General features: G+C 46.2%; 6 protein-coding genes across 11 annotated transcripts; 5 read left to right on the plus strand and 1 right to left on the minus strand.

The window, feature by feature from the left end:
* The first annotated feature begins 2,992 nt into the window (after nucleotides 1-2,992).
* Nucleotides 2,993-5,652, plus strand: LOC144326842 (vomeronasal type-2 receptor 26-like). The gene is made up of 2 exons (XM_077923695.1): nucleotides 2,993-3,061; nucleotides 4,544-5,652. The coding sequence occupies exons 1-2, from the start codon at nucleotides 2,993-2,995 to the stop codon at nucleotides 5,462-5,464; spliced, it is 990 nt and encodes a 329-aa protein (XP_077779821.1). The 3' UTR covers nucleotides 5,465-5,652.
* Nucleotides 5,653-15,074: 9,422 nt separating this feature from the next.
* LOC144326645 (uncharacterized) lies at nucleotides 15,075-20,127 on the plus strand. 2 transcript variants are annotated; one of them, XM_077923275.1, is made up of 3 exons: nucleotides 15,075-15,199; nucleotides 17,030-17,107; nucleotides 17,983-20,127. In XM_077923275.1, the coding sequence occupies exon 3, from the start codon at nucleotides 18,140-18,142 to the stop codon at nucleotides 19,832-19,834; it is 1,695 nt and encodes a 564-aa protein (XP_077779401.1). In that variant the 5' UTR covers nucleotides 15,075-15,199; nucleotides 17,030-17,107; nucleotides 17,983-18,139; the 3' UTR covers nucleotides 19,835-20,127. The 2 variants fall into 2 exon arrangements, with proteins under 2 accessions (XP_077779401.1, XP_077779400.1); XM_077923274.1 differs by lacking the exon at nucleotides 15,075-15,199 and having other exon boundaries at nucleotides 16,846-17,107.
* Nucleotides 20,128-24,737: 4,610 nt separating this feature from the next.
* LOC114592640 (uncharacterized) lies at nucleotides 24,738-63,012 on the plus strand. Its single transcript, XM_077923447.1, has 5 exons — nucleotides 24,738-25,229; nucleotides 27,019-27,096; nucleotides 27,970-28,865; nucleotides 46,468-46,731; nucleotides 60,981-63,012. Exons 3-5 carry the CDS (start codon nucleotides 28,127-28,129, stop codon nucleotides 62,423-62,425), a joined length of 2,448 nt encoding a protein of 815 aa, XP_077779573.1. The 5' UTR covers nucleotides 24,738-25,229; nucleotides 27,019-27,096; nucleotides 27,970-28,126; the 3' UTR covers nucleotides 62,426-63,012.
* On the plus strand, nucleotides 43,413-120,115 carry LOC114592568 (uncharacterized). 4 transcript variants are annotated; one of them, XM_028720812.2, is made up of 6 exons: nucleotides 109,525-109,618; nucleotides 112,153-112,382; nucleotides 112,787-112,966; nucleotides 113,096-113,222; nucleotides 114,838-114,918; nucleotides 115,467-120,115. In XM_028720812.2, exons 3-6 carry the CDS (start codon nucleotides 112,892-112,894, stop codon nucleotides 116,831-116,833), a joined length of 1,650 nt encoding a protein of 549 aa, XP_028576645.2. In that variant the 5' UTR covers nucleotides 109,525-109,618; nucleotides 112,153-112,382; nucleotides 112,787-112,891; the 3' UTR covers nucleotides 116,834-120,115. The 4 variants fall into 4 exon arrangements, with proteins under 4 accessions (XP_077779423.1, XP_028576645.2, XP_028576646.2 ...); XM_028720806.2 differs by having other exon boundaries at nucleotides 109,526-109,618; nucleotides 114,835-114,918; XM_028720813.2 differs by lacking the exon at nucleotides 114,838-114,918.
* Nucleotides 68,971-72,246, minus strand: LOC114592634 (HLA class II histocompatibility antigen, DR alpha chain-like). Its single transcript, XM_077923336.1, has 5 exons — nucleotides 72,044-72,246; nucleotides 70,513-70,770; nucleotides 69,896-70,180; nucleotides 69,435-69,576; nucleotides 68,971-69,282 (listed from the first exon to the last, which is right to left on the minus strand). The coding sequence occupies exons 1-5, from the start codon at nucleotides 72,144-72,146 to the stop codon at nucleotides 69,279-69,281; spliced, it is 792 nt and encodes a 263-aa protein (XP_077779462.1). The 5' UTR covers nucleotides 72,147-72,246; the 3' UTR covers nucleotides 68,971-69,278.
* LOC114592630 (H-2 class II histocompatibility antigen, E-S beta chain-like) lies at nucleotides 73,096-81,808 on the plus strand. Of its 2 annotated transcripts, XM_077923389.1 has the most exons (6): nucleotides 73,098-73,246; nucleotides 75,112-75,381; nucleotides 77,701-77,982; nucleotides 78,124-78,234; nucleotides 79,001-79,024; nucleotides 79,901-81,808. In XM_077923389.1, exons 1-6 carry the CDS (start codon nucleotides 73,147-73,149, stop codon nucleotides 79,912-79,914), a joined length of 801 nt encoding a protein of 266 aa, XP_077779515.1. In that variant the 5' UTR covers nucleotides 73,098-73,146; the 3' UTR covers nucleotides 79,915-81,808. The 2 variants fall into 2 exon arrangements, with proteins under 2 accessions (XP_077779516.1, XP_077779515.1); XM_077923390.1 differs by lacking the exon at nucleotides 79,001-79,024 and having other exon boundaries at nucleotides 73,096-73,246.
* Nucleotides 120,116-134,954: the final 14,839 nt, after the last annotated feature.

Below are 134,954 nucleotides of genomic sequence, written 5' to 3' on the forward strand. Positions count from 1 at the left end.
TTTCTCCATAATCCAGCGCATGTTTGCAATTTGGTCTCTGGTTCTTCTGCCCCTTCGAAATCCAGCTTGCACTTCTGGGAGTTCTCGGTCCACATACTGCTTAAGCCTGCCTTGTAAAATTTTAAACATAACTTTGCTAGTGTGTGAAATGAGTGCAATTGTGCGGTAGCTGGAGCATTCTTTGGCACTGCCCTTCTTTGGGACTGGGATGTAGACTGATCTTCTCCAATCCTCTGGCCACTGCTGAGTTTTCCAAATTTGCTGGCATATTGAGTGTAGCACCTTAACAGCATCATCGTTTAAAATTTTAAATAGTTCAGCTGGAATATAATCACTTCCACTGGTCTCGTTATTAGCAGTGCTTTCTAAGGCCCATTTGACTTCACTCTCCAGGATGTCTGGCTCAAGGTCAGCAGCCACACTACCTGGGGTATAAGAGACGTCCATATCTTTCCGGTATAATTCCTCTGTGTATTCTTGCCACCTCTTCTTGATGTCTTCTGCTTCTGTTAGGTCCTTTCCACTTTTGCCTTTTATTATCATAATCTTTGTACAAAATGTTCCTTTCATATCTCCAATTTTCTTGAAGAGATCTCTGGTTTTTCCCATTCTATTGTTTTCCTCTATTTCTTTGCATTGCTCGTTTAAGAAGGCCTTCTTGTCTCTCCTTGCTATTTTTTGGAAATCTCATCCAGTCCCTGATCCATACCAAACAAGCAGATTCATAATACAATTTAAGGTCTGGGAGGGCAAACCCACCTCTATCTTTTACATCTGTAAGTTTTATGGACTTCAATCTCAATGTTTTGTTCTAATTCGGTTCTTTCTTCTTCCTTCATGTTTTTAACTAATAATTTAGTTTTATTCCTATTTAACTTAAATCCTGCAACTTCCTCAAATTTCTGAATCTTTTCTATTACTTTAGGGAGTGACATTTTGGGTTCTTCCACTGTTATCACTAAATCATCTGCATATGCTTTTAACTTGAACTCACTTTTCCCAGTTTTTGCACCTATAATCTCTTTGTCTGCTCTTATATTTCTGGCAAGTACTTCCAGTACCAGGATGAATAGTAATGGTGATAATGGGCATCCTTGTCTTGTTCCTTTTTGAATCTTACAATCGTCCGTTATCACCTGATTTATAATTAATTCTGCTTTTTGTTCTGAATAAATTGCTGCTATTCCTTTTAAAAATTTAGAACCACATCTAATTTGTTCTAAAAACTTTGTCAGGAATTTCCAAGAAATATTATGAAGGCTTTTTCAGCATTTATAAACATCATTGCTGCTTTCCTTTCACTTTTAGCCTCCAGGTATTCTATTATATTCAAAATATTTCTTATATTCTCCTTCATTTGCCTACCTGGTAAAAACCCTGCCTGATCTTGATGTATATATTCATTTAGTATTTTTTTTTTTTTTAGTCTATTGGCTAATATATTTGCAAACAATTCCATTTCAGTGTTAAAGGCGGGGGGATCAGAAGAACCTAAAAGGTTTCTCTGCCATGCAGCTCTGCAAAAAATCAAAGAAAAAAGTAACTGTCCAAAATATGGTCTGGGGTCACCTGAGGTTATTGGAAGCAAATATCTCCTCTCCGGGATCCTTCCAAAATTCTATTATCTGTGTCCAAAGGCATAAATGCACCTTTCACTTTCTCCTTAATGCTCAATTTTCTCTTCATGCCTAGATGGTGCCTCGTTCAAGATGCACAGAAAGCTGTTTCCCTGGATATTCCAGAAAAGTTCAGGAAGGGAAGCCGCCCTGCTGCTATGATTGTTCTCCCTGCTCAGAAGGGACCATCTCCACTCAGGAAGGTAGGAGAGGAACTCAGAGAAAATGGCCTTTGTTGGGAGGATGGGGCAAATATTTGAGCCACTGCAATGGCTAGTTCCATCATCTGTCAGGTGGGGACCATTGGCATTCTCAGAGAACAATGGAGGCATTCATGATGAGTTCAAACACTGTCAGGTGTGGACAGTCCTCGCCTCCCTTTGGTAACTGCACAGATAATAATTAATGAACCATTTATAATTTATACTCTTTTTATTCCGTCATCTGGCTGCAAGCAAAGATCCACATCCCTCCACAAGGAGAGCAGTTGGCTACTCTAAATCCTCCCCCTTCTACCCCGCTCAACATCCTGGCGCCAACAAGAAGTTCCTCCTGCTCGCTGCATCCTTTGTTCTCTAATACGTATGGACTTCTTAGTTTGTGGGGAGGGAGGGTCCCCCAGACTCTCCTATGACATCCTTGCTCGCTGTTGCCTCCCTTCTGTTCTCTTTCCATTATCTCGTAGCTAGGTAATGCTGGTCTAATCTGCTCGGTGTCTGTGTCTCTCCCTCTTCAGAGAGGAGCTGATCTGCCTGAGAATGCATTTCCCAATCCTCTGATTCAGACCATTCACTGACAGGCACCTCTTTTTCTAGAAAATAGCACTGGAAATAATAAAGTAAAGTAAAGTAAAGTAAAGTAAAGTAAAAAGTAGCACCTTAGAGACCAACTAAGTTTGTTCTAGGTCTGAGCTTTCATGTGCATGCACACTTCTTCAGATACTCTGAAACAGAAGTCACCAGACCCTTATATATAGTGGTAGGGTGGGGTGGGGTATTTCTCATAAGGGTACTAGGGCATGGCTGATTAGCTCAATGGGTAAACCTGCTGAAGACTGATAACAACTGCAATTAGTCATACAGGAAAAAAGCAGGGGACAATATGCAGGTGACTAAAAATAGCTTTTGCATGTGTAATGAGATATGAATCCATTGTCTCTGTTCAGACCAGGTTTCTCCATAGTTTTCCCTTCTGAGAAATATCCCAACCCACCCTCCCACTATATATAAGGGTCTGGTGACTTCTCTTTTTCAGAGTATCTGAAGAAGTGTACATGCACACGAAAGCTCAGACTTAGAACAAACTTAGTCGTTCTCTAATGTGCTACTAGACTATTTTTGTATTTTACTTTTTTATTTCGATGGCATCCAACCAACATGGCTACCTACCTGAATCTAGAGCGCTGGAAATGCACTCTTCAAGGAGGGTTCACCTCTTGCCACCCTGTAATGTCCCCATAGCTCCAGGAAATCTTACTGTCCATGTAAAAAATTTCAGGATTTTATTATGGTAGCTCCTCTACAGAATTTTGTGTTATGGTTTTTATATTGCTGTTTTCCCATTCATCATTTCGGTTTCTAGTACAGCTTTACTGATGGATAGGTAGAACATCTTCCAAATCCATCCATCCATCAATAAAAAGTAACTCCTAAGAAAACTTAAGGACATAAGAAAGGCCTTGTTGCAGAGAAAGAACAGCCCTCCCACCCCCCACCCCATGTGATCTCCAGCAAATAGTATTCAAAGGCATTCAAAGGACACCTCCAATGTTGCAGGGAGTACATGTCAGGTAATCTCGTCCTGGGGACTCTCTTGATGAGTGAGGGGAAAGTGGGCAAGAGAGCCAGGGTGTGTTGGGTTCACCAAATTTCAGGTGTGTGACTGATGTTAGTACAGTGGTGCCCCGCAAGACGAACGCCTCGCAAGACGGAAAACCCGCTAGACGAAAGGGTTTTCCGTTTTGGAGGCGCTTCGCAAAACGAATTTCCCTATGGGCTTGCTTCGCAAGACGAAAGCCCATAGGGAAATCTCCGGGACAGCGGGGAAGCGCAGCGCGTCTTCCCCGCTGTCCTCGGACCTCCTCCGAAGGCTGGCGGCGGGGCGGGGACAGCTCCTCCCGCCGCCGCCGGGCTTCGGAACGATGCCTCGATGCCAGGGGCAGGCGGGAACGCCTCCCCCCGCCGCCCGCCATCGGGACCATGCCCCGATGCCGGCCGGCGGGGACGGGGCGGGGCATGGTCACCGCCGCCGGCGTTTAAAAGCACTCTGGGGAAAGCAGCGAAGCGCGCTGCTTTCCCCGAGCATCGGGAAGTCCGGCGGGGGTCCTTGGGATTCCCTCCCAGCCCCCGCCTTTAAAAGCACTCCGGGGAAAGCAGCAAAGCGCAGCGCGCTTTGTTGCTTTCCCCGGAGTGCTTTTAAACGCGGGCGGCTGGGAGGGAATCCCTTGGACCCTCGCCGGACTTCAAAAGAGCTGCGGGAAGTCCGGAGGGGTCCAAGGGATTCCCTCACCGCCGCCCACCTTTAGAAGCGCTCGGGGAAAGCAGCGCGCTTCGCTGCTTTCCCCAGAGTCCTTTTAAACGCAGGCGGCAGTGAGGGAATCCCTTGGACCCCCTCCGGACTTCCCGCAGCTCTTTTGAAGTCCGGTGGGGGGAGAAGGGCTTTTCTTCCTACCGCCAGCCTTCAGAACAGCCTTCTGAAGGCTGGCGGTGGGAAGAAAAGCCCTTGTGTCCCCCCCCCCCCAGCCTTCAGAAGAGGTCAGGGAACAGACTGTCCCCGGACCTGGTCTGAAGGCGGTTTCCCTAGGAACGCATTAATTGATTTTCAATGCATTCCTATGGGAAACCGTGCTTCGCAAGACGAAAAACTCGCAAGAAGAAAAAACTCGTGGAACGAATTAATTTCGTCTTGCGAGGCACCACTGTATACAGAAGTGTGTTTTCCTCTCTGCAGATGCTGATGACTGCACCAAATGTCCAGAAGATCAGCATCCAAATGAGGATAGACATCAATGTGTCCCCAAAATATCTACCTTCCTTTCCTATGAAGAAAGTTTGGGGAGCCTCCTGGCTTCCCTTGCCCTCCTCTTATCCTTAACCACAGGCTTTGTGTTAGGAATCTTCACTAAATACAAAGAAACTCCCATAGTCAAAGCCAACAACAGGGACCTCTCCTACATCCTCCTCATCTCTCTGCTGCTCTCCTTTTTGTCCTCCTTCCTCTTCATTGGAAAGCCAAGGAATGTGACCTGTCTTCTCCGTCAAACAGCCTTCTGCATCATCTTCTCAGCTGCTGTTTCTTCTGTCTTGGCAAAAACCATCACTGTGGTTCTGGCCTTCCTGGCTACTAAGCCAGGGAACAAGGTGAGGAGATGGCTGGGGAAGAGTTTGGCCCACTCCATTGTCATTTCCTGCTCCAGTGTCCAACTTCTCATCTGCACCATCTGGCTGGGGATCTCTCCTCCATTCCCAGACTTTGACCTCAGCTCCCAGCTTGGAGAGATCATTGTCCAATGCAACGAAGGGTCTGTTGCCATGTTTTATGGTTCTCTTGGCTACATGGGCTTCCTGGCTGCCATCTGCTTCACAGTGGCTTTCTTAGCAAGGAATCTGCCTGGGGCATTCAATGAGGCCAAGCTGATCACCTTCAGCATGCTGGTCTTCTGCAGTGTTTGGGTGTCCTTTGTGCCCACCTACCTGAGCACCAAGGGGAAATTCATGGTGGCCGTTCAGATCTTCTCTATCTTGGCCTCCAGTGCTGGGCTCCTGGGCTGCATCTTCATTCCCAAATGTTACATTATTATATTGAGGCCTGATCTGAACATGAGGGAGCACCTGACAAGAAAAAACTAAACATGGCATTTGATCCTTAGCTCTACGGATATCATAAAATTGTACAGTTGGAAGTCCCAGCCACAATCTCAACTGGAGTTAAACTGTTCATGACCCATAGCAGGATTTCATAAGCTGTTTAAGAAGTTGCAAACTGAATTACTAAAGTACAAAATGTACTTAGCTAAATTAGAAGAAAATGATATTAAACTGGGTACATAGGGATATCTTTAAAAGTCGTATGGGATTCTGATAATACAACTAATACCACTACTACGTCTATTTATTTATTTATTTATTTATTTATTTATTTATTTATTTCTCCAGCCACTCTGGGCGGCTTACAGTACATATTCAATCAATCAATCTTTATTACGGTTCAGAGACCCAACAAATCATTACAAATCATTACACAATTCATACAGCCTAAAAAGGTAAAGGTAAAGGTACCCCTGCCCGTACGGGCCAGTCTTGCCAGACTCTAGGGTTGTGCGCCCATCTCACTCAAGAGGCCGGGGGCCAGCGCTGTCCGGAGACACTTCCGGGTCACATGGCCAGCGTGACATCGCTTCTCTGGCGAGCCAGAGCCGCACACGGAAACGCCGTTTACCTTCCCGCTAGAAAGCGGTCCCTATTTATCTACTTGCACCCGGGGGTGTTTTCGAACTGCTAGGTTGGCAGGCGCTGGGACCGAGCAGTGGGAGCGCACCCCACCGCGGGGATTCGAACCGCCGACCTTTCGATCGGCAAGCCCTAGGCGCTGAGGCTTTTACCCACAGCGCCACCCGCGTCCCAAGTCATACAGCCTACCTCCAGGTTAATCAAGCATTGTTTAGAATATAGGGCTCATTTGAATATAGCAGCCTCATTTTAAAAGCAGCCCATGGATCAAAATCATACAGGGAGGGGAAACATAAGGGTCAGACTGAGTCCAAACCAAAGGCCAGGTGGAACAGCTCTGTCTTGCAGGCCCTGTGGAAAGATGTCAAGTCCTGCAGGGCCCTAGTCTCTTGTAGTCTCGGGTCTCTCTATGGCATTTAAATGTCCCCCAGTTTCTCCATTTGCAGCCACATCAGACAGGTCCGACAGGGTCTTTTGATCTCTTTAATTCCTCTGTCGCCCTTCCATAATCAAGGGATAATATATCCCACAAAGCAAGACCCAGACATGTGGGGGCTAGTCCAGGTATATGCTCAGTGCCCAGAAGCAAAGGCTTGGAGGAGCGTGGCTTTGGGGTAATCTGGCTGCCAGTTGGCAAGGGTAAGGTCTGGGTAAGTCCTAGACTGAGTGAAGTCAGCGACAGTCACTTGCCCTGTGCTCAGTCTGTTTCCCCGAAAATAAGACAGTGTCTTATATTTATTTTAGCTCCCAAAGATGCAATAGGTCTTATTTTCAGGGGGTGTCTTATTTTCCCATGAAGAAGAATACGGTACACATTTATTGTTGAACAAAAAAAAAGGAAATTTATTACCTGTATACGGTACAATGTGCACGACTCCTGCCCCGCACGACTCACTCACTGTCTAAATGTGAGTCAGCCAGACTCCGTCAGGGCAGAGCGAGCAGCAGGCGCTGTAGCACCCTGCTTGTGGTTAACGCTTAGCTGGAATGAAATATTCAACGCAGCAACAGAGAAATTAAAATAATAATTTATTTGTCAGACAAATAAATGTGAGGCACAGTGGTATATGATTACCAAGCTCTGGCCTGCCTCCTGCCATTATGGCCAGCACTTATATTTCCTTAATCCAGCCCCCTTTGCTCCTCTTGTGGCTGCATCTGCCCAACCAGCCTGGTTGGATTTCCTATTGGCTGATTGCTATGACCAATCACAAAAATACACTCATTTCCTATTGCCTTTTATGGGAGACAAAGAGCTATATTTCCTTCCATTTATAATTGACAAACAAGTATTAATATATCTTTACATGTGTCTCAACAAGGAATCTTAATTACCAGCTCACCTCCTGCCCTCCTTGCCCTACTGCCTTCTAAAACAAACGGTTAATCTTAAATTTTTATCTTGAACAGATGTCAGAGACCTTGGGTTCATATTCTCATGCATCATCAATGAAATATCTCCTTTTGGAGGTCTTTAAACAAAGGCCCGACAGCCATCTGTCATAAGTGCCCGCTGGCGTCTTTCTGTCTTGCAGGGGAGCTGACTTAAATACAACTCTTACAACTATATGAAATAAGAATCTAGCATTTCTTAAATCCTTTGCATAATTACATTTAAGCCAGCATATTTCATACATAACATATATAGCTTTTTAGAAGGATAAATCTCCTCAAAGTAAAAGGAAGGAACAGTTTACAGCCTCAAAATAAAAGTGAAGGAAAAAGTCTATTCCCCTGTTTACACTCCCCTCCTTCTCCAGCCAGTTGTTTAGTTTTCCGTGTGCTCTTGGCCTTTTGTCCTGTGGCTCAAGTTTAAGAGAGGCCCAGGGTATCATTTTACTGTTTACCCACTCTTAATTATGTAGGGTCTGTGTAACCTTGGTCTTCAGCCTGTAATTCCAGCTTTTACGACTTTGAGAATTGTTTTCTGCTATAAATCAAGGGGGCCCCTTGTCTAGGAGGAAAACATTGCCAGTGTTTTCTTAAGCAGCTGGTCTGCCTGGCATGAAACTTTTATGAATTCAAGCCCTTTTTAGACTTTTTGAACCTGATCAAAATATAAGTCAATATAGACCTTGATTAAAAATGCAGTCTATATTCAGATGCCACATTCCCCCCTTTCAAGCTCAAGGACCTTGCTTCACACCAAGGTCCTTGATAGCTTGATCTTATGCCACATTCCTGAGGTAAGGCTCTGTATAGGGCCATGATATGAGGTAAAGTTTCATTTGAAACCATCTTGCTAATTGTACTTCTAAAACATGAAATGATACATGGCATCATACATAAAACCATTACCACTACTGTCAAGAAAAACAAGCAAGACAATAGTATCCCTTTGAGTCCTGTGACATTAGGTAACCAATTGGTGAGCCATCCCATATCCCATCCTTCCTTGTGGCCAACACACGGATTGCCTCACCATTATCAGAAATGTTAAAGCAACAGGCATTCCCTGTCAAGTTCAAGACTCCACATAGACCTCCCTGCTTGGCAAGTACATAATCCATTCCCATTTTCAGCTGCAAAATGGGGCTCTACTTTCATCCAACTGTTGTGCAATAAGTCTCAAACTCTGGGCCGTTGCATTGGTTACAAGTTCCTCTACTGCTTGTAATTGAATTATTCTGTTTAGATTATAAATAGGATCCCGTGCCCCTTGTATGAGCTCACCAGGATTCCAGGAGGCAGGATCATAATAGGCTATAATGCGCTCTGGCGGCCAATCATCAGTACCGCTCCAACTTTGGGTACTTCCTCCTGCTATACGAGAAATATCAGCATTCCTTCGTGTTCGCTTAGCTGAACTAGTGGGCAAATCCACATTGGTGGTAATACCCATCCCAGGAAACAAGTCCCACTCCATTTGGAAGGGAGTTTCTTGTATGCCCATTCTCCACATATCCACCACAACCATCGGGTCTGAGGTTTTTGGTACGTGGAGTACAGAAGGCGAAAATATCAAAAGAGGCAGAGAGTTCACAGCGCAGTATGTTAGATTGCCTTTTTCTGTCACAGTTGTGTTCCATACCACTTTCCATGCATGAATAAAAGGAGGTGCACAGGGCAAGGTATTCCAAGTTCGATAGGTAGTACCGTGTGCCCAGGTATGACTATTCTTAATATAATCCCAAGTATAGTGACAATGAGAAGAGCCTATCATAGTAGAATCAGCTGCATCTGATGATTTATGTACACAGAATTCCCCTTGTACAGGTATAACTCGTAATGGTTTAGTTGAGTTCCATCCGGGGAAATTCTGTATTTCTGTTTGGTGTGGCATTTCGCTTACCATACCAATGGCATCTAATGGTATCGGTAATAAGGGCATACCTCCCTCTGAATCATCTGGCCCAAGAGAGCAAACAAGGCAATTGGTCCTATTTGCAACATTGGCTACCATTTCAGCTAAACCTACCCACATATTGTGGTCATGGCTGAATCCATATTTAGCAAATTTGGTCAGATTCAAGGACCCTTCCCCTTCCCAAGGGATCAGGATTAATAATAAAATCATGTTGATGTCTAGCATATGCATTCCTTCCACAAAAGATTACCTTATTGTGATAGCATAAAACTATTAGTCCCAATATAATTCCCCCAGTGACAGAAATGGGGAACCACCAAGACCAAAACATATATCCCAAGGATCCCCAATGTGTAATATCTCTGATAATTGTTCCACAAGGGGGCAGTCAATCAATTGTATAAGAGAATCTTCCCTTTCACAATCGCTGGTTCAGATGCTCCTCAAGCTTCAGGCGTGCGCAGGTCAGCCAGCTTCCAGATTGTGGCTGCAGCAGGCCGGTCGTCTAATGTTGCCCGTGACCTAGCCCGTTCCCCGTAGGGCTAGATACAGGGGTTTTTGGAGAGAGTCAGTTTTAAAGGATTAGAGGGGTCACCTTTGCACGTCCAACTGCCTTCGGACTTCTTCAAACGGGAGTGATGAATCCAGGGGGTCACCTCAGCTACCTTCACCGCTGTTGGAGTAGAGAGCAAGACGGTGTAAGGTCCACGCCACTTAGGTGCAAGTGGATCACGTCTCCACTCTTTCACCCATATGCTATGCCAGCCTGGAGCTGATGAATCTGCTCAGCAATGCTGCACGGCGTGTGCTTGAGGGCCCACCTGTTAAGATAAAAAAACAAACAAACACGGGAGAGAGACAAAAACACGGGAGAGAGATTGCACTTGTCCCTGTGTCACATGGTCTCCTATTTGTTTGAGGTCAGTTGGAATATCCTGAACAAAGGAGGGCGGCCTCCCATACAGGAGCTCAAAAGGTGACAACTTAAGTCTTTTGTGGGTGCACACCGAACACGAAACAGTGTTATGGGTAACACATCTACCCTCCTGAGACTTTAGACATATTAGTGGGCTTCTGGCATGCCCTGCAGATACCTTGCACAAGCGTCTGGCGGTAGGTGGTAAGCCTGGCCAGGTGAATTGCATTGTTTGGATCCCAATTAGGATCTTCCAAGGGAAAGTTGTCTTGGAGATGACGGTCAATATTATAAATATTTCCCACTCTGGCCTGCTCACGCAAATATATCTGTGCCTTTTCAATTATGTCTCTCCTTTCCTCAGTGGTGAAGAGAGTATTCAGGAGCTGGCGACAATCTGTCCAAGTAGGACTATGAGTATTTACTATTGAGGTCACGAAGTCCATCATAGTCTGAGGTTTTTCTGCGAAAGATGGGGCGTTTTCCAATTCATCAGACTGTAGTTGTGAATGGAATACATTGCAGGGTCGAAGTTCGAGGTGGCCGTGGTCCAGGTTGCCCATTAACCAGCACAGGCTCCTCAAGTGCATCAAATACTCTTCTGAGAGGGGCTACTACGTGACCTTTTTCTTCACTTTGCTCTAGGGGCCTCAAATCATAGGGGATGGTATTTGTCCCAAGGCGTTCTTTTAACAGCTTAATACGCCTGGCTGTATTGCTTGCTGACCGATTAAGGTCTCCCTGTAACTTCTGTAATAATTCTCTAGGACTTGGATGTACAGGGGTTTGGGGTAGGCAATCAGTTGTTCCACTAAAAGAGACTGTAGATGGAGTTCTACTGGGACTCACAGATGGAATAACCACTTCTGCTTGGGCTTCATTATAGGACTCCAATGCCTCCTGAAGATATTTATCATAATCTATCAAGGAGTCAAGTTCTGTGTCTCTACCCCCATTATTCGTTCCACTTTCTTGCCTTGGGGTTACAACTGGTGGAGGGTTTGAATTAGGCTCCCTTCGATGTGGAGCATAGAGTGGAGGTGGAAACACCTCTTCCTCTGGTCCCTCAAAAATGGGTTTGAGTTTATTTGGCAAGATTCCTTTCCTAGCTTCGGCTTTTACAGCCAATAATTTGCATCGTTGGACTTTGCATTCCCTTATCCATGGAGGATTTTTATTTAATGTGCTCAGCCAGGAATCTATATATGAAAATTGTTCTGGGCACCCTCCAGTTTCTTTGGTGATGTTAGACCAAAGTTTGCTTACTAAATTTATATCAAAGGTTCCCTGAGATGGCCATTCAGTATTTTGTTTTGGCCATTCTAGTTCACATAACGTTCTCAAGCGCCCTGGCGTCATTTTGACTCCATATGCCCCTGAGAAGGCTTTCTTAAAATTATTTAACATACATTCAAGAGGTGTATTTCCCCCCTTTGAACCCCCAACTCCCATTGTATGGCCCTGTGAAGTATCCACTCAGTCACTCACACACACACCTTACTGGGAAACGAAGTAGTACTCACTCCACACTTAGGTCAGTTACACATTGTACTTTCTCACACATGCAATGCGCTAGATACTTCAACCACACTCTACCTCCCAATCTTCCCTTTTGCCCTACACCAGATCACCATCTGATGTACCCAGCCACCTAGCGTACTCAGTTCCCCTTTACTGAGACGCAGAAGTTTGATCAGGACTTCTCTTCCTCCCAATTAATTGGAGGGCCAAAACCCTTTAGTGCACTTACCCTTAGCTGGTTCCGTTTCCCCCCGGTCCGTCGCCGTCGGTGGGCAGGGTATCAGACAGACGAGACTGCTGCGTTCCCCTGGAAAAAATTTTTCCATTGCGCGCTGGGTAGGCAGTGTGGTCCTCTGTCTTGTACCCCGTCCAGTAAGGCGAAGGGGCTGCGTTCCAGCAGACCACTGATCCGAGTCGCAGGCACCATAAAATGTAGCACCCTGCTTGTGGTTAACGCTTAGCTGGAATGAAATATTCAACGCAGCAACAGAGAAATTAAAATAATAATTTATTTGTCAGACAAATAAATGTGAGGCACAGTGGTATATGATTACCAAGCTCTGGCCTGCCTCCTGCCATTATGGCCAGCACTTATATTTCCTTAATCCAGCCCCCTTTGCTCCTCTTGTGGCTGCATCTGCCCAACCAGCCTGGTTGGATTTCCTATTGGCTGATTGCTATGACCAATCACAAAAATACACTCATTTCCTATTGCCTTTTATGGGAGACAAAGAGCTATATTTCCTTCCATTTATAATTGACAAACAAGTATTAATATATCTTTACATGTGTCTCAACAAGGAATCTTAATTACCAGCTCACCTCCTGCCCTCCTTGCCCTACTGCCTTCTAAAACAAACGGTTAATCTTAAATTTTTATCTTGAACAGATGTCAGAGACCTTGGGTTCATATTCTCATGCATCATCAATGAAATATCTCCTTTTGGAGGTCTTTAAACAAAGGCCCGACAGCCATCTGTCATAAGTGCCCGCTGGCGTCTTTCTGTCTTGCAGGGGAGCTGACTTAAATACAACTCTTACAACTATATGAAATAAGAATCTAGCATTTCTTAAATCCTTTGCATAATTACATTTAAGCCAGCATATTTCATACATAACATATATAGCTTTTTAGAAGGATAAATCTCCTCAAAGTAAAAGGAAGGAACAGTTTACAGCCTCAAAATAAAAGTGAAGGAAAAAGTCTATTCCCCTGTTTACACTCCCCTCCTTCTCCAGCCAGTTGTTTAGTTTTCCGTGTGCTCTTGGCCTTTTGTCCTGTGGCTCAAGTTTAAGAGAGGCCCAGGGTATCATTTTACTGTTTACCCACTCTTAATTATGTAGGGTCTGTGTAACCTTGGTCTTCAGCCTGTAATTCCAGCTTTTACGACTTTGAGAATTGTTTTCTGCTATAAATCAAGGGGGCCCCTTGTCTAGGAGGAAAACATTGCCAGTGTTTTCTTAAGCAGCTGGTCTGCCTGGCATGAAACTTTTATGAATTCAAGCCCTTTTTAGACTTTTTGAACCTGATCAAAATATAAGTCAATATAGACCTTGATTAAAAATGCAGTCTATATTCAGATGCCACAGCGCCAGCTTGTCCTGGTGTCGGCGTGGGCTCTCTGATTTAAAGAGACTTCACACTGTCTGAACAGCTCCGGCTCTGCTGCGGCTAATCAGTGAGTTGCGCAGCGGCGCCCGCCACTACAGTCCAGAGGAGACACCTTATGGTAGCTTCGGGGGCCTTATATTCTGGGGTGGCCTTATTATCAGGGAGGCCTTATATTTGGGGAGGGCCTTATATTACAGCGGGAGGCAAAACTGGAAGTAGGTCTTATTTTCAGGGGATGTCTTACTTTCGGGGAAACAGGTTAGGTCAAGGTTGACGTCACAGGTGCTTTTCCCAACAGGGGTTCCCTCCCCTGTGAAGAGGTGGCAAAGGGGTCCTTTAGTGGGTCCCTTCAAATACAGGTATTGATGGGTGAGGTTCAGGGCTGTCAGGTTCCAGGAAGTGATGTCTCCCCTGTAGTATTGGCCCCAGGTCACAGCCACTGCTACCAGAGGCAGGCCTTGCTTTGGGTGACTTGGTGCATGTGCACAGATCCAGCAGTTGGGGTAGGGAGCTTCCCTGGCCACCTTGTTCAACGGTCGGATATGAGTTTTGGTCCCAGGAGGAAAGAAGATCTTGCTCTGTCTACAAAGGGGTTGGGCCAACGTGCCTCGGACAGGAGTGCCCAAACGTCTTTCAAAGAGGGCCAGATTTGATGAAGTGAACATGTGGAATGGCCGACCAAAGTTGTTGACCTTTTTTAGGACTGAAGTTGTTGATTAGACCCCCAAAATGGACTTTGGTGATGCGTGGCCTAGGGGATGCAGAGGGTCATTGGTTTTCAGAAGTCTCACGTCCTTGGTGACACACACACACACCCCCCCGGCACCTCTGAGGCCTGGTGTGATCCCAACTTGGGGTTTTGTGCAGCCCTGCAGTGTGAAACCAGTGTGAAACTGGCCCTTCCCAGTCGTTGGTTACTCCAATGTCCCAGAGGCAACAAAATCACCATAGGCAAAGTCCTTGCAGTTCGGTTTTCTGGGGCTGAGAGTCCATTCGAAGGCATTGGCTCCCAAAGATCAAGTTCTCTGTGGGGAACACAGACTAGAATCTGTGTAGATATAAACAGCTCCCCCATTGTCCACCTCTATCTAGTTCGGGTGCTTGGGAACTTCCCCTTGGCTGTAAAGGAGGGAGCTACTGTTTGCACATCACAGGCAATTTTGTTGATGTCAAGGAGATAAAAAATTACACAACTTTTTGAAGGTAAGCCCTGTTCGGGGAAGTTTCTAGTTTTGATGTTGTAATGTGTTTTTACTATTTTTTGTTGGGAGGCGCTCAGAGTGGCTGGGGAAACCAAGTGAGGTGGGCGGCCTACAAACAATAAAATTATTACTATTGTTGCTGTTGTTGTTGTTGTTGTTGTTGTTGTTGTTGTTGTTGTTGTTATTATTATTATTATTACTACTACTACCATCCCTCCAATCTCGCCAGCCAAGCGATGCTTAGCTGCCCTGCACCCCTTGGGCACCTTTGTGGGAATGGAAATGAGAAGTCCACCAAGGGCGTCCCTATGAGAGCCCCCATCCCCAAACAGGACTCTCGGGACGCGTCCCCGTTTCCCCCGGCAGGAATCCCTCGGGGCGCTGGTGGCTGCGCGCGTGTGGCGAGGCGCGCCTCTTTCGGCTGGAGAGAAAGAGAGTCCATGGAAGGGGTTACGGAAGCGAGAGAGCCGCGATGCCTAGAGAGGCCTGGGAAGAGACCCCTCCCTCACCCACTGCCGTCTCTTACCTCCTCCTCCCCCCTCCCTGCTCGTCTTGGGAGGCTCCTCCGGATGGAGAGGTCGGTGCGCTCGAGAGGGATTCTGCGCGCAGGCGAGGGGTGAGCCGTGCCAAGGGGGTCTCTGGGCGCAGGACAGACTAGGGAGGGAGGGGGCAGAGGAACATGGGGAGGAAGGAGGGAAGCATCCCTGGGGGAGGAAAGCCCCGTCCAGCATTGGCAAAGGGGTGCAGAGGGAGAAAGAGACGCTGCCCTTTGGAAGGGAGGTCTCCCACTTGGGCGCTGGCGGGGGAATCTCCGGAGACGCTGCCTTGGCTTTTCCTTCCTGCCCAGAAACCTGTCTTGGGGAGAGGGGTCTCTGAAATTGGGAGGGGGTCCAATTCCCCACCCTCCCCTCCTTCCCGGAAGCTGGACTCTCCTTCCCCCACCCCCAGGCCAGCCAGCTGCTGCTGGGGGCTCCAGAAGCGGGACTCTGCTGCTGCTGCTGCTGCTGCTGCTGCTGCTGGGTTACACCAAGCCAGGCCTTTGGTCCAGCTGGAGAGGAGAGGAAAGGGCAGGAAGCTCTTGAGAGGAAGGAGAGAGGGCTGTCCAGAGGGGGTCTTTGCATCTGGAATCCTCTTCCACGAAAGGACAGAAACTCGTTTGCCTCTCCCTGGATTTCAGTTTTAAGTGTCAATTCCACTGCATGGTTAATTGACAGTGATAATGTAGTGCACTATTAAAAAAAAAATGACTGGAGGTACTATGGAAATTCTTTCAGGATTTGTATATACCTTGGGTTACAGACGCTTCAGGTTACAGACTCTGCTAACCCAGAAATAGCACCTCGGGTTAAGAACTTTGCTTCAGGATGAGAACAGAAATCGTGCGGTGGCAGTGGGAGGCCCCATTAGCTAAAGTGGTACTGAAGGAAGGTGAGGACAGGTGACCCCACCTAGGACCGAAGTCACACACCCCTCAGTAATCACCCCAGGCCTCAAAACTGTCCAAAATTCCTTTTGTCTTCTAAAAATCCACAGCTACAGCTTTTCTGTGGATTCTCACAAGATGCTGGTACATAGGCAAAATGTTATTCTTTTATCAGCACGAGAAGGCTTCAAAAGGCTAATGAATAGGCTCTGTCAGAGCAGGCCTGAGAACTGACTTTTATCTCATTCAGTTGCAACATCTTTGGACATGCTGAACCGTTCTCATTCCCCTTTTCCTGGGAAGGGTGCCAAGAGTCCACAGGTTAAGAACAGTTTCAGGTTAAGAACAGACCTCCAGAAAGAATTAAGTTCCTAACATGAGGTACCACTGTAATTTACAAATGGACAGCCTTTCTATAACTTTTTTCTTGTTTAGGCAATGTCAGAGCTGAGACACAATCCATCGGCACCCAAAGACAGTAAATGCATGCACCTTCCCAGTTTGGGGTGCTTCAAGGGCAAAAGGCGCATTATCATGATAGACAATGCCTGTGACCGGAGGCTTTCCACACAGACATGTGCAGATGCAAACCAGTTATTGCCATTATTACTGGCGAGGTGTTTGAGATTCCCATATCTACAAACACTGTGTGTGAGAGAAAGGGAGTGGGTGGGATCATTTTTTTATAGCAATGCTGTAATTTTGTCCGTAACATTTGATGAACTGATATTGTGTTGGGAATTCCAAAACAACTAAGCAAAACCCACCAAGAAATTCACAGGTTAATGGTGGCGTGAGCTTTCCTGGCCCGCAATTCGCAGCATTCTCCTGTTGTCCACAAAGTTTTAGGCCATTATAGGCTTATTAGCCTCCAATGGGCCACCAGGAACTTTGTTGTTTTTGATTCAAAAGCTAAATGTTCCTGAAGACTTTGACAGTCACGTATGACATAAACGGCACGTCTCTTTTATTTGTTCCACACAGGAGAGACTCTGATTCACAAGTCTAAACACATCTTGCTAGAAAAAGAAAAACACAGAAATGTGAAGGGGAAATTGAGAGGTAAGCCCTTTGAGTATGCAGTGAGACATTTCACTACGTTTGTTGTTGTTGTTTAGTCGTTTAGTCGTGTACGACTCTTTGTGACCCCCCTGGACCAGAGCACGCCAGGCACTCCTGTCTTCCACTGCCTCCTGCACTTTGGTCAGACTCACTACGTTAAAACATATCAAAAGCCCTGCTGGATCGAGAAGATGACCCACTTTTGGCTTGTCTTCTGCAATTTCACCCATTTACCCATGTTTCTGTGGAGAGACATTGCCTCCAGTCCGCCCTTCCCTGCCCATTGCTAGGCAGGTTGTAGGCAGAGATACCTTTTTCTTTTCTTTTTTACCTTTACGCAGAGATAACTACATCCCACTCCTCCTCTCCATTCCTCCAGAGTCCCAGTATTAACCACTATATTTATTCTCATGTCTTTGGGATTTAAGGGAACAGGAAGATTGCTACTGAAATTCAGGGGTTCCTGTAGTCCATTATTACAATTGATTGAATTTGTTAGTCCCTTTAGTTTACCAGGTCAACCCAAAGAAACTTGCAACCAAACATTTTAGTGATTAGGACAAAATTGTCATTGGGAATTCTGAACCGGAGAAATAAATAGCAGGATTAGGGAGAGAGAGAAGCTCCCTTTCCGGTGAGGAACCTCTGTATTTAAATTGGCAATTCAAGAGAACCAGTGTATCTAGGATCATGCTGCATTATTAACGATACTTGATCATGATTAAAAGTTGATGATGCATTACTATTCTCTGACATTATTTCATTTCCTAAAAAATAGGAACATAGAAAAAGGAAGAGTGTAGGAGATGTTAAATTAAGAGAAGGTACCAAAGGCACTTGATGTGTGTTATATTCCTTTGTTCTCTTCTTTACAGGATTTCCTTTCCCCCTACTCGGAAGCAAGCGATAGAAAGGACAGTCAGAGCAATCTGTACTTTCATTAGGAATCACAAATAAACCATTTCAATATATGGAATAAACAACGTGATTCAGTCAATGAACACACTTAGTTCACATCAATGAACTGAAACAATGGAGATACCGCTTAAAGGTATGGATTGTGGCAAGGACATCTGTGGGAGTGGAACTCCTACAAAACATCAAGGAACTCACACAGGGGAAAAACCATTTAAATGCATGGAGTGTGGAACATGCTTCCGTCATGGACAATCGCTAAGAAGGCATCAATATACTCATACAGGGGAGAAACCATATAAATGTTTTGAGTGTGGAAAATGCTTCACACAGAGTGGAAACCTCTATATACATATGCGAACTCACACGGGAGAGAAACCATTTAAATGTATGGAGTGTGGGAAGAGCTTCCTTTTGAGTAATCAACTTAATGCACATCATCAAACTCACACGGGAGAGAAACGATTCAGATGTATGGAGTGCGGAAAGAGCTTCTCTCAGAGTGGACAGCTTAAAAGACATCAGCGAAGTCACACAGGGGGAAAACCATTTAAATGCATAGAGTGTGGGAAGTGCTTCATCGATAGTGGAACACTTAGAAAACATCAACGAACTCACACAGGGGGGAAACCATTTAAATGCATAGAGTGTGGGAAGTGCTTCAGTCAGAGTGGAATCCTTAAATACCATCAACGAACTCACACAGGGGAAAAGCCATTTAAATGCACAGAGTGTGGAAAGAGCTTCTCTCGGAGTGGACACCTTAAAAACCATCAACGAACTCACACAGGGCAGAAACCATTTGAATGCATGGAGTGTGGAACAAGCTTCCGTCATAGAGAATCACTAATAATGCATCAATGTACTCATACAGGGGGAAAACCATATAAATGTTTTGAGCGTGGAAAGAGCTTCCTTTTGAGTAATCACCTTAATGCCCATCATCAAACTCACACTGGAGAGAAACCATTCAGATGTATGGAGTGCGGAAAGAGCTTCTCTCGGAGAGGACAGCTTAAAAAACATCAGCGAACTCACACAGGGGGAAAACCATTTAAATGCATAGAGTGTGGAAAGAGCTTCAGTCGGAGTGGAAACCTTAGAAAACATCAATGGACTCACACAGGGGAGGAACCATTTAAATGCATAGAGTGTGGAAAGAGCTTCACAGAGAGTGGAATCCTTAAAAAGCATCAACAAACTCACACAGGGGAAAAGCCATTTAAATGCATGGAGTGTGGAAAGAGCTTCAGTCAGCGTGGAAACCTTAAATACCATCAACGAACTCACACAGGGGAAAAACCATTTAAATGCATAGAGTGTGGAAAGAGCTTCAGTCAGAGTGGATACCTTAAATACCATCAACGAACTCACACAGGGGAAAAACCATTTAAATGCATAGAGTGTGGAAAGAGCTTCTCTTTGAGTGGACACCTGAAAAACCATCAACAAACTCACACAGGGCAGAAACCATTTAAATGCATGGATTGTGGGAGAAGCTTCACTAGAAGTGGAACGCTTAGAAGACATCAACGAATTCACACAGGGCAGAAACCGTTTGAATGCATGGAGTGTGGAAAATACTTCCGTCATACACATTCGCTAAGAATGCATCAATTTTCTCATACAGGAGAGAAACCATATAAATGCATGGAGTGTGGAAAATGCTTCGGTCAGAGTTCGAGCCTTAATGCACATCTACAAATTCACACAAGGGAGAAACCTTTTAAATGCATGGATTGTGGGGGAAGCTTCACTAGAAGTGGAACGCTTAGAAGACATCAGCAAACTCACAGGGGAAAAACAATTTAAATGTATGTTTGGTTGCAGAATAAATCCAGGCATATCTGGAGGATATGGACCATTTGGACTGCATTTCTTCCAGTTGAGTGTCAGGCCCTGCCATCAGACTGAGACCGCCTTGTTGGCACTGGTTGATTATCTCTGGCAGGTGAGGGACAAAGGTAAAAGCTGTTTCCTGGTTCTGCTGGATCTCTCAGTTTCTTTTAATGCCATTGACCACGGTATCCGGTTACCGATTTGTGTTAAAAATATATACCTTACCCAATTCGTTGAGAGTAAAGCTTTACTGGTCAGGTTGGCAATCGTTGAACCACGAGTATTATTTACAAACTCCTCCAGTCATCGTGTGCACAAAGTCCCCACACCTCTCACCTCTCGGCTTGACCTCTCAGAAGTCAAGATAGAGTGATCTGAATTAACCCAGAAAGCGCCACCTCATTTTCCCAATGCCACCTCTGCTTTGTGAAATACATTCCCAATAAAATGACACTGTAAATATTAACATATCCTCATGGACGGTCTAGGAGGGTTGGGAGTTAGGGGCAGGGTAATGCAGTGGTTCCACTCCTTTCTCCTAGGCCGTGCGCAGAAAGTGGTGTTGGGGGTTGAGCATTTCAGAGCTTTGTAAAAAAAACTTCCGGGTTGGCACTTCCGGCAATGGTGGAGCTCCTCCGATCGGGAGGAACTTGCTCCGTGAAAAGCAGGGTCTGACCGCCATGGCGAAGGCGGAGACCCTTTGAAATCACAAGCGGGAGAAGCTTGTGAAGCTGGGATTCAGCTGGCACCTTTTGCACCTCCCCTACTCGCAGGGAAACCCTGTTTTGGGGATCCGGAGCGACGTGGGGTGAGTGGCGCGGTGCTTCGAATTGACTGCTTCTTTCACGGAGTGAAGCCGCATTGCTGTTGCCGGAGAGCGCTGACTTTTTCCTGTGGACAATTGGACTTTAAACAACTACCCGTGAGTAGAACGGAAAATTGGATCCTTAAATACCTTAATTTGGCACCGAAACAGGAAGGTCTTAAACAGGAAGTCCGCCTTCCTCTTTTGTAAATAGATTGAAGCAAAGACGTTACAAGCTAAAGTCTTGGAAAGCCTTTGGCAAAGGATTAAATTTCCATCGGTTAAAATTACAAAACCCCCCTTGGAAGCAGGAGAAGAGGGGGGAAATTTTGGACCTAGCGAGCCTGCAGGAGAGAGTGAAAAATCAAATTACCACTGCTCTGAACCTGGAACCTGGAAATGGGCTGCCAGAAAGAGTAATGTTTTGGGAGAGTGCATTGACTGCGAACAGAACATATTTGACAGCTAGTTAAATAAGAGAAAGATACTGTTTCCATTGTCCTCTTCTGCGTTTAAAAAGGAGGAAAAGTAACTGAAAATTGAAACTATCTTTATGGCTTGAGTTGTGTTTGAAAGGATTGATACAAGTGGAGATTGTTTCCCTCTAGACGGAGCTTTTGAAACTGTTACAGGAGTGTAACTGGGGAATCTCCAGCTGCAAGATAAGAAATTGTGAGAACCAGAGATTGACCTTGGACCATTTAAAAATGTTGACAGGAGAAGCCATAGTGACTGTATTATGCAAGATAAGCTATTCGCTGGAACAGCTTCATAAGAAGACGGATGACATGGCTTTTAAAATTGACAACTTGGGACAAAAAGCTACTAATTTGAGACAAAAAGTGAGCACCAATACAGAAAGTGTTCAGGAATTGGTTCAGGAATCTACTTTGGCAGGACAAATTGTGGAGGAGAAGGAGAAAGCTGTTGTTGTTGAGCCTAAAGTAATACAAGTGGGATCTTCAGTCTTACAGAAGAAAATTGAGGACTACAAGTTGAGGCCTTCTATGATCGAATCTAGAAAAAGTCAGATTCTGAGGATCGGATCCCGGCCTGGACTGAATAAGGAAAGTTGGAAAGATCCCTCTATGCAGGGATTAACTGACTTCTGGGACATGGACTTGGGTCTGGAGGAGATTGAAGTTCTGGGGGCCTTTGGATTTGGCGTAATCTTGAAACATGTCCTGAAACACTTTATGGATCTTAGCTTCAACTATGGAAATTTGGCCGATCTGTCCAGAAGGAATAAAAGTATTGTCAGGTTGGAGTCTTCCAGAGATCTGCTCTTTAGGATTAAAGAATATGAAGAAGACCTGCAGAAGGGACCTGGAAAAGAGTTAAGAGCCTCGGACATAAGATCTCCAGGTTGATGGACTATATGGAATTGACGGAAAGGACTGGCAGAATCCGAAACCAGGGAGAGGAGATGGTGGAAGAAGATTGGAAAATTTAAAGTTTATATATAGAAATAGTGTAAAATTAATGAGTGATAGAAAAATGGTGGAATGAAATTTTATGGCCTTAGCAGAAATGTTATAAGGAGTTAAGCATATATAAGTATTTTAGTTTTAATGGAAAATAAGGTTAAAAATATGTTGAGATATTTATAATATGAAAGAAAATAGAGAAAGATGGAAAGGATTTGCTGAAACAATTAATAGAAGTGGAATACAAAAAGGGAGGTGAGAGGAGGTCGAGGAAACAAGGGAATGAAAGATAGAGTATGGAAAAGGTGTGATGTATGTTTTAAAATTGTTTTTGTTTTATTTTATTTAGGGTTAGGGTTAGGATTTTGTTTAGTTTAATGTGTTTAGTTTAATGTGTTTAGGTTGTGTTTTGTATTGTTTATATATTGTATTGTATTGCTTTTTTTCTCTTTTGTTTCTTTTTTCTCTTGTCTTCTTTTCTTTTCCTTTTCTGTAATTTTTAAAAGTAATAAATATTTTTTTTTAAAAAAAAAGCATTTCTGAGCTTTGCATGCTCTGTTCACAGCCCACCTCTTTCTCTCCAGCACGTCTTCCAGGCTCTGAATTCTTCCTTGGCCACTTTGAGAATTTCATCCATGTCCCATGAGCCAGCCAGCTGGGGTTGGGGGGCTCTCCTGGCTGTAGGCAGCTGGGTGGGACTCTATTTATTCGCTTTTGCAAATAAAAGCCAGGATTATTTGCAAATAAATGCTTTTGCAAATAAAGGCCAGGAATGTGTTCACTGACTGGCAGCAGCAACCTGGGATTTCATAACAAGGGTTTCTCCCAGATGCCGGGGGAGGGGTCAACCTGGGACCTTTTTCTTGGATGCAAGGCAGATAGAATAACAGAATTATATTTAGTTAGTTTATGTATTTCATAAATTCAATCACTGCTTGATTGCAAAACCCTAAAAGTGGTTAAAAGTAAAATGAAACTAAAAGATCGAGGAAAAGTCACCAGCATGCAGTCCAATCCTTTTCTGAGAACAGCAGACGTGTCAATACCTATGATTTCAGAATCACAGCTGAACAATCCCCAAGAAATTAAAATGGAAGTTGACAACAGGACAAGAAAAATGGATTCTTTGCACCCTAATGGTTGCCAAGAGGCTGATAACTGATGAACTAACTGGAAGAATAAAAACATGACAACACGATAGAAGATGCAGCACATGAATGGATTGCCTATAGACGCAGACTCCGTTTGGACATATATATTGATATTTGAAATGAATTCATACTAAATGTAGTGGGATATTCGTAGCCATGTATGCATTAGGATAGTAACATCACTTATATCTATATAGTAATGAATAGAAATGATATTTAAGTAAAGTCAATAAAAAAAGAAGAATGTGTGTGGGGCAGAAAATAGGCAAAGGTGCAGCGTGATACATTCAGTAATTTTGCTGTACTTTCCCCCTAAAACGTTATATTTGGTGTGCATTTTGCACCAGGTATGAAGTGTTGGTTAGCTTAGTATTTTAAGAACAGCAATACATATAACAGCCCTAATAAAGGAACAAAGAAGAGACAGAAAGACTGAAACCACCTTCTTATGTGCACAAAGTAATCTTGAAACCCTTATATAGTGTTATTATAAGTAAATAACAACACCACGTCATTCTTGGCTACGTGGAAGGAGAAGTGGTCAGATAAGACATTATCTCTGGTGGTAGCAGGAATAAAGGGGGTGTTTGAGGGACGTGGGTGGCACTGTGGGTTAAACCACAGAGCCTTGGACTTGCTGACCAGAAGGTCAGCGGTTCGAATCCCCGTGGCGGGGTGAGCTCCCGTTGCTCAGTCCCTGCTCCTGTCAACCTAGCAGTTCGAAAGCACGTCAAAGTGCAAGTAGATAAATAGGTACCGCTCCGGCGGGAAGGTAAACAACATTTCCGTGCGCTGCTCTGGTTCGCCAGAAGCGGCTTAGTCATGCTGGTCACATGACCCGGAAGCTGTACGCCGGCTCCCTCAGCCAATAAAGCGAAATGAGAGTCACAACCTCAGAGTCGGTCACTACTGGACCTAATGGTCAGGAGTCCCTTTACCTTAGTGGGAGAACCAGGAAAGACCAGGTGTGTGACAGGAGTGTGCGAAATGCTTCACAGGTTCTGCAGAACTTGGCCAATTGGGAAAACCTATCCTAGGGAACTCAGTGGGAATTACTTCTGAGTAAAGTCTTTAGGATTACACAAGAAAACATCGTGTAAATGGGGGGGGGCACAGCCCGAGACTCGGGGGCCACAGAGGCGAAGTGAGAGGTGAAGAAAAGAAAGCAGAGAAGTGCCCGTGCCTTGCAGTGGATTTATAAATAAAAACTATAAATAAAAAAGGTCTATTTAAAAGCAAAACATAGCTTTTGTAAATAGCTATCTTTCTATGGGGGGGGGGGGCACAGGAAGGAAAGAAGCTCGGAAGGCGGCCATTGTCGGGGAAAGGCTGAGGGACATTGGGCTCCATGACCTTCGGGGCGGGGGGGCGGTCTTTTCCCACTACGTTCCTAGGACTCCGCTTACAGGGAGCAATCTCCTGCATCTCCCCCCTCCCCTGGGTCAATGAACTGGCTTCCCAGAGAGGCCGGAAGTGACGAAGGAGGGCGGAGGTGGTCAGTTGGACAGCCTGCCCCCTCTTTAAATTGCCGTAAAGTGAATCGGAAACGTGAACAAGGGAGGCCAAATTAAGATGCTGCATGTGGGAAGGTGGCGGTGAGAGCGAGGAGGGGGAAGAAAAGGACAAAGGGACTTCACCCCCCAGAAAGGGCCTTTCCTGGGACCCTTCGGCTGGCGAATACCAAGGCCCCCCAACAAGCGCCCCTCGGGACGCGTCCCCGTTTCCCCCTGGCAGGAATCCCTTGGGGAGATGCTGGCTGCGCGCGTGTGGCGAGGCGCGCCTCTTTTGGCTGGACAGAAGGAGAGTTCATGGAAGGGGTTACGGAAGCGAGAGAGCCGCGATGCCTAGAGAGGCCTGGGAAGAGACCCCTCCCTCCCCCACTTCCGTCTCTTACCTCCTCCTTCCTTCTCCCTGCTCGTCTTGGGAGGCTCCTCCGGATGGAGAGGTCGGTGCGCTCGAGAGGGATTCTGCGCGCAGGGCGAGAGGTGAGCCGTGCCAAGGGGGTCTCTGGGCGCAGGAGAGACTGGGGACGGAGGGGGCAGAGGAACATGGGGAGGAGGGAGGGAAGCATCCCTGGGGGAGGAAAGCCCCGTCCAGCATTGGCAAAGGGGTGCAGAGGGAGAAAGAGACGCTGCCCATCGGAAGGGAGGTCTCCCACTTGGGCGCTGGCGGGGGAATCTCCGGAGACGCTGCCTTGGCTTTTCCTTCCTGCCCAGAAATCTGCCTTGGGGAGAGGGGTCCCTGAAATTGAGAGGGGTTCAATTCCCCACCCTCCCCTCCTTCCCGGAAGCTGGACTCTCCTTCCCCCACCCCCAGGCCAGCTGCTGCTGGGGGCTCCAGAAGCGGGACTCTGCTGCTGCTGCTGCTGGGTTACACCAAGCCAGGCCTTTGGTCCAGCTGGAGAGGAGAGGAGAGGGCAGGAAGCTCTTGAGAGGAAGGAGAGAGGGCTGTCCAGAGGGGGTCTTTGCATCTGGAATCCTCTTCCACGAAAGGACAGAAACTCGTTTGCCTCTCCCTGGATTTCAGTTTTAAGTGTCAATTCCACTGCATGGTTAATTGACAGTGATAATGTAGTGCACTATTTTAAAAAATGACTGGAGGTGCTATGGAAATTCTTTCAGGATTTGTATATACAGTGGTACCTTGGGTTACAGACGCTTCAGGTTACAGACTCCCCTAACCCAGAAATAGTACCTCGGGTTAAGAACTTTGCTTCAGGATGAGAACAGAAATGGTGCGGTGGCAGTGGGAGGCCCCATTAGCTAAAGTGGTACTGAAAGAAGGTGAGGACAGGTGACCCCACCTAGGCCCGAAGTCACACACCCCTCAGTAATCACCCCAGGCCTCAAAACTGTCCAAAATTCCTTTTGTCTTCTAAAAATCCACAGCTACAGCTTTTCTGTGGATTCTCACAAGATGCTGGTACATAGGCAAAATGTTATTCTTTTATCAGCACGAGAAGGCTTCAAAAGGCTAATGAATAGGCTCTGTCAGAGCAGGCCTGAGAACTGACTTTTATCTCATTCAGTTGCAACATCTTTGGACATGCTGAACCACTCTCATTCGCCTTTTCCTGGGAAGGGTGCCAAGAGTCCACAGGTTAAGAACAGTTTCAGGTTAAGAACAGACCTCCAGAAAGAATTAAGATCCTAACACGAGGTACCACTGTAATTTACAAATGGACAGACTTTCTATAACTTTTTTACTTGTTTAGGCAATGTAAGAGGGAGTTACAAGCTGAGACACAATCCATCGGCACCCAAAGACAGTAAATGAATGAACCTTCCCAGTCTGGGGTGCTTCAAGGGCAAAAGGCACATTATCATGATAGACAATGCCTGTGACTGGAGGCTTTCCACACAGACATGTGCGGATGCAGACCAATTATTGGCATTATTACTGGCAAGGTGTTTGAGAGTGCAGAATTCCACAAACACTGTGTGAGAGAGAAAGGGAGTGGATGGGATCATTTTTTATAGCAATGCTGTAATTTTGTCTGTAACATCTGATGAACTGATATTGTGGTGCGAATTCCAAAACAACTATGCAAAACCCACAAAGAAACACACAGGTTAATGGTGGCGTGAGCTTTCCTGGCCCGCAATTCGCAGCATTCTCCTGCTGTCCACAAAGTTTTAGGTCATTATAGGTTTATTAGCCTCCAATTGGCCACCAGGAATTTTGTTGTTTTTGATTCAAAAGATAAATGTTCCTGAAGACTTTGACAGTCACGTATGACATAAACGGCACGTCTCTTTTATTTGTTCCAAACAGGAGAGACTCTGATTCACAAGTCTAAACACATCTTGCCAAAAAAAGAAAAACACAGAAATGTGAAGGGGAAATTGAGAGGTAAGCCCTTTGAGTATGCAGTGAGACATTTCACTACGTTTGTTGTTGTTGTTTAGTCGTTTAGTCGTGTACGACTCTTTGTGACCCCCTGGACCAGAGCACGCCAGGCACTCCTGTCTTCCACTGCCTCCTGCACTTTGGTCAGACTCACTACGTTAAAACATATCAAAAGCCCTGCTGGATCGAGAAGATGACCCACTTTTGGCTTGTCTTCTGCAATTTCACCCATTTAGCCATGTTTCTGTGGAGAGACATTGCCTCCAGTCCACCCTTCCCTGCCCATTGCTATGAAGGTTGTAGGCAGAGATAATCTTTTCTTTTCTTTTTTTACCTTTACGCAGAGATAACTACGTCCCACTCCTCCTCTCCATTCCTCCAGTCCCAGTATTAACCACTATATTTATTCTCATGTCTTTGGGATTTAAGGGAACAGGAAGATTGCTACTGAAATTCAGGGGTTCCTGTAGTCCATTATTACAATTGATTGAATTTGTTAGTCCCTTTAGTTTACCAGGTCAACCCAAAGAAACTCGCAACCAAACATTTTAGTGATTAGGACAAAATTGTCATTGGGAATTCTGAACCGGAGAAATAAATAGCAGGATTAGGGAGAGAGAGAAGCTCCCTTTCCGGTGAGGAACCTCTGTATTTAAATTGGCAATTCAAGAGAACCAGTGTATCTAGGATCATGCTGCATTATTAACGATACTTGATCATGATTAAAAGTTGATGATGCATTACTATTCTCTGACATTATTTCATTTCCTAAAAAATAGGAACATAGAAAAAGGAAGACTGTAGGAGATGTTAAATTAAGAGAAGGTACCAAAGGCACTTGATGTGTGTTATATTCCTTTGTCCTCTTCTTTACAGGATTTCCTTTCCCCCTACTCGGAAGCAAGCGATAGAAAGGACAGTCAGAGCAATCTGTACTTTCATTAGGAATCACAAATAAACCATTTCAATATATGGAATAAACAACGTGATTCAGTCAATGAACACACTTAGTTCACATCAATGAACTGAAACAATGGAGATACCGCTTAAAGGTATGGATTGTGGCAAGGACATCTGTGGGAGTGGAACTCCTACAAAACATCAAGGAACTCACACAGGGGAAAAACCATTTAAATGCATGGAGTGTGGAACATGCTTCCGTCATAGACAATCGCTAAGAAGGCATCAATATACTCATACAGGGGAGAAACCATATAAATGTTTTGAGTGTGGAAAATGCTTCACACAGAGTGGAAACCTCTATATACATATGCAAACTCACACGGGGGAGAAACCATTTAAATGTATGGAGTGTGGAAAGAGCTTCCTTTTGAGTAATCAACTTAATGCACATCATCAAACTCACATGGGTGAGAAACCATTCAGATGTATGGAGTGCGGAAAGAGCTTCTCTCAGAGTGGACAGCTTAAAAGACATCAGCGAAGTCACACAGGGGAAAAACCATTTAAATGCATAGAGTGTGGGAAGTGCTTCATCGATAGTGGAACACTTAGAAAACATCAATGGACTCACACAGGGGGAAAACCATTTAAATGCATAGAGTGTGGAAAGAGCTTCAGTCAGAGTGGAATCCTTAAATACCATCAACGAACTCACACAGGGGAAAAGCCATTTAAATGCACAGAGTGTGGAAAGAGCTTCTCTCGGAGTGGACACCTTAAAAACCATCAACGAACTCACACAGGGCAGAAACCATTTAAATGCATGGAGTGTGGAAAGAGCTTCACAAAGAGTGGGACACTTAGAAGACATAAGCAAACTCACACAGGGCAGAAATCATTTGAATGCATGGAGTGTGGAACAAGCTTCCGTCATAGAGAATCACTAATAATGCATCAATGTACTCATACAGGGGGAAAACCATATAAATGTTTTGAGCGCGGAAAGAGCTTCCTTTTGAGTAATCACCTTAATGCACATCATCAAACTAACACTGGAGAGAAACCATTCAGATGCATGGAGTGCGGAAAGAGCTTCTCTTTGAGTGGACACCTGAAAAACCATCAACAAACTCACACAGGGCAGAAACCATTTAAATGCATGGATTGTGGGAGAAGCTTCACTAGAAGTGGAACGCTTAGAAGACATCAACGAATTCACACAGGGCAGAAACCATTTGAATGCATGGAGTGTGGAAAATGCTTCCGTCATACACATTCGCTAAGAATGCATCAATTTTCTCATACAGGAGAGAAACCATATAAATGCATGGAGTGTGGAAAATGCTTCGGTCAGAGTTCGAGCCTTAATGCACATCTGCAAATTCACACAAGGGAGAAACCTTTTAAATGCATGGATTGTGGGGAAAGCTTCACTAGAAGTGGAACGCTTAGAAGACATCAGCAAACTCACAGGGGAAAAACAATTTAAATGTATGTTTCCTGGTTCTGCTGGATCTCTCAGTTACTTTTAATGCCATTGACCACGGTATCCGGTTACCGATTTGTGATAAAAACCTTACCCAATTACCCAAGAGTAAAGCTTTACTTGGGACGCGGGTGGCGCTGTGGGTTAAAGCCTCAGCGCCTAGGACTTGCCGATTGAAAGGTCGGCGGTTCGAATCCCCGCGGCGGGGTGCGCTCCCGTTGCTCGGTCCCAGCGCCTGCCAACCTAGCAGTTCGAAAGCACCCCCAGGTGCAAGTAGATAAATAGGGACCGCTTACTAGCGGGAAGGTAAACGGCGTTCCGTGTGCTGCGCTGGCTCGCCAGATGCAGCTTGTCACGCTGGCCACGTGACCCGGAAGTGTCTGCGGACAGCGCTGGCCCTCGGCCTATAGAGTGAGATGGGCGCACAACCCTAGAGTCTGGCAAGACTGGCCCGTACGGGCAGGGGTACCTTTACCTTTTTAAAGCTTTACTGGTCAGGTTGGCAACCGTTGAACCACGAGTATTATTTACAAACTCCTCCAGTCATCGTGTGCACAAAGTCCCCACACCTCTCACCTCTCGGCTTGACCTCTCAGAAGTCAAGATAGAGTGATCTGAATTAACCCAGAAAGTGCCACCTCATTTCCCCAATGCCACCTCTGCTTTGTGAAATACATTCCCAATAAAATGACATTGTAACTATTAACATATCCTCATGAACGGTCTAGAGGGTTGGGAGTTAGGGGCAGGGTTATGCAGTGGTTCCACTCCTTCCTCCTGGGCCATGCGCAGAAAGTGGTGTTGGGGGTTGAGCATTTCAGAGCTTTGCATGCTCTGTTCACAGCCCACCTCTTTCTCTCCAGCACGTCTTCCAGGCTCTGAATTCTTCCTTGGCCGCTTTGGGAATTTCATCCATGTCCCATGAGCTGGGGTTGGGGGGCTCTCCTGGCTGTGGGCAGCTGGGTGGTACTTTATTTATTCGCTTTTGCAAATAAAAGCCAGGATTATTTGCAATAATAATAATAATAATAATAATAATAATAATAATAATAATTTATTATTTGTACCCCGCCCATCTGGCTGGGTTTCCCCAGCCACTCTGGGCGGCTTCCATAGAAACCAAAAAAACACTAAAATATCATACATTAAAAACTTCCCTGAACAGGGCTGCCTTAAGATGTCTTCTGAATGTCAGGTAGTTGTTTATCGTTTTGACATCTGATGGGAGGGCGTTCCACAGGGCGGGCGCCACTACCGAAAAGGCCCTCTGCCTGGTTCCCTGTAGCTTTGCTTCTCGCAATGAGGGAACCGCCAGAAGGCCCTCGGCACTGGACCTCAGCGTCCGGGCAGAATGATGGGGGTGGAGACGCTCCTTCAGGTATACTGGGCCGAGGCCATTTAGGGCTTTAAAGGTCAACACCAGCACTTTGAATTGTGCTCAGAAACGTACTGGGAGCCAATGTAGGTCTTTCAAGACCGGTGTTATGTGGTCTCGGCGGCTGCCCCCAGTCACCAGTCTAGCTGCCGCATTCTGGATTAGCTGTAGTTTCCGAGTCACCTTCAAAGGTAGCCCCACATAGAGCGCATTGCAGTAGTCCAAGCGAGAGATAACTAGAGCATGCACCACTCTGGCGAGACAGTCCGCGGGCAGGTAGGGTCTCAGCCTGTGTACCAGGTGGAGTTGGTAGACAGCTGCCCTGGATACAGAATTGACCTGCACCTCCATGGACAGCTGTGAGTCCAAACTGACCCCCAGGCTACGCACCTGGTCCTTCAGGGGCACAGTTACCCTATTCAGGACCAGGGAGTCCTCCACACCAGCCCGCCCCCTGTCCCCCAAAAACAGTACTTCTGTCTTGTCAGGATTCAACTTCAATCTGTTAGCCGCCATCCATCCTCCAACCGCCTCCAGGCACTCACACAGGACCTTCACCGCCTTCACTGGTTCTGATTTGAAAGAGAGGTAGAGCTGGGTATCATCTGCATATTGATGGACACCCCGTCCAAACCCCCTGATGATCTCTCCCAGCGGCTTCATATAGATGTTAAAAAGCATGGGGGAGAGGACGGAACCCTGCAGCACCCCACAAGTGAGGGCTCAAGGGTCTGAACACTCATCCCCCACCACCACTTTCTGAACACGGCCCAGGAGGAAGGAGCGAAACCACTGTATAACAGTGCCCCCAGCTCCCAACTCCTCTGAGAGATCCAGCAGAACTAGGAAACAACTCTCACCTTTGTCCCTAGCTCGCCGGAGATCATCAACCAGTGCGACCAAGGCAGTTTCAGTCCCATGATGAGGCCTGAACCCTGATTGGAAGGGATCCAAATGGTCCGCATCCTCCAGGCATGCCTGGAGTTGTTCAGCAACCACTCGCTCAATCACCTTGCCCAAGAATGGAAGATTTGAGACTGGGCGATAGTTGGCCATACTGGCCGGGTCTAAAGATGGTCTTTTAAGAAGAGGTTTAATGACCGCCTCTTTCAGCGGATCTGGGAATGTTCCCTCACAGAGGGAAGCATTCACCACCCCGCAGAGCCCATCGCCCAGCCCTTCCCGGCTTGCTTTTATTAGCCAGGATGGGCAAGGATCAAGGAGACAGGTGGTTGGTTTCACGCGTCCAAGCAGCCTGTCCAAATAAATGCTTTTGCAAATAAAGGCCAGGAATGTCTTCACTGACTGGCAGCAGCAACCTGGGATTTCATAACAAGGGTTTCCCCCAGATGCCGGGGGGGGGGTCAACCTGGGACCTTTTTCTTGGATGCAAGGCAGATAGAATAACAGAATTATATTTAGTTAGTTTATGTATTTCATAAATTCAATCACTGCTTGATTGCAAAACCCTAAAAGTGGTTAAAAGTAAAATGAAACTAAAAGATCGAGGAAAAGTCACCAGCATGCAGTCCAATCCTTTTCTGAGAACATCAGTGTCAATGCCTATGATTTCAGAATCGCAGCTGAACAATCCCCAAGAAATGAAAATGGAAGTTGACAACAGGACAAGAAGAATGGATTCTTTGCACCCTAATGGTTGCCAAGAGGCTGATAACTGATGAACTAACTGGAAGAATAAAAACATGACAACACGATAGAAGATGCAGCACATGAATGGATTGCCTATAGACGCAGACTCTGTTTGGACATATATATTGATATTTGAAATGAATTCATACTAAATGTAGTGGGATATTCGTAGCCATGTATGCATTAGGATAGTAACATCACTTATATCTATATAGTAATGAATAGAAATGAAATTTAAGTAAAGTAAATAACAACAGGCAAGTTTGGCCTTGGAGATCAAAACGAAGCAGGGCAAAGGCTAATAGAGTTCTGTCAAGAGAACAAGCTGGTCATCACAAACACGCTTTTCCAACAACACAAGAGACGACTCTACACATGGACATCACCAGATGGGCAGCATCGAAATCAGATTGATTATATTCTCTGCAGCCAAAGATGGAGAAGCTCTATACAGTCAGCAAAAACAAGACCTGGAGCTGACTGTGGCTCAGATCATCAGCTTCTTATAGCAAAATTCAAGCTTAAACTGAAGAAAGTAGGAAAAACCACTGGGCCGGTAAGATACAATCTAAGTCAAATCCCTTATGAATACACAGTGGAAGTGACGAACAGGTTTAAGGATTTAGATTTGGTGGACAGAGTGCCTGAAGAACTATGGATGGAGGCTCGTAACATTGTACAGGAGGCAGCAACGAAAACCATCCCAATGAAAAGGAAATGCAAGAAAGCAAAGTGGCTGTCCAACGAGGCCTTACAAATAGCGGAGGAGAGAAGGCAAGCAAAATGCGAGGGAGATAGTGAAAGATACAGGAAATTGAATGCAGATTTCCAAAGAACAGCAAGGAGAGACAAGAAGGCCTTCTTAAACGAGCAATGCAAACAAATAGAGGAAAACAACAGAATGGGAAGAACCAGAGATCTGTTCAAGAAAATTGGAGATATGAAAGGAACATTTCGTACAAAGATTACCATAATAAAAGACAAAAGTGGAAAGGACCTAACAGAAGCAGAAGACATCAAGAAGAGGTGGCAAGAATACACAGAGGAACTATACCAGAAAGAAATGGATGCCTCGTACACCCCAGGCAGTGTGGTTGCTGACCTTGAGCCAGACATCCTGGAAAGTGAAGTCAAATGGGCCTTAGAAAGCACTGCAAATAACAAGGCCAGTGGAAGTGATGGTATTCCAGCTGAACTATTTAAAATTTTAAAAGATGATGCTGTTAAGGTGCTACACTCAATATGCCAGCAAATATGGAAAACTCAGCAGTGGCCAGAAGATTGGAGAAGATCAGTCTACATCCCAATCCCAAAGAAGGGCAGTGCCAAAGAATGCTCCAACTACCGCACAATTGCACTCATTTCACACGCTAGCAAGGTTATGCTTAAAATTCTACAAGGAAGGCTCAAGCAGTATGTGGATCGAGAACTCCCAGAAGTGCAAGCTGGATTTAGAAGAGGCAGAGGAACCAGAGACCAAATTGCAAACATGCGCTGGATTATGGAGAAAGCTAGAGAGTTCCAGAAAGACATCTACTTCTGCTTCATTGACTATGCAAAAGCCTTTGACTGTGTCGACCACAGCAAACTATGGCAAGTTCTTAAAGAAATGGGAGTGCCTGATCACCTCATCTGTCTCCTGAGAAATCTCTATGTGGGACAAGAAGCTACAGTTAGAACTGGATATGGAACAACTGATTGGTTGTTCCATTAGAGTTTTAGGGCAGCGGCGCGCGCCTAGCGGCGCGCGCAGTTTCATCCATATTTTAGATTTAGGGGAGCTAGTCTCAAACATTTGTTGGGGGAGACCTAGGTTTTTTGGGAGGGATTTATTTGTCCTGTCTCCACACTTTTTATGATAGAGGACCACTGTAGTCACCCCCAACGACACGTTCCCAAGATGGAGGGTGAGGGAACAGCTGCAGTCGCCTGTGGTTCCTGCGCAATGTTTGCCATCTTGCCAAAGGTTGCAGGCAGCTTTACCTGCAGCAATTGCATGTTGATTGCCCTCTTAAAAGACAAAGTCCAGCAACTGGAGGAACGTGTAGCTACGCTCCAAAGAATTAGAGAGCTGGAACTCTTCTTGGAAGCAACAGAGCACACCGTCTCCACCAAGGAAGAGACAGGGGACTCCCCTGAGAAGGTGGCTAGTTCACCAACACAGGAGCCAGATATATGGAGAAACGTGACTCAAAGAAGTAGGAGGCCCAGGGTTCGCTCTGATTGTTTAGAAATACGCAATCGCTTTGAGGTCCTTTCCCCTAGCATGGAAGACGAAGAGCAGACTCCATTTGAGGATCTCTCCCTCATTACAGTCGATCAGGTATATGAAGACGAGGAGCAAAGGCAGTCCTCTGGGAATGTCCAGGCGACCTTGGAACCGACAGCTCACAGAAGAACCCCGACCAGACCTAAGAGGAGGCGTGTAGTGGTGATAGGGGATTCCCTACTGAGGGGAACAGAAGCAGTGATCTGTGGGCCTGACAAGATGTCTCGGGAAGTGTGCTGTCTCCCCGGGGCTAAGATCCAAGATGTAACTGAACGACTGCAAGGAATCATAAAACCCACTGACAAATACCCCTTCCTCTTGGTTCATGTGGGAACCAATGACACTGCAAGCAATAGCCTCCAGAAGATCAAAAGAGATTACGAGGCTCTGGGCAGGAAATTGAAGCAATTAAATGCACAAATTGTCATCTCATCTGTCCTCCCAGTTGAACGACGTGGCCCAGGGAGAGAGGGAAAAATAGTGGAAGTGAACAACTGGCTTCGCAAATGGTGCAAACAGGAACGGTTTGGATTCTTAGATCACGGAATGCAGTTTCTTGAAGATGGACTTCTGGCAAGCGATGGGCTGCACCTCACAACGGTTGGGAGGAATGTTTTTGCAAAAAATCTCAGAAACCTCATCAGGAGGGCTTTAAACTGACTAATGTGGGGGAGGGAGACAGTGCTCCTGAAGGTAGGAGTCTATCAATTGATGAAGATGATCATCCAAATGTCATAGACCGAATGGAGCAAAGAGCATGCAGACCTAGTGGTGGGAGGAGAAAATCCTTAAATAAGAGACACGGGGGAATGATTAATGGACTTCAATGTCTGTACACTAATGCGCAAAGCATGGGAAATAAACAAGATGAGCTTGAGCTCCTGGTACAGCAAACTAAATATGACATAATAGGAATCACTGAAACCTGGTGGGATAAATCCCACGATTGGAATGTAATAATGGAGGGATACAATCTATTTCAAAGAAACAGACCAGACAAGAAAGGAGGAGGAGTGGCGTTATATGTCAGGGATGTGTATACCTGTGAAGAGATCCAAGATTTAGAACCTCAAAGCCAAAGTGAGAGCATTTGGGTCAAAATTAAGGGAGAGAAGAATAACAGTGACCTCATTGTGGGAGTTTACTATAGATCCCCAAGCCAAACGGAGGACATAGATGATGCCTTCCTGGAACAGATGGCCAAGCATGCAAAAGGAAGGGAGATAGTAGTAATGGGGGACTTCAATTACCCTGATATTTGTTGGATGTCAAACTCAGCCAAGAGCATAAGGTCAAACAGATTCCTCACTGGCCTTGCAGACAACTTCATTGTCCAGAAAGTGGGAGAAGCAACAAGAGGAACAGCCATTTTAGATCTGGTCCTAACCAATGTTGATGACCTGGTTAGTGGGGTAGAAGTGGAAGGATCATTAGGCGCGAGTGATCATGCTCTTCTGAAGTTTACTATACAGCGGAAAGGAGCAGCCAAGCATACTAGGACTCAATTTCTTGACTTTAAGAAAGCCGACTTCATAAAGCTTAGGGAAGTGCTGGGTGAGATCCCATGGACAGTAATACTAAAAGGAAAGGGAGTTCAAGATGGCTGGGAGTTTGTTAAGAGGGAGATAGTAAAAGCACAACTTCAGGCAATACCAATGAGACGGAAACATGGAAGGTGCCTAAAGAAGCCAGGGTGGCTATCTAAAGAACTTTTAACTGAGTTAAGATTAAAAAAGGATGTGTACAAAAAATGGAAAAGGGGGGAAACCACCAAAGAGGAATTCAAACAAATAGCCAGCACGTGTAGACACAAAGTCAGAAAAGCTAAAGCACAAAATGAACTCAGGCTTGCTAGAGAGGTTAAAAACAACAAAAAAGGCTTTTATGGGTATGTTCGTAGCAAAAGGAAGAACAAAGAAACCGTGGGGTCACTCAGAGGAGAAGATGGTGAAATGCAAACAGGGGACACAGAAAGGGCTGAACTCCTCAATGCCTTCTTTGCCTCAGTCTTCTCCGATAAAGAAAACAATGCCCGACCTGAAGAATTTGGAGCAAATGATTCAGCAGAGGAAACACAGCCTAGAATAACTAAGGAGATAGTACAAGAATACTTGGCTAGTCTAGATGTATTCAAGTCTCCAGGGCCAGATGAACTGCATCCAAGAGTATTAAAAGAACTGGCAGATGTGATTTCAGAACCACTGGCAGTCATCTTTGAGAATTCCTGGAGAACAGGCGAAGTCCCGGCAGACTGGAGGAGAGCAAATGTTGTCCCTATTTTCAAAAAGGGGAAAAGAGAGGACCCAAATAATTACCGCCCAGTCAGTCTGACATCAATACCAGGGAAGATTCTGGAGCAGATCATTAAGCAAACAGTCTGTGAGCACCTAGAAAGGAATGCTGTGATCACCAATAGTCAGCATGGATTTCTGAAAAATAAGTCATGTCAGACTAACCTGATCTCGTTTTTTGACAGAATTACAAGCCTGGTAGATGAAGGGAACGCAGTGGATGTAGTCTACCTTGATTTCAGCAAGGCATTTGACAAGGTGCCCCATGATATTCTTGTAAAGAAGCTGGTAAAATGTGGTCTTGACTATGCTACCACTCAGTGGATTTGTAACTGGCTGACTGACCGAACCCAAAGGGTGCTCATCAATGGTTCCTCTTCATCCTGGAGAAGAGTGACTAGTGGGGTGCCACAGGGTTCTGTCTTGGGCCCGGTCTTATTCAACATCTTTATCAACGACTTGGATGATGGACTCAAGGGCATCCTGATCAAATTTGCAGATGACACCAAACTGGGAGGGGTGGCTAACACCCCAGAGGACAGGATCACACTTCAAAACGACCTTGACAGATTAGAGAACTGGGCCAAAACAAACAAGATGAATTTTAACAGGGAGAAATGTAAAGTATTGCACTTGGGCAAAAAAAATGAGAGGCACAAATACAAGATGGGTGACACCTGGCTTGAGAGCAGTACATGTGAAAAGGATCTAGGAGTCTTGGTTGACCACAAACTTGACATGAGCCAACAGTGTGACGCGGCAGCTAAAAAAGCCAATGCAATTCTGGGCCTCATCAATAGGAGTATAGCATCTAGATCAAGGGAAGTAATAGTGCCACTGTATTCTGCTCTGGTCAGACCTCACCTGGAGTACTGTGTCCAGTTCTGGGCACCACAGTTCAAGAAGGACACTGACAAACTGGAACGTGTCCAGAGGAGGGCAACCAAAATGGTCAAAGGCCTGGAAACGATGCCTTATGAGGAACGGCTAAGGGAGCTGGGCATGTTTAGCCTGGAGAAGAGGAGGTTAAGGGGTGATATGATAGCCATGTTCAAATATATAAAAGGATGTCACATGGAGGAGGGAGAAAGGCTGTTTTCTGCTGCTCCAGAGAAGCGGACACGGAGCAATGGATCCAAACTACAAGAAAGAAGATTCCACCTAAACATTAGGAAGAACTTCCTGACAGTAAGAGCTGTTCGACAGTGGAATTTGCTGCCAAGGAGTGTGGTGGAGTCTCCTTCTTTGGAGGTCTTTAAGCAGAGGCTTGACTTCCATATGTCAGGAGTGCTCTGATGGTGTTTCCTGCTTGGCAGGGGGTTGGACTCGATGGCCCTTGTGGTCTCTTCCAACTCTATGATTCTATGATTCTATGATTCTATGATTCTATGGTTCAAAATTGGGAAAGGAGTACGACAAGGCTGTATTTTGTCTCCCTGCTTATTTAATTTATATGCAGAATACATCATGCGAAAGGCTGGGCTGGATGAATCCCAAGCTGGAATTAAGATTGCCGGAAGAAATATCAACAACCTCAGATATGCAGATGACACAACCTTGATGGCAGAAAGTGAGGAGGAATTAAAGAACCTTCTAATGAGGGTGAAAGAGGAGAGCGCAAAATATGGTCTGAAGCTCAATATCAAAAAAACGAAGATCATGGCCACTGGTCCCATCACCTCCTGGCAAATAGAAGGGGAAGAAATGGAGGCAGTGAGAGATTTTACTTTCTTGGGCTCCATGATCACTGCAGATGGTGACAGCAGCCACGAAATTAAAAGACGCCTGCTTCTTGGGAGAAGGGCAATGACAGGCCTAGACAGCATCTTGAGAAGTAGAGATGTCACCTTGCCAACAAAGGTCCGTATAGTTAAAGCCATGGTCTTCCCAGTAGTGATGTATGGAAGTGAGAGCTGGACCATAAAGAAGGCTGATCGCCGAAGAATTGATGCTTTTGAATTATGGTGCTGGAGAAGACTCTTGAGAGTCCCATGGACGGCAAGAAGATCAAATGCATCCATTCTTAAGGAAATCAGACCTGAGTGCTCACTGGAAGGACAGATCGTGAAGCTGAGGCTCCAGTACTTTGGCCACCTCATGAGAAGAGAAGACTCCCTGGAGAAGACACTGATGCTGGGAAAGATGGAGGGCACAAGGAGAAGGGGGCGACAGAGGACGAGATGGTTGGACAGTGTTTTCGAGGTTACCAGCATGAGGTTGACCAAACTGCGGGAGGTAGTGGAGGACAGAGGTGCCTGGCGTGCTCTGGTCCATGGGGTCACGAAGAGTCGGACACGACTAAACGACTAAACAACAACAAAATAACAACACCTTGTCATTCTTGGCTACATGGAGGGTGAAGTGTTCAGCTAAGACATTATCTCTGGTGGCAGCAGGAATAAAGGGGGTGTTTAGTGGGATGTGGGTGGTGCTGTTGGTTAAACCGATCATAAGGGCTTGCCGATCATAAGGTCGGCAGTTCGAATCCCCACGACGGGGTGAGCTCTCATTGCTTGGTCCCTGCTCCTGCTGACTTGGCAGTTTGAAAGCACGTCAAAGTGCAAGTAGATAAATAGGTACTGCTCTGGCGGGAAGGTAAACAGCGTTTCCATGCGCTGCTCTGGTTCGCCAGAAGCGGCTTAGTCCTGTTGGCCACATGACCCGGAAGCTGTATGCTGGCTCCCTCGGCCAATAAAGCGAGATGAGCGCCGCAACCCCAGAGTTGGCCACGACTGGACCTAACGGTCAGGGGTCCCTTTACCTTTACCTTTATCTTAGTGGGAGAACCAGGAAAGACCCAACTCCTCTCTGCATGTTTTGCACAACCTGGGGTGGTGGCACAGGGGAGTGTGGGAGCATCTTGAATCAAGCAGGCATGTGACAAGAGTGTGCAAAATGCTTCAATGTAAGATCATTGCTAATTTCCCCCAAAATGATACCCATGGGGAGAAACTATATGGGGGTGTACAATGTGGGGAAAGGTTTGGTCCAGCTCCTGAAATCAGAGCGCTAAAGCAGCTTTTCCCAATAGGTAGTCTGCCTACTCCAGGGAACCTCCCCCCCCAGGGGGTCCGCAGCACCATTCACACAACAGAAACTATGGAAGAGACGGGAAATTTCATATGTGTGGCTCCATGGCAACCTTTGGATTGAACAGGATTTTTACTCAGAAGTCAGGCCCACCCAATTCAATGGAGTAGATCAGCGTTTCTAAAGGGGGGGCATATGGATATTCCAAGGGGGTTACAGGGGAACATGATATTCCAATGGGGGGCCAGGGCATGAGACTCGGGGGCCACATAGGGAAGTGAGAAGCGAAGAAAAGAAAGCAAAGAAGTGCTCGTGCTTTGCAGTGGATTTCTAAATAAAAGCTACAAATAAAACATGGTCTGTTCACAAGGAAAATATTTAAATAGCTAGCTTTCTCGGTCAATGAACTCCTAGAGAGGCAGGAAGTGACGGAGCAGGGTGGGGTGGGGGTAGAGGCAATGTTGGAGGGGGTGGGGTCTCCATGCACATCCTCGGAAGAGAAGGAGGCCTGCAAAGGAGGAGGGGAAAGGTGCAACTTTTCAGATGGGGGTGATTTGGGATGCATGGAGGGAGAAGAATTTGCTTTTCCTGCCCCTGAATCTACAAAGGGGGGAGGAGGAAAGGTGAGGGGGGTGAAAGCAAGGAAGGGCTCCCCCCTTTCCCTCTGGAAGGAGAGGGACCGCCGGAGATCCGACACGTGTTTCCCGAGGACAGATGGGTGTGGGGGGGAGCGTTGGTTGGGAAATGAGAACTGGCAGGGCTTACCAGAGACGACGCGTTCGCTCAAGCGAAAATCAGAGAACTCCGGGATGGAAGGGAAGACAATGGAGGGTTTGAGGAAAAAGAAGGGCTACTGTACTATAAGGGGGCACGGTATGTACCGGGGGAGACCTTGAGGGGGAAGGTACTTAAACACCTCCATGACAATCCAACCGCTGGACACTTTGGACAGCACAAGACCATACTGCTTGTCACCAGGCAGTTCTGGTGGCCAAAGGTGAGGGAGGATGTACGGGAATATGTACGGGTGTGCGACAGATGCCAGAGGGCAAAAGGGGAGAGGGCTGCCCCCGCAGGGTTACTGGAACCTTTACCCACACTGGGAAGACCCTGGGGGTGGTGTCCATTGATTTCATGACCGATTTGCCCAAGTCGAGGGGGAAGACAGCAGTCATGGTAGTAGTCGATCTACTGACCAAGATGTGCCATTTCATAGCTTGCTCACATGCAGTGACGGCAGAGGAGACGGCTAGGTTGTTTGTAGATCACATCTTCAGGGTGCATGGGGCTCCCTCGAGGGTCATCTCGGATCGCGGGAAACAATTTACTTCCCGGTTCTGGAGGAAGCTCATGAGCTTGCTACAGGTCGAGGTGGGCTTCTCGACGGCGAGGCACCCGGAAACCAACAGACAAGCAGAAAGAGCGAACAGTATACTCCAGCAATACCTGCGCTGTTACGTCAGCGAGAGACAGAATGATTGGGTAGAGAAACTAGCGTTGGCTGAATTTGCATACAATAACGCTGAACATGTGTCCACGGGAATGAGCCCGTTCATGGCCAATTATGGGTGTCACCCCAGAGCCTTCCTGGGGAGGGGGGAGGAAGCATGGAGTGTGCCCGCGGCAGAGCAGTTTGTAGAAGAAATGGAAGCCTTGCATCAGCAACTCAAAATGAACTTGGAGCGGGCCAAGGAGGTTTACAAAAGGCAGGCGGACAAGCACCATCGGGAGGGGGAGGCCATACGGGTGGGAGACCGGGTGTGGTTGTCAACCCAAGGGTTACCCCCAAAGGGAGGGTGCAAAAAGTTGCAGTCAAGATGGCTGGGGCCTTTTGAAGTAACACAACAGGTGAACCCAGTGGCATTCAAGCTCAAGTTGCCTGACAGCATGAAGATACATCCGGTGTTCCACAGGTCCTTTCTCTCACCGTACCGGGAGGGGCTGGAATTTCCGGGGTGGGAGGGAGGAGTCACCACCCACCCACAGGTAGAGGAGAGGAAACACCACAACCAAGCCACGGAAATACTCAATTCAAGGTGGCGGGGCCACCAGGTGGAGTACTTGGTAGCTTGGGATGGAGAACCCAGGTCAGAAAACACGTGGGTCCCCGCTGAGTCGATCAACGACGGCTATCTGGTGGGAGAATTCCACAGCCTGTTCCCCGATAAACCAAAACCACTAGCGCGTTCCTGGGAGGAAGAATTTGGAACCACAGACAACGAAGAGGACTTTGTGGGTTTCCCTGCCTCCGAAGGGGAGGGAGGGGAGGTGTCAGAAGGAGAAGAATCCGACTGGGAGGTCCACCCTGCGGGAAGGGACCAGAGCGGGTGGGAAATGGGTTTTGAATCTTCAGAGGATGGGGACAGCTGCTTCAGGGGATTCCCCGCATCGCTGGCAGAGGAAAGGAACGAGGTTGAATTGGAAAATCGCGCCGGGGTGGAGGGGGTCCTGGGGGGGAGGTGGATGTCAGGGAACTGCCATCGGAGCAAGAGGAGGAGAGAGGGCTCCAGAGGGATGGCGGAGAGGATCCCAGCAGGAAGAGGGACAGCCCATCTGCTGGGGAAGGAAATCAGCGCAACACCAGTGGAGAAGGGGGGCAGAAGGGGGAATCGGTGAGGGGGCTCCAGGACTCCTTGCCGGAGACCAGCAGGGAGAGCACGGGTCCTCCGCTGCCCACACCCTCTCTGCGCAAAAGACTTCCGCGCAGGGAGAGTAGGCGGAGACTTGGCGTCAAAGAACTTCTTTGCTGGAAGAAGTTCAAGAAACGCCCACTGACGGATTCTGCCAGCGATCGAGACAGCCACGGATGGGTGGCTGTCCGGACAGAAAGGGTTCACCCAGATAACTCAGCCAGGTGTGGCGACGACTTATGCACAAGCAACCCCCTAGAACCATTACATGAGTATTCGTTTTTGAGTATTGATATTTGTACAGTGCTACCTTGGGTTACAGACGCTTCAGGTTACAGACTCCACTAACGCAGAAATAGTACCTCTGGTTAAGAACTTTGCTTCAGGATGAGAACAAAAATCGTGCAACAGCGGTGCAGTGGCAGCAGGAGGCCCCATTAACTAACATGGTGCTTCAGGTTAAGAACAGCTTCAGGTTAAGAACGGACCTCCGGAACGAATTAAGGTCTTAACCCGAGGTACCACTGTAATTTGTAACAGGTATGCTATCTGTGTAAATGTCTCCCACCCTAATTATATCCATCTTTCTGTGAACTGTCCTGAGACCTCCAGGTATAGGGCGGTATATAAATTCAATTAATAACAATTATTATTATTATTTCGTCTTCATTGTTCTCCTAAAAGGGTTGCTCCCTGCATTGAAGTGCATTGTGGCAACAGCTGAGAGAGTCCCAGAAGTGGCCCTGTTTCCGCCTCCTCCTCCTCCTCCTCCTCCGTCCTTTCCACTGGCAACGCAATGGCCTCCGAGACCCCCTCTGAACGGCCTCTTCTCAGAGGTGGAGTGGAAAGAGGAGCCGTGCAGCTTCCTCAGGTAGGGAAAGAGCAACGGGAGCAGGGAGGAGGGAAGAGACACAGATGGGACCACCCAGCCTCCCTCTGTGTTGAGTGGGGATGATGGGGACCAAAGAGCAGCTCTGTTTTCTTCCTCTTCTTTCAGGCCCTCTTGACCTTTGAGGAGGTGGCTGTGTTTTTCACGGAGGAGGAGTAGGCTCTGCTGGATCGTGGCCAAAGAGCTCTGCACAAGGAAGTCATGGAGGAGAATTATGAGATGGTGGCCTCTCTAGGTAAGGGCAGATTTTTATTCCTCCTGGCTGCTAGACATTGAATGGGTGAATCTCCTGTATGAGCCATTTATTCATGCTGTGTCTTCTTCTTTGGCGAATCCTTGTAGCCGAATAAGATTGTCTTCCATGAACATAGTCTTAATGGTATGTCCGTAAGTCACTGTGGAGTCCGATTCTGGATCCACACATCCTTCCACAGTGGGGACATAGGTTTCCAGGCAGGAGTTAATTACAGTGAGGGTTTGCCAAACGTACTTTCCTCTTAGCTTGTTTCTCCCTTTCATCCAGTGTGGTGTAGTGGTTAAAAGCAGTGGACTCGTAATCTGGTGAACCGGGTTCGTGTCTCCACTCCTCCACATGCAGCTGCTGGGTGACCTTGGGCCAGTCACACTTCTTTGAAGTCTCTCAGCCTCACTCACCTCACAGAGTGTTTGTTGTGGGGGAGGAAGGGAAAGGAGAATGTTAGCCGCTTTGAGACTCCTTTGGGTAGTGATAAAGTGGGATATCAAATCCAAACTCTTCTTCTTCTTCCTGAGTTTGTACTTCTTCAAAGTCCATGGCGCCTTGGTAATGACTATTCTGCAATTGGATGATGATGATTTATTCATTTCCCGCCCATCTGCCCGGGTTTCCCCAGCCACTCTGGGCAGCTCCCAACAAAATATTAAAAATAGAATCAAACATTAAAAACTTCCCTAAACAGGGCTGCCTTCAGATGACTTCTAAAAGTCAGATAGTTGTTTATTTCCTTGACATCTGATGGGAGGGTGTTCGACCGGGCGGGCGTTGCTACTGAGAAGGCCCTCTGCCTGGTTCCCTGTAACCTCACATCTTGCAGTGAGGGAGCGCTCACAGGCCAGTGTTTCCCAATTTTCTGTGCTTATACTGCATTTTTAAGATTTGCCTTGGGAGCATCTTTAAACCTCTTTTGTTGTCCACCACTATATCAATTTCCATTCTTAAATTGGGAATAGAGTAGTTGCTTTTGAAGACGATAATCAGGTATCCAAACAACATGACCAGCCCAATGAAGTTGGTGTTGAAGATTGTACTTTATAGCAACACTGTACTTTTGTCAGTAGGTAACTCTTCATAAGCTGATATTGTGGAATGAATTCACAAAAAAACCCTATGTATAATATACAGTGGTGCCTCGCAAGACGAAAATAATCCGTTCCGCGAGTCTCTTCGTCTAGCGGTTTTTTCGTCTTGCGAAGCAACCCTATTAGCGGCTTAGCGGATTAGCGCTATTAGCGGTTTAGCGGTTTAGAGGCTATTAAAGGCTTAGCGGCTTAGCGGCTAAAAGGCTATTAGTGGCTTAGTGGCTTAGAAAAAGGGGGGAAGCGGGGAAAAATCGCAAGACTTGCAAGACGTTTTCGTCTTGCGAAGCAAGCCCATAGGGAAGTTTGTCTTGCAAAGCAACTCAAAAACGGAAAACCCTTTCGTCTAGCGGGTTTTTCGTCTTGCGAGGCATTCGTCTTGCGGGGCACCACTGTACAAAGAAGGGCCCATCTTCTCCAGCATCCTGGTGCAGGTTTAGGTGATGTGTGTTAGAATGCCTACTGCAAGATTGCAGTCATGGGATTGTTGTCTATCACATGACGGTATATGTTTTGACTCCACAGAGTGGGAAGTGACAGAGACAGAATGTTTGTGTTACTGTGTTCTGTGAAGTGGGACTATTGTCCTTTGTTCTTTTTCTCTTTGCTGTCTGATGCTAGAGAGAGAGGAAGCCATGTTGCAGTGCTCCGTGTGTGTTTATATGTAAGTAAAGTAGATTAGCCAACATGCTGAGTTGCTGGGGTTCTGTCACAAGCGGCGTAAACTCTGCGGATCTCTAAGTGTGCCGGTGTCAGTTGGCATCGGTCGCTGTGATATTCGGGCTGAAGAAAGCTTACGAAGCTCCCAAACGATCGACCAGGAGGGAGAGAACATGCCAGTCAGGCATGTGTCTCTGCCAGGGTCCTACTCGAGTGTAGGCTGAACTCCTGACAATGTGTACAGCTGGTTGGAATGTATCAGCAAGATGTTACAGATCAGGGAGGAAGGAGAAAACTGAATACAGAGGCGTAGCATTTTCACAGGAGGGGGAAGATGTGTCCCTTCAGATGTTGCTGCACTACAACTCCCGCCATCCCTGGTCATTGGCCATCTTTTCTTGGGTTGATGCTACTGAGAGTCCAACCACATCTTGAGGGCCATAGATGCCGCATCTCAGCATAGAAGGTTTCTCTTGGTGCTCAGTGTTACATGGGATTTGAAGGTAGAACTGGATACTAGGAGTTATTGATATTATTTTCAGATTTCCTTTCCTAAAAATGTGGTGCATGGGAGAGGGGGGAACACTGGACTTGTTAAAATAAGAGAAAGTGCTGATTGGTCTTGCTGTGTGTTAATATCTCTTGTTTTCTTCCTTGAATACCTAACAATATTTTCTTTTCCCCAACTTTCAACCAGGTGATGGAGAAGACAATCAGAATTTTGAGGGGCCATCTGTGAAGTACTAAATTGTGAGTGAACACCTTAGCACACATCTACAAACTAACACAGGGGATAAAACTTTTAAATGTATGGAGTGTGGAAAGAGCTTCAAGCAGAGTGGAAACCTTACCAAACATCTACGAATTCACACAGGGGAGAAACCATTTAGGTGTATGGAGTGTGGGAAGGGCTTCAGTCACAGGGGAAGCCTTAAATACCATCAACGAACTCATACAGGGGAGAAACCTTTTAAATGTATGGAGTGTGGGGAGGGTTTCAGTGAAGGTGGAAAACTTACAAGACATCACCAAACTCACACTGGGGAGAAACCCTTTAGTTGTATGGAGTGTGGAAAGAGCTTCAGTCACAATGGAACACTTATTGTACATCTACGAACTCAGGGGAGAAACCCTTTAGATGTATGGAGTGTGGAAAGAGCTTCAGTCAGAGTGGAAACCTTACCCAACATCAACAAACTCACACAGGGGAGAAACCATATGAATGTATGGATTGTGGAAAGTGCTTCAGTAGCAGTGTAACTCTTAGAAAACATCAACAGTCTCACAGGGAAGCAACGGTTTAAATGTTAGGAGTGTGGAAAGTGTTTCAATTATAATAGAGTTCTTAATTAACAGCTACGGACTCTCACAGGGAAAAACCCATTCAGTTTTATAGAGTGTGCCAGGTTTTCCCCAGAGTTCACTTTGTCTCTCATATCAACAAACTCTTATGTGGAAAATCCATTGTAAATGCATGGAGTGTATTTGATGTTCTGGTGTTTGTATGGAATGTTGTACATATACGTATTAAAGCAATGAGGGTAATGTCATATAATAGTAAGTTTAATGAAAGATGTAATGTGCAGTTAGGGATGTGCAGAATGTGGCTCTGGTGTGCCCATTGTGAGTGAACATGTCTGAGAATCCGTTGATATTTGGTCTTTGTAAAGAGAATTGGGAATGTGGAGTTGTGAAAAGTGGAGCACGACAGTGGTGTTTAGGAAGCAGGATTGGCTCTGGAATCCTAGAACTGTAGAGTTGAAAGGGGCTCCAAGGGTCTTCTAGTCCAATTCCCTGTTAAAAGAACAGCAACATAAATCCCATTCTTATAATTGCAATAAAGGAACAATGAAAACTCAGAAAGACTGGAAAGTAATCTTTAAACCGTCCTACGTTGTTTATCTTTTAAAAATTCGTTGTTTTACAATACCTTCTCATTCATGGCTACGTGTCTTCAGGATTTCCCCCCTCCCTTTTGGTAGCTCACCGATGAGAATTAATGAGCAGTTGGTAGATTTCTAGTCTTTTTATTACTGTACCATGTTGCTAGCACAAACAGGCAACTCCTCGCAAGGATAGCAGTTCTTACCCACGACCAACGGGATGTCCCTCCTTCCCGGCTTCTCCTTTGTTCTGATTGATTTATCACCCAGCTGCTTCCCTCCTTCCTGTTTCCTAGCTACTATCTCAAAGCTGGGTAGCTCCTGTCTCAACTGTGCAGCCTCTGAATCTGCCTGTCTCTCTGCATTGTGAAACTCTGGAAGGGGGGGGTGTCCCTCTCCTCTTCTGTTACAAGCTGATCTTCCAGAAATTGAATTCCCCAGTCCTCCGATTCAGACCAGCCCCTGACACTCAACTGCAAAGTGGACAAAGTTCCATGGTGGCAGCCAGAATAAAAGAGGTGCTGAGGGGAAGAACCAATATGGGGAGGGAAGGTGGCGCAGGGAAATGTGGGCATTGCCAGTGGTTTCAGGAGAGTCATTTCCCTGCGGGGAGAGGAATCTCTGTGCCCCCGTAATTGGCCCATATTTCAGAAATCTGTAGCAAGAGCTGGCAGTATAGGAGGCTGAAAGTGGAGTTCACCTGGAGCTGCTCCTCCCTCTGCTGGCATTGAGCATTTGCCCATGACATGAAGCAGCCACAGCAGGTGCTGCAAGCTGCCCAGAGTTGGACTTCGCCCCCAAAGGCCCCCTCCTCCACCGCCTCCTGAGACAGACGGATGCCAACAGGGTCTCTCTGCCTGACAAGGATTTCACCTGGGACCTCCTGCATGCAAAGCATTGAATTCGAGACCTTTATTAATACAACAACATTCATTTATTCAAAGTAAATACAGCTTTGTCCACTGCCATAATACCACATAATGATCACTCCAATCCTCAGTCCCACATCACAGTCATGTTGGCTCCCCCAATGCCCTCAATAGGAACCCAACTACCCATCTGCTTGGCTAGACATTTCCAATCATTATAATCTTCTCCACAAATACCTCTGTGATGATGGTGGTGGTGGCATTAAAATATCCTTTTTGTTCTTCAATCAAGGGAGAAAAAGGGAGACCAGACTGTGTCAAAGGTGTCTTTTTTGGAGATACCTTTGATAAGACACTAATGGCATGTGAGGCGTTGTGACAGAGTAATGGTCCAGATGTTATTAATCCAAGCTTCTATTGCCCTTTTAGAGGTTTCCTTCCATCATGGGCAATAACTGTAGTCTAGCTGCTGTGAACAGAAAGGAAATTAATTCTTTAGTTTGAAGCGTAGAATATGGGGTCAAATATATAAATATGGAAGACAAGAGAAGGCAGTGGAAGACAGGAGTGCCTGGCGTGCTCTGGTCCATGGGGTCCCGAAGAGTCGGACACGACTAAACAACAACAATGGTGATAATAAGGTAAGTGCTGATTAACGACGGAAAGATTGTTTAGAGATTTTGGAGGTCAGATAAAAAGCTCTTCCCCAGAAGACATGGACCATGGTGCACCCCCACCAAACGCGAAAGTGGGAATCCGAGACCTTCTGCATGCAAAGCAACTGCTCTACCACTGAGCTGCACCCTCCCTCCCTGAAAACATAACAAAGCCCAACTTTCTCCGTCACCTCCAGCTTTGTACAAAAGGCAAGCAATGAAACGACACTGGACCACCATTTAGGGTTGTCTTTAAGTTACTGCTCTAAACCCCTTCCCAGGAGGGGGCTTTTTAGGAATGCGGCGGGGGGGGGGTCGCCTTTCACTGACTCTGCGAGGAACAGAACCCATGAATTTCTCACTTAGTAAACGGGAATCTAGAGGTTGCCGGCGTTTCTGTTTGCAGGGAGGGGGGAGGCGGATCTCCTGCCCCTCCCCCTCCCTCTGGGTCAATGAGCTCCGCTTCCTAGAGAAGCAGGAAGTTATTTTTTTGGGGGGGAGGCTATTTGGAGGGGAGGGGTCTCCATCCTCATTCCCGGAAGAGAAGCGGACTTGGAGAAGAGGAGAAAGAGGTGCCGCATATTGGGGGGTTATTTGGGGAGGGGGGGTGGGAGAAGGATTTGCTTTCCCTCCCCCCTGAATCTACAAATGGCAGCAGGGAAAGGAGGCGGGAGGATGGGGGGGGGTAGAAAGGAAACAAGGGGGGACAATGAAAGGAAAGCAGGGAGAGGCTTCGCCCTTTCTCTGTGGGAATGGGGGGGCGGGCGGGATGCAGACCACCTGGCTACAAAGAGGGGTCTTCCCCCTCCCAACAGGGTTTGCATTGCAAGACCCTTTTCGAAGCGCCGCGAAGACACTTGAGACGATCCAGAAAAGGATGCCCCCCCCCCAGTGGAACTTAATTACAAAGGGATTCGCAGCCCCGCCCTGTGCATATTGACTCAGCAGCCAGTCCTTCTCCGTTCAAAGGGGGGGGGGGCAGCCCCATTCCACCTAGTGATGCTCCTCTCTGTTTAACACCCTCCATCTCCATTCTCACTGCTGCCCCACTCCTGCCCCCCCCCATCGCTCCCCCCTGGCTCTGCCTCCTGCGTCAGGGAGCCAGTCTGGGCGGCGGGAGGGGGGACTGAGCTCCTCCAGGACCCTGATCTCCCCCCTCCAAAATCTGCTGCTGAAGCCACTGCCTCAGTGGGGCGGAGATCGGGAGGGCAAGCAGGGGAGAGGAAGTCTGCTTTGGTGCAGTGGAAGCAGCTGGAGATTTCGAGTTGGGGGGTGTGAGAAGTGGACAGTGTCAAGGGAAATCGGCCTCTGGAGCTTCCTGAGTAAGAAAGAGGCTGATGTGAGAAGGAAGCAAAAAGAAACCAGAATTTACTTCTTGGGAAGTGGGCTGACCCCCAACTAGTCTTGGGGAATGAAACTGATCACCCCTCGCAGATTTTGATGCTCTTTCTTTCCAAAAAGAGGCTTCTCCAGATATCCTCTTGGGACTTTGTCGGGAAGGAGAATCAAAGCCCCCAGGGATGGGAGATCTGGCCTGTCTTGCAGGATTGGCCCAGCGCAGAGGTGCTGAGGGACTTTCTCTGCCGGTGCTGCCAGCCTCACTCCTGCCTGGCCTTGTCTCCATCCAGGTTGCCAGGAGGGTCTTCTAACACTATAGGTGTTCTAAAGCCCACCACCTGGGCAGTGCTCACACCAGAACCCTGCAAGGTGGGCCAGGATGACAGCCTGTTCCGTGTTTGGAACAGGGGTGGAGGCCATTATCCAGCCTGAGGACCATATTCGCTCCTGAGCAGCCTTTCATGGGCCACTTTCCATTGATGGGCGGGACAGAGGACAGAGTTGGTGGGGCTATGGGGCTGACTCTGAGCTTTGTCCAGGAGCTGCCTGCCTTCCAGGGATTTTTCCCAGCCCCACAAAAAAACCTCAGGAGGCAGTTGGGAAGCGTTGGAAAGAGGATGTGGTGCTGGGGAAATTCCTGAGGGCCAGAGAGAGAGAGAGAAAGGATTTGAGGGCCAATTCAGCCCCTGGGTCTGAGGTTCCCAACCCTGCAGTTTGGGTGCTGGGCTTCCACCAGGGAGACCCTGTCTCCCATCCCCATGCTCAGGACGGATGCCCTGTGCCCAGTTTGGACCCCCTGATTATTTCTCCTCCTGTCCTTCCTCACAGTGTAGGGAAGATAAAAGGGGGGGGGCACACACACACAGAGAGAGAGAGAGAGAGGTTCCTAAGAGGAAGAACTAGGGGGTTATAAGCCACTGAACTTCATATCTCTGTCCCCTAAACTACAATCCATGTAATAATAATAATAATAATAATAATAATAATAATAATAATAATAATTTATTATTTGTACCCCGTGTTGGTATTAAAGGGTTAAAAGGCTCTAATCAAGACGCTCTAATCACTGAGCAGCTGAAAGTCGTTAAGCTTCCAGGAATGTGAGTTTGTATAAGTAGTCAGCTCACTCCTGTGTTTGTCCCTTCCCTCCTTTCTTTTGGGCGTGTTTGCTGATATGTGTGGTTTGTCACCAGGGTTTTTTGTTTTGTGTAAATAAACCTTTTCTTTGAGTTCCAAACCACTTGCTCCAAGATTCCTTTATTGAAGGGATACTGACACTCCGGCCCTTCCTAAAACTGCTGCGCGAAATGCTCTGCTGTAATGGGACATTGTGGTATCGGAAGCGCACTGGACATTTGCTTAGCATTAAACTAATTAAAGTTTAATGGGACAGGTTATGGTTGTTTGTACGTCAAGAAGGAGATAAGGAGTGCAGTTCAGAGTGATTTATGAAAGGACTGGAGCGAAGACAGAAGCGGTTGCCGACAACGAAAGCCTTCAAAGCAGCTTGAGTCCTGCAACGTGCCTAGAAAAAGTTTTAAAGAGGCACTGCGCAGTTTGTACTCGCTGGAAGACGTCTTATTCCTCAAGGAGCCACCTCAGCAGCTGGGAGACGGTCTACAGGTGTGTGAGTATCGTTCCTAAGCCCCAGGGAGGATGGCAGAGTCCCAGGAAAGTTTTACTGTCCCATTTACGCGACTCAATGGGAAAAATTGGCAAGATTGGAAGGCTAGAGTAAGGGTTTGGTTGCAAGCAAAAGAGTTGTGGAGTTGTACTGAAGCACCGCCTTTACAGGCAGCTGCAGACGCGTCTGCAGAAGACAAAGCAGCAGCGGCAGCTTCACAGAAACGCGACAGGAAAGCCCAAGGTCTACTTGTTTTGGCAGTGGGACCAGAGCAAATGCCTTATGTTTCTGAGTTAAAGAACACGCATGAGGTCTGGACGGTTCTGCAGCGGCTAAATTCCAGAAACACTGCGGGGGCCAAGATCCATGCTACAAGATGTTTGTTTGATTTACGTCTCCAACCGGGAGCATGTGTGAAAGAACATATTGCCAAAATGGTGTCTACCTTTAATCAACTAAGACAGCTGGGCATTCCTTTCTCTATGGAGCAGCAGTCATACATATTGTTGTCTTCTCTTGATAAAAGCTATGAGACTCTAGCTTTAACTTTGGAAGCTATGCCTTCAACTGAATTAACCCTTGAATACATTTCTTCTCGACTTGCAGATGAACAGGATAAAAGGCAAAGAGAGAGAGGTTTGTCTTCAAAGGGGAGTTATGCTGTGCCTAAGAGTGGGGATGCTGAGTTTGAGAACACAGTAAATGCTTTTGCAGCTAGACACTGTTTTCGCTGTGGTTCCTCTTCCCATTTAATCAGGAATTGTACACGTGAACCTGGTCAAGACAGCACCAAGGCCGTTACCCCTAGTTACCAGACAAGGAGTTCCAGGGGACGTCGAAGAAGAGGAGGAGGTCGTGGCTACTCCCACAGCACACAGCACATGGCTTCAGCAATGGCGTTGATGCAAGGGCGTGGCCAAGGCAGCAATCGACGCTGGTTGATCGACAGTGGTGCATCTCACCACCTGGTGGCGCCATCTAGTGTCCGTTTGCAGAATTGCAGACATTTGCAAACCCCTAAAGTTGTGACAATGGCAGATTCAACTAAACGTTCCTTAGAGACCGTAGGCACAGTGTTCCTGAATTGTTTGCAAACAGAAATTGATGCCTATGTGCTAAAGGGAATGAAGGGGTGTATTTTGTCTGTGTCAGAACTTGATAGAAATGGGTTTAAAACTGTGTTTGAAAATGGGGTTTGCACTATTTCAAAGAATAACGTATCTCTTTTGCAGGTGGAATGCAGAAATGGGTTATATTATTTTGAGACAAGTCCAGATGAAGTTGAACAGGTTCATGCTGGTTGTGTGAACTCGCCTACCCATAATTCTTGTGTTCATTTATGGCACCGCCGTTTGGGACATATTAATTTTCAGTATGTTAAAAGGCAACCTGAATTATCAGAAGGGTGCAAATTGAACAAATGTACTAAGTATTTGGATTGTACTGCATGCAAAAGTGCGAAGGTTCATAGATGCAGCTATCCCAGTTCAAATAGGAAATCTGACAAAGTATTCCAACTTGTGCATATGGACCTATGTGGCCCAATGCCTGTTGCTAGCATGGGAGGTTCGAGGTATGCACTGTGTCTCTCGGATGACAAAACAAAGGTTACATGGTTTTTTCCTCTCAAAACAAAAGCAGATACTGCAGAAACAGTTAAAAATTGGGTTCATGCAGTAGAACTTGAATTCGGTACTAGAGTACTTGCTTTTCAGACAGACAGAGGGTCAGAATTTACCGGGTCTGTGTTGCAGAATTTCTTTAAGAAAAAGGGAATTAAGCATCGTCTGTCTACACCTTATTCCCCCCAAGAAGGAGGTGTGGCCGAACGTAAAAACAGGGTTTTGCAAGAGTTGGCAAACTCTATGTTGTTTGATGCTAAACTCCCTCAAAGTTACTGGGCGGAAGCCTGGCAGGCGGCTACTCATATTCTGAACCGAGTATATAATTCGGTAATTGGTACTACGCCATATTTTGCTTTATATGGGAAAAAGCCCAAAGTTAATTACTTTCGAGTGTTTGGATCTCAAGCCTATGTACTTATCCCAAAAGCGTTAAGGAAAAAGGGAAGTCCAAGGGCTAGGAAACTCATCTTTTGCGGGTACGAACCACATGCCAAATCTTGGAGGTTTGTGGACCCAGATGGGGATACTACAAGAGTGGTCCTCAGTAGGAGCGCTGAATTTTGTGAGCAATCCGGATGGACTCACTTACATGCTAACCCTGACATTTTGAGAGACGATTTAGGCATTTATGCTGAGAATGAAAGTCCAGAGGGTGGTGAGCCAAAAGGGGACGGTGCACATGGTTCAGATGCAGATTCTGACCAGGCACAAGGTTCTTCTCCTAAGGTAGAAAAGCCAGAATCTGGGAGTGTTCCAACATCACCAGTCAGTAGGCCTAGCAGACAGCAAAAGCGAAGCAGGTCGCCTGCAACACCAAGCCCAAGGGAGGTATCTAAACGGAGGTCTTTATCCCTAGAGGCACGTCCAGACATAAAATCTGAGACAGATTCTGACAGCCAACGGTCAGAGGGGGCACAAGAGGAGCAATTGCGCAGGTCAAAACGTGCCACAAAGGGCAAGCCGCCAGAGCGGTTTAAGGTGACAAGTGTATATGTAAATATGGCACAGTGTGAGCCAGATAGCTATATGGAAGTACAACAGCTTCCAAGCTCAGAAGCCGTAAAGTGGCAGGAAGCAATGGAAAAGGAGATGGCTTCAATGAAGTCTCTCGGTGTGTTTACAAGTACAGAGCTTCCAAAAGGGCAACAAGCTGTAGGTTGTCGATGGGTATATCGTTTAAAGCCCACAACTACTGAGGAGTTGCAATATAAAGCCCGACTAGTTGCAAAAGGGTTTTCGCAGCGCAAAGGAGTTCACTATTCTCAAATCTATGCCCCTACCTCAAGACCGGAGTCATTAAGAATGCTTTTAGCCTCTTCAGCTAAGAAGGGAAATAAGCTGTTTCATTTTGATGTCAATGTGGCTTATTTAAATGCAGACTTACAGGAGGAAGTCTATATGACACCACCACCAGGTTTTGAAGGAGACAAGCCAAACCAGGTCTGGCGCCTACACAAATCCATTTATGGGTTGAAACAGTCCGCCCGTAATTGGAATTCCTGCTTAAACGATGCTCTAGAGAGCATGGGGTTCAGAAAGAGCGCAGCAGATGCGTGTCTTTATCTAAAAGGCTCAGGATGTGAACAAGAAGCAGTCTTGATATTTGTTGACGATTTATTATACAGTGGAAAGGACGATAAACTTGCACAACAATTTGCCACAAAGCTTGGAGAAAGGTTTCAGATAAAATCACTAGGCAATGTATCTGTTTATCTAGGAGTTAAAATTCAGCAAGATGAAAATGGTAACTATTGGCTCAGCCAAGAAGCTAAGATCCAGCAGTTGCTGGAAAGGTTTAAAATGGACAAGTGTGACGGTGTTAAAACCCCAATGGAGTTAAGTTACATAAAGGATGCTCAAACTGAGCAACAGGCAGAGTTCTGTAATCCCGGGGTTTATCAGTCAGCGATAGGCAGTCTACTCCACATTGCACAGTGGACTCGGCCCGATATAACATATGCTGTCAACATGCTGTGTAGACAAGCTGAAAAACCATCAATGCATGCTTGGCAAGGAGTAAAAAGAGTTTTAAGGTATCTCCAAACTACCAAAAGGTTTCGCTTAAAACTATCAGCAGAGGGCAGCACACAACTTGAATGTTGGGCCGACAGCAGTTGGGCAGATGCTGGGCCAGATAGAAAATCAGTGTCAGGAATGGCGATAAAATTTGGAAATGCACTAATTGGTTGGAGATCAAGAAAGCAATCACTTATAGCTTTAAGTTCAACTGAATCTGAGTTCAATGCATTATCAGATGTATGTAGAGAACTGGAATTTTATAAGCAACTGGTACAAGAATTGTTTGGAGAATGTTCCCTACCTATCAGAGTGTGGGAAGACAATCAACCTTGTATTAAACTAGCTAAATCAGGTCAATTCAAGACACACACAAAACACTTGGATATCCGTTATCAAAATGTATGCCAAAGTGTAAAACAAGGTTTAATTGAACTAAAGTATTGTCCAAGCAAAGAAAATCTCGCAGACGGTTTTACAAAAGCTTTGAGTCCGCAATCTCATAAATGTTTCTGTTCAGGTTTAAATTTGAATTAAGGTTGGTACAGCTCAGTGTTACGAGCGAGAGGGGGTGTTGGTATTAAAGGGTTAAAAGGCTCTAATCAAGACGCTCTAATCACTGAGCAGCTGAAAGTCGTTAAGCTTCCAGGAATGTGAGTTTGTATAAGTAGTCAGCTCACTCCTGTGTTTGTCCCTTCCCTCCTTTCTTTTGGGCGTGTTTGCTGATATGTGTGGTTTGTCACCAGGGTTTTTTGTTTTGTGTAAATAAACCTTTTCTTTGAGTTCCAAACCACTTGCTCCAAGATTCCTTTATTGAAGGGATACTGACACTCCGGCCCTTCCTAAAACTGCTGCGCGAAATGCTCTGCTGTAATGGGACATTGTGGTATCGGAAGCGCACTGGACATTTGCTTAGCATTAAACTAATTAAAGTTTAATGGGACACCCCGCCCATCTGGCTGGGTTTCCCCAGCCACTCTGGGCGGCTTCCATAAAATCCAAAGATACAGTAAAATATCACAGATTAAAAACTTCCCTGAACAGGGCTGCCTTAAGATGCCTTCTGAATGTCAGGTAGTTATTTATCGCTTTGACATCTGATGGGAGGGCGTTCCACAGGGCGGGCGCCACTACCGAGAAGGCCCTCTGCCTGGTTCCCTGTAACTTGGCTTCTCGCAATGAGGGAACAGCCAGAAGGCCCTCGGCGCTGGACCTCAGCGTCCGGGCAGAACGATGGGGGTGGAGACGCTCCTTCAGGTATACTGGGCCGAGGCCGTTTAGGGCTTTAAAGGTCAACACCAGCACTTTGAATTGTGCTCAGAAACGTACTGGGAGCCAATGTAGGTCTTTCAAGACCGGTGTTATGTGGTCTCGGCGGCCGCCCCCAGTCACCAGTCTAGCTGCCGCATTCTGGATTAGTTGTAGTTTCCGAGTCACCTTCAAAGGTAGCCCCACGTAGAGCGCATTGCAGTAGTCCAAGCGGGAGATAACTAGAGCATGCACCACTCTGGCGAGACAGTCCGCGGGCAGGTAGGGTCTCAGCCTGCGTACCAGGTGGAGTTGGTAGACAGCTGCCCTGGATACAGAATTGACCTGCGCCTCCATGGACAGCTGTGAGTCCAAAATGACTCCCAGGCTGCGCACCTGGTCCTTCAGGGGCACAGTTACCCCATTCAGGACCAGGGAGTCCTCCACACGAGCCCGCCCCCTGTATCCCAAAAACAGTACTTCTGTCTTGTCAGGATCAGGATTCAACCCCAATCCATTAGCCACCATCCATCCTCCAACTGCCTCCAGGCACTCACACAGGACCTTCACTGCCTTCACTGGTTCTGATTTAGAAGAGAGGTAGAGCTGGGTATCATCTGCATATTGATGAACACCCAGTCCAAACCCCCTGATGATCTCTCCCAGCGGCTTCATATAGATGTTAAAAAGCATGGGGGAGAGGACAGAACCCTGAGGCACCCCACAAGTGAGGGCCCAGGGGTCTGAACACTCATCCCCCACCACCACTTTCTGAACACGGCCCAGGAGAAAGGAGCGGAACCACTGTATGACAGTGCCCCCAGCTCCCAGCCCCTCTAGGTGGTCCAGAAGGATGTTATGGTCGATTGTATCAAAGGCCGCTGAGAGATCCAGCAGAACTAGGAAACAACTCTCACCTTTGTCCCTAGCTCGCCGGAGATCATCAACCAGTGCGACCAAGGCAGTTTCAGTCCCATGGTGAGGCCTGAATCCCGATTGGAAGGGATCCAAATGGTCCGCATCCTCCAGGCGTGCCTGGAGTTGTTCAGCAACCACGCGCTCAATCACCTTGCCCAAGAATGGAAGATTTGAGACTGGGCGATAGTTGGCCATAATGGCCGGGTCTAAAGATGGTTTTTTAAGAAGCGGTTTAACGACCGCCTCTTTCAGCGGATCTGGGAATGTTAGCGGATAGAGTGCTCTAAATATTTCCATCCACTCTTCCTGGGTGGCTGTTTGGGGGAAAGGAAAAGTGAGGTCTGCAGAGGTACTGGCCGTAATGCTTTCTGTGAAGCTTCATTAAGAGTTTGGGATTTGATCCCAGAACTTTCCAAACCGAAGCTGAATGTCCCCTAAAGACTGAGGCAGCTTATATTATTATACAGTGCCTGTAGAAAGGATTACATCCTTCCAGTTCTCTGGCTTTGTAATTAGAATTTATGAGCATTAGTTTATTGATGTTGGTACAGTGGTACCTTGGTTTAAGAACTTAATTCGTTCTGGAGGTCGGTTCTTACCCTGAAACTTCTTAACCTGAGGTACGAATTTAGCTAATGAGGCCTCCCGCTGCTGCCGCGCCATCACCGTGCAATATCTGTTCTCATCCTGAAGCAAAGTTCTTAACCCAAATTACTATTTCTGGGTTAGCGGAGTCTGTAACCTGAAGCATCTGTAACCCGAGGTACCACAGTACTTCTTCAGTGTATCTGAAGAAGTGTGCATGCACACGAAAGCTCATACCAAGAACTAACTTAGTTGGTCTTTAAGGTGCTACTGGAAGGAATTTTTTTTGTTTTGACCGAGGTACCACAGTATTTGTAATTTTGAAAAGGTATGCTATCTGTGTAAATGTCTCCCACCCTAATTAAATCTGCCTTTCTTTGAACAGCCCTGAGACCTCCGGGTATAGGGCGGCATATAAATTCAATCAATTCTTCTTTTTATTATTTCTGCATTGTTCTCCTTAAAGAGCTGCTCCCTGCATTGAAGTGCATCGTGGCACCAGCTGAGAGAGTCCTGGAAGTGGCCCAGTTTCCGCCTCCTCCTCCTCCATCCTTTCCACTGCCAACGCAATGGCCTCCGAGATCCCCTCTGAACGGTCTCTTCTCAGAGGTGGAGTGGAAAGAGGAGCCAGTCAGCTTCCTCAGGTAAGGAAAGAGCTTTGGGGAATCGGATAGGAGGGAAGAGGCACAGATGGGACCACCCAGCCTCCCTCTGTGTTGAGTGGGGATGATGGGGATCTAAGAGAAGCTCTGTCTTCTTCCTCTTCTTCTTCCAGGCCCTCTTGAGCTTTGAGGAGGTGGCTGTGTTTTTCACGGAGGAGGAGTGGGCTCTGCTGGATCCAGGCCAACGAGCTCTGCACAAGGAAGTCATGGAGGAGAATTATGAGATGGTGGCCTCTCTAGGTAAGGGCACATTTTTATTCCTCCTGGCTGTTCGATATTGGAGGTGTGAATCTCCTATTTGAGCCATTTATTCATGCCGTGTCTTCCTCTTTGGTGACCCCTCGTAGACGAATAAGATTGTCTTCCATGAACACGGTCTTAACGGTGTGTCCATAAGTGACTGTGGAGTTCAATTCTGGATCCACACATCCTTCGGCAGTGGGGACATAGGTTTCCCGGAGGGAGTTAATCACAGTGAGGGTTTGCCAAACGTGCTTTCCTCTTAGCTTGTTTCTCCTTTTCGTCTTGAGCTTGTGCTTCTTCAAAGTCCATTACGCCTTGGTAAAGGCTTTTCTCCAATTGGAGCACTCGCACGCCAGTGTTTTCCAATTTTCTGTGCTTCCACTTCATGTATTTAGATTTGCCTTCAGAGCATTTTGAAACCTCTTTTGTTGTCCATCGATATTTCCCTTTCCATTCTTAAGTTGGGAATAGAGTAGTTGCTTTGGAAGATGATAATCAGGCATCCGAACAACATGACCAGTCCAACGAAGTCGATGTTGAAGATTCTAGTTTATAGCAACTCTGTACTTTTGTCAGCAGGTAACTTTTCGTAAGCTGAAATTGTGGTATGAATTTCCCCCTAAAACCTATGTAAAATCTACAGGGAGACTGACAGGTTAATAATGGTGGCATGAGGTTTGCTGGTCAGTGTCATTTATCAACTTTTAATGGGCCACCAGATACTTTGCTGTCTTTGCTTCAAAAGATTAATACTTTTGTATATTTTTATAGTCACATATACATAAACAACACTTCTGTTTTACTTATTCCACATAGCAGGGACTCTGATACTCAAGTCTGAGCTCATCTCCTCGCTTGGAACAGAAAAATACAGGGATGTTGTCCTGGACCAATTCAGAGGTACATACTTCCACTTTGCTGTGAGGCTGTACCTTTGTATGTCTCCTTTCAGTGTGTAGGAATATAAAAAGAGCCCTTTTGGATCAGAACGAGGGCCCATGTTTTCCAGCATCCTGGAGCAGGTTTAGGTGATGTGTACAGCTAGTTGGAATGTATCAGCAAGATATTACAGATCAAGGAGGAAAGAAAAAACAGTATAGCATTTTCACAGGAGGGGGAAGAGGGAGAAAGGTGTCCCTCCAGATTTGGCTGCACTACAACTCCCATCATCCCTGGTCATTGGCCATCTTTGCTTGGGCTGATGCTACTTAGAGTCCAACCACATCTGGAGGGCCATACATGCCTCACCTCAGCACAGACGTTTTCTCTTGGTGCTCAGTGGGAGTTGAAAGTTCAGCTAGGTAGCCATGTTGGTCTGACGCAGACGAAATATATATTTTAAAAAAATTAAAAATTGTCCAGTAGCACCTTAGAGACCAACTAAGTTTGTTCTTGGTATGGGAGTTGAATACTAGATACTAGAAGACTGGATACTAAGAGTTCTTGAGACTATTTTCAGGTCCCCCCCCCTTTCCTAAAAATGTGGTACATAGGAGAAGGAGGGATGCTGGAGATGTTAAGAGAAAGTGCTGATTGGTCTTGTTGCGTGTTAAGTTCTCTGGTTCTCTTCCTTGAAGACCTAACAATATTATCTTTCTCTCCCACTTTAAACCAGGTGATGAAGAAGGCAATCAGAATATTGAGGGGCCATCTGTAAAGTACTTCAGTGCGAGTGAACACCTTAGCACCCATCTACAAACTAACACAGGAGAGAAACCCTTTAAATGCATGGAGTGCGGAAAGAGCTTCAGTAAAAATGGAAACCTTACTGTACATAAACAAATTCACACAGGGAACAAACCATTTAGATGTATGGAGTGTGGAAAGAGCTTCAGCCTGTGTTCACACCTTACTATACATCTACGAACTCACACAGGGGAGAAACCTTTTAAATGTATGGAGTGCGGAAAGAGCTTCAGTGAGAGTGGAAAACTTACTGTACATCAACGAACTCACACCGGGGAGAAACCCTTTAATTGTATGGAGTGCGGAAAGAGCTTCAGTGCGAGTGGAACTCTTAGAAGACATCAGCGGATTCACACTGGGGAGAAACCATTTAAATGTATGCAGTGTGGGAAGGGCTTCAGTCAGAGTGGAATCCTTTCTAGACATCAACAAACTCACACGGGTGAGAAACCATATAAGTGTATGGTTTGTGGAAAGTGCTTCAGTGCCAGTGGAAGCCTTAATCTGCATCAGGGTACTCATACAGGAGAGAAACCATATAAATGTTTGGAGTGTGGGAAGAGCTTCATTTGTAGTGGGAGACTCACTGTGCACCAACAAAGTCACACTGGGGAGAAACCATTTAAATGTATTTGTGGGAAGGGTTTCAGTCAGAGTGGAGCTCTTGCAGTACATCAACGAACTCATACAGGGCAGAAACCATTTAGGTGTATGGAGTGTGGAAAGAACTTCAGGCTGTCTTCACACCTTACTACACATCACCGAACTCACACAGGGGAGAAACCTTTTAAGTGTATGGAGTGCGGAAAGAGCTTCAGTGAGAGTGGAACTCTTAGAATACATCAACGGATTCACACTGGGGAGAAACCATTTAAATGTATAGAGTGTGGACAGAGCTTCAGTCACAATGGAACACTTACTAAACATCAACGAACTCACACGGGTGAGAAACCATATAAGTGTATGGTTTGTGGAAAGAGCTTCAGTCAGGGGGGAGATCTTGCAACACATGTACGAACTCACACTGGTGAGTTACCATTTAAATGTATGAGGTGTGGTAAGGGCTTCAGTCGTAGTGGAAATCTTAGAATACATCAACGGACTCACTCAGGGGAGAAACCATTTAGATGTATGGAGTGTGGAAAGAGATTCAGTTGTAGTGGAAATCTTAGAATTCATCAACGAACTCACACAGGGGAGAAACCATTTAAATGTAAGGAGTGTGGAAAGAGCTTCAGACGGTGTTCACAAATTACTATACATTGGAGAACTCACACAGGGGAGAAACCGTATATGTGTACGGATTGTGGGAGGTGCTTCAGTGAGAATGGATCTCTTAGAAGACATCAACAAACTCATACAGGGGAGAAAACATTTAAATGTATGGATTGTGGGAAGTGCTTCAATGGGAATGGAAGTCTTAGAAGACATCAAAGATCTCACAGAGAAGCAACTGTTTAAATGGAATGGAGTGTGGAAAATATTTCAATTATAATGGCCTTCTTAATAAGCAACCACAGACTGTTATGGGGGAGAAACCATTTCGGTTTTTTGGAGTTTGCCATGTTTTTCCCACAGGGTTCACTTTGTCCCTCATACCAGCAAACTCGTATAAGGGGATAATTAATTGTAAATTTATGGAGTGTATTTGATGTTCTGGTGTTTGTATGGAAAGTTGTACATACATGTATTAAAGCAAATAAAATGTCTCATAATAGTAAGTATGATGAAAGATATAATGTACTGTAAAGTATGTGCAGAATGTGACTCTGGAGTGCTCATTGTGAGTGAACATGGGCTGAGACTCGGATGATATTTGGTCTTTGGCAGAGAGAGTTGGGATTGGAGAGTTGTGAAAAGTGGAGCACAAAAGTAGTGTTTAGGAAGCAGGATTGGCTCTAGAATCCTAGAACTGTAGAGTTGAAAGGGACTCCAAGAGTCAAGCCCAACTCCTTGTTATAAGAAGAGCGGCATAAATCACATTTTTATACTTGCAATAAAGGAACAATGAAAACACAGAAAGACTGGAAAGTAATCCTTAAACTATCCTACGTTGTTTGTATTTTATAAATTCATTGTTTTACCTTACCTTCTCATTCATGGCTTCATTAACGGCAAAGGGGGTAAAATCCCTGGTGGCAGCTGGAATAAAGGAGGTGCTGTGAGGAACAACCAACATGGGGAGGGAAGGTGGCACAGGGAAATGTGGGCATTGCCAGTGGTTTCAGGAGCGTCATTTCCCTGTGGCGAGAGGAATCTCTGTGCCCACGTAATTGGCCCACCTTTCAGAAATGTGTCAAAAGAGCTGTCAGTATAGGAGGCCGAAAGCAGAGCTCATCTGGAGTACGGGTCCTCAAACTTTTAAAACAGGGAGCCGGTTCACTGTTCCTCAGCCACTGTTGCGGGCTGGACTATAATTAGAAAAATATATATGAATGAATTCCTATGCACACTGCACATATTTTATTTGTAGTGCACACAAAACCAGGAAAAACAATACAATATTTAAAATGAAAAATGATTTTAATCAACGTCAACTTATAAGTATTCCAATGGGAAGTATGGACCTGGTTTTGGCTAATGAGATGCTAAATATCCGGTTCCATATTTGTCGCTGCTAGTCGTAGCAAGTGATGCAAGTGTTCATCAGTTAGTCTGGATCTGGTTGGAGATTTCAGATGTTTCATTCGGGGGGAAATCTGTTCACAGACATAGGTGCTGCCAAAGATGGTTGCAATTTTGAGTGCATGGCTCCTGGGATTTAAGATATGTCTCAGAGAGATGCATAGAAATTAGTGAGGCTGCTTGATTTGAATGCGTTTTTCATAGAGTCACAGTTCTGTAGTTCGGCCATTTCCATTTGGGAAATCGGATCAACAATTTCAACGTCTACAGAAAATGGGTTCCGGGAAAGCTGTGTGCCCTGTTCATGGAGGTGAAGCTCTTTAATTCTAATTTGAAACTCCTTTTGCAATGTTTATAGTAAATCCACATGTTTTGTTTGGGAATGCAGCTGCTGGTTTTTCCGCCAACAGGTTTTGAGTTGTGGGGAGATGGCAGAGGTTTTCCTCCTTCAGTTGAGGAGGTCTAATTTTACTTGAAAGGCTTTCACGTGTGAAAACATCACAGATGAGCTTCCCCTTTCCTTGAAGTTGAACATTGAAACTGTTGAGTAGCTCTGTTACATCTGTCAGAAAGGCAAGGTGCTATTTCCATTCTGCATCTTTGAGCTTGGGGTGAGCTCCCGTTGCTTGGTTCCTGCTCCTGCCCACCTAGCAGTTCAAAAGCACACCAGTGAAAGTAGATAAATAGGTACCACTCCGGCGGGAAGGTAAACAGCGTTTCCGTGTGCTGCTCTGGTTTGCCAGAAGCAGCTTTGTCCTGCTGGCCACATGACCAGGAAGCTGTACGCCAGCTCCCTCGGCCAATAAAGCGAGATGAGCGCTGCAACCCCAGAGTCGGTCACAACTGGACCTAATGGTCAGGGGTCCCTTTACCTTTACCTTTGCTTCTTTGTTTTTTGAAAGCATAAAAGCAGAAACCTGTGGAAATAAGTCATTAAAATGTTTCAAAACTCTCCCTCGATCCACAAAGAAATAAAGAAAATACTAAAGAATATCATATAGTAAAAGGCCAGAGGCATTCCTTTTAGGAATTTTAAATGATGATATTCCAAAAGACAAAACTATTTTTTTCTTATACGCAACATCTGCAGCAAGAATCCTGGTGGCTAAGTACTGGAAAGGGAATCAGTTACCTGTTACGAAAAAGGAGCAATGCAGCAGCGAGCTCCAGCTGGCTGGAATGCCAGACAGCATGTTTCTGCTTGTGGCTGTACCGTGGGAACAAAGGAACAGCCTATTCACTGTACTGAGCACCAGATGTTAGCTCAGAGTGTCATCTGACCTGTACTGGAAGTGCAGGGGTGGAGTCTGTGTGGTCTTTTGCTGGAGACTGGAGGGTACAGACATGTTTCTCTGTACTGCAGGAATGACAGAAATAAAAGGATGTAAATAGATTTCTGTCTGTCTCTTTCCCCCTCCCTGAGGGAAGCAGGGAGGAGGGAGGAGGGTGTGTCCCTCTCACGTTGAGTGGGATCGCCGATAGAAGATCTCGCCTGATCTTGCCGGGAGTCGCAGACCGGGGAGGTCAACAAGGAATTAAGCCGGGTGCCTGGAGAGTGGCCAATTTGCTCTGATAAGGCTTAATTCTAACATTACCTACTAGAGGAGAGTGGTTATGTAAGCTTTAAGAATATTTAGAATTAGCCAAATTGACAGATATAATAAGACAAAAACCAAAAAGTGAGGTGAAAAAGGAATGGGAGTGTCTAAATGAATACCTTAAAAGCCAAGGTTCGGTATGGAAAATACTAATAAAATTTATAATAATTATTTTTATTTTTAAAAAAGAATATCTTCATAGGCAACATTTAGCTCAGACAGAAATTCCTGAAACTGTCTGTGGTGTTAAGGAAAAATCTGGGTGTGAGGCTGCTCAGTCCCCCAGCCGGTCGGGCAGAGCCCGCGGGTCCCTGCGGAATAAAGGAAGGAGCCCAGCCAACCAGAGCAAATAGCTGTAGACCAAAGTTTATTGCGCAATAGGTTCAAAGAGCAAATTTTGAACCCCGAGGATGGGGTGACAAAGACTTTTAAAATTTTCCCACCACATCCCAGAATACAGTTCGAAGGGGAGGGGTTAACCTTGGCAAACATGTCCAGACCAGTCCTTGGTACAAGATTAGCATAAGCAGACATGGGAGGGCAAGACTCAGGTATAAGATTAGCATAGTCAAATATGTCCTAAGTACCCACCACCCAAAAGTACAATAGAAGTTCCTTTGCATGTCTGGGGCCTGAGACGAGTCAGGTGATGAGATTTGGCTTCCTTTGGCTAACAACGAGCCCAGCAATTTTCACCTCTGGGAACTTCCTGGAGTCCTTTTGCAAGGGGAAAATAGCTTTGGAATGGAGGAAACTGGGAAAGGAGATGATTTTATATTATTTTAAAGCTAGGTAACTTCCCTGAGCTGTCAACTTGGAAGGATACATTCAGGCATAATATTTGTAATATGTAACTTTAAAGATGTGCCCCCCCTAATTTCTGTAACAGGGTTGAAAGGGGGTCTTGGGTCTGGAAAGGTTGAAGAGACCTGTCTCTGCCCCACAGCCGACTCATGAAGGAGGTCTGGCCAGCCTGACTGGGCCACATCCTGGCCTTGGCTGACCTGAAACACCCCCCACCCTCTCCTGTGAGTTGTGCCCCATAGCCTTGAGGACGTGGAGGGGTCTCTGCCCATTTTCCCCTCTTCCTCCTCCCTCCTGCCTTAGGAAGAGATGACCCACTTTGCTCTCCTGGCGCAAGAGGGAGGGGGCTCCTCTCCAAGGAAATCTCCCCCCACATTGAGCCAAGGAGCCCCTATTCCTCTAGCAAGGGATGCTATGGGGCTTGCCCAGCCCCATTCCATTCAGCTCAGCCATTCCCAAGGGGGTCCTTCCCTAAAATGGCAATTCCTCTTAAGCCATTGCTGCCTGGCTGAAGGGGGGGCTGTGCTGGGGGGGGGGGCTGGAAGCTACTTCTCTGTGAGGAGGTTTTGCTGCGCTCCCTGTTGACCTCCGTCTCCTGGATCGTGGCCAGCTTCCCTCTTTCATTCCCCTGAATGCTGAGCTGTGCTCCAGGCCTCCATGTGGGGGGAAGCGAAACTCCCCCCAGCGCCTTCTTTCTGCAGCGTCTCCTCTGCTGCCAGAAACAAGGGGGCGGAAGGAGGGAGAGGTGGGGGAGGGAGACATGTGCTATGGGCCCAGAAGTCCTGCTTCTGTCACCAGGGAACCCCTTTGCCCCCCTCCTCTTGGTTTTTCTTCCACCAAGAGGCCTCCTTCCCAGCCTCAGGCAGGAGCTGCATGGACACCCAAATTATAGTGGCACTGCCGGCAAGGAGAAATCTAGCACAGCAGGGAGAAAGGCAGTAGCCAAGCCGTTGCCCCAGTTTCCTGCTTGCAGGGAGGTTATTCTGCTTCACATTGGGGAGAGGGCAGTAAAAACATGAAGCTGCAGCTACTGTGGAGCAGTCCTTTCTCCCATGGGAGCCGTTGTGGAACATAGATCTGGAGTTTTCAGCCTCAGTGCCTCTGAGGGTCCACAAAACCCACATTTCTCATACCCAGTTTGTCCCCTGGCAGCCCATCCCTGAGCATCTTGTATTCCGAGATCTTGACCCAGAGTTTCCTCCTCTCTCTCTCTCTCTCTCTTGCCAAGGCACCTCTCTGTGGAAGAGTCATCCCTGCAGCCTGGAGGGGCCTCCTGCTCCTTCTGCTGACTGGGGCGCTGGCCTTCTGCCCCCAAGTCTTGCCCTGGTGTCACTCCTGCCCTGCCCCTCTGCCAAACTCTGCCTTCTGTCTTGCTGCGTTAATTGGCTCCCCCCCAATTTGGATCCCACCACCTGAGATCCAGAAGAAGGTATGAGATTGCACAGCAAGCTGGGCCTTGTCTGTTGGCCTCTGTGATGTTCCTGCTCAAGGCTTGGCACCAGGAAGGACGCCTCTCCCAAACCCCACTCGGTGGTGTCATTTACCTTCTGGAGACTCTTGCAAGGGGGAGAGAAAGAGCTGAACAACCCCTTGCATTAATTTATCTTAATGAGGCACACAAAAATAGGGGCAAGACAGGGAGCTACCAGAAAAGAGTGAATCCTTCTCTGAGGGTTTTAAGGCATGTTCCAGGCAACACAGTCAACTCATGATGGAGGTCTGGCCAGGCTGACTGGGTCACATCCTGACCTTGCATGTCCTGAAACACACCCCTCTCTAGTGTGTTGTTGCCCCTGGAAGAATACCTTCATTCATCCACCCTGAATTTGGAGGGGGGGTCTCTGCACATTTTCTACACACACACACCCCGATCACTCACTCCAGTCTCAGGAAGAGCAGGTGCTTTGATCTGGTGAAGCATTTTAGGACGGGGGGGGGGGTGTTCTGTTCCTCTGATCTGTTCCCCCAGAGTGGGAATCCACGGGTCCTGTGGGATAATGGTTTGGGGCATCACACAACCCACAGCAGGCCTTGAAGATCAGAAGAGTCCTGTTGCATCATCAGGCTGATGAGGGTCCCCCTGCCCCAGCATCCTGTTCCCAGCCGGGGACAGACAGGCAGCCCTGGGCAGAGGCAGGGAGGCACCAGCGCTGGCTCTTCTGATCCCTTATCATCTCCCAGAATCTGGGCCTAGAGACACGAGGAGTCAGTGCAGCCACTCTGGTTGCAATGCTACCCATTTCCTCAACGGTTCACCTTTTCATTTTAAAATAATAAATATATCCAGAGCTTATAGGCAGAGAAAACAGCACTAGAAACAAATCAACAAACTGTAAGATTTATTCACTGCTTTTGGAAATATGGGCACATGTTTGAAAAACAGCAATTGGGCTGCACAGAAGCCATTGGGAAAGTTTTGCAGAAGAAGGGATCTTTTCCTCTACACAGACAGACACAACCCTGCTTTATGTGGACGAGAAAGGTGTTTGGGGTTTCTTTGCAACTACGCTTCCCCAACAAGCTGGATGAATCTTCTTTGTGATTAACGAAACACCTGAGGGGTGTATTCCTGCAGTGCAATGCACGGAACTGAGTAAGGCTCTCTCCAAAAACTGGAGAGGGAGGTGAATGGTTTTGGGTAAGTGGGTGGAGATATGAATTAGTATGCCTGACACTCTGTTGGCAGGGGGTCTCCTTGAGCCATGAAGATACAAGGCGAGGCAAAGCAGGAAGCCCCCACAAAAAACTATCCTGAGTCAACCATGGAGTTTGTGGGAGGATCTGCAGCCAAACCACAAGCAGAGGCTGGATGCCCCTCTGTCAGAGATTAGATTCCTGCAATGCAGGGGGTTGGACTAGATGACCCTTAGGGTCCCTTCCAACTCTACAATTCTATGATTCTATAAAATGCACAATTACTAGACGGTCAGGAGTAAAGGCACCAGGGAGTTTCAGAACCTGCATAGAGGGAGCTGTAAATGTTGCACCATGGCAAGACATTTAATGTGAGTAAACCATATACTTTTCTTATTTACTTAAACAGTCTGAGCAATTTCTTTGTTAAGAGGGAAACAGAAAAGGGAGAAAAGTAATGTAAGTCTGCCTAAGCATCTTTGGCTATCATAATTGTTCTTAAAAGCTAAGCATATGATCCAAAAAGCTTCTAAGGATAAGCTGCGCACGGAGGAAGCAACTCCTTCCAGCTGATTTGTAGCAGAAGAGACTCTTGGCAAAGGAGCTGAGCTGAGAGGGTTCAAGGAAGAGGCTGTCAGGAAAGGAATCCCCCATTATCTGAAAAGGAAGGAGAAGGGAGCTGGTGAGCTGGGAGTATGGAGGCTGAGCACCTTCCAGGCAGGATGAGGCCCACCCCACCCCTCTGCTGTGTATTTGGGCTTCCCTTGCATTTATCTCACAGCCCATGAAGGGAACCGGGTTCGACTCACATGAAGCCCCTGCGATCGTTCATCCTCATGGCCTTGAAGAAAAGGATGGTGCCAGCGATGATGCCCAGGATGCCAAAGGCCAAGCCCAGGGCACACAGCACGTTCTCCATCGTCTCCGGGATGGGAGAGGGCGCCTTGGAAACTGGGATGGAGAGAGAGAGGACAGGGGTAAAGAGGGACTCTGTTTCTCTGTGTGTGTTCAGCGGAAGAAAGAACCCAGGAGTCCTGACACACATGCCCCACAGCCCTTAATGCACACACTTTTAAGTTAAACTGAGAGAAACTAACTCAAGGAACCCCTAAAAGGCGGCTAGCAAGAGCAGAATAAATTATTCAAAACTGCAAGTGTACTTCACTTGCATAAATTACTCTGATCATCAGAACATGTTTCTTATAAGCCATGAATCTGGGTTTCTGAGTTCAAATCCCAGAGAAAAGCCCCAATCCTGCCCGGTACTTACCCCAGATCTTCTCCATCTTTCCCTCTGGGATGCCCCAGTGCTCCACCTGACAGATGTAGATGTCTCCCTGCTCAGGGACGAAGGGGAGGTAGGAGAACTTGCGGAAAGTGTTGTCCACGCTGGGGTAGAAGTCTGTCTCCTCCACGCCCTCGGAGACCACCTCGTTGTTCTTCAGCCAGGTGACGTTCAGCACTGGGGGGGAGAACCTGTCCACAAAGCAGATGAGGACGTTGGGGTCCCCCAGTTCCACGGCATTTTCCGGGTACACAGTGGCCGAAGGAGCAACTGAGGAAGGAGATGGAGAAGGAAATGGGATTAAAATCCATTTGAAGCAGTCTAGAAATGCAAAGCATAGGAATTAGCTGCTGTGGGTATTTTTGCACCTGGTGTTCAGGTTTGGAAATGCCTCTGAGCTTGTACAGAGTGCAATGCTGCTCCTCCCACCAGGTTTTCCTTCCCTTTTAGCCTCTCTCAGTCAGCCAAGGACTGGCTCCCTGGAGCAGAGTTCCCTCTGGGGAGGCAGAAAGGGGTCCTGAAGGGTCTTCCGTGTCAGAAGCCAAGAGACCACCCCCTGCCTGCCCCCCAGCTCTCTCCCCTGCCCCCCTCGTGTGTCCTACCGTTCAGGGCACGGGTGCGGTTGCTTCGCTTCATGAGCACCTCCATGTTGTTCTTCATGACGGCGATGTTGGCCAGGGCGCCCTGCACCTCGAAGCTGGTGAAGCGCTGGAAGTCCGGCAGCCTCCAGACGTTCTGCTTCTTCTCCCAGTCCACGTGCAGGATCTCCTCGTTGTCAAACTCCAGCAGGAACTCCCCGGACTTCTTCTCCGAAGGGAAGCTCTCCTGGAAGAAGTCCAGCTCCACCAGGGTGTCCTCCACTGCAGGGGTGGGAGAGAGAGAGAGGGAGGCTTTAGGACCCCGCAGCAGGATGAGGGAGAACCTGCCGCATTGCTCAGAATGGGGCCACCACCAGGAAGGCTCTCTAAGAAGACCGGGGGGGGGCTTCATCTGCTCCCAAGCACAGAGACTTTAAAATTCTCTCCTTTCACAGTCATAACAGCCCCCAAAGGTGATCCTGGGGGGCATTTGTGTGTGGGGTGACTCTGGCAGATCGAAAGTTGGAGGAATCCTTCGAGAGACCAATCCATGACTCCTCACAGGGTTGTTGTGAATATAGCAAGGATGTAACTCTGCCCTGAGCTCCTTGCCCCAAAGTGAAACCAAGAATTCAAGGATTTCCTCAGCGTTTATAAGGGTTCTACTCCGAGATTTTTTAAGGGTCCACCGAAGTTTCTGGCCCCTTTTGTGTTGCTGGGGAGGAGAGAGACCGCTCTGTCTTGGTGGGGGGCATTAGGTGGGGGGCTGATGCCTTTTGGGGGTGACCACTGGGGGCTTCTGAACTAGGCAGGTCTCTGTGGCAGCCTAGTCTATAAAGAAGAAAGAACAATTCTTCTTTTATCTCCCTTTCCCTCCTCCCAACAGGAAAGGCTAGAGGCACAAATCCCGAACTTCGAAGCAAGGCAGTGGGTGGGGTGGGGTGCTGTTTGCACCCAGTCCTCCCCACTCTTTTTTTAACCCCTGGACCAGCTTAGTTGAGGGTTCAGATCCTCTCTCCCCTCCCTCGTGTTTTGGGGGCGTCCAATTTCCATCCTTCGGACCAGGCAGGTCTTTGTGGCAGCCGAGCTCAGAGAGAGGAATAATAATTCTTGTTTTATTTCTCTTTCCCTCCTTGTAACAGGAAAGGTTAGGGGCACAGATTCTGATCTTTTAAGCTAGGTGTGTGTAGGGGGGGAAATGCTGTTTTCACCCCATGTCCCCCTTCATTTTTTTAAAACGAAACCTAGACCACCTTATTTGAGGGACCAAATCCTCCTTGCCCGTCATCCTCCCATTCCACGCACCTCCCAGCACTCTTTCCGGGGGGGGGGGGGGGAACGTCCAATTCCCTTCCTCCCCCCATCCCTCCGTATTCCCGGGTGCGGCTTCTGCACCTGTCGGGGGGAGGGGGCTTCTCCTCCCTTAGCCCAAGAGACTCCTCCTCCTTTGCCCACAAGCAACGCCCAGGTACGCAGTCTTTCTCCCCCAATCCCCCCTAATCCCCCTCCTTGGACCCCTCCCCAGGCATCTCCCCCTCCCTCTGCGCCCCCCGACCTTTCAGGGCTCCGGCCCCCCTTGGCGGGGCGAGGAGGAGGGTCGCCCAGAGGCAGCAAAGGGCTCTTCCTCCTCCTCCTCCTCTTCCTCCTCTGGGCTCCATCTCTGCAGCTCTTCCTGGGCCGAGGCGGGCGAGGAGCGATTCAAGCCCAAGTGTCCCTTGCCCCTTCCTCCTGGATGCTCGCCCTCCAAGTGGCTGTGGGGCGGGGGCGGCCAGGGGGCGGCTTTGGCGGAGCAGGAAAGTCCCTGCCAGCTCGGCCAATGAAAAAGCGCCCTGGCGATGACCAGCCTGTCTCCAGGTAAACCATCCCCAGGCAGGAGCCTCAGCCGGAGACGGAGCGAAAACAGAAGCAGGAAAAGGGCAGCTGATATTTGGGGTGGGGGGCTGGATCTCCCGAAGAGGGGAGGGGTCTCCTCCAGGGAAGGGGCTGCGGGGGCTCCTCTCTGTCTCCCCCCTGTGTGTTTCTTCATGGGGCTCCTCAGACACCAGCGCCAGGGATGTTTCTTGCAAAGAGGAGGTGGGGGCTGGAGGGGCTTTTATTGGGGGGAGGGGTCTCCTTATTGGGGGGCTGCCAGGTCTCCTGGGGATGCAGGCTGGGGGGGCGAAGGGGGGAGCCCCCTCCCTCAGCAGACAGTTATTCCCCCCTTGAAACTTCCTTCCTCTTTCCGGATACATGAAGGAACGAAGGGTTAGCGGCTTAAAACGCAACAGAAGAAAAGCGCATCTCGCTGTTTTGAGGCTGAAATTTCCCTTTTTTGCTGCCAGAGTAAACTTTTGGATGGAACTGACAGATTCCTTTTAAGCTTTATATCCCCCCAAAGGTTTTCTGGGGAAGATCTTTATTAACCCGCGACGCAACAACAATGGAGACATCAGAAGAAGCTGAGAAGGCAAAGAGGAACTTGCAGATCGAGCGAGAGCAGAGAGAGCCCTTGATAATGCTCTTTCCAGCAGTTCCCTGCCTGGCGACCGATGACGCTGCCTCGGCTCGGAGGCGGATTGGACGCTCGCGGGGCGGAGAGGTGGAGTGGGCGGGGCCTGCAGGAGTTTCCCCCGGAGCTGAGCGGAGAAAGTCCCATTTGGGGGCGAAGAAGAGAGAAGGATGGGGGGCTCCGGCGCTGCGCCTTTGGCCTTTGGGGGGCTCCTGCTGGGGATGCTGGTGGTCTCCGCTTCGGAGGGGCTGGGCGTGGAGGCGCCTCCAGGTGAGCCAAGAGTCTGCAATGGGGGGAGAAGGAAGAGGAAACTCCGCTTAGCGGGACCCCCATCGGTTGGGCTCCTTTGAAGATCCCTCGTAGATGGTCTTCCATGATCTTAGCAGGGAGTCCGTAAGTGACTGTGGAGGCCAATTCTGGATCCTCACGTCCTTCCACAGTGGGGACAGAGGTTTCCAGGCGGGAGTTGACCACGGTGAGGGTTTGCCAGGCGTGTCTTCCTCTCAGCACGTTTCTGCCTTGTGTCTTGAGTTCGAGTGTCTTCAAAGCCCATGACGCCTTTGGTCAAGGCTGGTCTCCAATTGGAGCGCTTGCAGGCCAGTGTTTCCCAGTTGTCAGTGTTTATACAACATTTTGTTAGATTTGCCTTGAGAGTCTTTAAACCTCTTATGTTGACCCACCAGCCTTACACTTTCCATTTTTAAGTTCAGAATAGAGTAGTTGCGTTGGAGGATGATAATCAGGCATCCGAACAACTTGGTTTAGTTCAGCGAAGTTGATGTTGAAAAATCCTTGCTTCCCCACGGGGGATCTTTGCTTCTTCCAGGACACTGGGGGCAAAGGGGCAGGAGGGAAGGGGAAACACTCCCCCCACTGGAAAAGAGCAGCTCAGGCTTCTGGGATTGGGAAAGAGAGGACATTTAATTATTGCTATTAATTATATCCCACCTTTCAGGATTAAAATCCTACCCCGGCGGCTTACAAATGACATTCAACTGAATCTTAATAAAACCACAATATGCACACATTAAATAGTCTTCCTGCAGGACAGCTGATGGCAGGCAGCCCTAGGGGACTTGGGGGGGGCGCTCGGGGGGCAGCTGAATCTGGCCCTGAGCGCTTCTTCACCTGCCTCTCAAAATCATCCTCATCATTCTTAGTCCATTTATCTCCCATCATTTCCAAGAGATCTCATAACCAATTATTAACTCTATAAGTGACTCCACATAATGCATAAATATACCTTTCTTCTGCTCCTTCTCAAAAGTAAGAAACCTAGGCAAGTGCGTAGTCAGGGTTTTTGTTGGGGGGTGGGACCTCAGTTTGCCATTTATTTTTGTTGATTTGGGGAGGGGGTAACTGCTCCTCCCTGCCTACGACACTGGCAGCAAAACTGGGGGAAAGGAGAACCTGAAATCCCGCCCCCCCCCCTGCCTTGGGGTCCCCTGGGTGCTGAAATGGGCTACTGCGTAGACAGGCGTCGCTTCCTACGCCCTGGCAGGGAAAGCGAAAGTGAAACCGGCTCTCCCGCGGGGGGGGGCTCTCGTCGAGGGGAGGGGTTTGCAGTGAAGCCCCATTCAGAGCAGAGAAGCATCTCCCACCCTCCTCAGTATCTCGCCTTTTCCCTGGTCTCTCTCCCACCCCCAACATTTCCCCTTCCAGCAGGAGGGCAATAAAATGGGGGAGGGAGGTTTACGTTTTTAGTAAACTGGAGATAAGCAGGGGCGTAGCCATCGGGGGCAGGGAGCAGCTGCGCCGCCCAAATAAATAAAAGCAGATAGCTCGGTTCTCTCTCTCTCCCCCCCCCCCCCCCTTAATCGTGGCTGCGCCCGTGGGGTCCAGGGTCTTGGAGGTTGTGGCTCCCTCTCCACAAAACGGCCTTTCGCTATCGCTCTCTCCCTTTCCTTTGGGAGGAGGTGAAAGGGGGGGGTCTCCCTGCTCAGCTCCCGCCCTCCCCCCCGCCATGGCATCACGTGACACGAGAGCGATAATTGGAGAGAGAGAGAGAGAGAGAGAGAGAGATCGTCTCTCTCCTGCCCGGCAGGTGCAACTATCCGCTATGGTGGGAGCTGCGCCCTTTAGGCAACCGGAAGTCTCTGTCCGCCCCCCATTTCATTCTCCCCCTCCCCCCGCAGAACATTTCCTGTACCACGTGAGGGCCGAGTGCCACTTCTCCAACGGGACGCAGCGGATCCACATCCTAGTTAGGTACTTCTTCGACCGGCAGGAGCTCTCCTACTTCGACAGCGAGCGAGGGAAGTTCGTGGCTGTGGCTGAACTGGGGGAGCCCTCAGTCAAGGCATGGAACCAGGACAAGGACCTCCTGCGGCGCCAGATGGCCCAAGTGGATGTCGTCTGCCGGCACAACTACGGGATCTTCGAGCCCTTCGCCCAGGCCCGGCGCGGTGAGTCCAGATTCGGTGGAGGGGGGCGTCATTGGGGGGGGCGTGGGGTGGACCCGGGACTTTCTCCCCTCCCTTCCCCCCCCCCGCCCTCCCGCTTTTCAGAGAGGTAAAGGGGCCTCTCCTGATGCCCCACTCCAGAGGCAGAGTTTCTGTGTCCCTGGAAGCGTCATAAACCATTTCTTGTATTGCAATGTGGAGGGTGTTGGTCTTTTTTTTATTTATTTATTTATTTATTTATTTATTTATTTATTTATTTATTTATTTATTTTTAATTAATTAAATTCGCATCCTCCCTATACCTGGAGGTCTCAGGGAGGTTTGCAACACAAAATTGTAGTATTTACTACTACTACTACTACTACTACTACTACTACCAACAATAATAGAAATAATAATAATAATAATATATTTGTACTCTGCCCATCTGGCTGGGTTTCCCCAGCCACTCTGGGTGGCTTCCACAGAAACCAAAAATACACTAAAATCACACATTAAAAACTTCCCTGAACAGGGCTGCCTTAAGACGTCTTCTGAATGTCAGGTAGTTATTTATCGCTTTGACAAATGATGTTATTTGAGTGTTAGTTAGTAATGAATTATTATTATTATTATTATTATTATTATTATTATTATTATTATTAATACCCCAGCCACTCTGGGTGGCTCCCAACAGAATTAAAAGCACAATAGAATATCAGACATTAAAAACTTCCCTAAACTTCCTTTACTGCCTGTGCTGTCTATGGTTCTCCCTCTCCTCATTCCACCCCCACAACAGCCCTGTGAGGGAGGCCAGGCTGAGGGGAGGGGCTGGTCAGGGACACCCAGGGAGCCTCAAGGCCCAGGGGGGATTTGAACCCAGGACACAGTCCAACACTGAACTGCATTAGAGTGGGGGGCTGCAAGGGGGGCATAGCAGCCTTCCATGGGGAGCAGAGAGAGCACATTTCAAGCAGAAACCCTGAACATTTTTAAATTACAAAATGATGTTATTTGAGTGTTAGTTATTAATTATGACACTTTAACATGTCGTTTCCTGCACACCTGACGTAGATTCAGGTAGGGCTACCATCTGTCCAGTTTTCTGGGGACTCAGGATGTTTAAGTGGGGGGGGGGGTTAGAAATTAACCCCACAATGTCAAAATCACATATGTTCAGGATTAAATAATAATCATTATAAACATGTTCCATTTCCTTCCCACCCACTCATTAATATTTTCAGCTACCAGGCTCCCCTCCAGCTGCACCCCCCCTCCATGGATCATCCCTAAATCAAAAGGATACTGTGCAGTGAATTCTGAATAGCATCCTGTTTGCTAGGGAAAAGGAAGGAGAAACTCCTGAGATTCCCAGGACTAGGAAATGAGACAGAAAGATGGAAAGTGTGCTAGGAAGGGGTGGGGCATCCCAGGACCCCCAGGGAGGAGCAGTTCCCAGTTTGTGGAATGCACAGCCTGACCACGGGGAAACTGGGCTGGCTTTGGGGAGATGGGGGGGGGCAGAGATCCCACTGGTGGGAGTGGGAAGTTGGGGGCTGCGAGTGTAGGATGGACTGACTGTTCCAGGAGGGGCCCAAACTAGACTTTCTGTCGCCTGGGCAAAAACACCCCATGTGTAGTTGCATACACACATGAAACTTGACACATTTGTTCATGAAGGGCATAAAAAGAAGTTTGAAAGAGGCTGGAGAAGAGAAATAGTCTCTCCAAATAAAATTGTCTGTGTGTGTATCTGGCTTTCATTCAACCTTAAGAAGATCTCCTCAGAGAGCAGTAGATCATTTGAGGAATTCTAAGGAATATCATGACTGTAAATAATAATAATAATAATAAATAAATAAATAAATAAATAAATAATAGAAACTGTGATAATGATCACGTACATACCAGAGAGTAAGTCCTATTGAACTCAGTGGCATACTTCTGAGTAAAAATGCTGAAGATTGCAGTATAAGACTGCAGAATCTTTACACAGTTACCTGGGAGTAAGCTCCATTGAATTCAGTGGGACTTCTGAGTAGTAAAGGCTTGCAGTTTAAGGCTCTAAAGAATAAAATAAAAGAATAAATACTCCACAAGATTCCTTCAAAAATTGCTGACTGCTGAACCATTGCAAATAAAGAATTTAAAGTGGAGCCACCAGGAGGGGGTGCGGTTGGAGGAAGCCCCCCCCCCCGCAAGCTGGGAGCCTCAGTGGTGCCCCTCTGAGTGGATGAGACCCTGGCTAGCACCCTCACCTTAAATATGGCCCTGGACTGTCCACCTCCCTGCCTAAATCTCTGACCTTCCTTCCACATCTCCCTTGCCTCCCTCCCACAGTCCAGCCCAAGGTGAAGATCACCCCCACAGACAACGTTGAATCTTCACCACACAACACTCTGCTGATTTGCACCGTGAACAGCTTCTTCCCTGCGGGGATCGAGATCAAGTGGTTCAGGAACGGGAAGGAGGAGCCCAAAGTGTGGACCACGGACCTCATCCGGAACGGGGACTGGACCTTCCATATTGAGGTGATGCTGGAGACAAAGCCAGAACGTGGAGACGTCTACACCTGCCAGGTGGAGCACGCCAGCTTCGAAGGCCCCGTCACGGTGAAATGGGGTAGGACGCCTTCCCACCCCTGACCCACCTACGGCCCAAGGAAGTGGGGGGCATTCCTGGGGGGCTAGGTGGGTTGCTCCCCCCTCAGGGGGCTGGTCCCAGGCCTGCCTTTCCTCACCCACAACTTTTTTCTTTCTTCAGAGCCACAGTCGGACTCTGCCAGGAGCAAGATGTGGACGGGGATTGTGGGGATTGTGCTGGGGCTGGTCTTTGGGGCCACTGGACTCGCCCTTTACCTGAAGAACAAGAAAGGTGAGGGTGGGGTGCCAGGGGGAGAGGGAGGGTTGGGTGTGGGGCTGGACTGGGCTCCAAGCTCCCCTCCTGTTCTTAGGCAGAGGCTCTGGAGAGGGATTTGTTCCTTCTCCTCTCCTAGGAGGTCCCTCTTGGTGTCTCCAATGGAGCCTCAGCTATTATGGAGATGGTCTGAGGTTTAAATCTGTAGATTAAGACCTAAACTTCCTGTTCAACATATGAGGGAGAAATTCAAAAGCATCTCTGGCTCTGAAGCCTTTGAGCAGAGTAAGGACACAGATGTTTTGCAGCTTCCTGGTCCCAGCAGTAAGTCAAAGGCTCTCTCTCCCTGCTGAGCGAAGGGCCTTTGAGACACTGACAGTCAGGAGGCGAAATTCATCTCCCTTGGGTTTTTTCACTGTTTGTGTGTCTGAAATAAATCCCAGAATCAACAACTGGGCAATGCAGAGCCCCAAAAGAGGCAGCTGAAGGAATATGGGGGGGGATTTGTGGGGGGAGGGGCATTGAGTAATGGGAAAGAGATTAGTTGGGAAGATGTTCTCCAGGGTCCTTTCTGTATTGGGAAGGAAATATTTATTTCCTACAGAGACTCTTCTTTCACCCCTCATAGTCCATAGGACAGAATGAGAAGGGGAAAGTTCCTATTTGTGCCTGGAGTGTGCCATCTTGACCTTGGGGGGGGGGGGGGTTGCCATATTCCCAGAGAAGCTATTTCAGGGAATATCTGGTGCTGACTGAATCTTTCTATTCTTTTTTTCTCTCCCAGGGCAAGCTGTTCCTCAGCCTGCAGGTAACTTTCCTCTCTGCTCTTCCATCCTCCTCCTCCTCTTCCTCCTCCTCCCCCAACCCCCTTCTCCTGGCTGCTTCCTGTGCCCCCGTCATGGCTTCCTTTTAGAACAGAGGGGAGGGGCTTTCTATAGATAAATCCATCCCCTGATGCACACACTCCAATATCATGTCCGGGAAGTGGGTCTGCAGGGGAATGTCCCACCTGGGAGACAGTCAAGCAAAGTTCCTTAGCAGAGGCCAAGTGAGGAGACCAGTCCTGGCATTTGGCTTGGGAGACAAAGCTCTTCTGCCCATTGCAGGACATCTATTCCGGGGGGGGGGGTCCTCTTTCGCCCCAAAGGCTGCATCCCCTCTTTCCGGGGCCCACATGACATTGCTGGGCAGGTGGGGGTGGAGAAAAACGTGCCAATTTCCCTATTGCTGAGTGGACTAGTTTCTGCCCCTCTCTGTTCTTGGTCCAGGCAAGCAAGGGGCATCTTCAGAGTTCAAGGGAGGTGGAATCACTCCTGGAGGGTTCAAAGCGGGGACAGGAGGAGTGTCTGGAGAGAGCCATGAGGGCCAGAAAGAGAGGCCTGGGGGCCAAATTTGTTCCAAGGTCCGTGGTTCCCCATTTCTGTTCTAGACAGATCTCCTTGGTCTCTTCTGAAGCTCCTCTTCTCCACTGCCAAAGCCAGCCAAGTCTCCCTCCCGCTGCCTCCTTCCCTCCTCAAAGCCCCCCTGCCAGGCCCATAACTGGCGGCGATGGGAATTGTAGTTCACAATATCTGATGGCCGCTCTATGGAGTGTCCCCCCAATCTTGCCAGGGATTCTTCTACCCCTTTCTCCCCATTCCTCACCCCACAGTGATGGGCTTGTCTCTCTCTTCTCTGCCTGCAGGACTCATCAGTTAGACTTTGCTGCTCCATCAGGATCCGGGGATGTGGAGAAGCTCTGTTCTTCCTGCCAGTTGCCCTCTGTCCATGCTCAGAGGGTGGAAACCTCCTTGGAAGGTGGATGGAAGGAGTCACAGATCAAGAACGACAGTGTCCACCCCTCCCCCACCTCTGTTGCTTGCTTGTCATTTGGGGAAAGTTTCTTGTGTTTCCCTTTCCGCTTGTTGATTGCAAGTTATGGCAACCTGATTCCTCCTTTGCACCTCTCTGCTAGAGAATCCGTGCCTTGAATCTCCCTGGAGGAGCCTGAGCTGTCCCTGAAAACAACCATGAATCTCCTCAGACTGCCAGGACTGGTCCTTCAAGCCCTGATGGGGAGACTCACAACTGAATTGGGGAGGGGTCCCGTGTGGCCTCCCAAACCACTCCATGTGGCCCCGGGGACTCTCCCCAGCCTTGTGTTGCCCCTTCCTTTAGACTCTGCCTGGCTGGGATTTGTCCTTCTACTCCAATCATGTTTCTTGCTTGCTCTGATGGAGAGGGGAGGGTGAGCTTGTGCAGGGACTGGTCTCCTGTGAAAGCTTCACACTTGCCTTTGATGCTCTGCTCCTGCCCACCATTGTTGTGTGGCCCCCAGAAGGTTCCCCAAAAGAGAACATGGCCCTTGGGCTGGAGAAGGTTCCCCACACCCAATTCCTTTGTTGCTCTCCTTGCTGTGGACTAAGATGGCTCCCCCCTCCCAGCTGCCCCTTGTGTGACCTGGGAACACAGGGTCACTGGAAACTGCCTTAGACCGAGTCCATCCGGCTCAACAGCATTTCTGGTCCCATATGCCCACACTGACTGGCAGTGGCTCAATTGATGTTTCAGAGGGTGAGTCTTTCCAGCCCTTCTTGAACGTTCTGGGGACTGAACCTTCTACACTCCAAGCAGCTGCCCTTCCATGTACGATACTTAAAGTGCAGTCAAACCCGCAATGCATGCTTTCCTGGAAAGGCACATTGTAGGATCTGGAGCTCACAGAATTTTCCCGTAAGTTTTCCTCCTTGTAAGCTTTGACTCACTTTCAGCAAGCCCCTTCTCGGAAGGACTTGCCTTCTGGAAAAAATAGGAGTCAAAGACCCGTTTCCCCTTGTTGCAAATTAGTCCCAACAACTTCTTCGTGATCAAAGTGGGCATTACCCAACTATTGATACACCCCACCCCAATCTTTGAGTGGTGTGAGGTTCCAGGGGTCCAGGAAATGAGGAGCAGCGAAAACTCTGGTGTCTTTAGGTTATATGGTTTATTGACACATATATATACATCCTGAGCCTATGATGGGCTCACAGCATCAAAACCCCAAGAGGTCCCTAGCCAAAGCAGATTTGGATTCAAAGAGACACCAGCCATGTTCCGAGACTCTCCTTCCAGCTGGCTGCTGACAGACTGAACCCTCCCCCCCCACACACACATCAGGCCACAGCAAGTGAAATCCCCAAACCTCTTGTCCCTGCTCACTAATTTGGACCTCAGGGTGGGGCTCCACCCACTTCCTTCATGGCTCATTCTTAGCAGCCATTATCAGTATTCCAGCTTTTGAATCCCTGCTAGATCTGGAGATCCAGAGAGCTTGATTCAACCCATTACTGGTTCCAGGAATTCAGGGGTGCCAGCCCCCCCAATATAACAATAAATTAAATGTGCACACCCCTATTATTCCTCCTCAATCTCTCTTTCCCCCCTCCCTCGCAACATGAGTCCATTTCCAGGGACAGCCCATCTCCTTCTTTTGCCCTGATGCTTTTATCTCCACTGAGCTGGTGATTTCTTAATTGCTCTGTAAATATTCAGCTATTTTGTGGTGGTAACGATGTCAAGCCTTGGGATGACTTGCTCTGAGCTGCACCAATAAAGATTGTCCTCAACCTCCCTCTGTTGTCTTTGAACTGTTTCCTTCAATTAAAGGTCAATATTCACAGAGTGTGTCACGTGTCCATCCTGGAGGGGGAAAATCTGCCCATTTCCACACAACTTCACCTGTGAAAAGGTGGTTTTGGATGGTTTCTGTGTGTTGCCACTGTGCTGTGCTCTTGGAGTCACAGGACTCTGTTTACATTCCAGAGATTCCAGACTGTTGGAAGTCTCACGGAAGACAGGAGATGGATGTGATGTTACTGGTTTCCTGTTCCTTTGTTGTTCAGTTGCTCTCTGTCTCTCACAGAGAGAGGATGGATTTCTTTTCTGTCTGCGTAGCCTAGAAAACAAAACCTAGCAATGTAGCTCACACTTCTCATCACTTCTGCTGCTTTGAAACTCTGCGTAATGGGAATCTGCCTGGAACCTTATCAGAGGCTCAGGTCGTTAATCACGTTGGAGGCGATTCCGGAGGAGCTCGGTTGAACGCAGGTTCTGACAGTTTTTACACCTTTGGTTATTCATTTATTTAAACCCTTCTGTAGGCGCAGACCATCTCCCAACTCAAAACTAGTTCATTAAGAAAATCCCCAAACGCGGTTCCATGGGTGAATCTGGGTCAGCTCCCTGCCGTAGTTTATCTTGAAGTTTCAAGTGCCTATACGATTATCGCATTTATAAATTTTAAATTTATTGTTGTACATTGTTTTAATTGTTTGTTTTCCTTCTGTGACTGTACCCCCAAGGGTGTTTTATAAGCTGGTCTCCAACCAAAATAAATTATCTATCCATCTATCTTTAGACCCTTTTTAGGATCTAGGGGGTCTTGGTGAACCACAAGCTGAACATGAGCCCACAGTGTGATGCAGCAGCAAAAGAAGCTAATACTATTCTAGGCTACATCGACAGAAGTCCAGATCAAGGGAAGTAATAATACCACTCTGTCTTGTTCAGACCACACCTGAAATGTGGCGTCCAGTTCTGGGCACCACAATTTAAGAAGGATGCTGACAAGCTGGAAGGTGTGCAGAGGAGGGAAACCAAGATGGTCAAGGGTCTGGAAACCAAGCCTTATGAGGAACAGTTGAAGGAGCTGGGGATGTTTAGCCTGGGAAAGAGGAGACTGAGGAGATAACGAGAGCCATCTTCAAATATCTCAAAGGCTGTCTCATGGAGAATGAAGCAAGCTTGTTTTCTCCTGCTCTGCAGGGTAGGACTCAAACCAATGGCTTCAAGTTGCAATGAGATTCCGACTAAACATTCGGGAAAACTTTCTGACAGTAAGAACTTTTAAGAAATGCTTCTGCTTGCCATGGGGTGTGCTTTTTAGGACCTCTGAGGGGCCTTGGAGTCCTCCTGTTCCCACCCACTCAGTGGTCATCCCCCCCCCCCCGACTGCTCTGATTTTAGTAAGCGTGTTTTCTACCTTTGGGAGCCTGATGCCACCTTCGCAGAGACATAAGTGTATGATTTTCTCTCATGGGAGATTAAATGATTTAGGATGCTAAATTGTGTAGGCAATATCAGGTGCAGAACACAGACCCTTATGATGACTCTGGCCCAGGAAGGGTTAGTTGTCTCTCTCTCCTGAGTTGCATGAGAGTCTATCTGCTCAGCTGCATAGGGGCTGCACAGGGTCCCATGTCTGATGTGGGTGGCCAAAGCTCCCCAGTGAAAACTCCTCACCAGAGGCAAAATTAGGGGACCACAACTGGTTTGGTCGCACTGGTCTAGCATTGTCAGTGAGCGAGAAGGAATCCTTGCGCCCTGATCCTTGGGAAGAGCATGGCAAAATCTCCCTGTTCCCATCTGTGGAAAGGCTGGATGGAGGACACCTGAGATTCGACAGAAGGTGCACAGCAGCAGAAAGGTTAATCCCCCAAAGTCAGAAGTTTGACAAGGACTGATCCAGAGAAGCAGTGCTGAGGGAAAGTGCTCTCTCTCTCTCGCTCTCTCTCGCTCTCTCTCTCTCTCTCTCTGTGTGTGTGTGTGTGTGTGTGTGTGTGTGTGAGAGAGAGAGAGAGAGAGAGAGAGAGAGAGAGAGAGAGAGAGAGAGAGAGAGAGACCTAATCTTTCCCAGCCTGCTTTGCACCCGCTGCCGTCATTTGCCCAGAGAAAGGCTTGTTCTCCTCTCTCGCAGCAGCCTGGGCTGTTCAGCGAGGATAGTGACAAGTGTTGGGTTTTTGCAAAAGTGACACATTCCCTACCTAGCAACTGATGACCAGGCAGCCTCGGAGCCTGTGATTGGCAGGGACCAAAGCTCAGCTGCAGGGAAAGTCCCCAGCCAGACAACTCAAGGCTCACCCAGGGCAGGTCTGGAAATCCCCAGCACGGGGTTCAGCATGAGCGGGGGGGGGGGGGGGGGGCAGAAAGCAAGCAAGGCGTAGCGAGCAGCAGCAGCAACAACAACAACAGCATCAACACACTTCCTTCTCCACTTGCCCAACCGACAGTTTTTGCCTCAGTAGGAAAAAAACAAACTTCGCATGCACACACGCATTTTGGAATGTGCTGAGCTGTATAACCAGAGCGGATTAATTTACCAGGACGCCAATATCTTTGTTCTCCCTTCTTATTTCAGTAATTGAATCAGGTCCAGCAAGCATTGGCGCCATTTCCAGGGGGTCCTGGGGTCCCACAAAATTCTTGCTGTGGGTGCCCCACCTCCCCACACACCCTTCCGCTGCCCACACACTCATGACAGCTGGTTGAGAGCTCTAACAACCACAGCAGACCACAGCAACTGCGTAAATTAAATTAAGCCTTCTATTGCTTTCATATAATTAATTATAGGTTCACACAGTTTTGCAGTTGGGTCAGCTGCCTTATTTATTTCTGTGGTACATAAAAAAGAAAAAAATCTGCAGTTTAGCTTCCTGAATCCTAGGCTGGTCGGTCCAACCACATAGGTGAAAAGAACAGACAATTAATTGTGGTGACCTTTGCCTCGGGGTGCCTGTCTCAACTAAGTGCTGTTGTTCAGTCGTGTCCGACTCTTCGTGACCCATGGACCAGAGCATGCCAGGCACTCCTGTCTTCCACTGCCTCCCGCAGTTTGGTCAGACTCATGTTTGTAGCTTCGAGAACACTATCCAACCATCTCGTCCTCTGTCGTCCCCTTCTCCTTGTGCCCTCCATCTTTCCCAACATCAGGGTCTTTCCCAAGGAGTCTTCTCTTCTCAGGAGGTGGCCAAAGTATTGGAGCCTCAGCTTCAGGATCTGTCCTTCCAGTGAGCACTCAGGGCTGATTTCCTTCAGAATGGAGAGGTGTGATCTTCTTGCAGTCCATGGGACTCTCAAGAGTCTCCTCCAGCACCAGAATTCAAAAGCATCAATTCTTCAGTGATCAGCCTTTATTGGCACATGTTTTCGTGTAGTTACTCCTTTCCACATACATTCCTATTCCACCATGTATGTCATGACTCATTGTGAAAATAGACTATGCTGGACTTGAGGGGTGGGGTGGGGAGTCCACCTTTGGCCTGATCCAGGTTTAGGGCTCTCCGTATATGTGCTTATGTGCCTCCTTCGGACCACATCCAGGGATCTTGGAGGGAAATGGAGATTCTGAGTGTGTTTGTTAGCCATTGGGGCATCAGGACGAGGTGGGAATGCCAGATTATGGCACTGTAATAATAATAATAATAATAATAATAATAATAATAATAATAATAATTGTACCTTGTCCGCCCATCTGGCTGGGTGTCACCAGCCACTCTGGGCGGCTTCCAACAAAGATTAAAAATACATTTAAAATGTCACACATAAAAAACTTCCCTGAACAGGGCTGCCTTCGGATGTCTTGTAAATGTCAGTTGTTTATCTCTTAAACACAGAATGACAATATCTTGCTCAACCTTTGATCATGTGGATCGTGCTATAGCCGGCTTCCTCAGCCTTGGCCCTCCAGATGTTTTGGGACTACAGCTCCCATGATCCCTAGCTAGCAGGACCAGTGGTCAGGGATGATGGGAATTGTAGTCTCAAAACATCTGGAGGGCCGAGGTGGAGGAAGCCTGTGCTATAGCTATCCTTATACAGCAGGCAATGCACAGCGTGGGTGTGGGGAGGGGAAGGGGGGGAGTTTTTTGGTTTTTTTTAATCCCAGTGGCCAGACTCCCTCTGAACCTTCGGGTGGAAGTGAAAGTTCCCTAAACAAAAACCTCCATTTTAACTCTTTGCAGAATTTCTTTTGCTTCCCCTCTCAGCCACCTACCACCCCGTTCCAGGAAGAGCCATGCTTTTTCTCTCTTGCTGCAAAACTTTGGCACAGGTTTGGAGGGAAGCCCACATTTTGGGGCTTGTAGTCAGTAATCCTCCCCCTCCTGCCTCCCCTGAAGCATTCTTGCCAAATCCACTCTCTGGGTGACCAGCGGGCTCTGCCTGAGCACAGCAAGATCTGAGGACTCAGGCGAAGGCTGGCTGCTCATCGTTTCTGAAGGGGAAGGAAAGCCTGATGTCTGGGCTGCATATTGGTTTCTGTCCTTAAGCCCAAAGGCGTAAGCATACTCTGCATGTGCTCAGAGGCACTGTCCTGTCCAGCCAGCCCAAAGGCGGGAAAGCAGGTGATGTACCTACAGGACCACCTCTCCTGGTCTGCCCCGCGGAGGACCTTAAGGTCCACAAACTACAACATTTTGGAGGTCCCAAATCACAAGGTGGTTAGGTTGGTTTCAACTAGGGCCAGGGCCTTTTCAGTACTGGCCCCGACTTGGTGGAACGCTCTGTCACGAGAGACTAGGGCCCTGTGGGACTTGACATCTTTCCGCAGGCCCTGCAAGACAGAACTGTTCCACCTGGCCTTTGGTTTGGACTCGGTCTGACCCTTACGTTTCCCTCCCCTTATGGTTTTGACTTTTAAAATGAGGCTGCATTTTAAATTGCATTTTAACCTGTATTTTAAATTGGTTTTTCTTTTTCTTTTTTTCTTATTATGTTTTTACAGTGGTACCTCGGGTTAAGTACTTAATTTGTTCCGGAGGTCCATTCTTAACTTGAAACTGTTCTTAACCTGAAGACCACTTTAGCTAATGGGGCCTCCCGCTACCGCTGCGCTGCCGGAGCACGATTTCTGTTCTCATCCTGAAGCAAAGTTCTTAACCCTGGATACTATTCTGAGTTAGCGGAGTTTGTAACCTGAAGCATATGTAACCCGAGGTACCACTGTACTGAAATTTTATTGGTGTTAGCCACCCTGAGCCCGGCTCTGGCCAGGGAGGGCAGGGTAAAAATTATTATTATTATTATTATTATTATTATTATTATTATTATTATTATTATTATTATCATCTCCCCAAGGGTTTGACTTCAACTGCCAAGGTGCCCTCCTCCGTTGTGTCCCAAGACGGACAGACACCAACCACAAGGTTTTGATAATAGCAAGAAACTAGTAGTCGGGTCTGGGAATTTTTAAAAAGGGGTCCTCTTGAATTAACATTCCTGCACTTTGGAGTGATTGAGTCCCCCCAGCCTGGGCTGAAAACCAGGGCAGGGGGCAGTTTTGTTTTTCGGCCATGCCAAGCCAGAATAAAAAGCAGGACAACGTTTTCGTTGCGGTGCCAGGTGAGACTGGGAGGGAGGCGATAGTTCCCCTTTAGCAGGAGAGAACAACTCCCTCACATACCCCAGTTTCCCACTGAGTCCGCTTGAGTTTCCAAACTGAATTCCCACTCAACTCCCCTGGCATCCACAGAGATGGATGAGGTGGAAGATGAGGAGGCAGAGACCTGAAATGGGAGAACAGTGCAGCTGCTGTGCCACATTTTTTAATGCCCCCCTCATGTGAAGGAGAAGGAAAAAGTGTCCTTGCAACAGATTGGAGTGCAACATTTCTCCCTGATGTCCTAGGTTTCTCATTGCAGGGAGTGCCAATGTAATTTTCGTCTACGTGCAGACCCTGCCTGAGGCTGCGAAGGAGGACTCGTACTGGGTAAACAGACGGAGGGGTGTGTGGGTGCAAAGGGGGGCTCTGGACAGGAGACTCTCTTAAGCTACTATCTTGGCAAGGGGGGGAACTTCTCGTCTTTCCCCTCCCCCCTCCCCTCCACTGGTCACAGTCCCTGACAACAGAAGCAGGACCTCTAGGCGCAGAGTTTGTGTGTCCCCCACCCCCTCCTTCCTTCAGTCCCCGCTGGCAGCTGTTGTAAACAAAAAATATGCCCTTTTCCCTTATGGGGTATCCAAGAGCCCATATAGAGTCCTTACATAGGTTCCCTATTGGTAGGAGAAAATAACAGAGGCCAACCAGAGAATATTGAGAAGCAAAGCAGCTAGTAAGCTTGATATTTATTGATCTGTTGCAACAGGGTACTCCCCTCACAGGCAGGAGAGGAGGAGGACCCAGAAAGATGGTGTGCAAGACCTTATAAAGACTTTTGAAATTCCCATTCTCTAGATCAAGACCACCCCCAGAAACATTTATGCATACATCACAGAAGGGGTGTATCCTAAGACCACCCCTCAGATACATCCCACCACATCACAGAAATTTAAATGTTGTTTTTCTCCTGTCACAGTTTATCTCCTGTCTGGCAAGTTACTTGATTGGATTTCCCGGGGAGCCTGGCCATTCTTTTGTAGTGGTAACATACTTATTTCCTGGGCCAGGTCACAGGCTCACACCTTATTCAAACAGACGTATCCTTGAGACAGAATTTGTGAGGAAAGAGACAATGGGGAGGCTTTTCCAGTTTGACCTTGCAGAGAAAACATTTGGTCAGTTTAGGAATCAAAATGGTTCCAGGTTGGTCTTCCTGTGTTGATCTATGTATGTGCAGTTATGAACATTACCATATTTCTAAGACCATAAAATTCCTATCACACAGCCGAGGGGACGCTTCCCCATGCGTCAAGCACAGCTCAGCATTCAGGGAAATGAAAGAGGGAAGCTGGCCACGATCCAGGAGGCTGAGGTCAACTGTGAGTGCAGCAAAACCTCCTCACAGAGGAGTCATTTCTGCTTCCCACAGGAAAGGACCCCCACCCCACCCCAACCCAACCCAAGCAGAAAGGATTAGCACAAAGGATTGCAGGTGCAGAACATCTGCTTGGCATTCAGAAGGTCCCAGGTCCATTCACTGATGGCAATTCCAGGTGGAGGAATCCCTGGGTTTGAAAGACCTACACTGGCTCCCAGTACATTTCCGAGCACAATTCAGAGTGTTGGTGCTGACCCTTAAAGCCCTATACGGCCTCGGTCCAGTACACCTGAAGGAGCGTTTACATCCCCATCGTTCTACCCGAATACTGAGGTCCAGCTCCGAGGGCCTTCTGGCGGTTCCCTCCCTGCAAGAAGTGAGGTTAGAGGGAACCAGACAGAGGGCCTTCTCGGTGGTGGCGCCCGCCCTGTGGAACACCGTCCCAGAAGATGTCAAGGAAATAAACAAGTATCTGACATTTAGAAGACATCTGAATGTAGCCCTGTTTAGGGAAATTTTTAATGTTTGATGTTTTATTCTGTTTTTAATATTATGTTGGGAGCTGCCCAGAGTGGCTGGGGAAACTCAGCCAGATGGGCAGGCTATAAATAATATATTATTATTATTATTATTATTATTATTATTATTATTATTATTAACCCTGGAGAGTCACTGCCAGTCAGTGCAGACAGCACTGAGTTGGTTGGACCAATATTTTGATTCAGTATAGCTTCCTGACTAGCTTGGTTTTTTCAAAGTGACACATCCACCCCACGCATCTGGGAGAGAACAACAACATCTAGTTTTTTCCCTCTTCTCACTATTTTGCCCCTATTTTTTGTGTGCTTCGTTAAAAAAAAGAATCAATGTTAGTTGAAAAAAAGTTGTTCAGCTCTTCCTCCCGACCTGTAAGTCTCCAGATGTTAAATGATACCCGAGAGTGGAGTTTTTGAGAAGCGTCCTTTCTGGTGCCAAGGCTTGTTCAGGGACATTACGGTGGCCAACAGACAAGGCCCAGCCTGCTGTGCAATCTTATACCTTCCAGCTTCCGAGATTTGACCAGCACTCCATCCTCTCCCTATTTTGCCACTATTTTTTTGTGTTGGGCATGTTAGACCCTTCTAATAGCTGGATCCAGCAAGTGTTAAACTGTAAGCCAGGCTAGCTTCTGAATGAGACGATCACCTGGGTGATGGGCCATTGAGGGAACAAAGGAAAGGGGCTCTCTGTGAGATGGCAAGTGGTACCCTCCCCACTCCCTCAACTTGCAGATAGTGAGAAGGACAAAAGCCAGAGCTTAGAGTTGAGTTGCAATGATGTGAGCCAGAGGGGAAAGCAGCGAGCTTGAGAGAAACATCAAGGTTTGATTTCTGTTTGAACCCAAAGCTCCAGCTACGGAAGAAACAAAACCCTTTTTTGTTAATGCTATGAACTCCTCCATCGCGGGCTCAGGTTGTGTGTGTGTGTGTGTGTGTGTGTGTGTGTAAATAAACCATATATCATAAAGACGCCTCCCCTGTGCCTCATTCCCAAAAGGAATCACAAACTCTGGGTAAGTGCATGGAACCCCGGGAATCTTGCATCACTCAGAGACTGAGGGGTGGGGCGTGAAACATGGGAAATACTTCATTTTTAAAAAATATACTGCAAGTTGAAAGAGTTGTCCATCCTCCTTCAAGATTCAGAACCCCTCCCTGCCTCACACCCTAGGCCAACGCCAACCCCAACCTCTCTCACCACCAAAGGAACACAAGTGAACAACACAAGCACGCTGACACCAAACTCTACATACATTAAACATAATAGAAACACCGCCACCCGACCCCACCCTTATCCATCTTCCCTCTCTCCACCCCCCTTTCTTTTTTCTCTCCTTTTTTTATTTTTATTTTTATTTTCTTCTCCCCCTAATGCCTCAACAAATGAAACGGATTTGTAAAAATGTTACATGGGGAAAAATATATATGAGGCACTACACTTCTGTAAAACAAGAAAATCCTTAATAAAATATTAAAAAAAAAAAAAAAAAAAGAACCCCTCCCTGCCAAATCTTGGCCTTTCACCTAAGATCAAATATTTGGGTTTTGGTTAAGAGCTCCCAGCGGCGTTTGCGAGAGGCGTCCTTTCTGGAGCCAAGGCTTGAGCACAAACATTTAAGCAGCAAAGTTGCAAAGTTAGCAGAATGCAGGGAAATTGTCATCTTATTGCAGGTTACCTTTCACCGAAAGAAGAAACATTCTTCTAGATCTCAAATGGACGGGAACCAAACTGGTGAGAGTTAACGAATGCAGCGAGACAATGGAGACCCTGTTAATGGGGGCAGGGCAGGGGGGGCACCAGAGCAATAATTTGGGGCAGAAGGCCAGGGTCCCAACTCAGCAGAAAGAGTGGGGCGGTGGGCTGGTTGGCCTAATCTATGCAATAATAATTGAACCAATAATTTCATTATTCACACGCTGCCCATTAGCCTGGTTGCCCTAGCAAGGCTGTCTTGAAGCCTTTTCTTGCCCCACTCCTGCTGCCCCACCCCACCCGTTGCCCAGAGAAAGGCTCTTTCTACCCTTCAGCTGCCTGGGATAAAGTCAGAGAGGAAAACCAAATGTTGGTTTTTGCAAATGATAAACCTCCCCTGCCTAGCAACTGATGACCAGCCAACTTCGGAGCCTGTCATTGGCTCGGATCAAAGCTCAGCTCCAGGAAAGTCCCCAGCCCTGCTGCTACCCAATTCAGAGGAGGACACAGCAGGGGGGCAGGGCTGGGAGAAGGGAGGGGAGGGGGAAAGGGGGAGGGCAGAAAGGCCAGGCCACCAGCAACAGACCTGCTTTGCCCAAGAACCATGATTCCTCTGCACATTTACTGATCATCATAAAAAGAGCAGATTAATTTGCCATGATGCCATTTTCCTTATTCTTATTCTTATTATTTGCATTTTCTGTTTTGCATATACAAGTGAAATAAAAAGATAAACATACAAATCCCTTTGACCCCCCCCCCCCATTGTGGATCTTAATATAATGATTTTCCCCTCTGCAGCACTTTCATAACTCTATTCTTATAAATCCTTTTTCATTTCATAGTTCAATTTTTTGCTACAAGTTTTCTGTCAATCCTACCAATGTGTGGAATTGTTTGCAATAGTTTTTTTACCCTAAATAGATTATAAACTTTCCCCAGTCTTTATTACAGACCGCCTTTTCCTGGTTTCTAATTCTTCATGTAAGTTTTGCCATTTTGGCATAGTCCATCAGTTTTATCTGCCACTTTTCGTTGGCTGGAGTTGTACCATCTTTCCATTTCTGGGCTAACAGAATCTGTGCAGCCATGGTCGCATACATGAATAGTTTCATCTGGTCCTTCGGGATCTCTGGGCCTATAATACTTCAGGGCAGCAGCTGAAGAAGGAACAAAAAGGGTTTTCTTGTGTGAGTTTCTTGTGGCTGATTAGCTGCTCTCTCTGGGCAAAGGTCAGAGGGGGCAGGGCTTCTGTTGAGGTAGGTGATTAGCTGTGGGAGGAGCTTATCAGAGTTTGATCCATATTTTAGATTTAGGGGAGCTAGTCTCAAACATTTGTTGGGGGAGACCTAGGTTTTTTGGGAGGGATTTATTTGTCCTGTCTCCACACTTTTTATGATAGAGGACCACTGTAGTCACCCCCAACGACACGTTCCCAAGATGGAGGGTGAGGGAACAGCTGCAGTCGCCTGTGGTTCCTGCGCAATGTTTGCCATCTTGCCAAAGGTTGCAGGCAGCTTTACCTGCAGCAATTGCATGTTGATTGCCCTCTTAAAAGACAAAGTCCAGCAACTGGAGGAACGTGTAGCTACGCTCCAAAGAATTAGAGAGCTGGAACTCTTCTTGGAAGCAACAGAGCACACCGTCTCCACCAAGGAAGAGACAGGGGACTCCCCTGAGAAGGTGGCTAGTTCACCAACACAGGAGCCAGATATATGGAGAAACGTGACTCAAAGAAGTAGGAGGCCCAGGGTTCGCTCTGATTGTTTAGAAATACGCAATCGCTTTGAGGTCCTTTCCCCTAGCATGGAAGACAAAGAGCAGACTCCATTTGAGGATCTCTCCCTCATTACAGTCGATCAGGTATATGAAGACGAGGAGCAAAGGCAGTCCTCTGGGAATGTCCAGGCGACCTTGGAACCGACAGCTCACAGAAGAACCCCGACCAGACCTAAGAGGAGGCGTGTAGTGGTGATAGGGGATTCCCTACTGAGGGGAACAGAAGCAGTGATCTGTGGGCCTGACAAGATGTCTCGGGAAGTGTGCTGTCTCCCCGGGGCTAATATCCAAGATGTAACTGAACGACTGCAAGGAATCATAAAACCCACTGACAAATACCCCTTCCTCTTGGTTCATGTGGGAACCAATGACACTGCAAGCAATAGCCTCCAGAAGATCAAAAGAGATTACGAGGCTCTGGGCAGGAAATTGAAGCAATTAAATGCACAAATTGTCATCTCATCTGTCCTCCCAGTTGAACGACGTGGCCCAGGGAGAGAGGGAAAAATAGTGGAAGTGAACAACTGGCTTCGCAAATGGTGCAAACAGGAACGGTTTGGATTCTTAGATCACGGAATGCAGTTTCTTGAAGATGGACTTCTGGCAAGCGATGGGCTGCACCTCACAACGGTTGGGAGGAATGTTTTTGCAAAAAATCTCAGAAACCTCATCAGGAGGGCTTTAAACTGACTAATGTGGGGGAGGGAGACAGTGCTCCTGAAGGTAGGAGTCTATCAATTGATGAAGATGATCATCCAAATGTCATAGACCGAATGGAGCAAAGAGCATGCAGACCTAGTGGTGGGAGGAGAAAATCCTTAAATAAGAGACACGGGGGAATGATTAATGGACTTCAATGTCTGTACACTAATGCGCAAAGCATGGGAAATAAACAAGATGAGCTTGAGCTCCTGGTACAGCAAACTAAATATGACATAATAGGAATCACTGAAACCTGGTGGGATAAATCCCACGATTGGAATGTAATAATGGAGGGATACAATCTATTTCAAAGAAACAGACCAGACAAGAAAGGAGGAGGAGTGGCGTTATATGTCAGGGATGTGTATACCTGTGAAGAGATCCAAGATTTAGAACCTCAAAGCCAAAGTGAGAGCATTTGGGTGAAAATTAAGGGAGAGAAGAATAACAGTGACCTCATTGTGGGAGTTTACTATAGATCCCCAAGCCAAACGGAGGACATAGATGATGCCTTCCTGGAACAGATGGCCAAGCATGCAAAAGGAAGGGAGATAGTAGTAATGGGGGACTTCAATTACCCGGATATTTGTTGGATGTCAAACTCAGCCAAGAGCATAAGGTCAAACAGATTCCTCACTGCCCTTGCAGACAACTTCATTGTCCAGAAAGTGGGAGAAGCAACAAGAGGAACAGCCATTTTAGATCTGGTCCTAACCAATGTTGATGACCTGGTTAGTGGGGTAGAAGTGGAAGGATCATTAGGCGCGAGTGATCATGCTCTTCTGAAGTTTACTATACAGCGGAAAGGAGCAGCCAAGCATACTAGGACTCAATTTCTCGACTTTAAGAAAGCCGACTTCATAAAGCTTAGGGAAGTGCTGGGTGAGATCCCATGGACAGTAATACTAAAAGGAAAGGGAGTTCAAGATGGCTGGGAGTTTGTTAAGAGGGAGATAGTAAAAGCACAACTTCAGGCAATACCAATGAGACGGAAACATGGAAGGTGCCTAAAGAAGCCAGGGTGGCTATCTAAAGAACTTTTAACTGAGTTAAGATTAAAAAAGGATGTGTACAAAAAATGGAAAAGGGGGGAAACCACCAAAGAGGAATTCAAACAAATAGCCAGCACGTGTAGACACAAAGTCAGAAAAGCTAAAGCACAAAATGAACTCAGGCTTGCTAGAGAGGTTAAAAGCAACAAAAAAGGCTTTTATGGGTATGTTCGTAGCAAAAGGAAGAACAAAGAAACCGTGGGGTCACTCAGAGGAGAAGATGGTGAAATGCAAACAGGGGACACAGAAAGGGCTGAACTCCTCAATGCCTTCTTTGCCTCAGTCTTCTCTGATAAAGAAAACAATGCCCGACCTGAAGAATTTGGAGCAAATGATTCAGCAGAGGAAACACAGCCCAGAATAACTAAGGAGATAGTACAAGAATACTTGGCTAGTCTAGATGTATTCAAGTCTCCAGGGCCAGATGAACTGCATCCAAGAGTATTAAAAGAACTGGCAGATGTGATTTCAGAACCACTGGCAGTCATCTTTGAGAATTCCTGGAGAACAGGCGAAGTCCCGGCAGACTGGAGGAGGGCAAATGTTGTCCCTATTTTCAAAAAGGGGAAAAGAGAGGACCCAAATAATTACCGCCCAGTCAGTCTGACATCAATACCAGGGAAGATTCTGGAGCAGATCATTAAGCAAACAGTCTGTGAGCACCTAGAAAGGAATGCTGTGATCACCAATAGTCAGCATGGATTTCTGAAAAATAAGTCATGTCAGACTAACCTGATCTCGTTTTTTGACAGAATTACAAGCCTGGTAGATGAAGGGAACGCAGTGGATGTAGTCTACCTTGATTTCAGCAAGGCATTTGACAAGGTGCCCCATGATATTCTTGTAAAAAAGCTGGTAAAATGCGGTCTTGACTATGCTACCACTCAGTGGATTTGTAACTGGCTGACTGACCGAACCCAAAGGGTGCTCATCAATGGTTCCTCTTCATCCTGGAGAAGAGTGACTAGTGGGGTGCCACAGGGTTCTGTCTTGGGCCCGGTCTTATTCAACATCTTTATCAACGACTTGGATGATGGACTCAAGGGCATCCTGATCAAATTTGCAGATGACACCAAACTGGGAGGGGTGGCTAACACCCCAGAGGACAGGATCACACTTCAAAACGACCTTGACAGATTAGAGAACTGGGCCAAAACAAACAAGATGAATTTTAACAGGGAGAAATGTAAAGTATTGCACTTGGGCAAAAAAAACGAGAGGCACAAATACAAGATGGGTGACACCTGGCTTGAGAGCAGTACATGTGAAAAGGATCTAGGAGTCTTGGTTGACCACAAACTTGACATGAGCCAACAGTGTGACGCGGCAGCTAAAAAAGCCAATGCAATTCTGGGCCTCATCAATAGGAGTATAGCATCTAGATCAAGGGAAGTAATAGTGCCACTGTATTCTGCTCTGGTCAGACCTCACCTGGAGTACTGTGTCCAGTTCTGGGCACCACAGTTCAAGAAGGACACTGACAAACTGGAACGTGTCCAGAGGAGGGCAACCAAAATGGTCAAAGGCCTGGAAATGATGCCTTATGAGGAACGGCTAAGGGAGCTGGGCATGTTTAGCCTGGAGAAGAGGAGGTTAAGGGGTGATATGATAGCCATGTTCAAATATATAAAAGGATGCCACATAGAGGAGGGAGAAAGGTTGTTTTCTGCTGCTCCAGAGAAGCGGACACGGAGCAATGGATCCAAACTACAAGAAAGAAGATTCCACCTAAACATTAGGAAGAACTTCCTGACAGTAAGAGCTGTTCGACAGTGGAATTTGCTGCCAAGGAGTGTGGTGGAGTCTCCTTCTTTGGAGGTCTTTAAGCAGAGGCTTGACAACCATATGTCAGGAGTGCTCTGATGGTGTTTCCTGCTTGGCAGGGGGTTGGACTCGATGGCCCTTGTGGTCTCTTCCAACTCTATGATTCTATGATTCTATGATTCTATGATTCTAATACCTAAAAGAAATGCTTCTGGTTTCTTAAAGGTAAAGGGACACCTGACCATTAGGTCCAGTCGTGGCCGACTCTGGGGTTGCGACACTCATCTCGCTTACTGGCTGAGGGAGCCAGCGTACACCAACCAAACGCAGTTTACCTTCCTGCCGGAACGGTACCTATTTATCTACTTGCACTTTGACGTGCTTTCAAACTGCTAGGTTGGCAGGAGCTGGGACCGAGCAACGGGAGCTCACCCCGTCGCGGGGATTTGAACCACCAACCTTCTGATCAGCAAGTCCTAGGCTCTGTTGTTTAACCCACAGCGCCACCTGCGTCCCTCTGGTTTCTTAGGAAAATTTATTTCCAATATTTTTTCAATTTATTATCTATCATTTCCCAGAAATCTTTTATCACCTTACATGACCACCACATGTGATAAAAAGTACCCTCTTCTGTTTACATTCCCAGTTTTAGACTTTGATTTATACATTTTAGCAAATCTACTAGGATTGAAAAGCAATGATACATCATTTTCATATAGTTCTCCTTCAAAGTGTAACAAGCTGTACATTTTAACCCTGTTGTCTGTAGTCTCTCCCATGTTGCCAATTCAATATCATAACCAAAATCCTTCGCCCATAACCAATTTGACCTGTTCATCTTTCGTTTGCCAATCTAATGAAAGTTTATACATTTTAGAAATTAACTTATGTCACATTTTTATAACTGAAGTGGGTTCAATACCAGGCTGTATCCTGCACACATGATCAGCCTGCCCCTGCTACAAAGAAAGAAAGAAAGAAAGAAAGAAAGAAAGAAAGAAAGAAAGAAAGAAAGAAAGAAAGAAAGAAAGAAAGAAAAGTCTCCGTAGCCTGAAAGCCTTGTGTGACTCTATTTACAGCGAAGTAAATTCACTTTGTGCATGCTCAGGGACACTACTCAGTTGGAGGCAATGCAGACAGGGAGACCAGGTTAAGGTACTGGAATTAAGAACAAATCAACAAAAATTGGATTCCGCTCAGGGGTTGTTTTTATTGTGCTATATCTATCGTTAGGCTGTTCAGCAACAGATAATGAACAAATCTAGCAGGGGGGCGAGGAGGGGGGAGAGGAAAACAGCAGAGTTGTGTGTGTGTTTTAATCGATGTCAGCTAGACCTCCTTCGGCTGAAAGTGGAAGTTCTCTGAGCAAACAAACAAGCTCCTTTTTCCTCTTCACAGAATTAGCGCTCGGCTCCCTCCCAGCCACCACCAGCCACTTCCAGGAACAGCACTGCTTTTCTGAGAACAGCAGCCTTCCCCACCTTCAAATAAATTCCTGCCCAGTCCGCTAACGGATCAAGGCCAGCATCACCAGTTGCCGGCAGACTCTGCCTGAGCACAGCAAGGCAAGAGGACTCAGGCTCAGGAATCACAGAATCTAGAGTTGGAAGTGTTGTAAACAAAATGTGCCCCTTTTCCCTTATGGGGTATCCAAGAGCCCATATAGAGTCCTTACATAGGTTCCCTATTGGTAGGAGAAGATAACAGAGGCCAACCAGAGAATATTGAGAAGCAAAGCAGCTAGTAAGCCTGATCTTTATTGATCTGTTGCAACAGGGTGCTCCCCTCACACGTAGGAAAGTAGGAGGAACCCAGAGCAAAGGTGTGCCTGCCCTTATATAGACATTTTAAATTCCCTGCCCTGGAGCTCAAGACCACCCCTCCATACATCATACCTACATCATAGAAGGGGTGTAACCCAAGACCACTACCCCAGATACATCATACCTACATCACAGAAAAGGCGGTCTACAGCAGAAATCTGAGTGTGTTGTTTATCTCGTCTGATAGGTTACCTGTTTAATGGTCACTTGATTGGATTCCTTGAGGAGCCTGGCTAGTCTTTTGTAATGATAAATAATCATAGAATCATAGAGTTGGAATAGACCACAAGGACCATCGAGTCCAACCCCCTGCCAAGCAGGAAACACCATCAGAGCACTCCTGACATATGGTTGTCAAGCCTCTGCTTAAAGACCTCCAAAGAAGGAGACTCCACCACACTCCTTGGCAGCAAATTCCACTGTCGAACAGCTCTTACTGTCAGGAAGTTCTTCCTAATGTTTAGGTGGAATCTTCTTTCTTGTAGTTTGGATCCATTGCTCCGTGTCCGCTTCTCTGGAGCAGCAGAAAACAACCTTTCTCCCTCCTCTATGTGGCATCCTTTTATATATTTGAACATGGCTATCATATCACCCCTTAACCTCCTCTTCTCCAGGCTAAACATGGCCAGCTCCCTTAGCCGTTCCTCATACGGCATCGTTTCCAGGCCTTTGACCATTTTGGTTGCCCTCCTCTGGACACGTTCCAGTTTGTCAGTGTCCTTCTTGAACTGTGGTGCCCAGAACTGGACACAGTACTCCAGGTGAGGTCTGACCAGAGCAGAATACAGTGGCACTATTACATCCCTTGATCTAGATGCTATACTCCTATTGATGAGGCCCAGAATTGCATTGGCTTTTTTAGCTGTCACGTCACACTGTTGGCTCATGTCAAGTTTGTGGTCAACCAAGACTCCTAGATCCTTTTCACATGTACTGCTCTCAAGCCAGGTGTCACCCATCTTGTATTTGTGCCTCTCTTTTTTTTTTTTTTTTTTTTTTTTTTTTGCCCAAGTGCAATACTTTACACTTCTCCCTGTTAAAGTTCATCTTGTCTGTTTTGGCCCAGTTCTCTAATCTGTCAAGGTCGTTTTGAAGTGTGATCCTGTCCTCTGGGGTGTTAGCCACCCCTCCCAGTTTGGTGTCATCTGCAAATTTGATCAGGATGCCCTTGAGTCCATCATCCAAGTCGTTGATAAAGATGTTGAATAAGACCAGGCCCAAGACAGAACCCTGTGGCACCCACCGCACTAGTCACTCTTCTCCAGGATGAAGAGGAACCATTGATGAGCACCCTTTGGGTTCGGTCAGTCAGCCAGTTACAAAACCACTGAGTGGTAGCATAGTCAAGACCGCATTTTACCAGCTTCTTTACAAGAATATCATGGGGCACCTTGTTGAATGCCTTGCTGAAATCAAGGTAGGCTACATCCACTGCATTCCCTTCATCTACCAGGCTTGTAATTCTGTCAAAAAACGAGATCAGGTTAGTCTGACATGACTTATTTTTCAGAAATCCATGCTGACTATTGGTGATCACAGCATTCCTTTCTAGGTGCTCACAGACTGTTTGCTTAATGATCTGCTCCAGAATCTTCCCTGGTATTGATGTCAGACTGACTGGGCGATAATTATTTGGGTCCTCTCTTTTCCCCTTTTTGAAAATAGGGACAACATTTGCCCTCCTCCCGTCTGCCGGGACTTCGCCTGTTCTCCAGGAATTCTCAAAGATGATTTACAGTGGTTCTGAGATCACATCTGCCAGTTCTTTTAATCCTCTTGGATGCAGTTCATCTGGCCCTGGAGACTTGAATACATCTAAACTAGCCAAGTATTCTTGTACTATCTCCTTAGTTATTCTGGGCTATGTTTCCTCTGCTGAATCATTTGCTCCAAATTCTTCAGGTCGGGCATTGTTTTCTTTGTCGGAGAAGACTGCGGCAAAGAAGGCATTGAGGAGTTCAGCCCTTTCTGTGTCCCCTGTTTGCATTTCACCATCTTCTCCTCTGAGTGACCCCACTGTTTCTTTGTTCTTCCTTTTGCTACGGACATACCCATAAAAGCCTTTTTTGTTGCTTTTAACCTCTCTAGCAAGCCTGAGTTCATTCTGTGCTTTAGCTTTTCTGACTTTGTGTCTACATGTGCTGGCTATTTGTTTGAATTCCTCTTTGGTGGTTTCCCCCCTTTTCCATTTTTTGTACACATCCTTTTTTAATCTTAACTCAGCTAAAAGTTCTTTAGATAGCCACCCTGGCTTCTTTAGGCACCTTCCATGTTTCCGTCTCATTGGTATTGCCTGAAGTTGTGCTTTTACTATCTCCCTCTTAACAAACTCCCAGCCATCATGAACTCCCTTTCCTTTTAGTATTACTGTCCAAGGGATCTCACCCAGCACTTCCCTAAGTTTTATGAAGTCGGCTTTCTTAAAGTCAAGAAATTGAGTCCTAGTATGCTTGGCTGCTCCTTTCCACTGTATAGTAATTTCCAGGTTTATACATTTCAATAATTTTACAGTCATTTTAACATTTCGAAACGTGACTTCCTTCCCCCTCTTTCTGAGGTTCCTTATATTTACCATACTTTCCCATGTATAAGGCAATGAATTTTTATTTTAAAATTATGTTTAAAAATAGGGGGCGCCTTACACACGGGGGCGTGTTATACATAGAAAAATATGGTATTTTTTATATTTTCTGCATATCCAAATTTGGTTATTTATTTCATCTTCTTTCAATATATACTCTTATAAAACTGCAGGTTATTACAATAAAATCCTGCCAATGTTCTTATCTGTTTACAATTTGTTTGTAAATAATAAACCATTTCCATTGTTTTATAAAAAAAAGTTTTTTATCTTGTTTTTTGATTTTTCTGGTAAGCTTCACCATTTCTGCATATTCCATAAGTTTTTGTATCCATTCTTCCTTTGCTGGGACTTCTTCTTCTTCTTTCCATTTTTGGGCAAGTGACATTCTTGCCACTGTAGTCACATACATAAGTAATTTTCTATACAATTTAGGGAGTTCTACACCTATAATTCCCAAAAGGAAAGCTTCTGCCTGATTTGGTGGGCAGTGTCCCAAAGTCCTCTCCCCCAGGGGTTTAGCCTGTATCTGGACTGCACCACTTCAGCTTGCAAGGAAGGGCCTCTATTTTGGGACACACACACATTGATTCCACCACATGGGGTCGTTAGGGGCTCACTGAAGAGCAGTCCATCCTCCGAGTTGCCTCCTCTTCAGTCTGAGGCGGGACAGATCCAGACCTGCCACAGATCCACCACTTAGGGGAGGATGAGGACAGAGACCTCGGGTGCAATTTGCAATATTATTATTATTATTATTATTATTATTATTATTATTATCATTATTATCATTATTATCATTATTATCATTATTATTATTATTTGTGCAATATTATTATTATATTTGTACCCCGCCCATCTGGCTGGGCTTCCAACAAAGATTAAAAATACATTAAAATGTCACACATTAAAAGCTTCCCTGAACAGGGCTGCCTTCAGATGTCTTCTAAATGTCAGATAGTTGTTTGACATCTGATGGGAGGGTGTTCCACAGGGCGGGTGCCACCACCAAGAAGGCCCTCTGCTTGGTTCCCTGTAGTTTTCCTTCCTGCAGGTGTTAACGGAGGAATCCGAGGGCTCCCTTGGGCAAAAAATAAAGACACCAACCAGGACAATTTGGAGCAAAACAGCAGCCTGTAGGCTTGGCTTTTATTGAAAACTGTTGCGACAGGACTCCCACCCACAACAAGATGAAGCAAGATGGAAGTCTAGAACAAAAGAAGACCCCAACTTTTATTAGTTACTAATCCCCCAAACTACACCCCTAAAACTATATCACAACTACATCACAAAAAGGAGGGGTTGAGGGAGGTGTTGTGGAGGTAACCTGAGTATCTTGTCACCTGGCTGGTTCCCCCTTTCCCCCTCCCCATGAGTACTTTCCAGGTGACAAAGGGGGTTTTGCAGTTTCCTGCCCCCAGAAGGAAGAGCTGATTATTGTCCTTTGTTCCAGTCTGTGCTGAATCCACTCCCATATGCAAGTTCTTTGTGACCTTGATGGTCTTCTGTCTAGGACCATCAGGGTTGGCATAGCAACTGGGCAGGGCTCCTGTGTACATGCTGGTATGCTCAAGGGATTATGGCTGCCCTGTATTAAACCTTCCCCATTTTGTAGTCCTTCCTTCATGGAGTAAAATAAAAGTGGAACGGTGCAGATCCGATGTATGGTTGATTTTCTATGAATTTATAACAGAAGCGTAGCGTATGTCGTGTGTGTCGAGTTTGTACAAACTGAATGATGGGGGGGCGTTTTCCTGTGACACAGGGAAGGAACCGCCAGAAGGCCCTCGGCGCTGGACCTCAGCTCCGGGCAGAACGATGGGGGTGGAGACGCTCCTTCAGGTATACCTGGCTTTAAAGGGACAGGGGTCAGCAGTGGGGGGCAGAGAGAGAGGAAGGCAGAGGGCCCTGGATTTGGAGACTCCAAGTCCATGGAGAGGATGAGGCCCTGCAGAGAAGGGGGAAAAACCACCCCCCATTATTACGAAGGGATTTACCAAATCACAAAATCAAAGCTTTCACCCATCTAGGCGGCCCGGACTAGGAAATGAGAAATGCCCGGTGCGGGCAGCTAGATGGGCACCAGCCTGCAGAAATGCACACACAAAAAACACAACTTCCTTCCGCAGACCCGCTGTGTTGTTGTATGTAGTCAACAAGGCAACACTCAAGGAAAACGCCGGACAACCAACCTCACGTCATTCCTCCACTGGCCACGAGAGGGCGAGCGTTCCCTATACGTACATATTTCCCTATGATAGCTGCGACCCTAGCTTTGAGTAGCAAAACAACTGCAAAAGTTTGGCACTGGTTTGGAGGGAATCCCAAATTTTGGGGCTTGTAGTCAGTAATCCTCCCCCTCTTGCCTCCCCTGAAGCATTATTGCCAAATCCACTCTCAGTTCGAAGGGGAGGGGTTAACCTTGGCAAACATGTCTAGACAAGTCCTTGGCACAAGATTGGCATAAGCAGACATGGGAGGGCAAGACTCAGGTATAAGATTAGCATAGACAAATATGTCTTAAGTACCCACCACCCAAAAGTACAATAGAAGTTCCTTTGCATGTCTGGAGCCTGAGGAGAGTCAGGTGATGAGATTTGGCTTCCTTTGGCTAACAAGGAGCCCAGCAATTGTCACCTCTGAGAACTTCCTGGAGTCCTTTTTAAAGGGGAAAATAGCTTTGGAATGGAGGAAACTGGGAAAGGAGATGATTTTATATTATTTTTAAAGCTAGGTGACTTCCCTGAGCTGTCAAGTTGGAAGGATATATTCAGGCATAATATTTGTAATATTTAACTTTAAAGATGTGCCCCCCCCCTGTAATTTCCGTAACATTGGTTAAGTGCATGAAGTTGATTTATTCCCCTCGGCTGGATCCTAGGCATGCTTTTACTCAAAGTATTTCTACCACGTTCAGCAGGACTTCCAGCTAGGTGCGCACAGGACTGCAGCTGTAATCTTTTTTCACTGCACAGGGTAGGAGGTTAACAAGCTGTCCACTTTGCAGAGGAGAGAAAAGGGGCATGTGTGTAGTTTTCTTATACTTGAGGGGGATTAATTTATTTTTACCCAACAGAGAAGTGACCCTCTTTATGCACCAGTACCGAAAGATCACCCTGACATTTCAGCGCATCACGAGAACAACCCCATGTGCATGTACATGGGAGCACCTCCCACTGAACTCCGTGGCACTTAACTTGAACGAAAGCAGGCTGCTGATTTTTATTTTTATTTAAATGGTGGGGAACATGAGAAGGCGCCGGTGTAAAAGAGGCATTAGACGGGGGGGGGGGGGATGAGGGGTGGAGAGAGAGAAGGGGACGCAAAACGGAAGAAGGGAAAGGCGTCGGGTGCTGTAAGAGAGGAAACGCTTCAGGGAAAGAAGGTGGAAAGGAACATTAACTGAGGGAAAGCAGGAGGGGTGGCCAGCCCAGGGAGAGGAGGAACAAGCGCAGCTGGCGCAACCCCCGCACATAACGCGCAGAGGGAGCCCCTGTCGCTTTCCGTGGTGCAGAAGTCTCTTCCTCCCATTGCGAGAATCTCCTGATACGATGTTTTCTGAAAGGAGGGGGCGGAAACTGGTCTTCACTTCTTCCGCTCCTGCCTGACTCTGTGTGTTATCTCTGTAGTGATTAGATGGCTGAGTGAGAGCTGCAACACTCATGCAAGCCAGCACCTCTTTAGTTTTAGTTTGCAGTAGCTATTAGAAATAAAAGAAGTGTTTTTTAAAAAATATTTTATTAAGGATTTTCTTGTTTTACAGAAGTAAGCGTAATGCCTCGTGTTTTTTTCCCATGTAACATTTTTACAAATCCATTTCATTTGTTGAGACATTAGGGGGAGAAGAAGAAGAAAAGGGGGGGAAGGGGGAGAAATAAAAGAAGTTATGCTTCAAAGCTTCCTTCCATGTTGTTTATACTCTGCTGAGTTTGGTGCTCACAACTCACAGTTGTGGGTCCAGTGCCCTTGGCCCTGCTTTGCAGGAGTGGAAGGTCTCTGGAAGTGCTCTCCAGTCGCCTAGCCCAGTCGGGGCAGAACCAGTTGTTGAGCCCAGTCATTGGCATCAGCTCAAAGTCATACTGACAGGCTGCAGAGCTGTGGGGCGGACCAGGGGTTGGAGTGGGCAAGCTAGCTCCCCTGGTTTGTGGTGGAGCTTCTTCCTCCCGTGGCACCTGTGGCACCTTTGCAGCCGCTCTGTTCACAGGAGGAGATGCTGCTGCTCCCCTCACTTTCTGCCCACTCAGTCAGTCCCCGCTGTGGCGTTCGTACGGAGCCCCCGGTCGTTTCACGGACTATTGACCTGTACACCACTAATCCACTGCCACCAACCAGGTCTTCCCCGGTAAATCACTTAGTCTCATTCAGGTTCTCAAGTTAACAAAGAAGAGTGTCGTTTATTGCAAACACAAATAAACTTTAACTGCATTCCAAACGCTGTTATTCTTTACCTTCTTAGTCTTACTTTATCTTGTCTCTAACTCTTCTACCTCCCCTCACACAAGAACCAACTGCATTTAACTGTCTCTCTATTTCCAACTGTCTGCCAACTGCTTTCCCAACTGCCTTTCCCAACCAACCAACCAACCAACCAACCAACTAACTCAAACTCAAACCTGGGGCTAAGCCCTTTTATAAGCAGGTAGGCTCCGCCTCTGGCTGTTCTATTGGTCTACATATTAACCCTTTCTCTCCCCCTGTACAGACATTTTCAAATGAACGGGCAAATGCCACATCCGCACTTGAGGTAAACCCGGTACAGTGGCTTCACGGCGGGGTTCTGCAATGGACGGGCAGGCTGGATCTAGGACCATGGCAGACTGGATGCAACCCGCGGGCTGTAGTTTGAGGACCCCTGATCTGGAGCTTCTCCCTCTGCCGGCATTGAGCATTTGCCCATGACCTGAAGCAGCCGCAGCAGGTGCTGCAAGATACCCACAGTTGGACTTCACCCCCAAAGGCCCCCTTCTCCTGAGCAGACAGGTGCCAACCAGGGTCTCTTTACCTGCCGAGGATTGCACCTGCAACCTTCTCCTGCATGCAAAGAATTGAATTCAAGACCTTTATTTGAAAAAGCAACATTCATTTATTCAAAGTAAATACAGCTTTGTCCACTGCCATAATATCACAGAATGACCACTCCAATCCTCAATCCCACATCACGGTCATTTTGGCTCCCCCAATACCCTCAGTAGGAACCCAACTACCAATTTGCTTGGCTAGACATTACCAGTCATTATAATCTCCTCCACAAATACCTCCGTGATAATGATTAAAGGTAAAGGGACCCCTGACTGTTAGGCCCAGCCGTGGACGACTCTGGGGTTGTGGCGCTCATCTTGCTTTATTGGCCAAGGGAGCCAGTGTACAGCTTCCAGGTCATGTGGCCAGCATGACTAAGCCGCTTCTGGCATACTGGAGCAGCACACAGAAACACCGTTTACCTTCCCGCCGGAGCGGTACCTATTTATCTACTTGCACTTTGATGTGCTTTCGACCTGCTAGGTTGGCAAGAGCAATGGGAGCTCACCCCATCGTGGGGATTCGAACTGCCGACCTTCTGATCGGCAGGCCCTAGGCTCCTATGTTTAACCCACAGCGCCACCCGTATCCCATGATAATGATTATCATGGCATTAAAATATCCTGTTCTTCAAGCAAAGGAGAGAAAGGGAGATTGTGTCAAATGCATCTTTTTTTGGAGAAACCTTAAATTAGACACTGGTTGTATACGAGGCCTTCTGATAGAGCATGTACGCCCAACGCATCAATCTCATCATTCGCACGATGGATATTAGGGTTGCAGGTGCCTCAGGCACCCCGCTCCGGCCACTGGCATTGCCCAACGCCCAGTCAGCTGGCTGCCAAGGAAAGGTATTAGGCGCTTGCCTCCACCACAAGCCTCAGCCCTGGGCAGGCAGGCGAAGATGAGGCCCGTGGGCTCCTTTGGGGCTGCAGCTGCGGAGGGTACGCAAGAGAGACAATGACATCCCTCCTCCCTCTCCTGCCAGTTCCCATGGAAAAAAAACCACTCTCCCTCCTAGTTCTGCGTGGATGCTGAACTTTCCCAATCAGAAGCCGCGGGAGCCCCTTCAGACGTTCAGGTTCCAAAACAACGTTCACAAATGGGAGACTTCCGGGTTGGCGCCATTGCTGAATGGCGGATTCCCTCCGAGCTCCGGAGGGAATCTGCTCAGTAGGGATCGGGTTCTACCGCGCCGGCGACGCGGGGACCCTTAAAAACCACGGGCGCGGATGCCCGTGGACTTGGTGACTCGGCGGGCACCGTTAGCGCCCTTCCCGACCCGTGAAGGAGCCTTTTTAAAGGCTACGGAACGGGGGACGGGGAGCGGCACGGTGCTGAGAGTCCTCTGCTTCCCCTGCTGAGCGAAGCCGCAAGCCATTCGGTGGAGAGCGCTGACTTCTTCTTCTGAACATTTGGATTAAAACAACAACCCGTGAGTAATACGGAAATTGGACTTAAAAGGGAAATTCTTCGTCTTTTTTTTTTTTTTTGAAATTCGGCATGAGCGGGGGAGGTGCAAAGAGGAAGTCCGTCTCCCCCCCCCCCCATTGTAGACAATTTAAAGCAAGGATTTAACAATTAAGGTCGGAAAAAAGAGCCGTCTCTTCATTGAGAAAAAGTTATAAATTCCACGAGTTTAAATTACAAGTAATTGTGCTGGAGGATAAGAGTGGACTGAGATTAAAGTGCAACCCCCCCTCGGAACCGGGAGTAAACCGCGAGAGACCCTGGGGAAGAGAGATCGAGATTTTGACAGCTGTCAAAGTAGCTGTCAAAGTGAAGTATAAAAAAGAGAACTTTGTTTTGGTGACTTTGCTGGCTAGATTCGTTACAATTTGGACATAATGTATTGAAAACAAGGAATAACAAGTTAATTTGACTTTTGGCTTGGATTTGGAAGGAAACTAAGTAACTATAACCCCTCTAGAGGGGGTTTTGGGACATTACAAGTATGGCTGCAAGTGGAAAAATACTGATGGAGTTGAACAGGACTTTTTATCTCCTGGGAGAACTGCATGACCAGAGTACTGTTTTGTCTACAGAAGTGGCTAAACTGAAGGAAACAATAGAGGCATCTATTGAAAATGGAAGGGCCTTGACGCAAGTTTTGGTTCCTGAACAAATAGCTTCTGTAGCGAAACTGGAAACACTTACAACTGAACAGGAAAAGAAATCTGAAGAATGTGAGGGAAGGGAACAGGAGATTTATGACGAGTGGGAAGGGAACGAAGGAGGAGTTTCAGCATCGCAGAAGACTAAGGAAGGCCAAGGGTCTGCCAGGAAGGACACAAAGGAAAACAGGAATTGGATTATGGAAATGTGGTGTGAATTGGACATTGAAAATTGGAGAGACCTCCTGATGGAGGGACTAGAAGATCTATGGAGTACAAACCTGAGTAAGATGGAAGTGGGACTATTTGGGACATTCAGGCTCAAAAGGATTAAGAAACAAGATTGGAATTCTATCTTTAACTATAGAGGCCTGGATGCAAGAAAAATGGACATTTTTGGGACAGAACTTCTACGAGATCTGGTGCCTGACATTAAAGACTATCAAAAAAACCGGCAAAGAGGAACAGAGAGAGATTTAAGAGCCTCGGACGTGAGATCGCCAGGCTGACACTAGATAGACTGATGGTTTTTGGGGATTGAAACCGGGAAAGAGGGGAGGGAGAATGGGAATCCAAAGGGTGTACAATTATATTTTGAATTTTTCTTTCTTTCATATGTTGTTTTGAAGTGAATATAAAAAAGGGGGAATTCGTGGAAGGGAACAGGGGTCGATCTTAGAAAAAAGAGGTTTATGTTTAAAGACGGTGGATTATGAAAGAGGGTATGTAAAATGAGCTAAATTGAAAAATGGGTCAAATATGATAGGGTCAAAAATGTGGGATAGGAACTTGTTGAATTAAATAAATAGAAATGGAATACAAGAAGGGGAGGGGTGGGGAAGTCCGGGAAAGATGTTATTGAAATTAAGGCTTGAAATGTAAATGTTTTCTATTTTTCTTTTTTATTGTTTTTCTTTTTTTGGACTTTTTTCTTTTATTGTTGGAAAATTTAATAAATATTTTTTTTAAAAAAAAACAACAACAACGTTCGCAAATGGAACAATCACTTCCGAGTTTGCGGCGTTCGGAAACAAAACGTCCGAGTTCCAGGGCATTCGGGATCCATGGTACGACTGTACAGTCATACCTCGGGTTACAGACGCTAAATCACGCTTTGCGCATGCGCAGAAGCGTCGAATCGCATCCCGCGCGTGATCACGTTCGCAACCCAAGTGGACATGGGATATTATACAATAATAGCACATCTTCCGTTCTTTTACTAAACTACTTATGGCATTCTAGCACTTTGGGAGAAACGTTCTCTCAATAAACGTCTATGTTCTGCACTTGGCAGGAAGGTCCCATAATGATTGAGATGTGAATTTTGTTTTGTTCTGCCTTTGTTGTGTTCTCAAGTGTCAAAGTTAGCTCTCTTCTGGTCCTTCGACATACCACAGCAACCACCCCTCTAAAGGCATTCCTGGTGTTAGGGCTTTCACTGAATGACCATGAGCAATATCCAGGCAGCCAGGGGGTGACCCTCCCTGGAGAGAAACGCCCCATCTTGCCCATCTTTGGGAGTTTGGCTTTGGTCCTGCGGTCAAGGGTCTTGTTGCTCACTTGTTATTAAAGTTGTCTGTCGCTACCGCTGCAGGAAATCGAACCCATGAATTTCTCACTAAATAAACGGGAATATAGAGCTTGCCGGCCGGGAAGTGAATTTCTGTTTTGCAAGGAGGGGGAGGCGGATCTCCTGCCGCTCCCCCTTCCTCTGGGTCAATGAGCTGGGCTTCCTAGAGAGGCAGGAAGGGGGGGTTTATGGGGGGGGGGAGGCTATTTGGAGGAGAGGGGTCTCCATCCTCATTCCAGGAAGAGAAGCGGACTTGGAGAAGAGGAAAAAGAGGTGTCGCATATTTGGGAGTTATTTGGGGAGGGGGGTGGGAGAAGGATTTGCTTTCCCTCTGCCTGAATCGACAAACAGGGCAGCTGGGAAAGGAGGCGGGAGGATGGCGGGGGGGGGGCTGCAAAGAAAGCAGGGAGGGGGCCTGCCCTTTCTCTGTAGAAATCATGGAGGGGGGGCTGGATGCAGGCCATCCTGTTGCAAAGTGGGGTCCCCCTCCCCCAACAGGGTTTGCATTGCAAGATCCTTTTCGAAGCGCAGAGATCAAGCCAGGCTCCCATGGGGGGGGGGAGGGGGCGAAGACACTTGAGACGAACCACAAAAGGGCGCCCCCCCCCAGTGGAACTTAATTACAAAGGGATTTGCAGCCCCACCCTGTGCATGTTGACTCAGAAGTCAGTCCTTCTCCGTTCAAAGGGGGGGGGGGCAGCCCCATTCCACCTAGTGATTCCCCTCTCTGCTACCCTCCATTTCCCTTCTCACTGCTCCCCCCCCATCGCTCCCCCCGCGCCCTGCCTCCTGCGTCAGGGAGCCGGTCTGAGCAGAGAGGGGCAGAGCTCCTCCAGGACCCTGATCTGCTCCCCCCTCCGAAATCTGCTGCTGAAGCCCCTCCCTCAGTGGGGCGGAGATCCGGAGGGCAAGCAGGGGAGAGGAAGTGGAAGCAGCTGGAGAACAGAGTCGCCTCTGGGTTGGGGGAGAGGGGGGAGATTTTGAGTTGGGTGGGGGGTGAGAGATGGACAGTGTCAAGGGAAATCGGCCTCTGCAGCTTCCTGAGTAAGAAAGAGGCTGTTGTGAGAAGGAAGCAAAAAGAAACGAGAATTTACTTTTTGGGAAGGGGGCTGACCCCCAGCTAGTCTTGGGGAATGAAACTGATCCCCTCTCACAGATTTTGATGCTCTTTTTTCCAAAAAGAGGCTTCTCCAGATATCCTCTTGGGACTTTGTCAGGAAGGAGAATCAAAGCTCCGAGGAGTGGGAGACCTGGCCTGTCTTGCAGGATTGGCCCAGCGCAGAGGTGCTGAGGGACTTTCTCTGCCGGTGCTGCCAGCCTCACTCCTGCCTGGCCTTGTCCCCATCCAGGATGCCAGGAGGGCCTTTATAATACTATAGGTGATCTAAAACCCACCACCTGGGCAATACTCACACCAGAACCCTGCAAGGTGGGCCAGGATGACAGCCAGATTGATGGGCAGGGCCAGAGGACAGAGTGGGTGGGACTATGAGGCTGACTGAGCTTTGTCCAGGAGCTGCCTGCCTTCCAGGGATTTTTTCCTGCCACACAAAAGCCCCCCAGGAGGCAGCTGGGAAGTATTGGAAAGAGGGTGTGGCACTGGGGAAGTTCCTGAGGGCCAGAGAGAGAAAGAGAGAGGTGACTTGAGGGCCAATTCAGCTCCTGGGTCTGAGGTTCCCCACCCTGCAGTTTGGGTGCTGGGCTTCCACCAGGGAGACCCTGTCTCCCATCCCCATGCTCAGGACGGATGCCCTGTGCCCAGTTTGGACCCCCTGATTATTTCTCCTCCTGTCCTTCCTCACAGTGCAGGGAAGATAAAAGGGGACACACACACACACACACACACAGAGAGAGAGAGAGAGAGAGAGAGAGAGAGGTTCCTAAGAGGAAGGACTAGGAGGCCAGAAGCCACTGAACTTCATATCTCTGTCCCCTAAACTACAATCCATGTTAGCGCATAGAGTGCGCTAAATATTTCCATCTGCTCCGCTTGGATGGAGCTTCTGCACCCTGGTGCCCTCCAGGTGTTGCTTTTCTTCTGACTGCAAATTCTGCCCATAATTCAGGAATTTCCTTTATTCTAAATGTATCAAATGGTCAGAAACAGGTTTCCTGGATGGCTGTTCGGGGGAAAGGAAAAGCGAGGTCTTCAGAGGTACTGACCGTAATGCTTTCTGTGAAGCTTCATTCAGAGTTTGGGATTTGATCCTAGAAGTTTACAAACCGAAGCTGAATGTTCCCTAAAAACTCATGCAGCTTATAGTATTATAAAGTTCCTGTAGAAAGAATTACATCTTTCCAGTTCACTGCCTGCACTCCCTTGAAGGGAACCACAGGAGAGCTGGTCCCTATTATGATAATCTCAAGTGTTCCAAAGCTTTCCAGTTTTGAGCAATGAGTTGATAAGCAGCTACTAAAACAAAGGGAATGAATCCCTGATATCTCAAATCAGCATTTTCATCTATAAAAATGGTTAACATTCACAAAGTTGGGGTACATAGTACATTGGGTTTTCACTAACACTTCCTATATTTTTCATAATATGTGTTTGGATTTTGTATTTGTTATAGAATTTATGAGTATTACTTTATTAATATTGGTAATTATAATTTCTTTTTTAAAAAAATAATTTTTGTTGGTTTTTACACATATTTTCCAGCATTTTGCATTTTATTACTATACTTTTTGCCATAAGTCCAAATCCTACATCAACTATTCTTAATCCTTTTCGCAATAATTTGTAAAATTCCTTACAAAACTTCTTGTAACCCTACAAGTGATGTTAATTGGTTACAATGGTCTTTCAGATACATCATAAATTTCTTCCAATCCTTCAGGAAAGTCTGGTCCTGCTGATTCCAAAGTTTCCCCGTTAGTCTCGCCAACTCAGCATAGTCCATCAATTTCATTTGCCACTCTTCTTTTGTTGGCATTTCCTCCTGATTCCATCGTTGGGCTAATAGTATTCTTGCTGCAGTGGTCGCATCTAAAAACAAGTTTTTATCATTCTTATGAATTTCTGTACCTACAATATCAGGTAATAGAGCTTCTGGCTTTTTTCAAATGTATATTTTTTTTAAATTTCATTGTAAATCATTTCCCAGAAGTGTTTTACTTTTTACCTTCCCACCACATATTGTAAAACATACCCTCTTTTCCCTTACATTTCCAACATTTATTATTATTTGTGTGGGGCTTTTTTGTACATCTTAGCTAGTTTCACTGGTGTTATATACCATCTGTACATCAGGTATTTGTAATTTCTAAAAGGTATGCTATATGTGTAAATGTCTCCCACCCAAAATAAACCCTCCTTTCTGTGAACCGCCCTGAGACCTCCAGTTATAGGGTGGAATATAAATTCAATAGGTTGTTGTTGTAGTTGTTGTTGTTGTTGTTGTTGTTACAATCATCATCATTTCTGCATTGTTCTCCGTAAAGAGCTGCTCCCTACATTGAGTGCATCGTGGCAACAGCTGAGAGAGTCCCAGAAGTGGCCCAGTTTATGCCTCCTCCTCCTCCTCCGTCCTTTCCACTGGCAGCGCAATGGCCTCTGAGACCCCCTCTGAACGGCCTCTTCTTAAAGGTGGAGTGGAAAGAGGAGCCAGGCAGCTTCCTCAGGTAGGGAAAGAGCAACAGGAGGAGGGAGGAGGGAAGAGGCACAGATGGGACCACCCAGCCTCCCTCTGTCTTGAGTGGGGATGATGGGGATCTAAGAGAAGCTCTGTCTTCTTCCTCTTCTTCTTCCAGGCCCTCTTGACCTTTGAGGAGGTGGCTGTGTTTTTCACGGAGGAGGAGTGGGCTCTGCTGGATCCTGGCCAAAGAGCTCTGCACAAGGAAGTCATGGAGGAGAATTATGAGATGGTGGCCTCTCTAGGTAAGGGCATATTTTTATTCCTCCTGGCTGTTAGACGTTGAAGGTGTGAATCTGCTGTTTGAGCCATTTATTCATGTTGTGTCTTCTTCTTTGGCGACCCCTTGTAGCCGAGTAAGATTGTCTTCCATGAACGCGGTCTTAACGGTGTGTCCATAAGTGACTATAGAGGCCAATTCTAGATCTACACATCCTTCGGCAGTGGGGACATAGGTTACGGTCAGCCTTTGCCAAACGTGCTTTCATCTTTGCTTGTTTCTCCCCCTTCTCCTGTGTTTGTCTTTCTTCAAAGTCCATGAAGCCTTTTGTAAAGGCTATTATCCAATTGGAGCACTTACAGGACAGTGTTTCCCAATTTTCTGTGCTTATACTGCATTGTTTTAGATTTGGCTTGAGAGCATCTTGAAACCTCTTTTGTTGTCCTCCGGTATTTCACTTTCCATTCTTAAGTAGTAGTTGCTTTGGAAGAAGATAATCAGGCATCCGAACAACGTGACCAGTCCAACGCAGTTGATGTTGAATATGTAGTTTCTAGCAATGCTGTATATTTGTCGGTAGACAACTCTTCATAAGCCGATATTGTGGTATGAATTCACAAAAAAAACCTGTTCATAATACACAAAAAGACTCATCTTCTTTGGCGATCACTCGTAGCCGAGTAAGATTGTCTTCCATAAACACAGTTTTAACAATGAGTCCGTGACTGTGGAGGCCAATTCTGGATCCACACGTCTTTCCACAGCGGGGACATTGGTTTCCGGGCGGGAGTTGATCACAGTGTGGATTTGCCAAGCGTGCCTTCCTCTTAGCACATTTCTCCCTTGCATCCTGGGTTTGAGTGTCTTCAAAGCTCATGACACATTTGGTAAAGGCTGTTCTCCAACTGGAGCGCTCGCAGGCCAGTGTTTCCCAGTTGTCAGTGTTTATACTACATTTTTTTAGATTTGCCTTGAGACAGTCTTTAAACCTCTTTTGTGGACCACCAGCATTACGCTTTCCATTTCTAAGTTCGGAATAGAGTAGTTGCTTTGGAAGACAATCATCAGGCATCCGCACAACACGACCACTCCAACGAAGTTGATGTTGAAGAATCATTGCTTCAACACTGGTAATCTTTGCTTCTTCTAGTACACTGATATTAGTCCTCCTATCTTCCCAATTTTTCGGAGACACCGTTGATGGAATCTTTCAATGAGTTGGAGATGGTGTTTATAAGTGGTCCATGTTTCACAAGCATATAGTAAGGTTGGTAGTAAAATAGCTTTGTAAACAAGCATTTTGGTTTCTCTGCGAATGTCCCATGGAGGAGCCGGATGTTGTTCACAAATTTATCTGGGCAGCCAATTTTCAGAAGGACAGTCCACAGGGCATTATGATTTACAGTGTCGAAAGCCTTAGTCAGGTCAATAAACACTATATACAGGGGTTGGTTTTGCTCTCTGCAGAGACTCATAGGATAATAATAATGGCATGAGGTTTACTGGTCCATGTCATTTAATAGTTTTTAATGGGCCACCAGATACTTTGCTGTTTACTTCACAAGATTAATATTTTTGAATATTTGTACAGTTACATATGACATAAACAACACTTCTATTTTACTTATTCCACATAGCAGGGACTCTGATACTCAAGTCTGAGCTCATCTCGTCGTTTGGAACAGAAAAGTACACTGATGTTGTCCTGGAGAAATTGCGAGGTACATGCTTCCACTTGGCTGTGAGATTGTAACTTTCAATGTCTCCTTTCATGTGTAGGAATATTAAAAAAGCCGTTTTGGATCAGAACGAGGGCCCATCTTTTCCAGCATCCTGGTGCAGGTTACAGATCAAGGAGGAAGGAGAAAACTGAATACAGAGTCATAGCATTTTCACAGGAGGGGGAAAGTGTCTCTCTCTGGATGTGGCTGCACTACAACTCCCGCCATCCCTGGTCATTGGCCATCTTTGCTTGGGTTGATGGTACTTAGAGTCCAACCACATCTTGAGGGCCATAGATGCCTCATCTCAGCATAGAAGGTTCTCTTGGTGCTCAGTGTTACATGGGAGTTGAAGGTAGAACTGGATACTAGGGGTTATTGAGGCTATTTTCAGATTACCTTTCCTATAAATTTGGTACATAGGGGAGAAAGGAATCCAGGAGATGTTAAAAGAAGAGAAGATGCTGATCGGTCTTGCTCTGTGTTGAGTTGCTTTATTCTATTCATTGAATATCTAACAATATTTTCCTATCCCCACTTTAAACCAGGTGATGGAGAAGGCAAGCAGAATATTGAAGGGCCATCTGTAAAGTACTTCAGTGTGAGTGAACACCTTAGCACAAATCTACAAACTAACACTGGGGAGAAACTCTTTAAATGTATAGAGTGTGGAAAGAGCTTCAGTGAAAGAGGAAAACTTACCGTACATCAACGAATTCACACAGGGGAGAAACCATTCAGATGTATGGAGTGTGGAAAAAGCTTCAGTGAAAGAGGGAAACTTACTGTACATCAACGAATTCACACAGGGGAGAAACCATATAAATGTATGGAGTGTGGAAAGAGCTTCAGGCGGTGTTCACATCTTACTAGACATCAACGGACTCACACAGGGGAGAAACCATATAAATGTATGGATTGTGGAAAGAGCTTCAGACAGTGTTCACACTTTACTAGACATCAACGAACTCACACAAGGGAGAAACAATTTAAATGTAAGGAGTGTGGAAAGAGCTTCACCAATAGTGGAGTGCTTAGAAATCATCAACTGACTCACACAGGAGAGAAACCCTTTAAATGTATGGAGTGTGGAAAGAGCTTCAGTAAGTCTTCACAACTTATGATTCATCAACGAACTCACACAGGGGAGAAACCATTTAGATGTATGGAGTGTGGGAAGTGTTTCAGAGAAAGAGGAAACCTTACTAGACACCAACAAACTCACACAGGGGAGAAACCATTTAAATGTATGGAGTGTGGAAAGAGCTTCAGTAAGTCTTCACAACTTACGATTCATCAACGAACTCACACAGGGGAGAAACCATTTAGATGTATAGAGTGTGGGAAGTGTTTCAGTCAGAGTGGAAGCCTTATTTTACATCAACGAATTCACACAGGGGAGAAACCATATAAATGTTTTGAGTGTGGGCAGAGCTTCATTTGTAGTGCAAAACTCACTGTGCACCAACGAAGTCACACAGGAGAGAAACCATTTGAATGTATGGATTGTGGGATGTGCTTCAGCCAGAGTGGAGTACTTATTGTACATCAGCGTACTCACACTGGTGAGAAACCATTTAAATGTATGGAGTGTGGAAAGAGCTTCAGTCACAATGGAATACTTACTGTACATCAAAGAACTCACACGGGTGAGAAACCATTTAAATGTATGGAGTGTGGGAAGTGCTTCAGTCAATGTTCACAGCTTACTTTACATCAACGAAGTCACACAGGGGAGAAACCATTTAAATGTATGGAATGTGGAAAGAGCTTCAGACACGGTTCGCACCTTACTTTACATCTACGAACTCACACAGGGGAGAAACCATTTAAATGCTTGGAGTGTGGGAAGTGCTTCAGTAAGAGTGTAACTCTTAGAAAACATCAGCAAACTCACAGAGAAACAATAGTTTAAGTGGAAGGAGTGTTGAATGTGTTTCAATTATAATGGCATTATTGATTAAGACATGGACTCTCACAGGGGAGAACTCATTTAGATGTATGGAGTGTGCCATGTTTTTCACACTTTGTGCTTCACTTTGTGCTTCATGTCAACAAACCAATAGAGGGAAATATCATGTAGTGTGGTGTTCTGGTGTTTGTATGGAATGTTGTACATATATGTATTAAAGCAATGGAGATAATGTCTCATAATAGTAAGTGTAATGAAAGATACAATGTACTGTTAGGGATGTGCAGAATGCGACTCTGGAGTGCTCATTGAAAGTGAACATGTGCTGAATGTCTGTTGCTATTTGGTCTTTGCAGAGAGAATTGGGAATCCAGAGTTGGGGAAAATGGAGCACAACAGTGGTGTTTAGGAAGCAGGATTGGCTCTGGAATCCTAGAACTGAAGAGGTCAAGGGGAGACCAACGATCTTCTAGTCCAACTCCCTGTTATAAGAACAGCAGCATAAAACCCATACAGTGGTACGTCGGGTTACATACGCTTCAGGTTACACACTCCGCTAACCCAGAAATAGTGCTTCAGGTTAAGAACTTTGCTTCAGGATAAGAACAGAAATCGGGCTCCAGCGGCGCAGCAGCAGCAGGAGGCCACATTAGCTAAAGTGGTGCTTCAGGTTAAGAGCAGTTTCAGGTTAAGAACGAACCTCCAGAACGAATTAAGTACTTAACCCAAGGTACCACTGTATATTCAAAAGTTTTGGCTGTGATATTCCTTAATTACTATCCACTCCCCCTTACCTTCTTGTGTTGAGTTTCCTCTCATTGCTCCCTTCTCCTTGCTAATTGTAAGTACTTGTTGGTATTAAAGGGTTAAGAGGCTCTAATCAAGACGCTCTAATCACTGAGCAGCTGGAAGTCGTTAAGCTTCCAGGAATGTGAGTTTGTATAAATAGTCAGCTCACTCGTGTGTTTGTTCCTTTTTGGGGGCATGTTTGCTGATATGTGTGGTTCGTCACCAGGGGTTCTTTTGTGTGTGTAAATAAACCTTTTCTTTGAGTTCCAAACCGCTTGCTCCAAGATTCTTTTATTGAAAAGATACTGACTCTCCAGCCCTTCTTAAACCGCTGCACGAAATGCTCTGCTGTAATGGGACATTGTGGCATTGGAAGCGCACTGGACATTTGCTTAGCATTAAACTAATTAAAGTTTAATGGGACAGTACTCTTATCAATTTGGCTTGCCACTCAATCTTTGAAGGGATGGTTTCGCTTTTCCAGTTTCTTGCTATTAGAATCCGTGTTGCAGTTGTTGCATACATGAATAATGGTCTAAACATCTTAATTTCTGCTGTCATGATACCTATTAGAAATGCCCCAGGTCTTTTAGGGAATGGGATCTTAAAACATTTTCTTTAACTCATTATAAATGATGTCCCCAAATTCTTTGATCTTTTCACATTCCCACCAAATATGCATATATGTTCCAATTCCTTTCTTACATCTCCAGCATAACTCTGAACTGTTCTTGTACACTTTGGCTAGTTTTGCTGGTGTCAAATGCCATCTATATAACATTTTCATGATGTTTTCTCTTAGGTTCATGCATACTGTAAATTTGATATCCACTCTCCACAGTTTTTCCCACTGATTCATGGATATGTTGTATCCTAAGTCTTGGGCCCAACATATCATAGATCCTTTCACTTCCTCTTCCTTTACCTCCCAATCCAGAAGGAGGTTATACATTTTTGTAATATATTTACTCTTAGATTAGAGGAGCTCCTTTTCAAATTTAGAAGTTTTATTTGCAAATCCTTTTCCTTTGTCTATAATACTAAATCTTTCCTTCAGTTGAAAGTATTGTAGCCAATCTGTTAAATATAGTTAATTTTTCCAAATTCTTTCAGCTTTAATTTGTTGTCATTCTCTTCCAGAATCATTCTATACCTTGCCCAATCTCTTTGCATATTCTTTATTTATTTATTTTTTACAGCCATGGCTTCCAGTGGGGAGGTCAACCAAGGGGGTCTTGAGTTCCAGAAGGTCTTTATATTTATTCCATATCTTATATAATGATTTACTTACTATATGATTCAAAAAAACCCTGCGGACCTTCACCTTCTCATATATCATATCTGCGTGCCATCCCAATGATTGTCATAGCCCTCTAGATCAAGTAGTCTTTCAAGACTATCCAGTCTTGGATCCACACCAAGCCGGCTGCCGCATGATACAATTCCAAATCAGCAAAGCAAATCCTCCTCTCTCCTTTTGGTCTATGAAAATTTGGTGTTTGATTCTTGGTTTCTTGCCATTCCAAATGAATCTTGCTATATCCTTTTTCCAATTTTTAAAGCAGTTTATACCATCCAAAATTGGGGTGGTTTGGAACAAAAACATCAACTTAGGCAAAACACTCATTTTAATTACAGAAATTTTGCTCCAAAAGGAGAGATGGAGCCTACTCCAGATTTCCAGGTCCCTCTTAATCTCCTTCCATAGTTTAACATAATTATCTTGATATAGATTAATACATTTATTTGACAGCCAAATTCCCAGATATTTTACTTTTTGCTTAATTTGTAAGCCAGTCATTTCCTGTAATTCCAATTTTTCCTCTGAACTCATATTTTTAACTAATAAATTGTTTTTCTTTTTATTAATTTTGAGTCCTGCCAGTTGTCCAAATTCATTAATTATCTCTGTTGCCAATGGGATACCATCTTTGGGGTTTCTGATTGTCACTATCACATCATCCGCATATGCTCCTATTTTGTATGTTTTTTCTCCAATCCTGATACCTTTTATTCTTTCTTCTTTCCTCAGTTCATTCAGCAAGGTTTCCAGCACTAGTATGAATAAAAGGGGGGATAGGGGGCACCCTTGTCTTGTTCCTTTCCTAATTTCAATGCTATCTGTGATATTGCCATTGATTATTAGTTTCACTCTTTGTGAAAAGTAGATGGATTCTATACCTCTTTCAAACCTTTTTCTGCAGCCCATTAAGTTTATCTATTTTTTTCATAAAGACCCATGAGATATTATCAAATGCCTTTTCGGTGTGTATGAGCATCATGGCTGCTTGTTTTTCATTTTTGAACTCCAGATATTCTAATATATTGATGATGTTCCTGGTATTATGTTGAATCTGGTGTTCTGGAAGGAATCCTACCTGGTTTGGAGGAATTATATCTTTTAGTACATTTTTCATGTTCCAGTACATGTTCCAGCCTCTGTATTCCTTTCCTCATCTCTTTCTTCATTTCTAATAAAATTGATGTTAAATCAGACTTTGTGTCCCCTTCTGCAATTGATCCTTTTATCTGACTTGGTGTTGTAGTTGGGCCTGGAGGTGGTTTTTCTGCCTGTATTAGCCATAGTTTTGTCCGCAACAATAGAAGCAGACACAAAAAAGCGTATCTATATATACCCTTTCCCTCCCTTCTCCCGCTGTTCTCTCCCTTCCCTACTTCCTTTCAAATATTCAGAATACAAAGTAACAAATAAAAAATAAAGTTCCAGTTATTATTTAAGATATTCAGAATAACTAAACGATTTTTAACAATTTTCAACAATTACATTTATGTATTAAGTTTCAATTTTTGATTTCTGTATAGAGAGGAGAAAAAGCAAAAGGGAGGAAGGAGAGAAAGAAAAGAAAGAAAATAAAATAAGTAAAGATATATATATATATTGCTTTCTTTTCCCATCAATGCTTGTGTTGTTGTTTAGTTGTTTAGTAGTGTCCAACTCTTCGTGACCCCGTGGACCAGAGCACGCCAGGCACTCCTGTCTTCAATGCTTGTAATTATATCCAAATATCACTAGATGGCACTTTGTCCTTTATTATAGGGAAATACTTAAAAGAAAAATATAAAACCCCTGCAATTGTTTTTTAGCCACACTCTGTCACTGTATCACTGTAATTCCATCCTTAATCTCTCACTCTACTTTCTCATGGTGTACTTTCCCTCTAAACTAATATTTTGATATTTGATTTCCTGTTTTCCCTCTTTCACTACAACTTATTTGCAAAGCTTCCCAGGATACAAAAGAAAAGAATAGAAAAGAAAAATAAAATAAGAAAGCCTTTAAACCCAACTTTGTCTCCTAATACAAACAGAGGTTTTACAAGTCTCCTTTCTTATTTGCAAAAACCATGTATCTCACCAGAGTGATTCTTCCTCTGGGGGTTTTAAAACCAAATCTCCCTGTACTTCATGGACAGAGAACTTCTCCCTTTCCTGTGAGGAACCTCTTTATTTGAAAAGGCAATCACACAGTAACACTGTATTTTTACTAGTGCTTGCTAAATTTAAAGGGACATGGGTGGTGCTGTGGTCTAAACCACGGAGCCTCTTGGGCTTGCCGATCGGAAGGTCGGCGGTTCAAATCCCCACAACGGAGTGAGCTCCCGTTGCTATGTCCCAGCTCCTGCCAACCTAGCAGTTTGAAAGCACACCAGTGCAAGTAGATAAATAGGTATGTCCCATTGCACCAGAAGCGGTTTAGTCATTCTGGCCACATGACCTGGAAAGCTGTCTGCGGACAAACACCGGCTCCCGTGGCCTGAAAGCGAGATAATGACCGCAACCCCATAGTCACCTTTTACTGGACTTAACCATTCAGGGGTCCTTTACCTTTGCTAAATTTAAATGCATGAAATTCTGGAAGCAGAAGGAACAAAATAGCGGGCAACGTGAAATATACTTGGAGATGAGTGTTGATTTCATGTTCTTTATTTCAACTCATAGCAAACAGGGAGTAAGTTTTCCCAAAAACCTCTGGCTATATATACATTATTTACACAATGGCTCCCTCATGATTGGCTGATTCAACTCCCCACCTGGAGCTGATTCACTTCCTCCTGGAGCCGGATTGGGCGGCTCCTGCAGACCAATCAGGATGCTGCCTTCTAGGATCCTACTTGCCTATTGTTCTAGGATCCAAGCTCAGTACATAACACAACGTTAGGCCAAAACCTGCATCAGCAGGCCGTACTTACTGGCAGTCATAGGAGAAGGCCATCAGTGTTGACTGACACCTACCTTGATTTTGCAGTTTTATATATTTGCCCTTCCACCACTCTTCATCTTTACCTCTGTGTCCTCTCTGGCAATCAGCCCTGCCCTTCCTGATTTCCCATCCACTGATCCCCCACCCTGCCTGGAGACTGCCTAACCATGGAGCTAAGGCTACAGAGCAGCTCCTGCTTGTGGTTGGATGGGAACCAGACATGACAAGCTGCCTCTTGCCCTCCTGCTCTTGGGGCTTTGATGAGAAACTGCCCCTCCCCCGCCCCAATTAACTGTTAGAACTATAGAACCAGAAGGGTCCCCAAGTGTCACCTGGGCTGACTTCTGAGAAAACACGCTGCTTCTAAAAAGCCTGAACTATATAAATCTAGGACACGCTACCTCCGGTCCCCGCCACAATTACAAGCAGCTGGGTTTACTTCTGAGTAAGTGCTTATTCTTTCTTTTTAAAGCATCATCATACCCGTGTCTCTCTGCAAAGCGAAAAGTGACTCAGCGTTTCTCAAGCAGCTGGCTGTGTGAAGGCGTCGGCAGGGAGTGTTTGTTTGAGACCAGGAGCCAAACAATTCTTCAAGCCACGTGTGAGTAAAGACTGAGTGGAAAGCTAAAAGCTGGATGGAGCTATGGCTGGACTTGGAGCTGGAGCTCAAGGGGGAGCTTCATATTTCCCAGTAGAGAAACTGGGAGAATCCAGTTATATGTCATGGAGTTTACAGATGCAGCCAAGAAAGAACAATGTTGGACTGTTATTGTTAACCCTCCTGTAAAAGATGAGGATGAAGAGTTAGATGATACAGACCAAAGGCTGGAAGATAAAGCCTATGTCAATCTAATTTTGAGTTTAGAGAAGTCACAGTTATCTCAAATGTGAGACCTTGAAACACCAAGTGAGATTTGGAAAGCACTGAGAGCGATACATGTTAGAGATACTGCTGGTAGTAAAATTACCAAGCCAGACTAAGTGAGGGTGAATGTGTTTCAAAACACCTTCAAAGAATGCATTATTTATTTTCACAGTTAAATGAACTTGGGGAACATTTTTCTGAGCAGAGAAAGGTTTATATTGTGCTGTCTTCACTTCCTGAGTCATGGGATAATTTTGTGATGACGCTGGAGGCAATTCCAGAAAGCCAATTAACGATGCATTTCTTAACTGGGTATTTGCATGATGAGGAGGAAAGACGCCATGAGAGGAAGGCGACAACACCTCACCATAACTCCGAAAATGGGAGGCGGTCCAGTAAAATATATGCAACTGATGAGGAGCGGCAACATAAAGAGGTCATTGACCACACAGAGGAAGCAGCTTTCACAGTCAGAATATGCTATCATTGTGGGTCAACCAAGCATTTAGTATGACAGTGCACTGTGTTTGTGGGAAAAAACACAAGAAAATGGCGGCCTGCATTTGCTGAGAAGCGAGGAGACAGAAATAGTCAAATCCAGTATGTTTCTGCAGCAGTTTGAGGCACCAGTCACGACCTTGGACAGGACTGGATTTTAGACTCTGCAACGACAAACATTTTTGTTAAGTCTGCACAAGCCCTTGTAGAAAAGCTACCTTGTAAATCTGTAAATGTAGTACTAGCTGACGGAACAGTGCATGAGTCAGCTAGAAAAGGTAGTGTGAATAGTAACTGTTTAAACACCAAATTTACCAATGTATTATGTGTACAAAGTTCAGAAAATAATTTGCTTTCAGTTGCAAGTCTTGTTAAACAGAGTCAAAATAAAAAAATTCCTTCCAGTAGCACCTTAAAGACCAACTAAGTTAGTTCTTGGTATGAGCTTTCGTGTGCATGCACACTTCTTCAGATACACTGAAACAGAAGTTGCCAGATCCTTCTATATAGTGAGAAGGTGGGGAGGGGTATTACTCAGAAGGGTGGTGGGAATGGGAGATTGGCAGGTAGCTGAGATGAGCCTGTTGACGACTCCTAACGACTGCAATAGGTCTTACAGGAAAAGGCAAGGGGTGAGAAGGTGAAAAATGGCTTAGTCATGTATAATGAGATAAGAATCCAATGTCTTTGTTCAGACCAGGTCTCTCCATGGTTTTAAGTTTGGTAATGAGTTGCAATTCAGCAGCTTCTCTTTCTAGTCTATTGTTAAACAGAGGTTTAAGATAACTTTCTCTGGTTCAGGCTGTAAAATAGAGAAAGCTGGGAAAGTGGTTACAGCGCCACTAAAGAATGGTTTGTTTGTTTGTTTGTTTGTCTGTTTGTTTTTGTTTTGTTTTTTATTTTATTTATTTATACAAGAAAAAAACACAAAAAACCCACATATACCAAATTACACACAAATTACAAAAATAACCATAAACACATAACTTTCTTGGCAAACAAGAAAACATCTATTGGTCTTAACACTAAAGACCCAACTTCCCGTCTATTCCATATTTCAAATTCATATTACGTATTGCCAATACACATTTTTTTTCATAATTAAACTTATTCTCAATAAATCTAATTTCTTCTATCTACCTAGCAAATATCACTGAAGTTCCTCGAATGCGGCAACAGAATTTAAACTACTATATTTATTTTTCAGATATTCTTTGAAAACCTCCCATTTAGAAACAAATTCCTGTTTTGATTTATTCTTTATTTTTTCTGATAAACCATCTAATTTGGCATATTCTGTCAGCTTTTGGATCCCATCTTGTATAGAGGGGATTTCATTACTCTTCCATTTTGCTGCAATCAAAACTCTTGCTGCCGCCGTCACATATAAAAAGATACCCTTTCTCTTTTGTGGAATAGCCAAATCTGTTATTCCCAGGAGGTAGGCCTCTGGTTTTTTATTGAAAGAGATCTTTAGCATTTTTTGAAGTTCTGCATGTATACTCTCCCAAAATACCTGTATTTTCCTACATATCCACCACATATGGTAGAATGTTCCTGAGTCTCCGCATCTCCAACAATTACTTGACACATTTTTATACATTTTTGAAAGTTTCCATGGTGTTAGATACCATCGATGTTGCATTTTTTGAAAGTTTCCCTAATCATGTAACAGTTTGTGAATTTCCAATTGATCTTCCATAAATTTTCCCATTGGGCCATGGTTATTGAATGGCCAAAATCCTGGGACCACCTCACCATTGCCACTGTTACCTCCTCCTCGACTGTCCAGTCAACTCAGCTGCTATTTTCACATTTTCATCTATTTTGGCTCCCATTGAAATAAGTTTTTCTTCTGTTGCTTTTGCCTTTTCACTTACATTATTTTTTAAATCTTGGATATCGTTCTTCAAACTTAAAATTAATTCTCTCATATCTAGTGATTGATCCATGTCAGTTACAGAAGTTCTCCTGATTTGTGAGGCTGAAACTGCCGCAGAACCTGACACAGTTGTTTTTTTACCATACATCACTAAGAAATTCAATTAGCTCACCAGGTAATTTGTTCTCTTTCCTTCTGTCTTACAGATTGGATATCAATTAAATTCAATCTTTCTTAATACAATCGTGTCAATATTTCCAATGTGATAATTAATGAATGTCAATTAAGTTCAATCTTTCTTAATACAATCACGACAATTTTACCAGTCTGATAAGTCATCTTCAGCCTATGTATCCACTAATTCTTTATATTCCCAGTTTCACTAAATGTATTTTAAATTGATTATGGACAATTATCTAATTAGTTACAGCCAAGCATCAATACAGCAATATCACAAATTCATCAGATCAAATAAATATAATAAATGATTGCAATCCTTGCGTTCACTTACTCATTCAGGGTAATAGATCATATATATAAATCTTTAAACAGGTTAGCGGTTCAGTTAATCAGCACCTTGCGACAAAGCTAATAACATCTGATGCTAATTGTTGGGTAAAAGCAGCAATGCAAAAGCCAGCTGCAAGTGGCTGGAATGCAAAACAGGATGTTGTTGTCTCGAACTGTACTGTTGGGAAAAAGGGGGAGTCTATTCTCTGTACTGAGCACCGGATGTTAGCTCAGAGTGTCATCTGACCTGTACTGGAAGTACAGGGGCGGAGCTGAGACTCTTCTGCTGGAGTCTGGAAGGTGCAGTCACGTTTCTATGTACTGCTGAATGACAGGAATAAAACATGTAAATAGGACTCCTGTCTGTCTCATTTCCCCTCCCGGGGGGGGGGAAGCTGGGAGAGAGAAGCAGAGGGTGTGTTCTTCTCACGTCTAACGAGGAGAATTGCCGATTTTTGACCTAGCCTGCCGGGAGACGCAGACGGAAGGTAAACAAGTATCTCACTCAGTTTGCCCCGGGGGAGGCCAGTTACCTCTGACTGTGAGCTGAGATACTGACATATGGCAGCATTCGGATGGTTGCGATTCATCGAACATCTGCATGAGAGGCTGGTGGATTGTCCTCCTCTGCTCCAAGGGAGAAGATAAACGTCTGAGAGCAGCCAGAAGCTGAACAGACGGCTGGACCCAGAGGAAAGTGTTTTCCAAGCAACGGAGCTCAAGGTATGCTGCATTTCGGGCTAAAAGTGTGAACACAGATTGATTTATTCTCTGGTTCACGGGAGCTGCTGCGTTTGGAAAAAAACAACAGCTCTGTGAGAGAGGCCTGCAGCTTGGAAGCTCAGCCTGCATTCCACGAATTCTTGTGGTTGAGATAAGCTTTCCTGTATGCACAGTTGCTAAGCGACGCCCGTCAGAGACGTGGAAATTTACTGACTGCGCAGATGGCTCTGAGAGAGGGCCTGGGAAGCGAACGTTTGTTTTGACTATGTTTTCGATGCTGTGCAAGGTCTGAGAAACAGCTTGCAGTCTGCCTGGAAAGGCAGTAAACAAATCCAGCAGAGGCTATTGGAGTTTTAGCAAGACTGGAAAGTGAGAGAGAGGCTTGGCTTCAAGATGGATGCCAAGAAGGGGGGAGCCCTGCCTTGTTCATCTCCCCTGACCAGTGGCAGTTATTCATCATGGTCTGGAAAGATGACTACCCCAGAAAGGGTGAGCCAAGATGATGCTGGCCAGGTTCCTAAGAGCTCATCGAAAGCTGAGGAGAGCTTTGACCCCAGATGGGGGAGTGAAGGAACTGTTCAAGCTGCACTGGAAGTGAAGGACAGGGGGAGGGAAGAACAGAGTTCAAATCTCCCCACTGCTGATGCTACTAGAGAGCATGCTGTAGCATTGAGCACTGTCCGATGTTACAATTGTGGACAGACTGGGCATCTACAGCGAAACTGTAGAAAGCCACGCCAGTCAAAAGGAGCCAAGAGCAGTTCTGCGAAGCCTGAGGCGTCAGGCAAAAGCCGTACCAAGTGCCAGGTGAAACCTGCAAAGGCTTTGATGGCGAAAGGAACCACGCCAGAGGTGGGGAACTCGTTTGTAATCGACACTGGAGCCACGGTTCACATGTGTCCGCACAGAGAACTGTTTTCTACGTTTAAGAAGCAAAGCTTCGCTGTGAAACAGGCCAACGGTCAGGAGCTGGAAGCGACCGGGATTGGAACTGTGTATCTTGAGAGTCTGAACTTGACTATAAACAATGTTTACCTGGTTCCAGAACTGAGATTTAGTCTGCTGAGTGTGTCGCAGATTGCAAAGAAAGGACTGAAACTGTCCTATGATGCTAAAAGCTGCAAGATCTACAAAGATGGAGAACTGTATCTTACTGCCAGAGAGAAAGATGGACTGTATTTGTTGACTTTTGATCAAAGTGATTACATGAAATGTAATTCTTCTGATTCTAACGAAATCTCTCTTGCAGGTGTGACCGGTGTGAGCACCAGGAAAGTGACCAAGGTCGACAGAGCATTTCAGCGGGTGTATGCTGATGTGATTGGTCCTCTAGAACCATCTAGAGGCGGTGCAAGATTTTACCTTGTGTGTGTGGATTGTTTTACTAATTATTCTTGGGTTTTTATGATGGAGAAACCACAAGAGACCTTAGAAAGGTTTCAGGAGTTTTGTGACAAGGTTAAAAATATGCATGATGCTAACATTGATTGTCTCTTCACAGATGAGAAACAAGTTTTTCTGTTACAGAAGTTTCAGAAGTTCCTGGATGGAAAAGGGATAGACCACAAAGTTGCTGTTTCAGCAGAAGCGTGGAACAGAGGGGTCTGTGTGAGGGTGAACAAAGAATTGCAAAAGGGGATGAATGCGCAATTGCTGAGTTCACATTTGCCACATGAATATTGGGCCAAGTCGCTAGCGTCCTATCTTCACGTGTGGGTGAGAAAGGTCTCAACAGAGTTGGGATGTTCTCCTTTTGAGAAGCTGTTCCATAGAAAACCTTCTGTTGCCTATTTCAAGGTTTTCGGGTCTCATGTGAGAACAGAAGCTCCAGGTGGAGTAAGGCATTTTTGTGGGTTATGAAAAGGGTCTCTACAGAGTAATTTTGTCTGAATCTGGTCAGGTGATTCTCACAAAGTTTCTAGAAAGTGCTCCAGAACAAGAGCGGGTTATAGTACACACATTTCCCACAGATGACAATTCAGATGATGATTTTTCTGATTACACAGATTACAGTGGTACTGATGATGACTGATAGCTCAGAGAGTTCAGTTGTAACAGTCATTGAGAGGAAATCTCACACAATGGATAGACCTTCACAGGTGAAGGATGAACCACTGTTTGCAATTGGATCTGGTTCTCAACAAAGTCCAGCGGTTGAACCAGTGAGCAGAGAGGATCAGCACCTCATACGCAGGTCTGAGAGAGTTACAAAGGGTGTACCACCAAAGAGGTACTCGAAAGAGTTTGCTAACTTAGCTGTAGCATGTGTTGCTATTGTTAACAACTCAAAACAGGATAAAGCAGTGTCTAAGTCAGAGACAAAGACAAGACAGAGGGCTGCTAGCCAAGGTAATGCAGAAGCACTCATTCCTTGGAAGCCAGACAACCAGAGAGGTACACTGGTGGAACCAGTGGTGGGGAGTGTTAGTATCTACAGCTCACAGGCAGAGGTACCTGGCCTCCCCCGAGGCAATTGAGCGAGATACTGTGTCTACCGTCCGTCTGCGACCCCGGCAGGCTAGGTAAACAAACCCGGCGATTCTTCTCATTAGTCGTGAGAAGAACACACCCTCTGCTTCTCTCTCCCTCCCTGCATTCTCCCAGGGAGGAGAAATGAGACAGACAGGAGTCCTTTCTACATGTTTTATTCCTGTCACTCAACAGTACATGGAAATGTGACTGCACCCTTCAGTCTCCATTAGAAGAGTCACACTCCTCCCCTGTACTTCCAGTACAGGTCAGATGACACACTGAGCTAACATCCGGTGCTCAGTACAGAGAATACGCTCCACCCTTTCTCCAACAGTACAGTGAGAAACCACAACATCCTGTTTTGCATTCCAGCCATCTGGAGCTGGCTTTTGCCTTGGTGCTTTTTCCCAACATCCTCCCCCAAAAGCAACAATTGGCAAAACATGATCCAGAGAAGAGAACAAACAGTTGTTATACATATAACAGTCCCCTGTTGTTTCAGTTCCACCCTTGGAACTTCCCACCACTGGTTTCACCAGTGTACCTCTCTGGTTGTCTGGCTTCCAAGGAATGAGTGCTTCTGCATTACCTTGGCTAGCTACTCTCTGTTGTGTCTTTGTCTCTGACTTAGACACTGCTTTAACCTGCTTTGAGTTGTTAACAATAGCAACACATGCAACAGCTACGTTAGCAAACTCTTTCGAGTACCTCTTTGGTGGTACACCCTTTGTAACTCTCTCAGACCTGCGTATGAGGTGCTGATCCTCTGTGCTCACTGGTTCAACCTTTGGACTCTGTTGAGAACCAGTAGCAATCAGTGGTTCTTCCTTCACCTGTGAAGGTCTATCCATTGTGTGAGATTTTCTCTCAATGACTGTTACAACTGAACTCTCTGAGCTATCAGTGTCATCGTCAGTACCACTGTAATCTGTGACATCAGAAAAACCATTATCATCATCATCTGAATTGTCACCTGTGGGAAATGTTTGTTCTACAACTCGCTCTTGCTCTGGAGCACTCTCTAGGAACTTTGTGAGAATCACCTGACCAAATTCAGACAAAATTACTCTGTAGAGACCCTTTTCATATCCCACAAAAATGCCTCTGGCATTCTTTACTCCACCTGGAGCTTCTGTTCTCACATGAGACCCGAAAACCTTAAAATAGGCAACAGAAGGTTTTCTATGGAACAGCTTCTCAAAAGGAGAACATCCCAACTCTGTTGAGACTTTTCTCAACCACACATGAAGATAGGATGCTAGCGATTCGGCCCAATATTCATGTGGCAAATGTGAACTCAGCAATTGTGCATGCATCCCCTTTTGCAATTCTTTGTTCACTCTCACACAGACCCCCCTGTTCCACGCTTCTGGCGAGATAGCAACTTTGTGGTCTATCCCTTTTCCATCCAGGAACTTCTGAAACTTCTGTAACAGAAAAATTTGCTTCTCATCTGTGAAAAGACAATCAATGTTAGCATCATGCATATTTTTAACCTTGTCACAAAACTCCTGAAACTTTTCTAAAGTTTCTTGCGGTTTCTCCATCATATAAACCCAAGAATAATTAGTGAAACAATCCACACACAAAAGGTAATATTTTGCATTGCCTCTAGATGGTTCTAGAGGACCAATCACATCAGCATACACCCGCTGAAATGCTCTGTCGACCTTCTTAGTCAGCTTCCTGGTGCTCACACTGGTCACACCTGCAAGAGAGATTTCGTTAGAATCAGAAGAATTACATTTCATGTAATCACTTTGATCAAAAGTCAACAAATACAGTCCATCTTTCTCTTTGGCAGTAAGAAACAGTTCTCCATCTTTGTAGATCTTGCAGCTTTTAGCATCATAGGTCAGTCTCAGTCCTTTCTTTGCAATCTGCAACACGCTCAGCAAATTAAATTTCAGTTCTGGAACCAGGTAAACATTACTTATAGTCAAGTTCAGACTCTCAAGATACACAGTTCCAATTCCAGTCGCTTCCAGCTCTTGACCGTTGGCCTGTTTCACAGCGAAGCTTTGCTTCTTCAACGTCGAAAACAATTGTCTGTGCGGGCACATATGGACGGTCGCACCCGTGTCAATTATGAACGAGTTCCCAACATCTGGCGTGGTTCCTTTCGCCATCATAGCCTTTGCAGGTTTCACCTGGCACTTGGTACGGCTTTTGCCTGACGCCTCAGGCTTCGTAGAGCTGCTCTTTGCTCCTCTTGACTGGCGCGGCTTCTTACAGTTTCGCTGTAGATGCCCAGTCTGTCCACAATTGTAGCATCGGACAGCACTCAATGCTACTCCATGCTCTCTAGCAGCATCAGCAGTGAGGGAATTAGAACTCTGTTCTTCCCTCCCCCTGTCCTTCACTTCCAGTGCAGCAAGTCTGTCGTGTTCGTTCAGGACCACAGCACACACTCTTTCCGCGGTTAGCTGCGCGGCCGATAGGGAACCAAGCTGACTGGCAACAACCTTGTAGGTGCGATTAAGGCTGTTTATCATCATGAAGCAAAACACTTCCTCCTGAAGACGGAAATTGCGTTCCACCATCTGTTGACGCAGAAACTTCATTTCTGTCAGGTGCGCTTGAACATCTCCATCAGGCGCAAGTCTCAGATTGGTCAATTTCTCAAAATACAGCAACGCTGAAGAACCAGCATCTCTCTGATGCGTTGTACGCAGCGTGTCCCAAACCTCTTTCGCGTGTTCTAAATTCTGGATATGCACCAACTGCTGATCTGAGACACACAGAATTATAGCAGTCCTGGCCCTCACGTTCCGTGACTCCCAACCTCTGGTTGGTGCTGCAGGGATGGGGTTTTCAATTACATCAAAAAGCCTCTGATTCTGCAGCAGGGCCTTCATCTTAACAGACCAAGATGAATAATTGTCATTATTTAAGGGAGGTGGGTAAGGCAAACCTCCTGCCTTCTTGGCATCCATCTTGAAGCCAAGCCTCCAGCTCACACTGTCAAACAAGCTGTAAAATCCAACAGTTGTTTTTTCCTTTCTCACTCAGGCAGGCAAACTTCAAGCTGTTTATGCTTTTAGCACCTGGCAGCTTGACGCTAACTGCTATGGAAAGTCCCTTCCAAGAGCTTCGTAAACGTGTAGCCAAAACAATCTCTGGTTTTGTTTCGCTTTCCCAGGCTCACACTCACAGTCCAGCCCCTTTTGCCAGTAACTTTCCAACTTTCCGTTACTTAGCAACAATGCATTTCAATAGGACTTCTTATCTTAACCACAAGAATTTGTGGAATGCAGGCTTCAGCCTCTGAGCTGCAGCCCTTTCCTTCCGGAGCTTTTGTTTTTCCAAAACGCAGCTCCTATGAAACAGGGAATTAATCATCCTGCGTTCACACTTTTAGCCCGAAATGTGCAGCAGCATACCTTGAGCTTCGTTGCCTTGGAAAACACCTTCCTCTTTCCACCAGCCGTCTGTTGAGCCTCTGGCTTCTCTCAGACGCTTGCCTCTTTTCCTCCTTGGAGCAGAGGAGGACAATCCACCAGCCTCTCATGCAGATGTCCGATGAATCGCAACCATCCTCTGCTACCATATGTTAGTATCTACAGCTCACAGGCAGAGGTACCTGGCCTCCCCCGAGGCAATTGAGCGAGATACTGTGTCTACCGTCCGTCTGCGACCCCGGCAGGCTAGGTAAACAAACCCGGCGATTCTTCTCATTAGTCGTGAGAAGAACACACCCTCTGCTTCTCTCTCCCTCCCTGCATTCTCCCAGGGAGGAGAAATGAGACAGACAGGAGTCCTTTCTACATGTTTTATTCCTGTCACTCAACAATACATGGAAATGTGACTGCACCCTTCAGTCTCCATTAGAAGAGTCACACTCCTCCCCTGTACTTCCAGTACAGGTCAGATGACACACTGAGCTAACATCCGGTGCTCAGTACAGAGAATAGGCTCCACCCTTTCTCCAACAGTACAGTGAGAAACCACAACATCCTGTTTTGCATTCCAGCCATCTGGAGCTGGCTTTTGCCTTGGTGCTTTTTCCCAACAGGGAGTTCCAAGGGAGGAACTGAAACAACAGGGGACTGTTATGTGTATAACAACTGTTTGTATTCTTCTCTGGATCATGTTTTGCCTATTGATGCTTTTGGGGGAGATTGTTGGGTAAAAGCAGCAATGCAAAAGCCAGCTGCAAGTGGCTGGAATGCAAAACAGGATGTTGTTGTCTCGAACTGTACTGTTGGGAAAAAGGGGGAGTCTATTCTCTGTACTGAGCACCGGATGTTAGCTCAGAGTGTCATCTGACCTGTACTGGAAGTACAGGGGCGGAGCTGAGACTCTTCTGCTGGAGTCTGGAAGGTGCAGTCACGTTTCTATGTACTGCTGAATGACAGGAATAAAACATGTAAATAGGACTCCTGTCTGTCTCATTTCCCCTCCCGGGGGGGGGGGAAGCTGGGAGAGAGAAGCAGAGGGTGTGTTCTTCTCACGTCTAACGAGGAGAATCGCCGATTTACGACCTAGCCTGCCGGGAGACGCAGACGGAAGGTAAACAAGTATCTCACTCAGTTTGCCCCGGGGGAGGCCAGTTACCTCTGACTGTGAGCTGAGATACTGACACTAATATCAGCTGCATTAGCTACCAATAGATAGTGAAAGGCAAAGCAAACAAAAACAGAAAAAACAACAACAAAAAACAGAAACAAAAAACCAAGACAAAACCACACAAATTGAAAACCACACAAAAACAATTTGAGGCAGGTGAACAGAATTCTGTATATAGGTTACACAAAGCAATCTATGGGCTCAAACAATCAGCTAGAAATTGGAACGAGCTTCTCAATAATGCTTTAAAAAATCTTGGCATTAAAAGCCTAGCTGATAATTGCTTGTGCACTAAAGGAAAGGGTGATAAACAGGAATTATGTTTGTCTTATGTTGATGATAAGTGTAAAAATTTGCAGAACTAAGAAAAGAGTTTAAAGTAAGAGATTTGGGACCAGTGAAAAATTATCTCGGTCTAGAAATTCAAAGGACAAACAATGGAAGTTTTTTGTTGAGTCAGACGAAAGGCTATATGATTTCTGACATGATTGAGAATCGTAGAGCCAGGGACGAAGAACTTTAAAGCGTTAAAATCAGGATGTGGAAAATATGAAAACGAGGAGAGGCAGGAATTGGAGATATGCTTCAGAGGTCCAGACTATGGGGAGCCCTGAAAAATCAATAATTACAATTTGGATTATAATTTGGTCTTTTTTAATTTTAGTTTTTTTGTTTTATTTGGATTATGATTGTTTTATTTGGATTATGATTGGATATGTGGATCGGATGTTTTTTATTGGAAAATTAATACAAATGATTTGAAAAAAAGAAAAAATTGGGCTCTGCTTCAACATGTTGTACCCCTCCAACCATCTGTAAACTGAACTTCACGATAATAAAAATTTATTTTTAAAATGTATTGCTGATTCATTTTTTGAATGTTTTAAAGAGTTGTTTCTACCAATAATTATATTCAGTCTCATTATAAATCACTCAATTTTTTAAAAAATAAATCCTGTCATGTATATGTAGTCAAAATTCAAAAAGAGGTTCCCAGACTGGAGGTTATCCACACAGAAACCCAAAAGAAAAGGAAGAAGTCTCCAGGTGGAAATATAGGCCTTTATTGAAATACAAATGTTCCTGCAAAGAACCACATCCGATAAAATGCTTTTTAATATAAACTTCCAAATTGCACATTATTCTTTTTATTAAAATACTTTATTAACATATAGAACCCATACATGTACATTTACACAATACCTTCTTTTCATAACATAAAGCATGCCTACATTATATTATACCTACCTATACTATACATAGCAACACACCTAACCGCACACGAATACCCTCAAAGTGACTTGACTTCCAGCCGTTCTTGTTACACTACTTTATTTTTCCAATTGGCTTAAACACATTTCATTATTTCTTTAATCTCTTCTTCTATCTTAACTTTACTCTCCTTTCACTCTAATCATGTTCTGGATTCACTCAATATCTGTCAAAAGTTCTACTTTTTCCACATAGCTTTTGATGTATTCCTTAAAGATAGCCCACTCCTTATTCACTTTGCACTCCCACCACATGTGTAGAAAGGTTCCCGCCCCGTTGTTGTATCTCCAACAAACATCACTACAGTTTGTATACATTTTTG

Source organism: Podarcis muralis, chromosome 2 (assembly GCF_964188315.1).
Source record: "Podarcis muralis chromosome 2, rPodMur119.hap1.1, whole genome shotgun sequence".
Taxonomy (NCBI): Eukaryota; Metazoa; Chordata; class Lepidosauria; order Squamata; family Lacertidae; genus Podarcis; species Podarcis muralis.

Coding starts and splice junctions, on each gene's coding strand:
- LOC144326842 (XM_077923695.1), top strand. CDS start 2,993: ATGGCTACCTACCTGAATCTAGAGCGCTGGAAATGCACTCTTCAAGGA. Junction 3,062..4,543: donor GGTTCACCTCTTGCCACCCT/GTAATGTCCCCA, acceptor CACTGTATACAG/AAGTGTGTTTTCCTCTCTGC.
- LOC144326645 (XM_077923275.1), top strand. CDS start 18,140: ATGGAGATACCGCTTAAAGGTATGGATTGTGGCAAGGACATCTGTGGG.
- LOC114592640 (XM_077923447.1), top strand. CDS start 28,127: ATGGAGATACCGCTTAAAGGTATGGATTGTGGCAAGGACATCTGTGGG. Junction 28,866..46,467: donor GAGTGGGACACTTAGAAGAC/ATAAGCAAACTC, acceptor ACCTTACCAAAC/ATCTACGAATTCACACAGGG. Junction 46,732..60,980: donor TATTGTACATCTACGAACTC/AGGGGAGAAACC, acceptor ATCTACAAACTA/ACACAGGAGAGAAACCCTTT.
- LOC114592634 (XM_077923336.1), bottom strand. CDS start 72,146: ATGGAGCCCAGAGGAGGAAGAGGAGGAGGAGGAGGAAGAGCCCTTTGC. Junction 70,771..72,043: donor GGGGGCCGGAGCCCTGAAAG/GTCGGGGGGCGC, acceptor CCACCCCTGCAG/TGGAGGACACCCTGGTGGAG. Junction 70,181..70,512: donor CCGCACCCGTGCCCTGAACG/GTAGGACACACG, acceptor CTCCTTCCTCAG/TTGCTCCTTCGGCCACTGTG.
- LOC114592630 (XM_077923389.1), top strand. CDS start 73,147: ATGGGGGGCTCCGGCGCTGCGCCTTTGGCCTTTGGGGGGCTCCTGCTG. Junction 73,247..75,111: donor GGGCGTGGAGGCGCCTCCAG/GTGAGCCAAGAG, acceptor CTCCCCCCGCAG/AACATTTCCTGTACCACGTG. Junction 75,382..77,700: donor CTTCGCCCAGGCCCGGCGCG/GTGAGTCCAGAT, acceptor TCCCTCCCACAG/TCCAGCCCAAGGTGAAGATC.
- LOC114592568 (XM_028720806.2), top strand. CDS start 112,892: ATGGCCTCTGAGACCCCCTCTGAACGGCCTCTTCTTAAAGGTGGAGTG. Junction 112,967..113,095: donor GAGCCAGGCAGCTTCCTCAG/GTAGGGAAAGAG, acceptor TTCTTCTTCCAG/GCCCTCTTGACCTTTGAGGA. Junction 114,919..115,466: donor TGTCCTGGAGAAATTGCGAG/GTACATGCTTCC, acceptor ACTTTAAACCAG/GTGATGGAGAAGGCAAGCAG.